At 51.9% G+C, this 141,563-nt stretch overlaps 2 protein-coding genes and 1 long non-coding RNA gene across 10 annotated transcripts in view; 1 reads left to right on the top strand and 2 right to left on the bottom strand.

Moving 5' to 3' along the window:
* GPR157 (G protein-coupled receptor 157) overlaps positions 1 to 7,882 on the bottom strand; it is a 19,860-nt gene extending 11,978 nt beyond the window's left edge. Inside the window, exon 1 of one of the 4 annotated variants that reach the window (XR_016389186.1) lies at positions 7,320 to 7,882. Coding sequence is in view for 3 of the 4 variants with exons in the window: in XM_089901845.1 (XP_089757971.1) it covers positions 7,320 to 7,702 (383 nt within the window). In the remaining variant the exon portion in view is untranslated. The remainder of the gene's footprint in view (positions 1 to 7,319) is intronic. The other 3 variants (XM_089901845.1, XM_089901844.1, XM_022598642.3) reach the window with 3 other exon arrangements.
* A 13,474-nt stretch (positions 7,883 to 21,356) lies between these two features.
* Positions 21,357 to 60,997, bottom strand: LOC149750837 (uncharacterized). Of its 2 annotated transcripts, XR_016389146.1 has the most exons (4): positions 60,100 to 60,997; positions 53,959 to 58,108; positions 23,680 to 51,394; positions 21,357 to 22,738 (listed from the first exon to the last, which is right to left on the bottom strand). It is a non-coding gene; the product is annotated as an uncharacterized LOC149750837 (long non-coding RNA). The 2 variants fall into 2 exon arrangements; XR_016389140.1 differs by having other exon boundaries at positions 53,959 to 60,995.
* Positions 60,998 to 87,509: 26,512 nt separating this feature from the next.
* H6PD (hexose-6-phosphate dehydrogenase/glucose 1-dehydrogenase) lies at positions 87,510 to 126,025 on the top strand. 4 transcript variants are annotated; one of them, XM_089901843.1, is made up of 5 exons: positions 87,510 to 87,785; positions 103,937 to 104,573; positions 105,726 to 105,843; positions 117,678 to 117,947; positions 119,757 to 126,025. In XM_089901843.1, the coding sequence occupies exons 1-5, from the start codon at positions 87,781 to 87,783 to the stop codon at positions 121,118 to 121,120; spliced, it is 2,394 nt and encodes a 797-aa protein (XP_089757969.1). In that variant the 5' UTR covers positions 87,510 to 87,780; the 3' UTR covers positions 121,121 to 126,025. The 4 variants fall into 4 exon arrangements, 2 of the variants coding, with proteins under 2 accessions (XP_089757969.1, XP_089757968.1); XR_016389119.1 differs by lacking the exon at positions 87,510 to 87,785 and having other exon boundaries at positions 97,301 to 104,573; positions 119,757 to 122,433; positions 125,322 to 126,025; XR_016389113.1 differs by lacking the exon at positions 87,510 to 87,785 and having other exon boundaries at positions 97,301 to 104,573; positions 119,757 to 122,433; positions 125,257 to 126,025.
* The last annotated feature ends 15,538 nt before the right edge of the window (positions 126,026 to 141,563 follow it).

Below are 141,563 nucleotides of genomic sequence, written 5' to 3'. Positions count from 1 at the left end.
TAAACCTGAGACTGTGAAGCTGGCACCAGAGCGGGCACGTGAGGACGTGCTGGGCCTGGAGCTGGGCCTCGAGTACTGGAAGACTCTTGGGGACGTCCGGCTAGCAGAGCAGACTCAGGCGGCTGAAGGAAAGGACAGGCATCCTGCTCAGTCCCAAAGCCAAGGGCTAAACCGGCAGCGTCCCCCATCAAGGGAAGGAAGCCATGTGACCACGTGCAGGGGATGCTATGAAAGGCACTGAGGAGGGACATGGTTAAAGCAGGTGACCAATGAGGCTCCTTCTCTCCAAACCTGTGATGCAGGCGGAGAAGAAGCGTGGCTGGGGTCACCTAGATGGAGGGGGCCTGCAGACCACTCTCTGAGCAGAACCCCCCACTTGGAGGGGCACCAAGAGCTGCTCCCAGAGGTGCCCAGGCCCCAGCTCTCACGTGTGTTTGCGTGGAAACGGAGGCCAGACTCCAAGTTGGCTTCCTCCCCCTTTGGAGGCAGTTATAGGCTGAGTATGTCCCCTCCTGCCCCCAAATTCCTGTGTTGAAGTCCTAACCCCCAGTACGTCGGGACGTGACGTATCTGGAGACAGGGTCTTTAAAGAGGTGATTAGGTTAAAATGAGGCCACTGGGTGGGTCCTAATCCAATAGGACAGGTGTCCTTGTAAGAAGAGGAGATTAGGATGCAGACACTCACTGAGGGACGACCGTGTGAGGACACAGGGTGCAGACGGCCGTCTGCAAGCCAAGGAGAGAGGCCTCAGCGGAAACCAACCCTGCCTACACTTGGATCTCCGACTTCCAGCCTCCAGGACTGGGAGAGAAGGGATGTCTGTTGTTTAAGCACCCCACCCAGTCTGCAGGCTTTGTTAGGGCTGCCACAGCAGATGAGGGCAGATGCTCTCTACCAACTCTGGGGGAGAGACATGCCAGGGCAGGGGATGGCAGCCCAGCCCTGGGACACCCCCTGACACCCAGACCAGCAGAGCTGGGGGCCCTCAGCAGGCTTAGGGGAGGGGTAAACTGACAAATGCCCTGCAGACTGGTCATGAGCTTGGCTTTTGGAACTTGACATTCACTTTGTTCTTCAGTCGCTCCATGAGAAGTTGAAGCACCGCGGGATCAGGCGGTCGGTGAGCAGGCCGCGTCCCACACCTGGATTCCGTGGCATTTGTCAAGACGACCACGAGAGGCGGCCGGTGCCCCCGAGAGCAAGGCTCTGGCTTTCCTTCAGAGTTCCCAGTCTGCCCAGCTGGGGATCTTCTGAAACAACCTGTCCCACCAGTCAGGGAGGGGGACACCTGTGGTGACAGAGCCACTTTCACAGTCAGGGCTGGGAACACCCTTCCCCCTCCGCACCAAGGGCTCAAGGTCTGCTCAATCCACCGCTGGATTCCTGCACTCCCCCTTCCCCCAAACCTCACCCTTCCTACAGATCTCTGGTGCGGGGCGGAACCTGATGGGAAGGCCACAAGAGGGTCTTCTCCCCCAAACAGCAGAGCCTGGTCCACGTGCCTGGGGCCTATGGAAGGCCTTGAATGTGACCATGACCCCAAGATGCTCTGAGAACGAAACTATCCAGCAACCATGTGCCAGTTTTGAAAGCTCTTGGGAGCAGGACAGAGCCGGGCCCAGGCCGGAGGGATGCAGCTGCAGGGGGCACAGCCTGGTGCAAGGAATCCAGGCCCGAGGAGGCCGCCTGGAGGTTTCTGCCCCAGCAATGGGCTCTTATTGTTATGGGTGGGGCAGGGGGCAGGACGTGGGAGTTCAGGGTGTCAGCCACCGGCCAGGCCACCGCGAGGTCGGTCACTCGGTAGCCCTGGCCGCAGAGGTGGGGAAAGGCGTCCAAGGGAACTTCTAAACACTCAGCCCCTGGCACGGGCCTCTGCAACCCTGGCTCTGTGGGTGCAAAGGAGCACTGTGCAGCGCTCAGGAACGCTTTCCTGCCCACCTGGGCCCGGGGTAGACTCTGACTCTGCCCCAGCAGGGTCAAGGGGCAGCCTCTGGTGCCGCAGCAGGTGTCCCACGGACACGCAAATGCAGCGCAGAGACCTCACTGCAGCAGGGCCCTCAGCAAACAAAGCCGGTTTAGCTCTTGTCATTTTGGGGAGCACTGTCTGACGTGGGGTGCTGTTCACACAACCACTGGGTTCACCCCCCATTCAGACACTGCCCACTTGGGGCCTTGTCACTGGGCCCCGCTGTGAGTGAGCCGGTGTCTGATTAGAGAGCTTGCAGGCTCTCCCCTTCGGGGCCCACGGGTCCCCTTTTCTCTGTGCTGGAACTTCCCAATCCCCACAGCAGGGGTTTTCATGGTGAACTTGGGATGCCATAGACTTCTCTCTTCCTCCAGAGCCTCCAGCAAATGCCAGAGGGTGGGTGGGCACGTGGGCCGGGGGTCATGCCCACACCTATCCCCACTTCAGTGGAGCCAGAAGAAACCCAAAGGCTGCTTGAGGCTGCCAGCTCGGCCTGGGCTCCACTTCTGACGTGGCGAGACGAGGCGCCCCAGCCTGACCTCCCCCCACAATCACAGGACACACCTGGCCCAGCGGTGAGGGGACAGTGCATGACCCTACTGTACTGGTTCAGAAGGAGCCCACCACCTTGCAGGGGAAGAGGGGCTGAAGACGGCTTTTGATAGGCAGGTCACCTTCTGCAGGGAGACAGAGACTGTTTCCTGCTTATCTTATCTGAAAGGAAGAGACCTCGCCCATAGCCGCAGCAGGCTAAGCTGCACAGCCCTTTCTTAGGTGAGAACTGCAAACACACGGTCAGCGGGGTGGACAAATTAGGAGTCTGGGATTAACATAAACACACACACTATATAAAAGAGAGAAACAACAAGGACCTACTGTATAGCACAGGAAACTATACTCAATATGTTGTAATAATCTATAAGGGAAAAGAATCTGAAAAACAATATAAATATATAACGGAATCCCTGTGCTGTTCACCTGGAACTAACACGACATTGTAAATCAACTATACTGCAGTCCATCACTAAAATACGTGGTGTCGGGACCGTGCCGCCTCCACAGCTAAGACACAGTAGAAAGGGACTTATCGCAAGGCCTTCCCTGAACACAGAATATTCTCACACTTTGAAAATGCGGCAACATCCAGAAGAGTCACCGCAGAATGCTGTCGGAATCAGGGGATGGGAAAGCCTTGGGTGAGACTTCGAGGAGTTCCAGGAGGTGAACGGGCAGATAACACCTTGACCAAGCAATCAAAGTGAACAGCACCGGGAACGGAACAAATCCAAGTCGCCAGCCACCACCAGGTAGGAAGCGAGAACAGGTTTCTGTGAGATTCCAGCCCAAGGTGCAGATCCTGAATCCACTCCCGAGGAAGCATCAGGCAACCCAGGTGAGGGAGGACATCCTACACAGTAACGGGCCTGTACTCTTCAAAAACACCAGTTGTGAAACACCAAGGAAGACGGAAACACTGCTCCCGACTGAAGGAGGATAAAGAGACATGAAAACAAAGTCCCTTTGCTATCGGCGACCTTATTAGACAACTGGCAAAACCTCAACAGATCCACAATCAGATTTTGTTTCTTACCAGACACACACACACGTCTTTTTTTTAGTTGCTTTGCCTTTTTCCTTCTTCACATGACACAATCAGATGTTGGCACTGCTCCACGTTACTCTCTGCTTTGGGGAGGTGTACGTGGTCACGCAAGAGACTGTCCTTGTCTTTTGGAAATAAATGCACACTGAAGGATTTAGGAGTTGGGGGCATCAGGTCTGTAACTTACTTTTTTTTTTTTAATTCTATTTTTGGCTGTGTTGGGTCTTGGTTGCTGCACACGGGCTTTCTCTAGTTGTGGCGAGCAGGGGCTACTCTTTGTTGCGGTGCGCGGGCTTCTCATTGCGGTGGCTTCTCTTGTTGCGGAGCACAGGCTCTAGGCGTGCGGGCTTCAGGAGTTGCAGCACATGGGCTCAGCAGTTGTGGCTCACGGACTCTATAGAGTGCAGGCTCAGTAGTTGTGGCGCACGGGCTTAGTTGCTTCCCGGACCAGGGATCAAACCGTGTCTCCTGCATTGGCACGTGGTTTCTTAACCACTGCACCACCAGGGAAGTCCCTGTAACTTATTCTTACATGGTTCCAGGAAAAAAATAATTGGAGAGGATAAGTAAAGCTAACATGGTAAAGTGTTAATGATGGGGGGAATCTGGAAAGTTAAAAATAAACGATTGTTGAATTATCTCTCAGTTTAAAAAATTATTATCAAGGCCAAGAGACAAGATGGAATCCTAGAAGGGGCACTGACCTTGAAGTTCTAACGCTGAGCCTCCTGCTAACAGCTCTGTGGCCTTGGGAAAGTCTCATCAGCTGTGGCTGGAGGGTGATCATCTCTGGGTGAGTCCCCTGGGTTATGCAGGATCAAAGCCTGATCCTTGCAAGACCTCTGGAGCCTGATGTGGTTTGTGATGCCAGGCAATTTCTCTGAGGATAAAGTCTAAGCTGCCCTCCTTCCCCAACGAGATAAAAGTCTTTCCGTAAAGGAAACTATGTCAGGCATTATGATGGGGTCCCAGGGGCCATGCAGGCGCTTTGTGGGAACTTGCCTGCGACTCTCTCCAGCCTCCTGCGGTGCATGGCTGCATTTCGTTTTATAGATGGCTTTTCCCACTTAACGTTGTATCATACCGTTTAAAAAATATATGACTTATAGAGTTCATGGCCAGTATTTACTGGCAGCATGACAGTTCTGGGTGGGGTGTAGTCTATAACTTACTGAGCCCCGACTTTTTGAACATTTAGGTTGCTTTCAAATTCTCATCACTGTGCTGGCTAACACTGCCACGCAAACTCCTTTGTACATCCAACTTTGCATGTAATTTGGTTTATCGCCTTAGACTAGATGCCTACAAATAGGATTGCTGGGATCGAGGGGTATGAACCAAATATTTTCTACGTGGATTATTCCCACTTACATGGCCAATAATAATGTTTATCACATTAGTATCCTGCCTTACTATTTTTTTCCCTCTAATTTAATGAGAAAATGGTACCTCGCTGTTGTATTGTTTTGAGTATTCATGCTTTTACTATTTCGTCAGAATGTCCTTTGTCCGTTTCTCAAGATATTTGTCAGTTTTTTTAAAAAAATCAACTCATAAGAACAGAGAGAGCAACCCTTTGTGTTGTCATATTTTAAAATATTTTCCGGGGGACTTCCCTGGTGGTCCAGTGGTTAAGAATCCGCCTTCCAGTGCAGGGGATGCGGGTTTGATCCCTGGTCAGGGAACTAAGATCCCACACGCCGCGGGGCAACTAAGCCCGTGTGCCGCAACTACTGAGCCTGCGAGCCACAACTACTGAGCCCGCGCGCCACTAGAAAGCCTGCGTACCACAGCTAAGACCCGACACAGCCAAAAATAAATATTTAAAAATAAATAAATAAAAATAAAATATTTCCCAAGACTGGAAGGTTTGAATAAGAGGACTGATTTGCAGTCATCTGAAATGGTTAGTGAGTGGGTGCCTGGGCTGCCAGAGGCTGAAGATGAGATTTCCCATGCCAAGAGGTCCTTCAGCAGCAACAAACTCATCCTCCAAAGAAAGACACTGAAGAGTCCTTAGCAACACAGTCTGGGAGGACCTAGGTCAATACATGAGCCTGTTGGACAGGTCTCACACCAGCAACACGAGTGCTGACTTCTGACAGGGAGTAAACTATCAAAGTCCCTTTCTAGCTTGGATACAAGTAATTTTCTTTCTTTCTTCTTTTTCTTTCTTTTAAGAAGCAGGTGGATCACATTCAACGACAAGATGAACAATTCGCTTCCCTTTTATGGCCAGAGAAGGACACATGGGCTTTCTTAGGAGGCCTTCCCTAAGCATCACAAAAAACATCCCTAGAAGTGAAAAGAAAGGTTTCTTAGGAAATGTCTTTTCTATAGGAGCTGCACCAGGTTCTCTTTATCACTTGAAAAATACGTTGTATTCAGTATTTTTCAAAAGAGGGGGAAAAAGACAAGAGAATCTTGCAAAGAAAGTCTTGGGCTCCTATTCAAGTACACGTGAGTTCCACGCTGCCCACAGCCAACCAGCCTGCCAAGGATGGGGTCTCCGAAATGGTTGGTGGGATCAGGTTGGATGCGGGAGGGTGGGAGGCAGCCCCGCTCTCTGTGGGTCTCTGCAGCACCTGAGGCACATCTGAATGGCTTGCTACAAACATTTTGACTTGAACAGCCGAGAAGCAGGCCGTTTAGTTTCCCAGGGACCAGCTGGCCTCCATCCAACAGCTCTGAGACCTGGAGGTCAAGTGACTATTGCAGGCTTGTGACCTCACTGTTGTGACACCCAGGTGACCTGTCTCTACCAAAGTGCTGACTATCTTCAGTCCCTTGGAAAGAACTCAAGTATTTAACAGAGAGGACCTATAATTAGGGCAGCATTTGGTACTCTTATCTGGAGGAAGGAGAAGAGGAAAGAAGTTCTATAAAATTCCTGCCTTGGGTTCACCAGAGGACACCACCAGATGTTTGAATCTTGAAATTACACCAGGAAGGGGCCAACCTTCTTCCATAGATGAGGGTTACTTGGATGAGACCCTTCAATGCCAGGGCAGGACAAGGCCTCGGTTTTCTCTACTCTCAGAGACTCCAGGCCGCTGGCTGCCCTCTTCCAGACCAGCCTCTGCCTCTGACCTCAATTTCAGAGTTGCTGAACTCTGGAAAGAAAGTAAGATCATCTAGAACAGAGATAACAAGAGATTGGGGCCTGAGGTTTAGAGATGAGCAAAGATAAACAAGACTGTCCTTCCTAAATTTTACAGCTGAAGCACTGCATCTGGCAGAGGGCTGGGTGGACGGCAGCCTGAGAGTGGCTGAATGCACCACACCTAACTCATCTCCCAGCCTGACCAGCTGCTTCCCCCGATCCCCATGGTCAGCAGAGATGGCAGGAACGCACTGAAGCAGGAGGCCAAGGGCCCAGAGTGGCCTCGCCAGCTCTCCAGGTGCTTCCAAGTTACCAGGGCCACGCTCTGAGGGCGAGCTCTGGCCCCTCCCACCCTCCAGGGGCTGCGCTGAGGCGCCCACCTCACTGGGAGGCTATGGCTGGGGCCACCTCAAAGGGGCGCCCCCTGCGGCAATGTTCAGGACAAGCTCATCTCCCAGGCAAGCCTAGCATCATTCTGCTGGCCCAGGGCTGTCCCGGGACAGGAGCAGACACTGCCCGCTGGGCGCCTGGCCAGGGGTCCAATCAAGACGCAGGGCCCAGAGGGTGGCGAGGGCCACAGGGGCAGCAGACAGGATCCAGGCAGGGGTCACTGGACCCGAGGGAAAGCAGCGTCGCCGCCACCCACCTGACGACGTGGAAAGCCCAAAGCAGGCGGCCGTCTCCAGGGCCGCGCGAGATGCGGACGATGCTAAGATACAGGTAGAGGGCGATGGCCACCGTCCAGAAGAAGGAGCTGGTGTTGGCGAAGGTGGAGAGCGCGCCCTGCAGCACGCAGTCCCACGAGGGGCCCTCGAAGTCCTGCAGCACCCCGTAGAAGTAGGAGGCGGCCGACAGCAGGTCGGCCAGCGACAAGAAGAGCAGCAGGCGCCGCGCCCGGCTGCGCAGGTCGGGCCACAGGGCATGCGTGGCCACCAGCAGGCCCGAGCCTAGCGCGGAGAGCGCGCACGATAGCAGCACCACGGCGCGCTCCGACGGCACCAGCTCTGTGGGAGGTGCGGGAGGTGGCATGGTCAGGTGGCATGCGGAGCGGGCCGGGGCCGGGTCGCCGCGTGCGGCAGCCGCCGCCGCCGCCGCCGCCGCCGTCTGGGCACAAACCAACGAGCCGCTCACATCCCGGTGCCTGCCCCGCCCGCGTCTCGGCCCCTCCCGGGCCCTCCAGGTCCGCCGCCCAGCGGCCCAGCGGCCACGCCCCGCCCCTGTTCCTAGGCCCCGCCCACTCCTCCCGCCACGCCCCCGCGCCCTCCACGCTCCACCCCGCGGCGCCCACGTCCGGACCCCGGCCGCGCCCGCCCCCGCGCCCCACCCTCGCCCTCACACCACGCCCCTGCGTCCTCCACGCACCACCCCGTGGCCCTCACGTCCCGACTTCGGACCCGCGGCTGGCCCCGGAGCCTTTCCCGCGAGCCCCACCCACGCCCCGTTGCCGCGCCCCTGTGCCCGCGTCCCTAGGCGCTCCCCGCAACCTCCGGCCCCATCCCCAAGTCCCCGCCCCTGACCTCCCACCACACCCCTGGCGCCCACGCTCCACCCTGCAGTCCCCACGTCTAGTCTGCAGCGCCGCATTCCTCCCCCCCACCCCCCACCCCCCACCCCCCACCCCCCGCGCATCCTCCAGAGGCCCCTGCTCTTGCCAGCCGACTAGGACGTTCAGTCCTGGGAAGGGATGCACTGACAGTTTGGGCTAATATTACCTTCTTTCTTTACGGCCAGCATGTGTGCGGGGGCTGGGGGGGGTATCTTGTGGGGGTGGAGGCAGTCTTTCCACTGGTAGCAACAGCAGCTGTCAAAGTGATCCTCGTTCCTTAAGCAGCCATACCGGAGGTGTTCGCTGGTTAGGGTGGCGCTGGTTACTTCCTGAACGGGGTGTTTCCAACTTTTCTTACAATGAGCACGCTATTTTTTAAAATAAAGCTTATTGTGTGAAATTGTTTTAAAGAAATTGAAACATTAATTCCCAATTTTACTGGGTTTTCTTTTTTGAAAATTTCATTTTAAAAAATTTGGATTACCATTCACGTGCCGTAAAATTGGCCCTTTTAAATGTACAATCAGTTATTTATAGCATATACACAAGTTTGTGCAACCATCCTCATTATCTAATTCCATAACATTTTTATTGCCTCAAAAAGGAACACAGTCGTGTCAAAAGAGAGGTAACAGGTCCCAAGTGGTGTTGCTTGTGCTACGCGTCACCAAACCAAGACTTTAACCTAACTGCTGTTTCAAGCTCTCCTACGAATGTAATCTTAACCAGTCAGCCTGGAATTTCCTGGCCAGCACTAGTGAAGTAATCCTTCTGGTAGATCCCTGTCATCCCCCAAAGGAAGGCGACCTTGCCTGAAATACTCAGCTCTTTGCTAGACTCATTTCCTTGTCCCATCTCTTTCTGCCTGTAAAAGTCTTCCCTTTTGTACGGCGCTTCAGAGCTCCTTTCTATTTGCTAGATGGGACGCTGGGTGATTCATGATCGGTGAATAAAGCCAATAAGATCTTTACAATTTACTCAGTTGATTTTGTTTTTTAACAGTAGTCACTCCCCCCCCCCCCCCACCCCCCGAAACTACTAATCCACCTTCTGTGTCTATGGATTTGCCTCTTCCGGGCATTTCACAGAGATGGAATCCAATAGGTGGTCTTCTGTGACTGGCTTCTTTCACTTAGCTTGTTTTCAAGGTTCATCCATGTTGTGGCATACATAAGTGCTTCATTCCTGTCTACGGCTGAATAATCCATACATTCCATTGTATGGATATCCCACATTTGTTTTTCCATTTATCAATTGATAGCCATATTTTGGCTATTATAAATAATGCTGCTATGAGCATTCATATACAAGTTTTTGTGTGGACATATATTTTCAGTTCTCTTGGGTATATACCTAGGAGTGGAATTGCTGGGTCATATGGTTACTCCATTTTTAACTTTTTGAGAAAGTGCCAGACTTTTTTCCAAAGTGGCTGCACCATTTTGTATTCCTACAGCAATGTATGAAGGCCCTAATTTCTCCACATTCTCCTAACACTATTTACCATCTGCTTTTTGATTCTAGCCATCCTAGTGGTGTGGTGTTTCATTGCGGTTTTGATTTACATTTCTCTAATTAATAGTGATGTGGAGCATCTTTTCCTATGCTTATTGTCCACCTGCATATCCTCTCTGGAGAAATGCCTGTTCAAATCCCTTGCCTATTTTTAAAATGAGTTGTATTTTTGTTATTGAGCGATAAGAGTTCTTTGTATATTATGGATACTAGACTTATCAGATATGTGATTTACAAAAATTGTCTCCCCTTCTGTGGGTTGTCTTTTCTTTTCTTTTTTTTTTCTTTTTTTTTTTTTTGCGGTACACGGGCCTCTCACTGTTGTGGCCTCTCCCGCTGCGGAGCACAGGCTCCGGATGCGCAGGCTCAGCGGTCATGGCTTACGGGCCCAGCTGCTCTGCGGCATGTGGGATCCTCCCGGACCTGGGCACGAACCCGCGTCCCCTGTATCGGCAGGCGGACTCCCAACCACTGCGCCACCAGGGAAGCCCTGTCTTTTCATTTTGATAGTATGCTAGGAAGCACAAAAATTTTATTTTGACGATGTCCAATTTACCTATTTTCCCCTCTGGTTGTTGTGCTTTTGGTGTATTATCTTTGGTGTCATATCTAAGGAGCCAGTGCCTAATCCAAGCTCATGAACATTTACACCTATGTTTTCTTTCTTCCCAGGATGGCACAGCTTTGGTCACTGTAGCTTTTTGTAGTAAGTTTCGAAATGGGGAAGTGTGAGTCATCCCACGTTCTTTTTCTTTTTCAATATTACTTCAGCTGTTTTGTGCTCCTTGCAATTCAGTATCAATTTGAGAATCAGCTTTTCCACTTCTGAAAAAAAAAAATCCAGCTGGGATTTTGGTAGGGATTACATTGAATCTGGATATAAACTTGGGGGAATAATGCTATCTTAATAATATTAAATGTTCTTATCTATGTCCGGGGGATGTCTTTCCATTTATTTAGATCATCTTTAATTTCATTCAATGATGTTTTGTAGTTTTCAGTTTGCATTAGATTTGATTTTGCATGTGATTCATAAAAGGCAAAGTTTATCCTCTGCATAGATTATCTTTTTGCACCTAACTTTTAAAAACATTGTGTTATGAACTAGGCATACTGACAAGTACCTAAAACACAAATGTGCAATCTGATAAATAATTATAAAGCAAATACCCACCCAGAGCAAGAAATACATTACCAGCCCACCAGAAACCTCCCCGCAAGCCTCTTTCTTCCCCCTTAGTCATTTTTTTGCTTTTCAAAAACCATTCATATATGCATCCCTAAACAAAATAGTATAGCTTGACTGTCATTGAACTTCTTTTTTTTTTTGGCCATGCCATGTGGCTTGTGGGATCTTAGTTCCCCATCCAGGGATTGAACATGGGCCCTCAGCAGCAAAAGCGTGGACCGCCAGGGAACTCCCTGAGCTTTATGTAAGTGGAATAACACCCTATGTTCCCTTTTGTGTCTTCTATTTTTTTTACATGTATTTTTAAACATTTTAATTGAAATAGTGTTGAGTTACAACGTTGTGTCAGTTTCAGGTGTACAGCAAAGTGATATATATATATATATATATATTCTTTTTCTTACATTCCCTTCCATTATAGGTTATTACAAGATATTGAGTATAGTTCCTGTGCTATAGAGTAGGTCCTTGTTGGTTATCTATTTTATATGTAGTATTGCGTATATTGTAATTCCAAACTCCTAATTTATCCCTCCCCCCACTTTCCCTTTGGTAACCATAAGTTTGTTTTCTATGTCTGTGAGGCTATTTCTGTTCTGTAAATAAGTTCATTTGTGTCATTGTGTCTCTTCTTTTTTTGCTCAGCTTATTTTTGTGAGATTCATCCATGTTGTCACACGAAGCTGCAATTCTTTCATTTTCATTGCCATATAGTATTCCATCATATAAATAAAATATTTATTCATTCTACTGTTTTTGGACATGTTGGGTTGTTGGACAAGCAATGCTGGAATGAGCATATATTCTCTTTTAATCAGGAAAAAAGTTAGTAGGGACAATTCTCAGCAGCTGGAGCAAGCATATTCATGGACGTTGCTCGGCAGAGGTCGAAGAGCAGCTGCTTTCCTTCCAAGTCACTTAGGAAGCCCCTGACCTCCTCCTGAGAGGACCCCAGACCGTGAACAGACCCGGGCTGTCAACGAAGCCTCTCAGCTTTTTACTGGCCTGAATAGTTCTAAGCTTGGATTGTGCAACCAGCCTCAGCTTTGGCACATGGCCATGCAAGAGACTGGAATGGACTCTTCCTGGATCAGAGTCATTTAATCCTTAGGGTATTGCGGGGACAACAGGGCACAGGAGAGGTCTTTTCTCAAGCATCTCTGTCACAGATCAAGCCAGACTATATCTTTCCTGCTTTACTGAGATGAAACCCCTTTGCCCACCTCCCCAGGTGAGCCCTTGGTTATTTTACAAACTAGTTTGGTCAAGAGAATGCTTGGTTTTCTCTGCACTGGAAAACAATATTCAAATAATGGTCACACTTCCCACTATAGGGAAAGAATGGGAAAGACATTCAATGATACAGCTTCAGATCGCTTAGATTTAAGCTTGATGCTAATTTTCCATAGTCCGATTGCACCGATATTGCCCGGATGGGTGCAGGGACTAAGCAGGAGGTGAGAATCACGACTCCCAAGTTGCTGGGTGCCCTTAAGCCACATAGTGTGGTGTCCACCAAAGGGAGCCAGGGGCTCCGGATGCCCTGGCTCTCAACAGAGTTCCCGGGCTCTGCTTTTCCCATCCCAGGGCTGTTGGTCCTCCAGGGAGGCATGACCCAAACAGCAGACCCAGAAAAACCCCAGGCTCCAAGCTTCCACTGATGGTTCCCGCCCATATGGAACGCGATGTCCTATGAGCCATATTTTAAATTTCTAGTATCTCAGTCCTCCCTCTCCCTCTCTTTCCTTGGAGGAATTGGTAAGAAACCCAGACGGATCCTTCTTGTGACCCTGAGTCATCTCCCTAGTGTCTGCGCCAAGCCAGCCGGTCCTTGCCTGCTGCTGCATGTCCAATGTCCCAGAGGCCATGTCTAAAGGTCCTGGCACATCATGACAGGCCCCCTTGCCCTGCAGTAGCCCTGGCTACAGAACTAAGGGGCCCAGCCCCAGAGAGGCCCCATGGCCATGGCCAGCGGTTCGGGAGCAGATTGGCTTCTCCCCTGTCTTCCCACCCCAGTAACTGGCACAAGATTCTTCTCCTCTGACAACCGCAAAAGGGGTGGCAATTTGGAGTCTCTAAATTGGAGGGGCTGTAAATGATTTTCTGAGCTCAACTCCAACCTAAGTAACAAGCCATGTATGTGATTTTTAACACTAGAACAGAAGAGGGACTTTTCCTCATGTCACTGGTAGAAATGTGGGCTGGTCACCTTTCTCATTTCCCTCTTTGAAGGTAAATATGGCTCATCTTGCCGTTTTCTACGTAGGTACCACAGAAAGCAATGGCCGTGGAAAAGGAACCTGGTTCACGTGGGCCCCCTCCATACTCCCCGCTCCAGCATCCCCAAAGGAGGTAGTGCAACCCCTGGCACGCTCATGTGACCATTGGGCCACACAGATGGAAGACCAGGACAACCTGATCAGCCACGTTTGTGCAGTTGTTACCCATCAGGGTTCTTGGCCTCCTTGATCAATAGGAATTGATCAGAGGCCAGACAAGAAATTCAGGCAAAGCTTTACTGGGGCTCCTGCAGCAGGGAGGTTGCAAGAATAAGCAACAGGTTCCCTTGCTTGCTTGCTTCCTGGGGGCAGGGGGCGAGCTGGTTCCTTATATGGGGTGAGAGGAGGGGCGCGTCCAGGGGTCTGGCCAGAGGGTGGCTTAGGTGGTCTGCCCACGCCTTTGGTGATGGTGTGTGCAGGGGGCATGCGCAGTACCCTCTTTTTGCTCCCGGCTCTTCAGAAGTGGCAGTTGGATTTTTGGTCTTTTGTATCTTATTGTCCATAACAGCATGCACACAGCTATTTTTAGTCCCTTATAGTTTCTCTGTATTTTGTAGCTCGAGAAGACATTTGTCCAGGTGCAAACACTGTAGCAAAGGGTCCCAGGACCCAGCCTGTTGCACAGTCAGGGGCCTCTTCTTCAAGGGGCACAGCTGGTGGGTGTATTTTCCTACAGATGAGACACTTAGGTCTCAGTGAGATGTGTTTAAACCCTCCCCCCTCCCTCCGCCTTTCCTCTCCCTATCCCAAAGTCCCCAGCTTGCTGTGTACCCCGCCCTCCTGCCTCCAGAAACCCTGAAGACCCTGCTTCTGCCAGGCTCTTACATTGCACCAGCTCTCGGAGTAGCCACCACTGCAGTTCCAGCTGCCTGGGCCAAATTAAAGAATAGCCGAGCCACTGAAGGGAAAGTCTACTTTCCTCTGTACCTCTCTACCTGGGGACTCACTTTGCAGGTGGGACTGGCTGCAAGTACATTACTGGTACCAAGAGAGTGTGGAAGACCCAGGTTCTAGCCCTGCACCTCTGTCCTGGCCTCGTTGATGGGCAGAATTCTAAAGATCTCCCCACTCAAGATTCCTGTGCCCTGGTCATTTCATCAAACACTAACCTAGGTACTGCTGTGAGGGGATATTGAAGATGGAATTAAAGGCTTGTTATGGTCTGAATACTCTCACTCCCTGCCACCTCCACCCCTCACCAAATTCATATATTGAAACCCTAAACCTCCATGTGATGGTATTAGCAGGTGGAGTCTTTGGGAGGTAGTTAGGCATAGATGTGGTGTGAGGATGGAGCCCCCATGATGGGACTGGTGTCTCTGTAAGAAGAGGAAGAAACACCAGAGCTTCCTATCTCTGTCATGTCAGGATACAGCAAGAAGGCAGCCATCTACAAGCCAGGAAGTAGGCTCTCTCCAGGAACTGAATCTGCCAGCAGCCTGATCTTGGACCTCCAGCCTCCAGAACCATGAGAAATAACTGTCTTCTGTTTAAGCCACTCAGTCTGCGGTATTTTGTTACAGCAGCCTGAGCTAAGTCAGGTCCCATGTCAGTGGCCCCTTAAGATACAAAGATGATCCAGGCTAGCCTGAACCCTCTAACAGGCGGAAAGTTTTCTTTGGCCAGTAGCAGAAGAGGAAGTCAAAGAGGGTTGAAGCGTGAGGGAGATTCCATACGAGGGAGATTCCACGTGAGGACCCAGCTGCCAGCCGTGATGTTGTGAGAGGGCCTGTGAAATGCTGCTGGGGATGACAGAGACCCAAACACCGCCAGCCACATGAACGAGCTAACACAGCCGCCAACGCTGGAGTGTGGGACCCTGAGCAGAAGACCCGTTGAGCCATGACGGACTTCTGACCTGCAGGGTCGGTGCTGTTCTATAAGCAGCCAAGTTGGCGTAATTTGTTACAAAGAAATAGAAAACTAATACACCACAGGACCCGAAGGGGCTCCTTAACCTTTCTAAGCCCCCATTGCCTCATCCAGAAAACAAGGACAGAAAATCCCCAGGGTTGGGCTTCCCTGGTGGCGCAAGGGTTGAGAGTCCTCCTGCCGATGCAGGGGACACGGGTTCGTGCCCTGGTCTGGGAAGATCCCACATGCCACAGAGCGGCTGGGCCCATGAGCCATGGCCGCTGAGCCTGTGCGTCCGGAGCCTGTGCTCCGCAACGGGAGAGGCCACGACAGTGAGAGGCCCGCGTACCGCAAAAAAAAAAAAAAAAAAGAAAATCCACAGGGTTGCGCTGAATAAGGGACTTTGGGGCTTGTAGACAGAACCCTGGAGATGGGGCTAAAAGGCCCAAAGTTGCTAGTTGTGTCACCTTGAGTGAGTTACTTAACTTCTCCTAGTCTCAGTTTCCGCACCTCTAAAATGGAGCCAACAGCAGCTATTTCCTTAGTAACTGAGGGGTAGCTGGGCTCATGGCCATCCAGCCAGAGACTACATTTCCCAGAACCCCTTGCAAGGAGGTGTGGTCACCTGACCAAGGCCTCACCAATGAAAGGAGAGTGAGGCATGTGGGCTGCTTTGAGGGTGGACCTTAAAACATGGCACATGCCCTCCGGGTCCTGCCACCTCCTATGACTGAAACTGTGAGGTGCCAGCCACACAGCTTCAACAAGCAGACGGGGAACATGACCTCCAGGATGGTGGAGAACGAAGATGGAAAGAACCCAGGTCCCTGAGCGAGGGGGTTGCTGAGTCACCCACTGACCTCGCATGTGAGAGAGAAATAAACATGTGTTTCCTTGTAGCCTTGGGGGCCTCTTTGTTACAGCAGCCTGATCTCTGCCTTAACCAATTCAAGCAACTAATAGCTAGTCCCCCACATACGAACCTTCAAGCTGCAAGCTTTCAAAGATGCGAATGTGCATTCAGGCGTGAGTGACACTGCAGCTCGCCCTCTGTCTCCTATTGCTGACGGCCCTTCAGCTCTACCATCTCCCACCTCCAGTCAGTAACTCTTCTTGCCTGTTCACTCGATGCCAGCCCCTGGATGCCAGCTGTTGTACTGGACTACTGTACTTTTTAAGGTCCTGTATTGTAAGATTGAAAACGTTTTATTTTTTGTGTTTGTTTTTTATGTATTATTTGTGTGAAAACTATTATAAATCTATTAGAGTACAGTACTATATAGCCGACTGTGTTGGGTACCTAGGCTAACTTGCTGGACTTACGAACAAATTGGACTTACAAATGCGCCCTCGGAACAGAACTCGTTCGTATGTAGGGGACTTACTGTACAGGGAAAACAGGTCCAAGGGTGGCAGTGAAAACTTGGGGATGCCATGTAAGCGTTGATTAGCCCAGAGCCCCCTTTTCACCCAGGATTTTGTTTTGTAAAATGGAGCTATTATACAAATCCCAAGTGATTTGTCAGTGCTTCTAAATAAGTATTATTTAAAGAATATTCTAGCAGTTCAGTGAATCAAGGGATTCTAGTAATTTATTTATTCCACAAATATCTGTTGAGCCCCTACTAACTGCCTGAAGATATAACATTGAACAAAACAAAACACCCGCCTTCAAGGAGTTTTCCTGCTGGTCAGGAGAGAGATGATAAACAACCAACAAATATATAATGTGTCAATTAGCAATAAGTGTGGGAGAGAAGAGTAAATAATGGGGCGCTGGCATGCTGGTGGGGGTGATGAGAGTGCTCTGTACAGGTGTGCAGAGAAGATCTCCCTGATGGCGTGGCATTTGAACAAGATCCTGAACTGAGGGACTGAGTCCTGGGAGACCCAGGGGAAGAACATTCTAGGCAGAGGAAACAGCATGTGCAAAGGCCCTAGGGAGGACCATAGTCTATGCTGAGGGAACAGCAAGGAGCCTGTGGAGGGGGAGCAGAGGGCAGAGAGGCAGGGCGATCATGAGGGCCCCGTAGTCAACGTGAGGACTTCAGCATTTCACACTGAGCGACACGGGAGCTGAGCAGAGGCGTGCTGTGAGCTCCTTGTAAGGAATAAAGCCTGGCTGAGGGGCTACTGCATCATCGAGGTGAGGGATGATGGAGGCAGAGGTCATGGATATGTTCTAGACGCAGAGGTGATAGGGTTTACAGAGGGGTCAGATGTGAGTGTGAGCAAATGAGGAGTCAAGGAAGATTCTAGACTTCCAAGTGGAAAGTCGGAGTTGCTCTTCCCTGGAGGGAGCAGACGTATGGGGAGCAACGGCAGGAGCTCGGTTCTGGATGTGTTCCATTCCCTGGATGAGCCAAGTGGTGGGGGGAGGTCGGAATTCGGGGAAGGCCCTACCTGGAGATAGAAATCTGGAAGCAGTCGGTGTAAAGATCGTGTTTAAGCCACGAGACCTGAGAGCTCCCAGGGACCAAGTGCAGAAGAGACATCTGTGGAGGGAACCCCGGGCACTGCAAACTAGGGTGAGGGGGTGAGCCAGTGTGACCAGAAAGATGTTGTTAAGCAGGGACTCTTTTTATTGTGGCAAAATATATGTCATAAAGATTGCCATTTTAACAATGTTGAAGTAGACAATCCAGTGGCACTGATAAGCTTCACAAGACTGTGAAACCATCACCAGTATTTCCAAACTTTTTCATCACCCCAAACAGAAACTTTGTACCCCTTAAGCAGTAACTCCCCATTGCCTCTTCTCCCCAGCCCTGGCAACATCTACTTTCTGTCTCTATGGACTTCCCTTTCCTGGACATTTCACATCAGTGGACTCAGACAATAGGTGTTCTTTTCTACATGGCTTCTTTCACTTACTATAACGTCTTCAAGGTTTATCCACGTTGTAGCATGTAATGGCACTTCATTTCCTTTTATGGTCAAATAACATCCCATTGGATGGATATTTTGCTTATCCATTCATCTGTTGATGAACACTTGGGTTGTTTCCACCTTTTGGCTATTGCTGCTATGAATAAGCAGTGACTTTTTTTTTTGCGGTATGCAGGCCTCTCACTGTTGTGGCCTCTCCCGTTGCGGAACACAGGCTCCGGACGTGCAGGCTCAGCGGCCATGGCTCACAGGCCCAGCCGCTCCGCGGCATGCGGGATCCTCCCGGACCAGGGCACGAACCCGTGTCCCCTGCATCGGCAGGCGGACTCTCAACCACTGCGCCACCAGGGAAGCCCCAGAGGATTTCTTTTGCTCTATAAAAAAGGAGTATGGGCTAACCTAGGTTGAGAACTTGGCTTTAAAGTGAACAGAATTAAAAGAAAACTTTCAGTAATAAACATTATATCTCAGTTAGGCAGGAAATGTTGTTCTATATTACATATATATTCAACAGGAACATGTGACTTAAATGTTGAGCACGTACAAGCTGTGCTATGCCTTGTTCATCACCTGTCTCTCTGTAGAAAGTGCACTTGATGAAGGCAGAGACCTGTTCTGCATAGAGCATGGTGTCTGTCACACATCAGGTCCTTGGTCAGTGTTTGTGGGACAATTGATGGGTGTATGGAACAGTCAGATGACAGTAGCTGGAGTCCTAGTGAGGGAAGCACAGTGGCCCTGACTGCCTTTCTAAGGCAGGGTTCTTACCTGCGGGCAGTAACCTAGAGGGTGACCAGGTGTGTCTGTTTTCACCAACTTCCCACAGGAATTAAGCAGTTCCTTTACTTACCAACCTGGAAAACAAGTCCCAGGAGTTTGTGTTTTTCTTGTTTTTTTGTTTTCTGTTTTAGCAGTGCCTGTGATTCTGTGAACAATAGAAATCACAAATATTTTCATATCACGTTGCAGGTTTCTCAAAATACCACTCATGCTCATCACTACTTTTAAATTACAATCGTTATTAGACCAGCTGCTGCTGGATCTTATTTAATGTGCTACTAGGGGCACAGGTACCACTGTAACAAATTTGGTTTTATCAACTATTTTGATAATTATATTACACTATATTTATTCTGCTTTGTAATCCATGTATTTTTTTCGCCTTTATCCTTTGGGTCTATAGGCATTGGTAGATGGGCAGAGGGGTCACGGTATAACCAAGGTCAAAAGCCTGCTCCGAGGGCTTGCCCCGCTTCCCCCTGTACGGTCATCCCTGGTCATCACGTTCCTGGTTTCAGATTCACACCCAGACTCCAGGTCCTGACCCGGCTGTTACTGCCGCCTCTCGCCACCAGGAGGCGCTGCTTCCCCCGTGTCAGATGAAGCCCAGGGGCAGATACAGGGTTTCCTCCTTCCATCTTTGTCCTTACTGGGGCTGGTAACAGAGCCTCCTGCAAGTTTTTTTCCTATTCTCATTCTCTCCTCCCCCAGGTCCCTCTCTTTCCCTCCCCCATCCACTCTCTCTTTAAAAACAAACAAACAAACAAACAAAGAACAACAAAAAACTTTGTTATGGAAAATTTCAAAATGTTCAAAAGTATACGAACCTCCAGGGAGCTATGAGCCAACTTCAACAGGCTTGTTTCACTTACATCCTACCTGGGGAACTTTCTAAGTGTGCAGATGTTCAGGCCTCCCCCAGTCTCAGGGCTTACAAAGCTCCCAGGCCGTTTGGGAACCACTGTTACAAACCTGGCCCCGCCTCTGGGATGCTCTCCTACCTCCAGCCCAGTGTGGGTCTCACAACCTCCTCAGCCTCCGACCTCTCCCCCCCCAAGCCCTAGGTCTTTTCCCATCTCTGACCCAAATCATCTAGCTCACATCATTCCTCTTCTTCAAGCCCTGCAGGACTCGGGCACAGCTGGCCCCTGTCCTCTGTGTCTATCTGGAAGCGAGGATTCAGTAACCAAGCCTCACGCCCTTAAGCAATCTCCCAGAGCCCCATTCTTCTGGCTCCCAGGTCTTTCGATGCCTCTTCCTGTGGATAGAGAACAGACCGCAGGGTCGATCATTTCTCGGCTGGAAAGACATTAAGCTATTAAAACGATTTTGAAGTGTCCAGAAAAATCCCAGTGACAGGCTGAACAGTGTCGCCCCCTCCTCCCCCCACAAATCCATACTTGAAGTCCTAACCCCCAGGACCTCAGAATGTGACTGAATTTGGAGATAGGGTCTTTAAAGAGGTAATTAGGTTAAAATGAGGTCATTAGGGTGGGTTCTAATCCAATATGACTGGTGTCCTTATAAAAAGGGGAAACGTGGACACAGACAGGCATAGAAGGCAGAGCATGTGAGGACACAGGGAAAGGACGGCCATCCACGAGCCAAGGAGAGAGGCCTCAGGAGGAATCAGGTCTGCTGACATCCTGATCTCAGACTTCCAGCCTCCAGAGCTGTGAGAAAATAAATTTTCTGCAGTACTTTGTTAGAGCAGCCCTAGCAGACTTATACAATCCCCAAATGGATACAATTCACAAAACCAGCAAAACCCCTCCCTGACTTCTGATGAACCAGTTTCTGGCCAGCCCCAAGCACTGGATGCGGGTTCTCTATTTGTAGGTGTCCCCTGGGGGGCCCTGGGTTCAGCGGGAGGGAGGATTCTGGTCCCACCCAGCCCCACTCGCCCAGACCCTCTGGGTGGGTCGGTCCCCACCTTTTGCTGCAGCACCTGCTCTGTGCCAGGCCCTCTGGGGAAATGGGCACCAAGTCCTGATTCTGCACTGGGTTAGGAGTTCGAAGTGGGATGACCAGATCCTCGTGACCTGCAGCCTGAAGGCCTGTGGAAGCTGTTAGGCAGAAGCGGCTCCACAATTCATAGGCCTGGCGCAAAATGAAAATGCGGGCCCTTGTTCAAAAGTCGTTACTAATTTCAATTTGGCGACAGCCCAGAGGCAGGCTCTGCTAAGCGCAGGGTCCTGTGTGGCTGTACAGGCTGCGCTCCCACGAAGCCGGCTCTGCTGTTAGGGAACAGCAAAGGGAAGAGCGAGGCCAGTGCCCAGGGCACAGTGATGTCACCAGGAGCCACTGACTTATCACAAGGGCTGCAAACCAGCTCCCTGCCCCTTGGATCTGAGGCTTGCAGAAGCTTCCAGACAATAACCTGAGGGAGATGGCTTCTACACTGCTTCTACATTAATAGTTACTAGTTTCATCTCTTCTCTCCTATCTGGGTTCCATCTTTTAGGAGTGACTTCAAATAGAAAGAGACAGTCTTCAAAGTTTGTCATTTAGAGACAGGATAATCTGTGATTGCCATGGTCTGATGCTTTGTTGTAGAATGATGCCTCAAGGATCCTGGGGATGGGGAGAGGTGGGACCAGCCTGAACAATCACTACAGAAATACTTCAGGGGCACAGAGCACCTCTTGGCTAGAGAACAAGGGCCTTCGTGTTTGGTAGTTTACTTTAACGTTTCCAGTCCCACTGAAGAAGGATGGAGGCATTTGTCCAAAGTGGTCTCAGGTCATGTCCAGTGAGAGGCACACAGGATGAAGAGTGAGGGTCCCCCGTTTCCTGCCTCCGTGTAGGCATATCGGTTAGAGTTTGTGAGTTTCAAACAATAATTGGGACTCTGGTGCACTCATATCTATTGGAAAATAAGGCAGCTCCTAGGATGGCAGGAATACAAAGGCCCAGGATGGGGCCAGGGAGCTTGGGGGACCCAGGGGGCCAGAGTGATGCCCCTTTGAAGGTGTGCCGTGGGACCAGTGAACTGCAAGCATGCCTCATCTGCACCCCAAGCTCACAAAGACTCACACTGGCCAGGGGAGCCCCCGGACTGCATCTAGTGGGACGAGCAGTTTTCCCAAGGACCGGGCAGGTGCTGCTAGAAGAGGATGCTGGGCAGCAAAAACCCCCAATGCCCACTAGTCCTTGGGCATCCCTGGTAGTACCCTGCCAAGTGGAGGGCATGGACTAGGCGCTGAATTAATACTTTCATTTTGACTGGATTCCCCACCATACCCACCAATTTTAACCGTGGATCCGTAGGAGAGCCCCAGAAAAGAGTGGCAAAGGTCATTTCATTTTGTTTCCCCCTTAAATGTATAACAGCTACAGTTTATAGATTATTTTGTGCGTGTGCGAGCACAAGCTTGGAAAGCAGAAAAGAATGTGGTTTTAAATATTCCAGGAAATCTCAATCTAAATTACATCAGTTCTCGTCAGTGCCTCAGTTTCTGATCCAGAAAATGGGACTGTATTACAATGGACTCTCCCTAATGTGACTCAGACACGGGAGAATTCAGGGTTCCTACTGGGTTTTAAGAGCTCTGTAGGGTCCCTCTGGCCATACAGACAAATTAGGGAACAAAATGATCCTGCAGTTCGTTTGTTGAAAGGGCCCTTAATTATCAACTCATCTCAGAGGCACCATCTGATGCGTCGTCTAAAGAAAGTGTATTTTTAAAGGCACTGGTTGCGTAGATGTGTTTAAATATAAATGTAATACATATGTGTATATACATATATGTACACATTTTTGTTTTTAATAAACTTTTTATTTTGGAATAATTTTAGATTTACAGAAAAGTTACAAAGGATAGCACAGAGAATTCCCTCATATCCGTTACCCAGTTTCTTTTAAATGTTAACGTTTTACACAACCATGGTACAGCTGTTAAAACTAAGAAATTAACATTGGCAAATCTTCAAGATCTTTCTTGGGTTTTCTAGTTTTTCTACGCATGTCCTTCTTCTGTTCTAGGATCCAATCCAGGGTACCACACAGCATTCTGTCAAATATATATGTTGTAACTTTTTATTTTGAAATAATCATGGATTTACAGAAAATTGAAAAAAAAACATGGTACAGAGAGATCCTGTGTACCTTTCAGCCAGTTTCTCCCAGAAGTAACACCTTGTGTAACTATAGGACTATACTGAAACCAGGAAATTGATATTAGTATGATCCACAGAGCTTATTAAATATATATGCATATATATTTTTAAATCAAATATATATTTTTAACCCTCACTTTGCCTCACAGTCAAGAAGATCAAATACCTTCCCCAAAAACATAAAATTTGCATCTAACTCCTGCCTCCAAACGCCAAGTCCAACCATGAAATTCTTGATCCCTCTCTCCGACCCACCAACTACAAACTAGAATCTGCCCATTCATTCTCAAAAGCAGAAGTGCACTCTGCCCCGGGTCTGGACATCCTCAACTTACTGGACTTTGAACTCCCCAAATTCGGGGCCAGGGTGCATGTGTGCACACGAATGTGTGTGTGTGTGTGTATGTGTGTGTGTGTGTGAGAGAGAGAGACAGAGACAGAGACAGAGAGAGACAGAGAGACAGAGAGACAGAGAGAGAGAGAAGTAGCTCTCTTTGTCCCAGTATATTCTAAACTCACAACATCATCCCTCCTGTCTCTGCAGGAGTGGAGATAAAGAGCTAGATGTATATCCTACTATCCTTCTATTACTATCAAATAGAAAGACGACAGAAATATTCTATCCATCTGCTCTAAAGACTGCATAAGTGAATTCAATTGCCACAAAGACATCAGTTTTATCCAAGACCCGCAGGGAAGCAGAGACTGTCTGCTGTTTCTGTTTCCTGACTGATTATCCAGGAATGTCTACAGGTGACCTCTGCCTGTCAGAGAAGGATGATTTTTCTTGTTTCTAGCTAGGTAGGAAAAGAGGTTACTTTGCAAATAATTTTACCTGAACTCAAATTCATAGGCTAGTTAGATCATAATCCAAGGGTGTGGTCCCTTTGTCTTAGAAGTTCAAGGGTTGGTGGTTGGAAAAGGCAGGCATTCTTTACTTCAGCCTAAAACTGGGGAAAAATGTAAAGATTTCAGCTCATAAGCGATCCCAAATGCTGCCTCGGTCAAAACTCCCGTGAGGGATCGGGCCCGCTCTGTCACTGCAGCCGGCATCCCAGGCATTCGGTGGCCCCGCTGCAGCCCACGCACTGCTGGGTGGGGGTGGGGCGTGGCGCAGCAGAGGGGGAGCTGTGGCCACATGGGCGTGGGCGTGGCCGGTGCAATGTGCATGACAAAGGGACCATCTCTGAAGCCAGCCCCTGGAGCAGAGGAGGAACAGAACAGTCCCCACAGGAATCCGCTTTGGCTGCTTGCTTTGCTCTCCAGCAGTAAGAGAAAGAGGACTGGCTTAGGCTGGAGGAGGGGCCTATCCGCCAGAGTGTGTCAAGACCAAGGGTCAATTCCAAATCCCAGAAAACCTCTCTAAGAGCCCTCTGGCTCTTATAAAGTGGTCAGAATGGAAATAGGCTCCTCTCTCCTCCAGCGTTTGGAAGCACGGAGAAAGGCAAGACAGTGCCAAGGGATGGGGTCCAGGTGGGTGGGCACGAGCAGGGGAGGTGCCCTGGGCAGTGGCTGGGAGGGTAGCAGCAGGGGACATGCAGAGGCTGGGGGGGGTCACAGCAAGCGCTGTCCTTGGTCTGCATGAAAGTTACCCATCGCTTCCTGGACCTTGGAGGCTTTGTCTTAGTCATTGGGGTCAGAGGCGTCAGCCACTGGCACGTGGTTTCGCCTCGGGAACATGGGTGAATTCCTATAAGCACCAGATTGGAGAACAATGGAGAAAATCAGTGGGACAGAGAACCGGGGAACTCACAGCTCAATGTCAACGAGCACGGACACCAAGGGCAGAAAGGCGAGGACCCAAGGCTGGTTTAGCAGACTCTGGGGAAGTGCTGGGCCCCTTGATGGGTTATCCCGGGCTCGTGGTCCAAGACCTGGAAGTGTCACCACTGTGTCTTGGTTCTCCATCTTCTGGTGGCTTGGGTCGAGTTCCTGTGGCCATGGTAATCCAGCTGGCCTCACAGCCCACTGGACCCAACGCTGGCATCGGTAGGTGGAGCTGGTGGGACCCAGAGAGCTGAACTGTTGCCTCAGCTGAGCTCCCTTAGAGGAGCCTTTCTCATCGGCCACCAGAGCAGAAAACGCCACCAGCTTCTCATCCTTATCAACTTCCTGGGCCCGGTTTCAGCTGAAAAGAAAAACTCTCCCCAAGGCAGACACATCTCCTAATACCCACACAGGAACGTTCTCCAAAGCGTATGACTGCATTTGAAATTTGCCTCATGCAGAGAGAGAGTGGAGGGTATTCACGTTCAAATCATTCGGCAAAGCGGGTCCAAAGGACAGTGACACCACCCTAGGCCCATCTCTAAGGACACGAGCCCGCGGTTAAGAGTAGAGTCTGGGGACTTCCCCGACAGTCCAGTGGTTAAGATTCTGCCTTCCAGTGTAGGGGGTGCAGGTTCGATCCCTGGTCAGGGAACTAAGGTCCCACATGCCGCAGGGTGCAGCCAAAAATTAAAAAAAAAAAAAAAAAAAAAAAAAGAGTACAGAGTCTGGAGCCAGACTGCTTGGGCCCTCTTTCTATCAACTGCATCCTTTGTTACTTTTTTAAAAAAAAAACTCTATTATTATTATTATTATTTGGCCACGCTGTGCGCCTTGTGGGATCTTAGTTCCCCAACCAGGGATCGAACCTGTGCTCCCTGTAGTGGAAGCGCAGAGTCCTAACCACTGGACCACCAGGGAATTCCCATCCTTTGTTACTTCTGCTCTTTGTACTTCTGTTTCTTCTCTGCAAGACAGGGATAACAACAGACTCTTACTCCTGAGATAATACATTTAGGATGCCTAGGACAGGGCTTCACACACAGAAAGTGCTCATAAACACTGGTGATTATCATTCCTATGTGCAAGCTTCTCCCAGCCAGAAACCACCCATGGCCCAGGCTGTGTGCCTTTTTCCTTCAACACCCGTGAGCAGGCAGGCTCCAGGGACCGGAGAGCTTGCTTCCCCGGCAGCCCTTACCAGCCGACACGGCGGGGCAGAGCCTCCGACGTCCGGTCCCGGCGTCTCACGTGGCTCGAGTGTCTTGCCTGTTTCTTCCCTCTCGGGCGCAACAACGTGCAGCACTTCTAGGGCAGTATACTTGCTGATTGCTTCCTTCATTAGTACTCACAACAACCAGCTAAGACACTGCCAAAGAAACACTCACAGCTGGCCCCGCTGATGACGGCGTGCAGGCCTGTCCTGCCTCTCCCTAAGACCTGCGGATAAAGCAATGTGGGGAGGAAAGAGAGACTGGAGGAGAAAGCTGAGACCGGCAACACATCCCAGCAGGGCAGGCCCTTGGCCCACTGTGCAGGAGAAAAAAAACAAGTCAGCACTTCACTGGAAGAGAAGAAGTTTGAAAATGACGGTAGTTTAAAATCCGCATGTCTGGGCTTCCCTGGTGGCGCAGTGGTTGAGAACCCGCCCGCCAATGCAGGGGACATGGGTTTGTGCCCCGGTCCGGGAAGATCCCACATGCCGCGGAGCAACCAAGCTCATGCACCACAACTACTGAGCCTGCGCTCTAGAGCCCGCGAGCCACAAGTACTGAAACCCGCGCATCTAGAGCCCGTGCTCCGCAGCAAGAGGAGCCACCACAATAAGAAGCCCGCGCACCGCAACAAAGAGTAGCCCCCGCTCGCTGCAACTAGAGAAAGCCCGCGCGCAGCAACAGAGACCCAATGCAGCCAAAATAAATAAATTAATTAATTAAAAATAAAATAAAATAAAATCCGCATGCCTACATGAAAAGGAACAGAATAAAGCGGCACTGGCTGCTCCCCGATCCCGGGCACTGGGTAGAGTGGATCCGTCAGAGTTCTGGAAGAAGAGGCATGGATTAAGAGATTTATGTCAGGAAATGGGCTCATGTGATGGCAGGGGCTGGTAGGCCAGGCTGAAATCCACAGGCTGGAGACTCCTGGGCCGGAGCCGGCGCTGCTGTCCACACACGGAATTTCTTCTTTCTCGGGAGCCCCAGCTGTGCTCTTAAGGCTTTCAACTGATTGGATGAGGCCCACCCAGTTCTCTGGGATGACCTTCACTCAGAGTCAACTGATGGTGGATGACAACCTTCACAGCAGCACCTAGATTAGTGTTTGGTTGGGTTCCCGGGTCCTACAGCCTGGCCACCTGGATGCCTCGAACTGACCATCACAGAGAGGCGGCCTAAAGATCTCATGACTCACAGCTTTGGATGCAGACCACCCATGGGACAGTTCCTCTCGTGTGTAGGTGGGGGGACATGTAGGGGGTGTTCTCAGTGTGACCCCTACCCCAGCACAGGAGGTCCCAGAAACCTGCGTTCCAGGCAAGGGCGTGCAGGTGAAGGCAGCTCCCGAGCCAGCGCCATCTCTCTGCCTGAGAGGAGAAAGCCCCTGGGAGGGCATCCCACACACGCTGCAGGGGCAGGGTGCAGGCTTGTCCTTTCTTGGCTATGAAATGTCCAGTGGGGGCTGATGGGAGCACCCTCTTACCTCAGTCCTCTGCCCCCAGACAGGTGAATGCATAATGCTATGTCCAAAAAGCAACCCAGGGAGGACCTTCCTGGCAGTCCAGTGGTTAAGACTCTGCGCTTCCATTGCAGGGGGGTTGTGGGTTCAAGCCCTGGCTGGGGAACTAAGATCCCACATGGCGCGCAGGGCAGCTTTTTAAAAATAAATTTATTTATTTATTTATTTTTGGCTGTGTTGGGTCTTCACTGCTATACATGGGCTTTCTCTAGTTGCAGCGAGCGGGAGCTACTCTTCCTTGCAGTGCGTGGGCTTCTCATTGCGGTGGCTTCTCTTGTTGCAGAGCATGGGCTCTAGGCGCACGGGCTTTAGTAGTTGTGGCTCACGGGCTTAGTTGCTCCGCAGCATTTTGGGGCAGGGAAGCCCCCCATTTTTTTTTAATTAAAAAATAAATAAAAAGCCAGGCGAGACCTTAATTGTTATCTTTCAGTGTGGAAAAAGTGTCTCAATATTGTCCAATTTTACCCCAAAGGTAAGTTCAGGCAGAGGACATTTATCGGGTTAAAGCACCGGTTCTCAGCTTTCCTATGCATGAGAGTCGCCTGGGGGCTTCCCTGCTGGCGCGGTGGTGAAGAATCTGCCTGCCAATGCAGGGGACACGGGTTCGAGCCCTGGTCCGGGAAGATCCCACATGCCGCGGAGCAACCAAGCTCATGCACCACAACTACTGAGCCTGCGCTCTAGAGCCCGCGAGCCACAAGTACTGAAACCCGCGCATCTAGAGCCCGTGCTCCGCAGCAAGAGGAGCCACCACAATAAGAAGCCCGCGCACCGCAACAAAGAGTAGCCCCCGCTCGCTGCAACTAGAGAAAGCCCGCGCGCAGCAACAGAGACCCAATGCAGCCAAAATAAATAAATTAATTAATTAAAAATAAAATAAAATAAAATCCGCATGCCTACATGAAAAGGAACAGAATAAAGCGGCACTGGCTGCTCCCCGATCCCGGGCACTGGGTAGAGTGGATCCGTCAGAGTTCTGGAAGAAGAGGCATGGATTAAGAGATTTATGTCAGGAAATGGGCTCATGTGATGGCAGGGGCTGGTAGGCCAGGCTGAAATCCACAGGCTGGAGACTCCTGGGCCGGAGCCGGCGCTGCTGTCCACACACGGAATTTCTTCTTTCTCGGGAGCCCCAGCTGTGCTCTTAAGGCTTTCAACTGATTGGATGAGGCCCACCCAGTTCTCTGGGATGACCTTCACTCAGAGTCAACTGATGGTGGATGACAACCTTCACAGCAGCACCTAGATTAGTGTTTGGTTGGGTTCCCGGGTCCTACAGCCTGGCCACCTGGATGCCTCGAACTGACCATCACAGAGAGGCGGCCTAAAGATCTCATGACTCACAGCTTTGGATGCAGACCACCCATGGGACAGTTCCTCTCGTGTGTAGGTGGGGGGACATGTAGGGGGTGTTCTCAGTGTGACCCCTACCCCAGCACAGGAGGTCCCAGAAACCTGCGTTCCAGGCAAGGGCGTGCAGGTGAAGGCAGCTCCCGAGCCAGCGCCATCTCTCTGCCTGAGAGGAGAAAGCCCCTGGGAGGGCATCCCACACACGCTGCAGGGGCAGGGTGCAGGCTTGTCCTTTCTTGGCTATGAAATGTCCAGTGGGGGCTGATGGGAGCACCCTCTTACCTCAGTCCTCTGCCCCCAGACAGGTGAATGCATAATGCTATGTCCAAAAAGCAACCCAGGGAGGACCTTCCTGGCAGTCCAGTGGTTAAGACTCTGCGCTTCCATTGCAGGGGGGTTGTGGGTTCAAGCCCTGGCTGGGGAACTAAGATCCCACATGGCGCGCAGGGCAGCTTTTTAAAAATAAATTTATTTATTTATTTATTTTTGGCTGTGTTGGGTCTTCACTGCTATACATGGGCTTTCTCTAGTTGCAGCGAGCGGGAGCTACTCTTCCTTGCAGTGCGTGGGCTTCTCATTGCGGTGGCTTCTCTTGTTGCAGAGCATGGGCTCTAGGCGCACGGGCTTTAGTAGTTGTGGCTCACGGGCTTAGTTGCTCCGCAGCATTTTGGGGCAGGGAAGCCCCCCATTTTTTTTTAATTAAAAAATAAATAAAAAGCCAGGCGAGACCTTAATTGTTATCTTTCAGTGTGGAAAAAGTGTCTCAATATTGTCCAATTTTACCCCAAAGGTAAGTTCAGGCAGAGGACATTTATCGGGTTAAAGCACCGGTTCTCAGCTTTCCTATGCATGAGAGTCGCCTGGGGGCTTCCCTGCTGGCGCGGTGGTGAAGAATCTGCCTGCCAATGCAGGGGACACGGGTTCGAGCCCTGGTCCGGGAAGATCCCACATGCCGCGGAGCAACTAAGCCCGTGCGCCACAACTACTGAGCCTGCGCTCTAGAGCCCGCGAGCCACAAGTAATGAAGCCCGCGCGCCTGGAGCCCGTGCTCCGCAGCAAGAGAAGCCACCGCAATGAGAAGCCCGCGCACCGCAACGAAGAGTAGCCCCACGCTCGCCACAACTAAAGAGAAGCCCGCGCGTAGCAACGAAGACCCAACGCAGCCATAAATAAATAAATGAATAAATTAAAAAAAAAAAAAAAAAGAGTCGCCTGGGAGCTTGGGAAAGGGGCAGATTCCCAGCCCCACAGCGGAGCTTCCGATCCAGCAGGTCTGGGAAGGGGCCAAAGGCACTTTCTGCAGTGACCGTGTCCTTCGGTAAATACAGGGACAAGAGGAGTCCAAGTAAAGGCTCCCCCCACCCTGGACTCCCAGCCTAGGCCGGCCCAGGTGGAGGACCCTGGAAACTGGAAACAGAGGCAGGCTTCCCAAGGTAAAGACAGCTACGTGGAAGCAAAGGGGCTGTGGCATGCCTGGCTGGTGTGAGCTCTCCGGCTGCAGACCTGCACGTGGCACTGCTGCTCAGGTGGAAGGGCCAGTGAGTTTCCCTGGGGCGGGGCACGTCCTGAGCCCAGCAGCGAGCGGTCTGGAGCCAGCGTCACAGAGTGTGGCAAGATGGAGACGAGGGACCTGCCACGTCCTGGTCCAGCCCACCCTCAGGCTCAGAAACAGTCTTGAAAGGAAAGACGGCTCAGGGACTTCCCTGGCGGTCCAGCGGTTAGGACTCGGTGCTTTCACTGCCCGGACCCGGGTTCAATCCCTGGTCGGGGAACAAAGATCCTGCAGGCTTTGTGGAGTGGACAAAAAGCAAACAAAAAACCAAAACAGAACAAAATAACAACAACAAAAAAACACCATGGCTCAGAAAAGCATGATGGGGAGCTGGAGGCATTCAAGCCAAACCAGATGGACCTTCTACGGCTAAGCAGACCCTGCCCCTGATTTCCATGCAGAGCCCCATTTTCTGAATCTAGGCAGTTACCTGGATGAAGGGGTCTGCCTAGGGAGGCTGCCTCCCCCCACCCCCCAGCCCAGGCACCAAGGGCTGATCAGCCAGGGCCCTCAGATGGAAAGGACAATCTTCCAGCCAGAGAGGGGAGGCCGGGACCTCAGGAACAATCTTTTCAGTCAGAGAGAGGAGGCTAGCGTGAATACTCAGTCAATGTCCCCAATTTCCTGTGTTCCGTGAAATACAAAACACACCAAGTCAGCAGTCTTTCACCAAATCAGACTTTCCTGGAAAGTCACGACCCAAGTGAACATACTTTTTCAATGTACTTTCCTTTCTACTGAAAGGCCTTTGGTCCAGTTACCAGGCGAGCTTCTGCTGCATTAACACAAGATGTTTAAAAGTCCCGGAGTTCAGTTCAGAGCTGTGATGTTAAACAGACTTCACTTCTCTTCTTACAGGGGCCCTTTTGAGCCCCAAGCCTAACACATCTTGCTGCAAAGCCACTGCTGCTGGGCCAGGGAACCAGGAGGCAGACAAGAAAACCAGAAGTCATCTTTACCGGGGGCGTTTTAAGTTCCTAGCACTTAAGTTCTAAGCATTAAAGAAAAAGTGGATTCTGGTAACAAGGCTCTTGGATGTTACGATTCCTGGGAAAGCAGGACCCCCTGTCCGTCCACGGAGATGTGGAAATTCACTCAGGAAGCCTTCCTAATTCCACAGCGCGTCTTTCGGAAAGCACGAATGTCCCCTTCATGCACCCACCCATCACATACGGGCTTGTGAGCCTGTGATGTACCAGGTGCTGAGGACTCCATGAGGAGGATGTCCTGGGCCTTGGGGGATCCATGGAGAGAGAGAGACAGGCAGGAAATCACGACACGCAAGATCACAACCGTGAGCAGTTCTGAACCACAAGAACAAGTGCTTTGGGAGTGCCTGTCCCGGTGGAAGAAGCACGGTACTCAGAAGGACTCACAGTTTTGCATCACACACACCTCTGCAAAGGCTTTGAAAGGAATCCGTGATGTTTAATACCAGCCCTAATGTCCTCTTGCGTTTCACAGTGATGTCAAAAGCTGGAAGAAATTTTCCTGTCCTTGCATTGATTTCATCCAGAAAACCTGACCCCGTGGCAGGAAGGTGATGGCAGGTCTGAAAACCTTCCAGATCTTCAGGTGATTTCTGTCCAGGTCAAAGTGGGGGCAGAGACAAACCTGCCTTAAGAGTGGGGTCTCAGGGTTGGGGAAAAAAAAAAAAAAAAAAAAAAGACCTCAAAAATTACTGTCAGGTCCGTGTCCATCGGAACCAGCTTTCCCAGCGTTGCAGCCACCACCTCCATTTTCCCTGAGGTTTGGGAGCTACCTGTGCCTGCCCTGGAGAAAAGAGAAAACTCCAGCAAGTTCCTGGGAGGTGATGCTGGTGCAGGCCCATCCCTGGCAGACCCCACAGTGTTGTGGGAAAATGGCAGATGGCTCTGGGGAGCTGCCAGCCAGAACCCTGTTGCTGCTGCCCTTTGCAGAGCTGGAGACGTGTTCACCTAACACACCTCTGAATAGTTAGAACTCCTACTGTTTCCTATTCCGGTTCTTAGGGACGGAGCCTCGAGCAGCAGGTTCATCGAGAAGGAGAACTCAAACTCTTAAAAACCACCAGCCCAGATGCTTAAGGAAGAGGGCCTCCTGGGAGGTGAAAGGCTAAGAGTGGACCCCACAATGATCTGAAACTGCCCTTGCATTAAGGATCGAATATAAAAAAAATACACGTATTTTAGGAGCAAGAGTTGTTGTACTGCCCCCAAGTCAGTTACAAATCTGAATAAATGTAAATTTCCAGATAGCAGATAGTGCCCCAAATCCACACCCTCTCTTCTGCTCACAGACCCTGATTTGGTTCAGGTAACCCACCCTCCTCTCCCTGATGGGCCTCACAAATTCCATCACAATAACCCCCTCCCTTGCCACTAATTGGCTGGGGCTGGACACGAGGCATAATTCTGGCCAATGAGATGTGTGGGCAAGTCAGCGGGGGAGGGCCTTGGGAAGTGCTTCCTCACTTATAATGAGAGACCCCAGGAAGAGCCAGGTGGGAGGGGAGCTGGTGGGAGACAAGTCGGTATGTGGAGGACGGCAGAGCAGAAACAGGGACAGAACCTAACTCCCTGACCTTGCTAAGCCCTGGATATAACCCATCACAAAGCTGCCCGACCTCTGCACTTATGATTTATAAAAATTTTAATGTTCTGATTATCTGTCATTTTGAGTAGAGTTTTCTCCTACTTGCAGAGGAAAGAATCCTAATCAATATATTGCATAATCTAAGCAATTCAGGCACCACAAATTACCTTGGAATAAAAATTTTTAAAAAGCAAACCACTTAACAAAAAAGTCTCTGTCACAAAAGTTTCAACAGCAGAAACAGCTTTCCTGTCCTCTCCCTGTAAAGTGCAAAGGGCAATTTGAGACCATCACAGCATCTACTCTGAGCACCCGGGTGATGTTCCGGGATGCTGGCAGACAGGGGAGGGGAAGAGAGGAAGAGAGGAAGCCGTACCTACGATTTAATGATGCCAAACAGGACAAAACCGGTCCCTGTTTGCGGTGGGTAGTCCTGGGTTTGTTCTTCAGACCTGTGCTCTTTCCCTTCCTGCCCTCAGGCCAGAAATCCCCCCAAAGACCAAGGGAACAGCTCCCTGGCTAAATAAAATCTGGGTGAGAGTGCTGGAGACCGGCTTTCACAACTCTAGTCTTCTGAACAGGAGAGGTGATTTGAAACTTCAAACAATTTCAAAATAAAACCCAGCCCAAGGGCTGTAATATAAATTTTGAGTTTTGGGAGAAGCCCAGCACTCCCCGTGCTTCTCTGAGTAGGGATTGAGGGCAAGGCAGCCCCCAGCCCGAATCCTCCTTATGGAACAGGAAAACAGCCCACCTAACCACAACAAAGTCTTCCGCGGGCTCTCCATTTGCAGTTACAAAAAAATCTCATCGTTTCTGGACCTTGCCTTCCTGATTTGCCATTCAGCATCCAGGCTCCATATGAAATTTGCTTTTCAGAACCAAGGACCGGACAATTAGACCTGTTTTTCTAACGTCAAGGTCAAGTTTCCCACACAGACAGAGCAAATCCTCTCCAAACACGCTCACGATTTCCCCTGAAAATCCCAAAGGCCTTTTTCTCAAGTCGTAAGTGTTGCCTGAAGTTGACAGCAAACTGAACCAGCAGAAAAGATAAGACGGTGGGTTACCTGGTTTGTGGGCTGGGGGAGGACCCGGGATGAGACCCTCAGCTGTGGCCCTACAGCCGCAGGGCTGGCTCCACCTGTCCGACCTGCCAGGCTCTCCGCCACACCTCCAGGCCTGGGCTCACTGCCAGTGCCCGGGCCCGCCATAGGTGTGCGTTCACCTTCAGAGAAGTGCCGGCACACGGGTCTCCCCCACCCTGCTCCCACCCTGTGACCTGCCCCCCCAGCCAATCAGGCACTGGAACATCTCTCCTGAGTCATCTGGATTCTAAATCTAAAGCTGGTAGAGAAAAGAACAAAAGGGAAGAGGAAGGAGGGAGGGGAAGAGGGAAAAACCCAGGCCCACGTCCACCCAGTGTCTCAGTGATGGTCAAAGGTGAAAGCAGGTGGGACCAATGAGCCTGGGCAGGGCCTTCACGGTGACGGTCAAGGTCAAATTCCAGGGCTGCTCTTTCCCTCTGGGTGGCTATTTTGGGAAAGCAGCTTTGCGCCAGCAGTCGACAGACTGGCTACTGCGGACGCTGGAATCCGGAAGACTCAGAGCTCTGCCAGCACCGGCACAGGTGAAGGCAGGGAGAACAGCCCCACAGAACAAAAGGCAAGTTCCGGGCGCCCCGGAAACTCCACTCTGAGCACCCACAGGCCCACCCATGCCTCATGGCTCCAACCCTTCAGTAAAGATCTCTGGGCACCTGGAGTAGGAACTGTCTGGTTTGTGAGAGGAGGTCCTGACTTGCTGTGTTAACCTGGGGCTGATGGGCATGGCCGGTGGGGCTGGTGGCATCTGGTCCAGCAGCATCGCTGGTTATCACCGTCCTGCCAATCCAGGATGAAGTGCACTTGGCGGCCAGATCTAGCTTCTGTTTGTTCCCTGCTGTTCCCTTGCACTGTTCTCTGGCCCGTCCAGCGTAAGTTGACGGCGAGCATGGAACTCTCGGCACTGGCCGAGTGTGAGGGCACAGGCGGTGCCGCGAGGGAGGGGGGCCGGGGGGTGGGGTGTGGGCAGTGGGGATCGCGTGCTTCTGAGGCAGCCAATTAAGTCGAGCCTCTGGGCACACTGAGATCTTCCGATAACTAGAGTTTTCGAGTGCAAGGCAGGTTCTAAGATCTAAAGCCCCCACTAGGAAACCGGAACCCATTTCCCTAAGGAGTCGGTGAGGGACAGAGCTTAACTCCTTGACCTTGCTGAGCCCTGGATATAACCCACCACAAAGCTGTCCGACCTCTGCACTTTCGCTTTATAAAAATTTATAAAAATTGAGGCAGGAAAAGGAGCCCAAGAGAGGACCAGTGGCGGAATTCAGACAGAACCCAGCCTCCTTCTTCTGGGTTACAGCCTCAATTACCAAACGTGGGTAGGAGAAGGCGTGGCCTCCGACCCCAGGGTTACAGTCTACGCTGTGCTTTGTGAAGCCCCGTCTCAAAGCCAGCAGCTTTCTCTGGGGCCCCAAGAGAGGCCACAAACAGGCCAGGCGTCGCTCAAGGGTCCTGACGCACAGCAGTGAGGCGTGACTCTGGGTGGGTCCCCCGGGGACCTGACTGCCTCCCCATCCTCCCTCTCCAACAGCCAGTCCTCTGCCTTCTTCTCCCGCCAGTCCTGGGTCAGAGGCCTCAAGAAAATCCCCCAAGCACTGGCCAGCTTCAGACCGCCCTGACCCTCACATCATCGCTAGCCACTGGGCTAAGACCTAAACTAATGGGAGAGAAATGCTTGGCGATTTCAGAAAACTGAACTGCAAGGGTGCTCACAATAAAGTTGTCAGCAGGAGCCCTGCTTGCCCTTGAACGCTCTGCCTCCAATCTGGTAGACAGGAATCTTTTACATTTACGTACAAAGTCCCATGATAAGTCACTTGGGATCCCCCAAAGTAGGAAGGCTGCTTGTGGTTAGAGCTGGATGAGTCAACGAAACAAACAAATGAGCTCGATGAGGTCAGCTTCTTGGAAAAGGAACAAAGAAAACTGCGCCCAGGCGAGAAGCAGCTTACAATGCCAAGGCAGTGGCCACTGAAAGCCCGTTCTGAATCTTCGAGGCCGGTGCCTCTCAGTGGGGGCGATTTTGCCCCCCGGGGGGAGATCTGGCAATGTCTGGAGACCTTATCGGTGGTCACGAGTGGAGGCGGGGATGCTCCTGGCAACTAGTGGGTACAGGCGTGCTGATAACATCTCACCGTGCACAGCACCGACCCACAGCAGAGAATGACCCGCCCCAAATGGCAACAGTACTGCGATTGGGAAACGCCTCTAATACCACGAAAGAGATTTTCCTCTCTTCTTTAAAAGTCCTGGACAAATGGTCACCTTTAATCACTGGCCATATCCCTCAGCCCAGAGGGCCACCTGCTACCTGCCGAGCCAGGCAATCACAGGTCAGTATCTTTGCAGGGGCCTCTAGGAACAGACCCCAGCTTGGGCGAGCTGCCAGCTGCCCCCAGCCAAGGATCCCAATCCTCAGAACTGACACCCCCCGCCCCCCGCCACTGTTCAGCTGCGGAGACCTCCCAGTAAAGCCATGGAGAGTCCTCACCATCACAGCAGACGACCTCACCTGTGGCAGGTGCTTCCCGGACGTCAACGACCTTTCACTTACTTTGTCTCGCCCCAATAAATAAGAGCCTTGCCCATTAAAGCCGTCTTTCTGCGTTCCTGACCTGCCAGGCCAGTGGGACACGCCGGAGCCACACGTCCAAGTGCACAGGGGGATGGGGTAGGGAGAGCATGTGCCCACCTTCACATCACATGAAGGCAGGGCACTGAGGGAAGCTGGGAGCTGACTGAGACCCCCGAGCTGAGTCCAGCCAGACTCCATCCCCTGCCTCCCCTGAGTGTGGGGGGCATCCGAGGAACAGGATTCGCAGAGTCACTCCTGCCGGGTGAGCCACCAGGGACCGGAGCTGGGCCGATGGCACAGCATCTGGGGGTCACCCTGGCTCTTAACTGCAGACTCTGCAATAGAGGGTCTGGATGTGAGTCCCGCAGGGACGGGGGCTCTGGAAGGATACAGAGCCCATCACACTCCCAGAGGTTTTTCTGCCATTAGGCTCAGCCAACAGTCAACAGAAACCACCCCAAGAGCTGGGCGGATGGGAAGGACCCACGCCCAGGCTGACAGTGGCCGCCTTTTCGGAGTTGGGACTAAGGGGAGAGGCAGGTCGGAAGGGGCCCCACCCATTAACTTCATCTACCTCTGAACTGTGTGACTTTTTATGAGCACTGCTACTAATTTTATAATTTGAAAAGAACATTCACAAAGCTGAAGAATGAGGGCAGAATATCTCGCGTCCACGCCTCCTTTCCTGGGAGCACACTTTACCTGCTCGGGAGTCTCTGCACTGCTACCTTGATCGGGCTGGTGATCCCGGGTACCAGACCCCAGAAAGCTGCCCCAAGGACACTCTGCAAAGGCCAAAGAGAAAGGGATGAGACAACCTAGCCTAACGTTCCCGCTAACCTCAGGAAACAAGAAGAGTCCAGGCCGGGCCAGCAGCCCGGGCGGGAGGGAGGCTGCCGGCCCGACACCGCTACATCTCCTGCCAACACTCCCTGAGCAGCTGGCTGTCACCATGATGGTGGAGGAAAGTCATGTACGGCTAAAACGTGTCTCCCCCTCACCCCTCCACCACACCTTTAGGCTCAGCACCTTCTCACCACCCAGTCTGCTCACGATTGGAACAAGGCCCAGCCTCCTTGAACTGCCAAGCTGACCTTCGTGTACCTCACTTCGGACCCGCGGAACCCGAGATCTGGTTTTCCACGTACAATCAGCTTCTGGCCTGGGACCCAGCATTGTCACCATGGCTCAACCACTCACTTCTCTCCACCCCTGGAGTTCTGGGCTCCCCTCTGCTGACTCTGTTACCCACAGCCTGGTTGAATAACTCACACACAGGTGTCCCCAAGACCATTTGCCTTCCCAGGTTCCCCTGTCCTGCATGGGGGGACCCAGACACCCAGAGACAGGGCTGGAGCTGGGGGGACAGGGGTGACCCAGTAGGACAACTCACATGCTCACATTCTTCTGGGCGTCTACTTCACCACTAACATCAAAGGAAGATTAGAAATGCAATGTTTGGCCATAACAACACCACATTTTAACAGTAGAGTACACATTGCAAAATGTTGTAAAGAAAAATGGATACGTTGATAAAAGAATATTCAAAAAAATGGTCTAAAGCTTGTGTGTGTGTGTGTGTGTGTGTGTGTGTGTGTGTGTCTTTAGCTTAAGGATATACAGGTACAGAGAAGAAAACACAGGCAGAACAGTCTCTGACCATAAATCAAAGCAATATTTTTTTGGATCTGTCTCCTAAGACAAAGGAAACAAAAGCAGAAATAAACAAATGGGACCTAATTAAACTTGAAAACTTTTGCACAGCAAACCATTGACAAAATGAAAAGACAACCGACTGAATGGGAGAAAATATTTGCAACTGATATGACCAATAAAGGATTAATATCCAAACTATATAAACAGCTCATACAACTCAATGTCAAAACAACAACAACAACCCCCCCGAAAACCAAAAAGCCCGATTAAAAAATGGGCAGAAGACATGAATAGACATTTTTCCAAAGAAGACATACAGATGGCCAACAGGTACACGAAAAGATGCTCAACATCGCTAATCATCAGGGAAATGCAGATCGGAACCACAATGAGATCTCCCCTCACACCTGTCGGAATGGCTATGATCAAAAAGACCACAAATAAATGTTGGCAAGGATGTGGAGAAAAAGGAACTCTTGCACACTACACTGTTGGTGGGAATGTAAACTGGTGCAGCCACTATGGAACACAGTATGGAGTTTCCTTGAAAAAATAAAATAAAAATAGAACTACCATAGATCAAGCAATTCCACTCCTGGGTATATATCCTCCCTCCCCCGCAAAAAACCCCCAAAACTCTAATTCAAAAAGATACATGCACCTCAGTGCTCACAGCAGCATTGTTTACGATTGCCAAGATATGGAAGCAGCCTAAGTGTCCATCAACAGGTGAATGGATAAAGAAAACATGGTGTATATCTATACACAATGGAATACTACTCAGCCATAAAAAAGAATGAAATTTTTGCCATTTGCGACAACATGGATGGACCTGGAAGGTATTATGCTAAGTGAAATAAGTCAGACTGAGAAAGACAAATACCATAAGTTATCACTTATATGTGGAATCTAAAAAATAAAACAAATGAATATAACAAAAAAGAAGCAGACTCACAGATTTAGAGAACAAACTAGTGGTTACCAGTGGGGAGAGAGAAGGGGGAAGGGGCAAGATAGGGGGAGGGGAATAAAGGTACAAGGTACTATGTAAAAAAAAAAAGCTACAAAGATATATTGTACAGCACAGGGAATATAGCCAATATTTTAAAGTAACTTTAGATGGAGTATAATGTGTAAAAATTTTGAATCACCACATTGTCCACCAGAAACTAATATAATAAATCAGCTATACCTCAATAAAACAATAATTTAAAAAAACTAAAAAAAAAGAATATGCAGGTACAAAGGCAAACAAAACCAGTATTCCCAGTGGGCTAAATGGAAAAGCTGCCCCTTGGATGCTACGGAGATGCTGCCCCTCTGGTTCCCGCAAGAAGGGAGCAGCTCCCTAAAGCCCCAGTCTGGGAACTGGACTCTGGAAGTTAACTGGGGGTCTGGAATGCAGGGGTGGGAGAATGGAAGAGATATAGAAGCCAAGCAGACACGAACTCACTGCATTGAGCAGTAAATTAATGGGGGAACCTACCCACTGCCCCACATAGGGAGGCTCGAGCATCCAGTCTAGTTTATGAGGCAGGGCAGGGCAGGAGGACCCAATGTCCCCATGTGATCAGACAGCTCAAGGCTGGCCTGACAGGAATTATAAAGGAGGGATGTTTGTGGACCCCAAGTGTCATCCGCTCTGCTCCTGTCCCTACATACTGATGGCTCACTTTCCACCTACGCCCACAAGTATTCAGCGTCCTCAAACCCTGCCTGACCGCTGATCCACTGAGCAAAACCTGTCCTCAGAAGAACCGGACACCACAACCTGCAAACTGGCTGGCTGAGCAACAGCCTCGCCGGTTCAAGGGATTTTGCACCTGACTGTAGAGTGAATTTGACTTCTGGCTTAAGCCAGAAGAATGAAGCTCTAATTTGTAAATTTGAGCCACAAACCAGCTCACTGAAGGAGACTGGGCGGGGGTGGCAGCGGAACGGAGATTTCCCCGAGATCACAGCCTAGGACCTTCGGCTCACTCGGATGCCGGCTCTCCTGCCTCTGCACCTTGCGGGGCCGGCCTCTCTGTCTTGAGCACCCACTTTCCAGCTTCAACAAACAACCCTTACTCGTCCCTCAAGTCTCGGTCAGCCCTCCTCTCCTGGGGGAGGCACGGTACATGCCCTGGCCATGGGCTCCCATGCCCACCCCAAGCATCACCCATCAACGCCCCGGGCTGCCGTCAGAGTCAGGAAGCCCTGGTTCACATCCTCTGCTCGCTAATGATGAGGCTGAGCTGCAGGTGTATCGTCTGTACAAGAGGATGCACAACACTGGTTGAGACAGCAGATGGGAAAGTATTTCAGAAACTGTAAATGTAAGGAATTATGTCTACATGTTAGACTCTCTTGAGCACACCTAATTTCTAAGGTAACAGTGATTTGGACTCTTCAGAAGTTTGTTCGTTGGGTACCTGGAACCAGGAATGCTGCAGCCCAAAGGGACAACGGTGTCAGTGTGCAGGTGCGATGACCCAGCTGGGGGGAGTCCACTTAGCTGAGCGCCTGTGCTCGGAGCCGACCTCAGGCATCTGGAAACGCCTCTGCGACACTGAGAGAGTACATTTCTGTTGTTTTAAGCCACCCAGTTTGTGGTCATTTGTTACAGCCTCCACAACACCCTCAAATACCCCTGAGGTCATCAGGGAACTCACTGCAACAGGAAGAGGGAGGGGACAGGGGCTTGTGGGGGAGGAGTGAGAAGAGACCTCTGAGCAGCCTGAAACTCCTGCCCTTCCTCAGAATGTACTGTTACCCCCAATACTGTGCTCTGTTAATATTCTCACTTTCTGTTAATCAGTACTCTCCTTGGATAAACCTAGTCACCCCAACTTTACAGTTAGATGAAAGTCAAAATCAAGTAAACGATGTGACTAACATTAAATGCAACGAATCAAAGCTTTGTTTTCAAATGACACCCACTCCCTTATTCTGATATTGGGGTGGGGCACAATTGCCCTTGAGATCCACTTAGTAACTCGTACCTTACACACAGTGCTAACCTGCTGTAGGGATGGGGGTTTCTAGCCCCGCAGTAATTTAGAAGCAGCCACTCAGAAGGGAGGAACAGGTTTGCTGCAATCGGATTCACTGACGAAACCGAGGAGAGACAGGTGAGGGTTGCAGAGCCAGAGAAGAAATGCGAATGCTATAGAACACACTTACTAATGTGTACAACAGCCCGGTGCCCTGAGGCCGTCGTTCCACACTACACAGCACAGCCATGCATCTTCAGTGATGGTCTGGCTCAGCAGGAGAAGGTAAAACTGTGTTTATTCTGCTTTAAGAAGCATACTGTTCCCTTTGTCCGCCTGTCCCCCAGCCCACAGTCCTAGGCAGAGGGTGTCCCACCCTCTCCTCTTGTGAACTCTGCCCTGGATGCAGTGAGGGGACTGGCGCAGAGCTGGGACCACAGCCCAGAAGGGGCTCACCAAGCGTGCCAGCCGCGGGAACACATAAATGAATGGATAAAGGAACAATAAGAGATGGGTGAATTTAAAGTTTTGATTAAATGTCTGAATTCCTCACTGGGCTTGGCCTCTCTCTCTGCTGACTCTGCCTCAAGCTCCCGTGGCTCTGTTTCTCTTTCATAAAATTCCTGGGACCATTTAACCATGGAAACAGCCATGACGATATTAACGAGGGCAGTCCTCAAAATCCAGGGGGATCAGGAAAAATTGTAAGAAATGCCGCCAGTGTCTCAACTTTTTTAAAAATTGTAAATTGCTGGCAGGACAAGAAACTACGAGGAACAAAAGGTCCACAATAGAGTTAGAAATGGTGGTGGACAGACCCTTCAGGCCCCGTGACTGTGGCCACCTAGTGCTCAGGCCCTTGTGCCATCCCCTCCCCTTGGGTGTGGATGGGACCCGGGACTTACTTCTGAACAAGAGAAGAGGGCTAAGGTGGCAGGATCGCGGATCTCAAAGTGCCTTCACACCATCCGGGTTCTAGGTGGCCCTGCAGTCTCCCGCACATCGTGCGTGAAGCAGCAGAATGACCACGACTGCAGACTCTGAGCCATGTTACCTGCATTCAAGCCCGGCCTCAGCCATAACCACACTTGTGCCCAGCAATGTAAACCCCCTAAGCCTCAGTTTCCCCATATGTAAAATGGGTACAATAGTAGCTTCCTCACAGCCTTGTTACGAGGATTAAATAAGGGAATATTTGAAAAGTGCTTAGCACAGCGTGCGGCACACAGTAAGCACTCAATAAATGTTTGCTATTTATGCATTACTTATTCACCTTCTGTTGTCCTGACTGGACGGTAAAGTCCGTCTGGGCAGCGATGGTCTGTCCTGCCCACTGTTGCACAGAGCCTTGAACACGGGGTGGATCACAGAATACTTGTGAATGATGCGATCCTCTGTGAGGCAGGCAGGACGGGAATTTTTTATTCCAAGAAGATGGATTGAGAGATGTTAAATTCTTACCCAATAGCACAGAGGAAATGAGGGGTAAAACAAGGACCATCGCACTACCAAACAATGTTCTTCCTATTTCTCCACTGCCTTTAACACGACTTCTAACAAAGTTAATCTGACACGTATTTAAGGATAACTGTTAGCCTCCAGTACGGTAATTAGACTTAAATGGAAACAATTCACATAACTGAACATAATTAGCACTATGTGTACACACTCAAGCTTGCATTTCTGGAAGCGTTCTAGAGAAGGTGTGATTCTCTGGTGAAGAGGAGGGAATGAGAGGCTGGGAAGGGTTTGCTTTTAAAAAAAAAAATTCAGGGCTTCCCTGGTGGCACAGTGGTTAAGAATCGCCTGCTAATGCAGGGGACACGGGTTTGGGCCCTGGTCCGGGGAGATCCCACATGCCGCGGAGCAACTAAGCTCGTGCACCACAACTACTGAGCCTGCGCTCTGGAGCCCGTGAGCCACAACTGCTGAGCTCACGTGCCACAACTACTGAAGCCTGCGCGCCTAGAGCCCGTGCTCCGCAACAAGAGACCACGCACCGCAACGAAGAGTAGTCCCCGCTCACCGCAACTAGAGAAAGCCCGCGTGCAGCAACGAAGACCCGACGCAGCCAAAAATAAATAAGAAAATAAAATAAATAAATTTATTTTAAAAAATTCGGTGTAGAATGATGTGGCTTAGGAGTGGCTCGCAGGGAAGGGAAGTTTTGAAGTACGTTGGGGTTAAACGGCTTTTGAGGGGATGGGACAGTCCTCAGTGGGTGCCGAGGTGGAAAGCTATCGGGCCCCACGGTGCAGGCTTGGTCTGAAATATTACTCTGGGCCCGTCCTCCCTTCTCTCCTGCTAAAAGGCCACCGCAGCTGCCTGCTCACCCCCGCAGGGTCTCTCTACATCCCAGCCAACATCCCTCCCCTGGCTCTGCCCCGTCAGGGAGGTGGGCTTTCAGGGCAGGGAGATGGCTGGGTGGTACCCAGGGTAAGTAAATTCAACACAGGCCCCCAAGCAGCTGTTTCTCAGCAGATTATCCAGAACTGTTTCTCTGTAGCTCCAGGTTGGAGGCGAGGGATTTGAATTTGCTTTGGGTTTTGGGTAGATAATTCTGAGAACCACCAGCTACCTTGTGGCGATCCTGGAGGAGGAGCTGTATCCATCAGTGGCCGAGGACATGGTCCAGGAATTTAAACTTGCTTCACCCCATCACTGGTGGTGAGTTTCATAGTCAAAGGGGGTTATAACGGCAGTAGTCACCCACTTTCAAGTCTAGCTTAATTAATTTTGTTGTGAGATGATGTGACAGCTTCAGAATAAGTTTAACGCCAAGTTTAGTAATCAATTCAGCTCAAGTCACCTAACACCCCTCCCCCAGTATGGACACGCCTCCCCCACTACTGTCAGGCCGGCTCTTTCTCCTCTGGATGGAACCTCCCTTTCCTCCACCCACTTTCCTCATAGGGAGCCGTGATGGCTGATCTGCCAGGAGGAGGATGGGCCCGTTCAGAGGAGGCGATGAGAATCAGGCAGGAGCTGCCCAGCCCGATGCTAAGTGAGGTGGGGAGGCTGGGAGCAGTGAGTCAGCACCCTTCTCAGGAAGGGACAAGACAAGCGTCAGATGACTGACAGTGCAGTAAGAGGTCACTGTCAGATGACAGTGCAGTAAGAGGTCACTTGGTACCATGGAGGTCAGGGTGGGGCCTCAGGACTAGACTGGTCAACCACGGGCGCCATGCATGAGAGCTGCCCGGGGTCGGTTACCACCTGCCCACAGCCAGGGATATGGGAGCAGAGTGTATTCTTTTTGCATCCACCCAAGGCATTTTGCTCCACTTCAACCTCTGCAACACTAGTTAACAACAAAAATGAAAGCATCAATCTTTTTTTTTTTGCGGTTCGCGGGCCTCTCACTGCTGCGGCCTCTCCCGTTGTGGAGCACAGGCTCCGGACGCGCAGGCTCAGCGGCCACGGCTCACGGGCCCAGCCGCTCCGCGGCATGTGGGATCCTCCCGGACCGGGGCACGAACCCGTATCCCCTGCATCGGCAGGCGGACTCTCAACCACTGCGCCACCAGGGAAGCCCGAAAGCATCAATCTTTAGGAAGGGGAAGAAAGGGATATTTGCAATGCAAAAATCCAACACACACAAAAAATTCCCAAACCTCACAACATTATCAGTGTAAAGGAAGGTTCTTCTGATTTAGTGAAAGTATTAAATACCTGTGAAAGCAAAGCTCGTTACCACTGATGATACCTAATAGCCACCACAACGCCCTGCTGCATGGCTGGTGTACGTTATCTAACTTATTTTACACTGTGACTCTACGGAGTAGGTCCTAACATAAGCCCAATTTTACAGATGAGATACTAAAATCCAGGAAGGTTAAGTCATATTTCCAGATTCAAGCAGCCAGTGACAGAGATGGGCCTGGAAGGCAAGTCCTTGACTCGAAGCCATGCGCTTCATGGACGTTGGGGAACTGAGATGCCTTTGAATGGAGAGAAAAGACCCATACCTGTTAATGGACCCCAGCATCCGGCAGCGTCTGCATGGCATCTACAGCCAGACCCAGAATGGGAGGGGACGCCCAAGGTTGGCCACCAAATGCTTTCATTCCTAAGGACTCTTTCATTGAAATTGGGATTTAAAGTAGCCCCTGCCAGCCCCCCCACCTGACTAACACACACACAACAGCCCTTGTTGTCAGACAGATTAAAACAAAATGATGCCGATTCTCTGGGTGCTGGAGCCAGGACTCTCTTTCTCAAGGTGGGGTACAAACACGAGACACAGGCAATCCCTTCAGCAATGGCCACCGGGGCAAACTCAGCAGGAACTGCTGGATGGAGAGTTTTGGGGGGAGCCTGCACCCACATCACTCCCTAGGGAGGTGAGTTCCAAGGTCTTCCTCACTTTTCAACAATCAAAAATCAAGATCAAAACAGATAACCAACAAGGACCTACTGCATAACACAGGGAACTATACTTAATATTCTATAATAGGGCTTCCCTGGTGGCGCAGTGGTTGAGAGTCCGCCTGCCGATGCAGGGGACGCGGGTTCGTGCCCCGGTCCGGGAGGATCCCACATGCCGCGGAGCGGCTGGGCCCGTGAGCCATGCCCGCTGAGCCTGCGCGTCCGGAGCCTGTGCTCCGCGATGGGAGAGGCTACAACAGTGAGAGGCCCGCGTACCGCAAAAAAATAAAAAAATAAATTCTATAATAAACTATAAGGGAAAAGAATCTGAAAAAATACATATATATGTATGTATAACTGAATCACTTTGCTGTACACCTGCAACTAACACAACATTGTAAATCACCTGTACTTCAGTGAAAACAAAACCAAAAAAAATATTGCTAAGACCGATATCAAAACAAAACAAAACAAAACAAAATGAAGATCATATCCCCCACACTCTCCCTAGCAAACAGAGACCAGAAGATGTCAGGCGCTCTGCCTAGGCTGGGCAGCAGAAGCGGGCCTGTTCACCCAATATTTGACAGGGTGTAGGCCTGGGAATGAAGACGGGGCCCGGGGATGGGCTGTCTGTCCTCCAGCCACCCCTGTGGGGGAGGGAACCTCAGCCATTCCACTCTACCAACTCCCGCTTTGTAAGAACCCTCCACCCAGTCTAACTCCACTACCTGTATCAAACTCTTAAATATGCCTCACGCATCCCTAATTTTGCTAATGCCATTCCCTTCAATTTACCTTTCCCTTTTCTCCAACTGTCTCAGAATCCTGGCTGCTCTCCCAGGCTCAGATCAAATCCTTTCTTCTTCCACAAACTACCATGACCTCTCCCCAGCCCTGTTGAGTCCCTGAAATCCCAGCCCATTTACTAACCCATTACATTCCCCACTGGGCCTATAGATACTCAGCACTGCACAGCAGTCCTATGACATTTCACATGTCCACCCATCCACCCAACAAATATTTATTAAGCGCGTGCCGTATGCACTGTTCTGTCACTTCCCTTGTCCATTCTCTCCTCATTTCCCAAGGTGGCTCCTTCCCACCTTCTGTTCTGCCGCAAACCTCCCCCCCCCGCCCCCGCCCTCCCTCAGCAATCTCACCCAGTCTCACGGCATCGGTACCATCTTAGTCACTGAGACCCCCTGCCCTGACCTCTCTCCAACACTCCGATGGCTAACAGGTGACCTACTGTAGCCAGATCAGAACTCCAGATCCCCCATAAACCCTGCAGCCTGTGCCTCCCAGTTTTCCCCACCTCGATAAATGATTCACCCATCTGTGCGAGCCACAGACTTCAGAGTCATCGTCGTCTCCTCTTTCTTTTTCTGCCCATCCCCCCATGTCCATCCAGCAGCAGACTCCTTTGGCTCTGCCTTCAAAACCTACTGCCTCTATCCCCTCCAGGACACAGCCCTAGCCCAGCCACTGTGGTTTCTAGCCAGGCCAAGGAACAGCCTCCAGCAGGTCTCCCGGCTGCCACTCTTGTGTATTTTCTTTACACAGCAGCCAGAGTGATTGTTTTAAAACATAAGATCATGATGTTTGCAGCTCAAAACCCTCCAAAGGCTGCTGAACGTCACCCTTTGGATTTCATTCTAAGTCCTCAAGGCATACAAAGCCCCTGCCTGACTTAACCTGTTACCAGGCACCTCCAGCCTCACTGGCTTCCTTGCAAATTTCTCAAATGCACCTTTGCACCTGCTGACCCTGAAAAGCCCTCCCCTCACCTCAGTGACTTAACACCTCCCCCAGCACTCTTCATCCTCCAATCCCTTCACAGCATTTATCACGACCTAACATTATTTGAAATATTTATTTTGTTCATGTATCACCCCTTTTCTCCATCAGAAGATCAGCTGCTCCACAAAAGCAAGGATTTGCCTGCCTAGTTCACCGCTGTATTCTCAATGCTAAGTGATGCAGGCACACAGCAAGGATTCAATAAGTATTTGCTGAGTGAATGCATGAATGGGTGCTGCCTAGCCATTTTCTTGTTGCGTACGTCTGACCTCCTCTAACCCGAGGCTGAGCAGCCTCTAACCAGAGGCAGCCTCTTGTACATCTTTTCATCTTCCTATACCTCCTAGCCCAGCGGCCAGTTACAAGGGCAAGCTCAGGGCTGGGAAGACAATCAGGTTGCACTATCAGTGGGAGGTGCTGCCTGACGTGCTGTGACAAAAAGGACCCGGAGGCCGGTCTAGGTTTAGCATCATTGATTTGTGTGCCAGGGGCCCGGGGTGGGTGTAAAAGTGTAGTCCTTGGGACTGCCCAGCCTGTTAACCGGGGGATTCTTGAGGCGGGGTAGAAAGCTGGATTGGCAGGCAGAGCAGGACGGTCCTGGCCAGTCCTAGGGTTTGGGAAGCTCAGGAAACAGGCCACTAACCCACAGGGCAGCTGACGCCAGTGGGCCCCAGGGTACCAGCTGATGCTGCCCCATCAGCCCTCTGCTCCTGGAAAGACCCTCAAGGGAAATGTCAGGGAGTACAGGAGCCCCGCCCCCCCACCCCGCCTCCTGCTCAGCCCACCCACCCCAGCCATGGCTACACAGAGGCTCAGGGGAGCGGCCATTTGTCCCAAAGCTCTCTTGGGCCTGGGGGCAGAGGCAGAACTGGGCCACATAACTTACAGGGCACAACTTTGCCTTCCCGACAAGATTCCTGGCTACAGAGCTCCACAGGCACTTATCCAGGACGCCCAGCCACTTCCTGCTGCAGGAGACCAGCACGGATGTAACAGGAGGGCACGGGCCCTGGGTCTTTCTGCCCAGCCATGCTGTCCCTTTGCTCCCTGTGCCCCACCAGGCACGGAAACAGTGAAGGCACTGGAGCAGGTGCCCATCGGCGCTACCAGCCTCATTCACTTAAGCTGGGAGAGGGGGCGTCCATGCGTTGCCGCCTGCTGCTCCCTGCCGGGAGGGTGGATTACCAGAAGCGCCCTCCCTCGAAGTCTTCGTCCTGACCTGCCGCTCCCAGGCTGGACGCTGTTCCCACCACTGGAGGGTGGGTAGAAGGCCGGGGTGGGCAGGAGAGGGAATGGGGGGAGGGTGGAAGACGGTCGGCGGGACTGCAAGTCTGAAACCCCTTTCTCCTGTTCCTCTCTTTGAAACGCGAGTTGGCGGACTCGACTTCTTATATAACACTACTTTCGCGACCAAAGCACTCTTCACATCTGAGACTTTTCACGACCACCTTGGGGGCAGTTTCAATGCCCCCACTTGCAGGAGGTCAAGGTATTTGCTCCGATAGCACGTGGCTGAGCAGCGGCAGGAAGACCAGAGTTCCCATTTCCACCCCCAGACCAGGGAGCCCTCCTGCACCCACGATGGAGAGTGAGGAAGAAAGAAATAACCAGCCATGCAAAACCCGAAAAAGGAATCCTTTCTCTCCAAAGATTATGAAATCGAAGAGCATTTTGTTGTTTCTTGGACATTCTTCTTTCGACTCGGAGGCCACACAATTCAACAGCCTTCCCATTATTATTATTGTTAAAGCACTTAGTTTAGCTCCTGCCTCCTTTACCAACTTTCTCACTGACAGAGAACTCAAGCGTTTACCTGGGCTCAGCCTTGGACGGGGCGAGCAGGTCGCGCGGGCTTCCAGCCTCCTCCTCCCCGGGGCTTGGCTCCAAGGCTCCCGCAAAATCTCGAAATCGCCCCGGATCTGCGCGGCCACTGAGGGAAGCAGCCCGGCTCTGAACAAGCCCAGGCAAGCCCAGGCAGAGCCCGCTTCTTGGTCCTCCCTCCTGCGCGCACCGCACGGCCCAGGGGCGAGAGACGCGTCTCTCCTGCCCCAGGTCCGTGGAGTCGACTCGCTCCAGACAGGCCGGGCGCCTGCAGCTACTCCAACTGAAAAGGAAAAGGGCCCAGGTAGGGCAAGGAGGGGCGGTTGGGGGCGGCGCCAGCCCAGCGGGGCAGGGCGGGAGCGCCGCAGGCGCCCGGGTCACGTCGGGGCAGGGGGGGTGGTGTAAGCTTTGACAGAGGCCCGGGGCGCGGCGGCGGGGAGCGCTGCTGGGGGCCGGGCGCGCTCGGCCGTGGAGCGGGTCCCCCCGGGCACCGGGTCCCGGGCCCTCCACCGCAGCCGCCTGGCTGGGCTGGTGCTGCCCTGGTGACAGCGCGGACAGCGCAGCGCCCCTCGCCTCCGCCCGCCGCGGGATTCAGGGGCGGGATCCCGGGGCGCGCTCCCGGAGCCGACGACCGGACTCCACGGCCATCGCGACCCATCCGGGAGCTCCTCGCCCCTCCGCGGCGGGACCGAAGCCCGGGCGGGCCGAAGTGGGCCTGTAAGAAAGCAAACAGAAACCACGCGGCCGCCCGCCGCGATGCCCAGCCCGCGGGCCTCTCCCCGGGAAGAGGGAAAGAGAAACCCGCGTCCCGGGCGCGGGCGAGGGAGGTGCCCTGGGTCTGGATCTGCCGTGTCCGCGACATTGCCAGCCTGGAGAGCTCGGAAGCCCTACGCAGCCCCGATTCCAGGAGACGGGAAAGGACTTATAGGGCCAGAAAGTGGCACCCCGCTGGGGCCACCGCCCGCCGGCCCGGCGCCCCACCCCCACTCACCTCGCCTCCAAGTTCCGGCGCTGCGGGCCGCTGGGTGTCTGGGCTCGCGCGTCCCGGGGCGCAGAGGCGGGCGGCGGGCATCGTCCAGGCGCGGCGCTCGAGAGTCGGGTGCTACGGGCGGGGACCGCGTGAGGCAGGGCTCGGCTGAGCCGAGGGGCCGGGCGCAGCCCCCAGCAACGGCCTTAAAGCTTCCCGGAGGCACCAACGCAGACTCTGGGAGGCGCCGCACAGCCCACGAAGTGCGCACCTCCCTTTTCTCCCGTTTCCACGCTGCCCTGCGCGTGGCGCGGGACGCCCCCGGGGTAGATGGGGACGCACGTGCAGCAGTGGCCCTGAAGACCCCTCTCTGCTGTGCGGAGGGGGCTCCCCAGCCATTCTCCCTTCCCCAACCATCGTAGATCCCACCCAGTCCGACCAGGTTTGGACCTGGGAGACGAACTGCCCCGCGGCCCGCGCGCCCAGGTATGAAGGAAAGAGGAGTTCCCGGGGCCTCCCCATGCGAGCGTTTCTGCCCTCAGGGTTGTTGCAGGACTGAAATCGCTTCCTCCGAAGCAAACCCTCCTCGCAGCCTCAGCGCTTGCGACCCGGCAGGCACCTGTCTCCTCCACAGACGCAAAGCTTATGGCGAAGGTCTTCTCGGCCCCGTGAAACTCATGAGGCTCGCACTGGGAGAAAATGGTCCTTGGGGGGGAAGCAGCCGCTGCCCAGACGGGTAATCCCATTTGGGCACACGGGGGGGGGGGGTGGGCAGGAGGAGGCCAGGTGTGAGCTGTCCCCATTGGACAGACGACCGTCCCGAGGCTCACAGGGATGAGTCTGTGTGGAGTCCATGTTCCCAGACTTTCCGGGGTTTCTAGAATAGTCCTAGAGAAGGAACGAGCCAGTCAGCAGGTGAGAACGCCCAGGTGCATTGGATAGCTGCAGGTCAGGTCTACCTTTCCCCACACCAGCAGTCCAGGGGAGAGGACAATTCCCCGCCCACCCTCGCCCCAGGGTGGCCATCGCCACGGAGTAGATGGGGTGAGGAAGGCTTTGAGGATCCTGAGATTCAGGAGGATTCAATGAGGCCGATGGCTCTAGAGGCAGCACAAGCTGATGGAAGGGAAAAGGGGGTTCTAATCCTGATTCAGTGTGTGACCTCTGGCAATAATAATAATAGGGACTTCCCTGTTGGTCCAGTGGGTAAGTCTCCATGCTCCCAATGCAGGGGGGCCCAGGTTCGATCCCTGGTCAGGGAACTAGATCCCATGTGCATGCCACAATTAAGACCTGGCGCAGCCTAAAGAAATAAACAAATAAATATTAAAAAAAAAACAGTAAAGCTAAGTCACATTGAGTGTTCAGTGTGCCAGGCATCACCCTAAACCCACCCCAGATAATCTCTTTCAATCCTCAAAACAGTCCTATGAGATAGGTACTAGTACTGCCCCATTTTCAGGTGAGAAAATCGAGGACCAGAAAGGTAAAACTTGGCCACCATCGCAAGGAGGAGAGTGCGGGGGTGGAACCAGGACCCAAATCCATGCCTTTCTGACCCCCAAGCCTCACTTCTTAAGCACCTGTCATCCGGCCTCAATTTGGCGAATTGCTTAGCCTCTCCAAGCCTTGGTGTCCTCATGTGTATGGACAGCGTGAGGCCCATGGTATGGATTCAATATATATTGGTGGAATGAATGAATGGCCCCCCACCCCCACCCCTCAGAGTAGCTGTAAGGACTGCAGTAGTGGAGTTCCTGCACGTAGCAGGCACTTCCATGCATTCATCAGCTCATCAAAGGAACCTCTATGGAGCCACAGGCCCGAGGAAGCAATAGTTTCCTGCTCCAGGTGTATAGACACTTGGGAGCATTTCCGGCTGAGACCTCCGCCCTCACTGATTCTTTCTTCTCATTTTCTTTTCAAAGCCACCAAAATGCCTTGACCTGGGCCAGTAACAGATGAATAAGTACACTTGGGAGACACCAGACTCTGGTAACTAGGGGACTGAAATAACCAGATTTGTATTCACTTTTCCATCCAGAGAGGCCAAAGCATATCTAGGCCTCATTTTTATTGTCTTGAATCATTTTTGTGGAAGTGAGGACCGGCTTACAAAGGCCTCTCCATATGCCAAAGTCTGTCTCACCACTTCCTACCCCAGGATGTTGAGTCCCTTAGTATTTCCCCTAGAATCCATCCAGCACCCGGATGTACACACACCCCTGACTAACAAGCAGAGGGGCTACGGAGAAAGGGGGCTACAGAAGTAACAAGGACAAGCTTCAATTTATGCCCCCCGCCCCAGACACAGCTTCGAAACAGTGCACCCGGGAGGCATTCATGTCTTAAATCTAACCACCGAGGCCCAAGGTGTACTGTTCCCCAGTCAGCCTAATGAGATTGATCTTGTCCAAAAATGTGAATTAAAAAATAGGATAACGATGTCCTGGGATTAGATCATACTGATGGTTGCACGATTTTGTGAATCTAGTCATCCCTCCGTATCCAAGGGGGACTGGTTCCAGGACCCGCCTCAGATCCCAAAATTTGAGAATGCTCAACTTCCTTATATAAAATGAGGTAGTATTTGGATATAACCTAGGCACATCTTCCCGTATACATTATATCATCTCTAGATTACTTATAATACCTAGTACAATATAAACACAATGTAAACAATTGTAAATTTAATGTAAATGATATATAAATAGTTGCTGGCACCAGCAAATTAAAGTTTTACTTTTTTGGAACATCCTGGAAATTTTTCTTTTAATTTTTTTCAATCCACCGTTGGTTGAATTCACAGATACAGAACCCACGGATACAGAGGGCTGACTGTATACTAAAACGCACCAAATTGTATACTTTTAAATGGTGAAATTTATGGTATGCAAGTTATATCTCAGTAGAAAAAAAAAAAAAAAGGAGTCACTATTCTTCCTTACCGCCTGGAAATACATGGCATGAACCCAGCAGGTCGTCTGAAAGCCCCGGCGCTCTTGATAAACACTAACTCCCCTGACACAGAAGATCTAATCCCAGTGTGGGTAACACGAGGGGGTCAGTCATCCTATGGCTGCAGCCATTCTGCTGGGGCCCTGGTTGTGGCCATCTCAGGAACAAGTGGCCACAGGTCCAAGGCAGTCTGTCTCTTATGCCCTCGAATACAGAACTACGGGGACACAGGGTCCTCCTAGACTGGATCCTGCAGAAGAAAGGGGGTTTGGGGGAGGACTTTCTTCATTGCAACCCTGCATCTGTGAATGAAAAATGTTGCCTGCCATACAAGTAAACAAAGGGTGTTGCAGCCATCAAGCCACCATATTACAGTCGCCCTGATGGTGAGCCCTGAGGGAACTCGGGATGGAAGCAGGGTCCCCCCCCACCGCTTCTAGCAGTCAACTACTGCAGTCACCCTGCAACCGTGCACCCTGAAGAGCCTCAGGATGAGAAAACACAGGACACTGGCCCCAGATAGCTGAGGTGCATATCAAAGGAATGATTTCAGTGAGCCCAGACTCTTGCATCTTCCCATACATAGAAAAGTGCTAAATTCCTGAACTTAAGATGTCTGGTTTTCTTTAACAGTAGTCTTTTGATGTTCTGACTACCTGGTCTTTGTTGCAAAAACTCCTAGATCTCTTGGCTTCCCCCTTGCCTCTTTGGAGCAGCCCCTCAGAGCTGAGAGGCTGTGTCCTGGGCTTAAGTCCTCAGAATGTCTGCCGAATAAACTATAACTCTCATCTTTTAGGTTGTGCATGTTTTTTTCAGTCAGCACATCAGAGAGTCATTTGGTGGGGTGATGGTGGACAGGCCAGGGTGGGTACCTGTGTGTATCATGCGGGGGTGTTCCAGGGAGCCTACCTAGCACTTGCGAAGCCCTTGTGTCAGCAAGCACTCTTCAAAGCCCCACCTCTGAATAAGGAAGCGCAACTTGACTTGTTGGGTTGGTGAAGAAATCGCCACTGGATTAAAAAGAGCAAATAAATGTAAGAAGTCAAAATGCTGTACAAAGGGGAGAATTATTTTTAAGCGTTTACTCATTGCTATGCTGACTGGGCATTTTAACTAAATATAGCTTTAAGTTTCTTTTATTTTCCAGCTCCTAAAGTTGCCCTGTGGCTTATACATCAAATTCACCTTTTTCCTAATTGAGGACAGAGAGAGGTCAGCTTACTCTTAGGAGATGTCCATCTTTGGAGCAATTGATTGATCGACAGATATTTGATACATACACATACATACATTATTTAGCTACCATTTATCAAGTCCTTATTATGTACGTTACGCACTGTTATGTGTTTTACAGACTTGATCTCATTTGATCCCCCAGCAGGTCTATGAAATCCCTACTATTATGCCCATTTAGCAGGTGATAAACTGAGCCTCAGAGAAGCCTCAGTCCCACAGCCTTATCTAAGATCATACAGCCTCTAAGCAACAGACCTGGGGTTTGGACCTCTGCTGAATCCCAAAGGCAGTTAACCTCCAAACACAAGGGCACGATTTGACAAAGGCGGCAGGCACGAGGGCACCCCAGCCATTTTTGTTGCGATGAGTGAAAACTCCCCTACCTTGAGTCCAGAGAAGGGAGACTTTGCCCAGGTCTGTTTGCTGCCTGCAGCTTTCATAAATACACATACCTGCTACCTCCCATTTCTCCAGTTCAAAGAGGAAAATAGGGCCAGTTTCCTTTCAATGTCTAAACTGACAAGGGCCCCAAGATCCCCTCCAGAGACCTGTGAGAAGCACAAGGATCCATCCCCCCAAAGAACCCTGGAGCCGCAGCTCACGCCAAGGCTGCCAGTCTCGATGGTTCTTCACTTTTTTTTGGGTCACATAATCCTGTGAGAATCTGATGAAAGCTATTAACCTTTTCCAAGAAAAAACCCAACAACTCCCATCACACAAAATTTTACTTACAATTTCAGAAGACTCCTTGCCTGCATCCTCCCTATCTCCTCCTCGCATCAAATTTAAAAGGTTAAAAACGGCGTGATGCTGTCCGATAGAACTGTCTGTGATGGTGGAAAAGTTCTACATCTTTGCCGTCCTATTCGGTAGCCACTAGCCACATGCGACTGTTGTAATTAAGTAAAATGTAACATTCAGTTCCTCAGTGCATTATAACATGTGGCTAGTGGCTACCGTATGGAACAATGCAGCTCTAAGTGTATCCTGAGTTAAGCCAGAGCATCAGAGAATTGCCAACCTGGGCCACATCACACGCTGGCTTGTGTTTTAGGGTCTTATGAGAAAGAGACCTAAGACAGGGTTCCCTACCCACTGTGCTTTACTCTAAGACACTGTTCATTACATGAAGCATAATAGGTATTGATAGGGGTCTCCATGACCATCCACTTTTGGGGGCTGGGATCCCCAGAGGCACCCTGGTAAGGAGACTTTTCTTTGATCACCAAATTGTCCTCTAACTTAGTTCAAGGCAGAAGGCTTTTCAATATCAAGCCAACCGACGTGCTCTGACGAAAATGCAGCCATCTGGATATGAGCACGAGGGTGCTTGACAGGTAGTAGTATGACCGAGTTTGGGCACAATATTTGGAAAGGTCTGATGGGTCACTTGTGCCGGCAGCTCCCAATCGGACCAGAACTAGATCTGGATGGCTCCGTAGACTGATGGCCCGGAGGCTGTCTCTCTGCAGTCACTGGAGACAAGAGGAAAGGCCCCTTGGCCTTGCGGCTGCACCTGCTGAGACCTATGGCAGAAGGGAGGGGCCTTGTCCGAGCCAATGAGGCTTTCAGGACCTGAAGGCTGCCGGGTCAGTGCCCACCCACTTTGCTGCCATGGGCCCGGGTCTGGCAGGTGCTCTTTCTTGCCCACTGGGTCTAGGAAGGCAGCACTGAAGCTGGCTTTTGTTCTGCTCATCCCTCATCAAGGTCACCGATGACCTCCACGTTGCTAAACCCAATGATCAATTCGAAGCCCCCATTTTGCTTGACGTATCAGCATCGTTTAACAGAGCTGGTCCCTCCCTGATCGTTGAAACTCTTTTTTCCTTTCTATTTGGATTTTGGGATGCCACCGTCTCTTGGTTCTCACCTACTTTACCCACCACTCCTTCCTTCTCAGTCTCCTCTGCTGGTTCCTCCCCTACTGCCACCCTTTTTGTGTTCGAGGACCCCAGGGCTTGGGTCACCTACCCTCCCTCCCTGGGTGATCCCGTCCAGCCTCAAAGCTTCTCAATCACATCTATACACTGACAACTCCCCAATTAACATCCGTAGCCACGACCTCCAGCCTCCAATAGCCAAATGCTAATCCAAAACCTTGCGGGTGTGTAATAAGAATCTGAAAACACGGTACATTCCAAACTACAGTTCTGATTCCACCCTGACTCCCCAGACTGCCCCTCTGAAGCCTCCCCCATCTCCACACATGGCAACTCCTTCCTCCCAGAACTCTGCAGCTCATCCCTGACCTCTGTCTCTCTTCTCCTGCATCCAGTCCCTCAGCAGAGCCTGTTGACTCCACCTTCAAAATACAGCAGAAATCCAGGCCATTCTCTGCTTTTTCTCGTGACTTTCATTGTTTCCACTCTAAACCACCATCACTTTCTTGCCTGGACGACTGTCATAGCTTCCTAACTGGTTTCACTTGGCCCTTGCTCCCCAAGTCTGTCCTCAACCCAGCATCCAGGACGGATCTGTTTAGAATGAAATCCGATCGCGTCACTCTGCTGCTCCAAACCCTCCAATGGCACCTCACCCCGCTCAGAGTCAAAGCCAAAAAAGTTCAACTGAATCAGCCCCCAACGGACTCTTGACCTCACTTCTTTTTACTGTCTCTCTTGCTGACTCTGTTCCACACTAGCCTCCTTGCTGGTCCTGGAACACAACAAGAAGTCCTCTTCCCCTCCCTGAAGCCAAAGGAACAAGACAGGGACACTGGGGGCCCAAATCCACCATCCTTGGTCACCACCGTCTTCGTTATCAATGGGCAGTGAGGACGGGAGGCTGAAACCGTTAAGCCAGTTTCCATCCTGGCCCCCGGGAGGACGTCAGAGGAAATAGCACCAGGGAGGCCCTTAGGACCATGGTTACAATAGTCATTTCTTACAGTCAAAGGGCCATGGAGGGAAAAAGTGATAGTTCTCTTCTAATTCAGAAAATATTAACATAAACACTTTCTTTTTTTTTACTTTTTTTATTTTTTACTTTTTTTCCCCTTCGGCTGCACCACGCAGCTTGAGGGATCTTAGTTCCCCAACCAGGGATCGAACCTGGGCCCCCTGCAGTGGGGGCACGGAGTCCTAACCACTGGACTGCCAGGGAATTCCCCAAAGCACTTTATTTCTGACATAGATAACTACGTTATTCTATAACTAGAAATGAAAAAAGAAAAAGAAAGGAAAAGTCAACCCATGCCGGTAGGAAATGTGGATTGTTTTATAGAAGAGAGGGTTATCCTTGGGGGTTGAGTTGAACAGAATTCGACACTTGGGCTTTGAGGTTATTGAGTGGCGAATACTGTAGAAATGCCGAGGACAGGTGGGGGCCACTGTGAAATGGGACAGATGCTAAAAAGATGCAGTAATTGGTGGAAGGGGCTGCTCACCTAAAGTAAGTCTACTCTAAAGGATAGCTGAGATCAACGAGAAAGCCAGAAAGGCTCCCAGACCCTAGAATATGTAAACATCTCGAACACGAGGACCACAGGAATGATTCTCACGCGTGATGCACCGGACCATTGTCCTTAGTGGAACCGCTTCTCTGAGCGGCCGCAGCAACACCCATCCTCAATCCCTTGGATGGATACTGCCAAGTTATGTATTTGCAGCCGTCGCTCCTTTCGCTGCAGTTTGCTGCAGGTTAGCACCAGCCCTGACTTTCTATAAGCAGGAAGAATGCCTAGCACCGCCCTCAGAAAACCATGTGTTGCAAGTATCTGGAAGAGGCAAGCGGCACTCACGGGGCTTCTTTGCTGGAGCTGTGTCTCTCCCGTTTGCCTGGCAGTAACGCCTTGGGAGAGCAGTCACTTTCGACCTCCGGGGACCTAGAGAAGCCAAGAAGCAAAGCAGTTGTGAAAAACAACCCAATTCCAGCACCAGGTACGCAAGGAGGCGGCCTGCAGGTGCTGGCAGGTCTGTTCAAGTCTCCCTCACCAACCTTCTCTCCAGAGGGGGATTTTGCCAGGAGGAACCTCTGAAAATTTCTAGGGTGGAAGAGAGAGACGGGCCAGACGCAACAGAAACGTGGCGCTCAGGCAGCCAGGCTGAGCAGAGGCGCTAAGTGGAGGCTCCTTGGTGACCCGGGGTCCCTTTGAGCCTCCGGGGTAGCCTGGGAGGCCAGTGGGGTGAAGGCAGTAGGGGAACATCAAAGACAAGCTGGGCCCATTTCACATTTTTATCATGAGCCAGCCCTATCTCACTCCTTCTGTTTTGAAGAAAAACCTAATTTGTACTTTTCTTTAAAAACCATTTATGTCTGGTCTAGCCCTTGTTGTCAAATAAGCACGTTTATTACACAGACGGAAGCCTGGTATCTCTGAGACCTTGAATGGACTATTTACAATATTGGGGCTGCAGGGCAAGGTGACCTTCAGACCACAAAGGGGCAGTGCCTTGCACGTGGCAGGGCCTTTCAGAGGACGTGAGACATCCAGGCCATTGCCGTGTCTTAGGGGACCTGGGAGGTTACAGACTGAAGAAATGTCAAAACAGGATTAGAAAAATGCATTTTAAACATTTAAAATTTAATGCTTTTAGAAGTAAGACAGAGAAAGGCAAACATCATATGATAGCACTCATATGTGGAATCTAATAAAAAAATGATATAAATGAACTTATTTACAAAACACAGACTCACAGATTTCAAAAACAAACTTGTGGTTACCTAAGGAGAAACATGGGTGGGAGGGATAAATTGGGAGCTTGGGATTGACATATACACACTACTATATATAAAATAGATAACCAACAAGGACACACTGTATAGCACAGGGAACTCCACTCAATATTCTATAATAAGCTAGGTGGGAAACGAATCTGAAAAAGAATGAATATATGTACATGTATAGCTGAATCACTATGCTGTATACCTGAAACTAACACAACATTGTAAATCAACTATACTCCAATAAAAATTTTTAAAAATAAAATAAAATGGAATGCTTTAAACACACGACTCAAATATGAGAGAATTGAGCTGTTTGCTAGAAATGATATAAAAAATCTAAAAACCTTTTTGAACATGAAGCCCAGGCCAGAGCCTCACTCCCAGCAGATAGATCCTGAAGCAAGTTGCCCCCAGAAATCAAGTGACAGGTATTGACCTGGTCACTGCAATAGGAATGTGAGCCCCAGCACGGGACAGGTCAACTTCTAGCTGCGTTCCTAAGTTCAAGAATGGCCAGCTCTCCCTGGGAATTCTGTGAAATTTCCTTGGACAACAGAGGCGCAAACGACCCATCAAGCCCACTCTGAGAACAGCGAACAAGGAAAGCAACAGCGCACCCCTCTGTGTTGTGTTCCACAACCTTTCTACGAGGCCAGAATGAAGTGTGGACAGACCTAGGAGATGACACAGATCCTGAATGGCAGGGAAATTTCTAGGTGAACTTTCTGTTTTATGCGTCAAAACAAAATCCAGAAAAACTTCTGCCTGAATGCATGGGACCGAGTAAAACTCACATCCCCAATTCCGCAAACGCCCAGCCCCGCAGTGAGAGGCTCGTTTCCTTCCTGCGTCCTCGGGCGCCCTCTGCTGGAGGGATCCTGAGTTACAGCACTAATAACCAGACTGGCAACCGCCAGACTCCAGGGGCCCCGATTTCCCGGAATTGCAAAGAGGAACAACTATAAAAGAAGCCCCATGTTTTCTCCCCTGGACACTTTGCCCAGTGAGAGTCGCAAGCCAGAGGTGCTGCAAACCTGCTCAAAGGTAGGGTTCAGTTCCCGGAGCAGCACTTCCTGATGTCCAGTAAGTTTTGCCCATGGTCTTTAGGACCTCAGGTCTGTGTCACCTCCAGGTCCCCCATCTCCTTACCTTGTCCTGTTTCACTGGAGTCGGGGCACTCGAGGGGTCCAGCGCTGACGACTTCATCCTCGTCTCACATGCTGGCTGAGACACAGCCCAGGGACTCGCAGGCCTGCCCTGAGCTTTCTGTCTCCTTGGGCAAGTCGGTTCATCTCTAGGCCTCCCGGTCCTTGCCTCTGAGCTCGGGGCTGGTGTCAGATGACTTCAAAGTATCTTTCGTTTGTGGGGCTAAAGTTTGCGCTCGTAAGAGGAAGGACAGGCTCTGAACCTTAATCAGGCCTGCAGAGAACGGGCATAGCAGAGAAACCGCTGCCTCTGCGCTGGGTGAAAAGCAAAAACGGTCAGTGGGGAAGTGCCATGGGTCAGGACCTGGCCCTGGGGCCCTAGGGTCCCAGCAGCACCTTGGAGCCTTTTCCCACCACCCCAGCCTGCCTCCTGGCCCTCCCTGCCTTCGGGATTTGGGGTGCTACTCCTTAACCAGGTGGGGGCACCACCAGTGTCCCATTTCCTGCTGAAATCCAGGCCCGCCATTTGCTCTCACGGCCCTTACCTTTGCCTTATACCTTAGTCCTTGCAGGAGCCCCAGGGGCTCGGCTGGCCAGTTGGCTCTGCCTGGAGGGCGCAGGCAGTCCCCCGAGAGCTGCCCGTCCCCACGTCCTTGGCAGGAAGACTGGCAGCCTCAGCACTGCGCCTGTCCCAGGCTGAGCAGGGAGGCTCCTCGTGTCAGATCTGTGCAGGCCCCCAAACTGATGACATCAGTGGGGAGCAGGGTCTGCAGGCCCCACGACCCCTGACCCCTGCCATCTCCCCCTCCTCCTCCCCTTCTGCCATCTCCCTCCCCCTCCCAGCGCAATGCAGGCTCCAAGGGCAGCCTCCAAGGTGGAGACTCTCAAGCCAGCGATGGGAGGAAGCAGCCACCAGCACCCAGGCTCTCCCCGCAGAAGTCCAGGGTCCCGGACAGTGAGAGGCACCGGTCTCCGAACTGTCTCACAGCTGCGAACAGCCCCGGAAGAGCAGGCTCGTGTGTGCAGTGTGACATCACTTCCCATCTTGCCAGGAGACAGGGCTTTTGCCAGGAACAGGCCCCAGGGGACGAGTCGGGCAGCATTTTCATGCCACTGGCATAAACGAAGACCCGCACCAGAGGCTGCTGTTCTGGGCAGAAGGTGCTGTCTGGGCTCCCTGGGGCTGCCTTCTCTGTCCCCAGCCCCTGCCTCCTGCCACCTCAGCCCCTCACATCACCCAGGAGGGTCAGCAGCTACCAGACCCCACCCACATCTGCTGGCCCTGCTTCCCTCTGTAGGGGAAGCTGGACTTCTTCCACATCCAACTTTAACCTTCTGCAACTAACTCGACACTGGGAAAAACCCTTTCTGCCAGCGCCTTTGTGCCTCAATCTGTCTCCGGAGGCTTTCCCAGACATCCTGAGTGATGCATTCAAGAATACGTTCTGAGAAGGTCCCTCTGCCCTCACCCAAGAGGATGCCTGGGTTGGGAATCCCTTCTTACCTCCCCCCCACCCCAATTGGAAAGACAGTCTCACTTTCCAGACCGGTGTTCACGATTCAGAGCTGGAGGTCCAAAGCCAGGGCCCAGTCACAGCATCGCTGGGCTCATCCCAAAGGCTTCATTAACCTCCCATCCCTTCCGAGGTGCCACACATCTTGTTCTTCTATGGAGGTTTCGGCAAATCACGCCTCACTCTTGCTGGGTGCTCCATACAGAAGCGCCTGTGAAAATGGCCCATCCAAGGATGCGCGAAGCCGGTCTGTCCAAGAGCCTCCGTTTGTCATCCTTCCCAACCGGGGAGGCTGCCTCCGGCCCCAGCCCTCAACTCCGATGAAGTAGAGTCGTGCAGAAAATGTTGTATAAATAAAGCCCGAGACTCACTCACTGCACCAATCAGGGACCGAGTCCTGTCTCGGCGCTGGCTGCGCGCAGCCGCCGGGAGGTGGCCGTCGGGACGCGAGCGTGGCAGTGGCGCGCCGCCCGCCAGCCCGGAGCAGTGGTGCAGGGCCTCTGCACCGCCCGCTGCTGCAGCCCCGCGGCAGCCAGCACTGCTGACTTGGCCCGGGCGGCGGGGAGGGCGGGGGAGGGCCTGCAGCAGCTTGGGTTCCAATCGCCCCTGCGCAAGGAGACCCGGAGAACCAGCAGCACGGGCTCCGCGGGCCAAGGCCGGGGCAGGTGACGGGCTGGGAGAGGAGAGCGCGCGGGAAGCACTGAGTCAGCACTGGTGCATTGCGAGCTGCCGCCGGGGAGCCTGGGACCAAGACGCACACCCGCTCCTGCCCCTCCAGGCACACCTCCCACCGAACTTAGGGACCAGCTCTAGCCTCACTGTTTCCCTGCCACAATCGCAGGGCTAGGATGCGCCTGCTCTAAGTGATCTGGGGGATGGAAAGAGAGAATTCTTTTTAAAGATCAACCCAGGCCCATGGCAGCCCCTAGATCTGACCCGTGGGCCGGGTGGGGGAGAGTTTCTTCCTGCTCCCACCCTCCGGCAGCCCCTGGACTAGTGGGTCGGGCCTGGCGGAAATGGGGGCAGGGTAGTGGTCGTCATCAATTGCACTGCATTTTCTGCCTGAGGAAAACCTTGGGAAATGCTGGTCCCTTGCTGTCCAGCATGGGGCCAGCTCTCGCCATACCATCTCCTCAGCAGCTGGCTTCCCCATTCTACTCCCTGAGAGATGAGGGCGTCCAGGGGCCAGCAGGGGCTAGGACCCACCTGTCCATCCCTGAGGCTCTTGCGCCACTTTGCGCCACTTCTTCCCCGACTGCCTTGATGGGGTCACTTTGGCCCCGACAGCACCGGCTGAGGGAAGGAGAGCTCTCACAATGAGAAGCTTGCAGAAACCCCTCTTTTCATCTCATATTGGCAGTGCATGTCATTCATCTCACAAGCCCCAGTGACGTCTGAGGGCTGGGCTCTGGGGTCACCTGCTCCCCCTGGGGCTCATTTGTGAAGTTCCCGTCTCACCTGACCTCCCCTTAGGGGACCAGAGACTCGTGGATGTGGGTGGGCTGCTGGGGCCAACAGTGGCATTTGCTTTGCAGCCACGGACAAGAGTCCTTTCTCTTGGCTAATTCCAGATATAAAGGAAATAATTCCAGATGTAAAGGAGGCTCGTTTGTCATCCAGGCAGGGAAGGGAGGCACTGAATGGGAGAGGAGTTTGCCTGGGCATGCCAGCTCTAGCCTCTTGCTCCCCGGGGCAGAGAGCCCGCTGACACCTCCATCCCACTGATGAGGGAAAATTCGTCAAGGTTTGTCCAAACAGCACATCCTAGCAGCTTTCTGGGGGGAGGGGCAAGTTCTGCCTGTTGCACCAATGATGCTCCATCACGAGCACCACACGATACTGACCACCAAAGACCCTAGTGTGCGGGGCCCCAGTGATTCATCTGGGTACACCAGGCTCAAAGTGTTCCACACCCAAGGATGTCAGTCTGGAAAAATTAAGTTGCTCTGTGTCTCAGGAGGCTCTGCAAGCCCATGCCACAGATCTATGAGCCGAGGTCAAAGATGGTGTTAAATACACAGGGAATATATAAAAAGCGGGTGGAGTGAGTCAGAGAGACAGGGATTTTGAAAGCAGAGAAGTATCAAGGTACTCCTAATTTGGGGGAGGTTTGTTTTCACCTGCAGAGGGCTTTTCCAATCTAGGCAATTATGTGGTCTAAGACCCTATAAAATATCTGTCTATGAGCCCAAATGTTTCCAAATGCCTGCAGAGGTTTCAATGGGACCACCTCTCATGCCCCAAGGAGCTTCAGCTGTTGCAGCCCCTGCCAGAGTGCAGGCAGGGTTTTCTAAAGATGAGCCTCCAAGTCTGGCTCCAGTCTACAGCAAGACCCAGAACACAATGCAGAACCCACAGAGGTCATGGCACGCTGCCAGCCTTGGCCCAGTTGCTGTTTCAGGGACTTGCCTGGATAATTTATATCTGAGAGGTTTGCTGTGCATCCTTAGAGCAGATTCAGTGAGAGACCTAAAGTTTTGTTTTGTTTTTTGTAAAAAGATACCGTTTCGCTTTGGGGAGAACTGCACAGGAGCTCAGCCCATCCAGTGCCCGGGACCACCTGGGCACATGCCACCGTTGGCCCTGCGTGGCATCACCCCCAATGCAGACCTGGATCCAGGCACTGCACGTCCCGGAATGCCACGCCAGTGGTGCCAACCTTGGCGCTCCTCCAGCCGGCACCTACTGAGGCATTGGCCAGATGGGGAGGAGTCTGGTCCCGGAGACCAGAGTTCAGACGCCTTGGGCTCCTTGTGCATTTCCCCCGGAAAGAGCCACTGCCCCAAGTGTGCTTTCTGCTGCTTCTGTGCGAACCCCATCCCCATCTAGATGGGCTTCTTCTGGAGCACCCCCCCCACACAATGGCCTGGCACCCCGTGCATCATAATTCAACACCCACTACTAACACATCAGTGAATTCATCCGTTCTTAAATGCTACAGCCTCTGCCCCTGCGGTCGCAAATCATTGTTTCAAGTTTCCCTCCAAAGCACATCTCAATAAACCCACAAGAAGAAAACCTCCACCCCCCGTGAATAAGGCAGTGAAGGCTGCCTCTGTGTTCCCAGGGTTCAAGCCAGGCTAGAAAGATCACAACAGAGATCAGACCAGAAATCTCCAGCCCGATTCCACACGGCTTAAAGAGCCAGTTAACCAGACACAAACGAACGCACGCACGCACGCGCCGAGGCAAGGACTACGCTTAAACTCATCAGTTGAGTCTGTGGGGTCTCCCCGTGCCCAAGCATGTGAACCAACCCGAAGTCAGGTCCTGAACGCACTTTGGATTTCGCCCAGGGCTCGGCGCTCCCCAGTCTGAGTTACCCAACGGGCTGACCCGAGAGTGGGTATCCCTTTCTCTCTCCTCCTCCCCCCGCTACTGAGGTTCTGCAGTCACTTGAAGGAGAAAGATTTCGCAGTACGGCATTCTTAAAGCTGCAGTGTCCAAATTCTCCTTCAAACCCCAAGTGTCACAGACATCAGCGCACTTACCGGGGTCCTTTGCAGAGGGTGGGTGGGCAAGGAGGTCGGGCATGGGAGGCTTGCTTGGAGAAGCCAGGCGGGTGGGAATCAGAGACTCAGACTCTAGCGAGGGTAAAGAGGAGAGGCAGACTGCACCGTGATAGCCTCTGCAGTTAAACCAGGTTGCTGGGACTGCAGCACGACTGCAATGGAGTAGTTTTTTTTTAAATCACAAAACCACCACCAAAATTGCCTCCACAAATTTATATTCATCGTAGCTGAATTAAAACACAAGGTGCAAACATAAAACCAACATGAGAAAGAAACCGAATTAAAAAAAATAATTCGAACAGCATTTAAAAATTATTTGGAAAATTTTACTCCTGTGAGCAACTGACTCAGCTTTCCTTGCACAGAAAGCCATGCGGGGAGGGACCTGGATGAACTTCATGGAGCCCGGAGTTGCTGTAAAGTGCAGGGAGAGGGCTTCAGCTTCTTAGAAAAGAAAGCTTTTTTAAAAACCCAAAGAAAAGGGAATCGTTCTGCCGGCTACCTAAGGAGCGGGTAAAATGAGCTGATGATCTAGCATCAAGAAACCCACACACACCTCCCGGAAAGTTACCTCTCTCCTCTGCTCAGCGGCTGCCGGCTGCCGTCCTGCCCCGATGCCGGCAAGTTGCAGACTTCTGCTGGGAAGGCAGGACCCAAAATAAGAAGTGTCAGCTGGGTCCTTGCACTGAAATGATGCCAGAAGTCAACGCTGCAGGCGCGGGGATGGTCTCTCCCCTTCTCCCTCCCCCATCCTGGTTTAATTTAAACCCCTGACACTGCAAGATGCCCGCTCCTACAGAGGCGCAGCTCCAAAAACCCTCCTTACCACCAGGTCCAAGGCTTTGCTCCACCTCCCACGTTTGTTCACCTGAAGGTGCTTTTCCGGCAAAAGAAAAAAAACAACGAAAAGAAGACAGGGGCTGCAGAATCCTTAATTCCTTCCTTCCTGGGACCACATTTTAGAGAAGGTGTGACTTGTTCAGAAGTTTGAGAACTGCAGCCTGATGCCCAGGAAGGAGCAGAAGCAACGAGTGACAAGTCTGCTTTGCTTCAGACAAAAGTCTACACCATCACTTTACCAAAAAAAGGACAGAGGTAGACACAGGGTAAGAAGAATAGGAAAATTCCTCTCTGTCTGCTGGCAAATTTTCAACAGTTTGGGAAAATCTCTATTTTTGCTTTCCCTTCAAGAAAATCCCGTTTTAAAAATTGGCAGGCACATGAAATGTACAAGATGGCCACAAAGTGTAAATTTTTGCCCTGCCGTGTCTGTGATTCTTAAAGTTTCTGCTCCTACCTCTGTGAAAGTTAATATCTTTTAAGATTGAGATAGGGATTTAATTGGGAAAATTCCAGGAAAGAGCAGCACTTTAAATGCAGATACGGTTAAAATAGCACATCTTAATATAATCTACGAGAGATAAAGCAGAGTAGATAAATTGAGATGGAGAGCAGGGTGAGGGGAGAAGAAGGGATTCCCAGATTTTGAATTTAATGCAGACTGAGAGTCTGAGAAAAGTCAATTAAGGAGAAAGGCGGGGAGAGAAACTAAGACTCCTAAACCAATTGCTCAGAAGGACCAACTGCATCAAGTTCATGTACATTTCATTACTGAAGTAAAACCTGGCGTGTGACTGGTTTCTAAACAGACCCAGGAGGAAGGCTGTGCCCTCGGCATCCTGCCTGGGGCACACAGGGCCACCCTGCTGCAGTGCGCCAGCACCGAAGTGGGCACCGCATCCGCCGGCCACTCACTCACTTTCCTGGCTCTCAGGCTTTGGCAGACAGGTAAGGCTGTGCGGCACGGGCTATGCTGGCGGGCAGACCCAAGGACCAGCCACGGTCAGGCTGTTGGCACCCTCCACGCTGCACCCCTTGTTGTGGCAGGGGTGGCCGCAGACTCACGGAGGGTCCCGGTGGAAGGGACCCCAGAGAGCACGCAGCCCCATCCCCCCATTTCAGAGACAGGTAGTCCTGACACCCAAGAAACGGCAGGGCCTCACGCAAGGTCACCTGGCCAGTGAGAGGCAGAACCTGGATTAGAATTTGGATCTCCAGATCCTTGGTCCTGTGAACTTTGCACTGTGTTTGCCATCCCCCTGCCCCTTAGGTAAGCCGACTCCCTCTGCCCCTTCTTCATATGACCTTGAGGATCACCTCTCTGTTCTGTGAGTCAATTTCCCCTCCCTAGATGGTATGCTGACTTAGGCCAAGGAGTTTCAGCTCTTTGAAAGTGGGAAAAATACCAAGTCATTTTCTTGCCTTCAGAGGCAAGCCCATACTTAAGGCTTAGGAACCAAAGCAAGTGTTTTTCAGTCTCCTCCGATTTTGAGATCTACAGGGTCATCTGCATTGGGGCTACTGGAGCGAATTGTCTCAAACTTGGTGGCTTAAAACAACAGAAGTTTATTGTCTCACTGTCTGGAGGCCGAAAGTCTGATATTAGGATGTCAGCAGGCTGGTTCCTTCTGGAGAATTCAGTCCATGCCTTTCTCCCGGCTTCTGCCGATTGCTGGGAATTCTGGGCATTCCTTGCCTTGTAGATGCATCGCTCCATTCTCTGCCTCTCACTGGCCAGGTGACCTTGCGTGAGGCATGGTCTTCATGTGCGTGGCCTTCTCCTCTGTGTGACGTCTTCCCTTCTCATTTGTCTCTTCTCGTATAAGGACGCATGTCATTGGATCTAGGGCCCATCCTAATCCAGCATGATCTTGTCTTGAGTCCCTTAATTATATCTTCAGAGACCCTTTTTCCACATAAGGTCATCACAGGTTCCACATCTGTTCTCCGTGGTGGGGGGCGTCCTTCAACCCACTGCGTTGTGCACTGAAAGGTTTCACATGAGCGGCACCAGCAATGGAATATCACGGTCTGATCCCATCCCAATCTCTGGAGGTGCCATAACACAGAGCCCTTTAATGCCATTTGCAGCAACATAGTTGGACCTAGAGATTATCATACTAAGTGAAGTCAGTCAGACAGAGAAAGACAGATATCATGTGATATCCCTTATATGCGGAATCTTAAAAAAATGATACAAGTGAACTTATTTACAAAACAGAAGCAGACTCACAGACTTTGAAAACAAACTTATGGTTACCGAAAGGGAAAGGTGCAGGGAGGGGGGGAATAAATTAGGAGTTTGGGATTAACATATACATACTACTATATATAAAATAGATAACCAACAGGGACCTACTGTATAGCACAGGGAACTCTACTCAATATTCTGTAATTACCTATATGGGAAAAGAATCTGAAAAAGAATGGATATATGTATATGTATAACTGAATCACTTTGCTGTACACCTGAAACTAACAAAATATTGTAAATCAACTATACTCCAATATAAAATAAAAATGAAATTAAAAAAAGAGAAGTTTGGAACTCCCTGGAAGTCCAGTGGTTAGGACTCTGCATTTTCACTGCCAAGGGCCCAGATTCGAGCCCTGGTTGGGGAACTAAGATCCCACAAGCCTTGCGGTGAGGCCAAAAAAAAAAGGAGTTAAGAGCTCCGTGTACGGAATGCTTGGCCTCTAAGTGCTCTACTTGTGTCGACTTAGTTAATTCTGTCAACAACCCTCCGTGTCAACAACCCCATTTTACAGTCAAGGAAACTGAGGCACAAAGAGGTTTGGGTCACACAGCTACTGCGTAGCAGGATGGAGGCCGTCTGGCTCCAGAACCCGTGCTCTTAACCACACTTCTGCTCAATCGCGCTGGGGCTGTAGATACTTCTCTCTCTCTCAACTGGACACCATTGATTTTCTATCCAACCCACATCTCTGATTTGTTTCTTTTACAGATGTTTATTGGGCGTGTTTGAATGTGTGCTCTGTGCTGATCTAAATTCTGGGCCTTGTCCTTTGCCATCCCTACCAGGGATGCCTCTGCAGCCTTTAGACACACGGGAGGGACTCAGGAAAGTAAACCATGCAGATAAGCCCACGAGGTTACCCTAAGAACGGAGGGGACATGTCACTGCACATCTTTATCCCTCATGATCAACAAGACACCCGTCAGGTCAGTAATTAACACGAAACAAAAACAAGCATCCAGGCTTCCCTGGTGGCGCAGTGGTTGAGAGTCCGCCTGCCGATGCAGGGGACACGGGTTCGTGCCCCGGTCCGGGAGGATCCCACATGCTGCGGAGCGGCTAGGCCAGTGAGCCATGGCTGCGGGGCCTGTGCTCCGCAACGGGATAGGCAACAGCAGTGACAGGCCCGTGTACCGAAAAAAACAAAAACAAAAACAAGCATCCATTTTCAAAGCAACAAGAAAGAAGAAACTTGGGAACAACGGTGGTCTTTGGGAGATGCCAACATTGTGGTTCTTGCATTGGATCCTCTTTCCCAGGCTGTTTTAGCAAATCTGGTGAGTCTTTCACTTTCTTCAAGAACAAGTTCTAGGGGACTTCCCTGGTGACTCAGTGGTTAAGAATCCACCTGCCAATGTAGGGGACACGTGTTTGAGCCCTGGTCCAGGAAAATCCCACATGCTGCAGAGCAACTAAGCCCATGCGCCACAACTACTGAGCCCCCATGCCACAACTACTGAGCACGTGTGCCACAACTACTGAGCCCGCATGCCGCAACTACTGAAGCCCATGCGCCTAGAGCCCGTGCTCCGCAACAAGAGAAGCCACGGCAATGAGAAGCCCGCACCACAACCAAGCGTAGCCCCCACCCTCTGCAACTAGAGAAAGCCGCACGCAGCAACGAAGACCCAATGCAGCCAAATAAATAAAATAAATAAATTTTGAAAAAGAAAGAACAAGTTCTAATCCATGTTAGATTTCTTCTTAGGCCTGGAGAAATAACTTGAGCACTTTGCACACAAACTGCTGGGTGGAAGGCAGATACAGCCCCAGTTTTTTTCATTGGCTGCCTTATGCGGAGTTAATATACAACAATACCACTGTCTCTTATATTATATGTTCAGTAGCAGTAGTAGAAAACTAGGTTCAACCTAGGGAAAGTGTCCTATCTGGAAGTTGTTCTAAAATATTACTCTAGATCAGGGTCTTTCCCTTTTAAGGACAAGGCAGAACCCTTGAAGGCCCAGGAGAAGTGCTGCCTGGAGATAAGCTCGAGATGGCCATCTGACTCAGGAGATTCCCTGCCTCTTACATCATAGAAAGTCCCTTGACCTTTACATAGCAAAGCATCTGGGTTGGGCCTGGAGAACATCGTTGAATGCATCACAGTGGCTTTTCTTTAGGGATGAGTAAAGCTTTCTGTGATGATTTCCATGTGCTTGGCCTTTTCTCTATCAACACAAAATCACCATCACTAGGGAGGGGCCCAATAGGGTGGCTTTCATCGTCTTCAACAGAAGATAAAGGCTTTGCCCACCTTGAATCTCCTACATTGTTTGACAGCTGCGCTGAGCAGAGTTCTTTCTGCTCCCAGCAATGCCATGTGAGGGCACAAGGATGGCAGAGTCAAATGCATTTTATAATTAGTGAGAACTCTTCCACCCCAAACAATCACACTGCTTCTTCCTCCTACTTCTTCATGGTCAGCTGGGGGACAGCAATCTCCTACCCTCCTGATCTGCCTCGTAGTCTGTTTAAACACAAAAACCATAAATGCTCAAATATTAGATCTGCCAGCTTACATACGCACTTTGTGAGTTTTCTCAGTTGTTCATTTAAAAAGTGTTAATTGAGGGACTGCCCTGGAGGTCCAGTGGTTAAGACTCCGAGCTTCCACTGCAGGGGGCACGAGTTCGATCCCTGTTCGGGGAACTAGGATCCCGCATGCTGTGTGGCACGGCCAAAAAAAAAAAAAAAAAGTGTTGATTGAGCGCCTTCTACGTGCAGAGCAGCGGAGAGTCACACATTCCGTCCACACTGGGCTAAAGGTGAGCTTGCGCTCCATAGATTGTTAATGTATCTTTGCTGAGACATTGGAGGTTCACAGCTTAAGCTGAGATTCTTCCCCAGGATGTCTGTGTTAACTGCCAAGGGATGATGGGGGCATCTTCAGGCCCTGGCTGCCTGATGAAAAATATTTTCAGTGCAAGGAAGCCTTCTTGGGTTCCTCGGCCATAAGCATCTTTCACTGTGCCCATGGAACCTGCATCTCTGGGCCTGTGCGCAAATGTCCCCTTATCAGAGTCACTCTCTTCTTCAAAACAGCACACCAGGACCACCTCCTCACTCTATTCCTTGCCTTCTGAGCAGGTATATCAGCAACTGACATTGTACACCTATTTGTTTATCCGTTAGCATTTGTGCCCCCACGCCGGGGTGCCACCTGCCCCAAAGCAGAGAGGTTGGCCGTTCCACTCCCTGCTGTGTTTGCAGCACTAGGACAGTGCCTAGTAGGCAGTAGAAGCTCCATACGTTTTTGTAAATGAATGACTGAATGAACGAATGAACAAACATATTCCATTTCTTTTCGATCTGTGCCAGTGGAATTCTTCATTTCCAGGCAAACCTACAATCTCCGCCACTTGGGGACTTCTAATTTTCCCCCATAAGTGAAAGCTGGCTTCCCACAAGCCCACATTACGACTCTGCAGATCACGTCCCACGGAAAGTCACTGCTGTCCTTCCCCGACACGCAGGCCGGGGGGAAGGGCGGGCCGAGCAGGCCGTCCTTCTGCCATAGGGCACCCCTTTGGAGTTGCCCTTCATCTCAGAATAAAATGCAAACACCGTACCGAGGCCCAGGAGGCTGTGAGGTCCAGCCTTGACCCCTGCCTCCAGCCTCCCACCTCCTCTTGGCCGACCTCTCCCTCCTGCTCAGATTCAGCAGTTCCAGCAGCCCCTGGCCTCCTCCTGCTCTCCCTGAACAGCCCCTGACGGCTCCTTCTCACCTTCAGCTGTCAGCCCAGCTCCCTTCCTGGAAGAGCCTCTTTTGATGGGCTCCCTGGAGTGGCTCTTGGCTCCCTGCTCCTTCCCAATCTGTCCCCGCAGCCCGGCGTCTGTCACTGTCTGTGATTCTCTGGTTCATCTGTTCTCTCAGGAGAAGGACAGTGTTCATCCCTGGATACCCTGTGCAGGAGGAATACCTGGTATCAATGCCAGCCCCACCCCCCTCCAACATCAACGAGAATGTCTGTTGGATCAAGGGCCGCATGACTGCTCCTGGATGCTCAGCCTATGTCCGTGTTGCCACAGCCCTCTCTTTCGACACCTGTATTAACCTGTTGGGGCCACCGTAACAAAGCAGCACAGACTGGGCAGCTTACACGACAGAAATGTGTTCTCTCAGTTCTGGAGGCTGGAAGTCCAAGATCCGAGGTTTCGGCAGGGTTGGCTCCTCCAGAGGCCTCTCTCCTCGGTTTGCAGACGGCCGTCTTCTCACCGTGTCCTCACATGTTCTTCCCTCTGTGTGTGTCTGCGCCCTAATCTCTTCTTCGTATAAGGATGCCAGTCAGACTGGATCAGGGCCCCCTAAGGACCTCATGTTAAGGTAATCACCTCTTTAAAGACCTCATCTCCAAATACAGTCACACTCTGAGGTACCGGGGGTGGGGTTTCAGCATACGAATCTGGCGGGGGGCACCTAGTAACACACCTGCTATCCACTCACCCCCGCCGTCACTGGCTGCCTTGCGTGAGCTCTCCCACTTTCCTCTGACTTTGGCCTTCGGCCCCCATTCTCCTTCCCACTCCTACTTATCTGAGTGTCCCCATTGCTCGCGTTCTGCTTATAGAAGCTTTCTGCTCAGATCCTTGTTTCTCGGGCTTGGCCATCCGGTTGCTCAGCCCACCACACGGCAATTACCCCGTCTGCTGAGCGCTCACTAAGGGCCGGTGCTGCCCCCGCACTTCCCACATTTATGCCTCACATAACCCAGGAGGGGGCTCTGACTGCCCCCATATTATGTAGGCAGGAACCAAGCTTGGACAGGTCGAATGAGCTGCCCCAGGTCATAGAGTTGAAAGTGGGGGGACCTGGAGTGGAACCCAGACTTTCAGCTTCAGGGAATGTGCTCCAAACACCACGTTTGCCCACAGATTCCCAGGGCACGTCAACGGTGGGGTGAGGGGCTAGGACAGGCAGGCTCACTTAGAGAGCAACAGACAGGGCAGTCGATAGACTGGCAACCAAAGAAGAGATGGTAACATTAGAAAGAGTGGAATAGGAATAAAAAGCATGGCAATCTGGTCCATTTCCATAAGGGCTAAGAGCCCTCCAAGCCTCTAAAGGTCCCCAAGGCATCACCATACACCTGATCATAGAGAACAGCAGGAAAAGAGCCTGTGCAGGGAGGACTGGCAGAGTCAGCAAAGAAAAATACAGGACTCTCAGTTAGATTTGAATTTCAGATGAACAACAAGTTATTTTTTAGTCTAAGTGTGGCCCGTGTAATATTTGGGACATGCTTTTACTCCAAAACTATTTGTTGCTTATCTGAAATTCAAGTTGACTGGACATCCTGTATTTTATCTAGCAACCCTAGGTTCACTACATGTTTGATTTTAAAAAGGAAGAGAATGTGCAATGTATTCTAGAGAGAGTTCCTACCAAAATGGGTAAAATAAAATGATGGGTGCTTAAGTGATCATTTGTAACAGATGTAACAGATAAGAACTGTGTAAATGGGGGCTTCCCTGGTAGTCCAGTGGTCAAGAATCTGCCTGCCAATGCAGGGGACACAGGTTCAATCCCTGGTCTGGGAAGATCCTACATGCCTTACGGAGCAAGTAAGTCCGTGCGCCACAACTGTTGAGCCTGCGCTCTAGAGCCCACGAGTCTCAACTACTGAGCCCATGCACTGCAACTACTAAAGCTCGTGTGCTGCAACTACTGAAGCCCATGCACCTAGAGCCTGTGCCCCGCAACAGGAGAAGCCACCTCAATGAGAAGCCCACGCCCCGCAACGAAGAGTAGCCCCTGCTCGCCGCAACTAGAGAAAGCCTGCATGCAGCTACAAAGATCCAGCACGGCCAAAAAAAGAGAAGAACTGTGTAAATGACAGAAGCCATAAGTAGAGACTTAAACAAAATAGAGGTTTATTTCTCTATCATATAAAAAAATTCCAGAGGTCAAAGGTCCACAGTGTCATCAGGGACCTGGGCTCCTCCTACCTTTTTCTTCTCTCATTCTTAGCCTGTGACTTCCAGACTCACTGTCACCTCATGAGCCAAGAGAGTTGCTGGAGCCCCAGCAATCACATCAGCATTCCAGGCAAGAAGCAAGGAGCAGGTGGAGGAAGAATATGAAAAAAGCACATGCCAGCTGTCTATCCCCCTTTTCATAAATTCTGTAATACTTGATAACTTCTGCTTACAACTCGTTGGCCAGAACTTAATCACGTGGCCCTATTTAGCGGCAAGAGAAGCTTGGAAATGTAGTGTTATAACTGTGTACATTGCCACACTGTAAAAAATCCAGGATTTGTTAGTAGAAGAAGGGGAGAATGGATATTAGGTAGGCAAGTAGACAATAAAACACTATGTCTTCTTTCCTTGCATATTAGGACAACTGGCCTTTCCGCAGGACGACTTTAAGGGCCCACTTTTGAAAAATATAGGCAATTTTAACACACCTGCTATTTTGTTTTATAGACTTCACTTGTTACGATCCTAAGCCACCAACGGTTACAGTTTAATATGACAGAAGAGTAATAAAAAAGCAGCAGACTGATCTTTTTATATCTAAAATCTAATTTAAAAGAATTTTTTAAGGAGAAGAGTAAACTCCTTGAAGAATAAATTTCAGGTCTCTGTGGCTCTCCCCTTAGATTGTAATTCAATTCAGGCTTTGCCCAGATCCTGCTATGTGCCGGACATGGTGTAGAAGCAGGGGATAAAAGGAGGGCTGCGTGGCGCCCACCCACGGGGTGCTTGCTCTCTGGTAGGTGATACATGGGTGTGAAATGGCCTGAGATAGTGCCTGGGTTCCTTCCTGATTAGATTAGGTGAGGAAAGAGACTGGTTAGGTTGGGTGGGGAAATCACTCATATTCCTGACAGATCCAGTGGAGGAGAATTCCGGTCCTATGATGCTCCACGCGGGCTGTACAGACCTTCATTAGCAGCTGCAGCTCTTCTCAGTGACTCAGGTTTGGGGGCAATTTTCTGGGTCTCCTGAAATCACTCAGTGATTTGCATGGGGCTCTTGAATTCTGAGAATATTTCACCTTTTAGATTTCGTACGAAGCAAAACTCTTAAAAGATGGAAAAAAAAAAAAAGAAATCCTTGTTTTGCCCTCAATCTTTGGATCATTAAAAGCGTGTGTAATGAGATGTTCTAAAGGGACTCACCGGCTCCGTTTCAGTCATGGGTCCAGTCTTGGGAGGCCACCATTCCCAGCTCCACGGGGACAAACATGCGAAGGAGGGGTCAAGTGACTGCTTTGCATCCATCAGCTCAATAACTACTCTGAGAGAGAAAAAGGTGCATCACATTTGAGACGAGGGAAGAATGCTTTTCAGGGGTCATTGTCCCATGAGTATCGCCCCCACGTGGAGGAGCGGGGACTTGCTTCCCCTTACCGCCAGCTGGCTGAAGGGATCTTTACGTAAAGAGCTCAAGAGGGCAACACAGGTGCCCCAGGGCCCCGTGCAACTCCCGCCTGAGAAATCGAAAGGTGGAGAAGGGACGCCTGGCTAAAGCACCCCCTGGCAGTGACATTCTTTCCGTGAGAGCAGGTTCAAGGTGGGAGCTTCTAGGGACCAGGTGTGCGTCTGGGAGAGTCTTTGATCTTCCCAATAGATCGCCTGGAGGGGAAAAGAGACCTCAGAGGAAGAGGTCTGATCTCCAGGGACTGGGGATGGAATTACAAATAACAAAAAGCCAGCCAGAGAAGGCATTTTCACAGGAGTCAAAAGAACAGCAGGTGTCAGCTCTTCCCTGTTGAAATTTCCAAAGACCCTTCAAAGTGCCTGGTGTGATAAGCTTTGAATATCTGCTGAGCCCAGGTAAACCTCACCTGTCACTTTCTCGTGTCTTCTTCCTGCAGTTCGAGAGCAGGCAGAGGCCACAGCTAGCAACCGGAGGGCCGCCAGGTAGAAAAACGGTACCCTAGCCCCTCCCCTCCAGGAGCTGGGGGCAGGGAAAAGCTGTAACTCTGGGGTTCTGACTATGATATGGGACTAGACATTTTAAATCCTGGCTGGAGAGAGAGGCTGAGAAAGTCAGATCTCATCCAAGATTTCGGTTTCAGATTTCATCCAGAGGTGGAGTAAGCGTCCCAGCAGGTTTGAACCGGCAGTGGGGCGAGATGAAGTTGTGTCTTTTGCACCGAATGAGTCCCACTTGTTCAAGGTAGCAGCTACATGTGAAAGCTTTAAAAACATCTCAGGGTTAATCTCCCAGTTGCAGCAAAGCACAATAAGGCATTAATTAGGGCTCCATTTACACTTCCTGCTTCACCTCTAAGCACCTGTTTATGGGGAGCTGGTTCTTCTAATGGCTGCACTCATTCCTGTTCTATTTGTAACTCGGATTTCTTTAAGTATCTGGGAGCCATGCTCTAATATTAGCCAACTTTCTGGAACTTAATACAGATAAACTCATTTGGGGGTCTCATCCATGTGGCACTTCATTTAGAAGAATTAGGAGAACGTCATTAGCCTGTTACCCGATTGCATGGGTTCTAAGAATGAAGTATTTCAGAGACACTGGCACGTGTTGGAGTTTCATATGCCTTTTACTTTGTAATGGGGACTCACATACTCAACATTCTCCTACACTGGACTGGTGTTGATATCAAGGCAAAGTGTCTGATTTTAGCTAACACATAATTACCTTTTACAATAAAATTGCAGCTGGACAGTTGAGGAGGCGTTGAGAGGGATACAGAAGTAGAAGCGAGAACTGGGCCCTTGAAGAGGTTTTTGCTATGTGGACATTGGCTGCTGTCCCAGGTCTGAAAAGTGTCAGTCTTGGGGATAAACTTCTGTGTGTCTAGCACTTCCCATACAAAGGTCAAAGGATGACTGACTTGTTCTAATCCCAGGGCACAGGGGAGACAGGCGGGCAGGGTATCCTGGGCTAAATGATACTGCACAAGCCAGACGCCTCTCAGATCCTCATCCACGGGATGCTGCCCCGATGTGACTTTCTTTTTTCTTTTCAGTATTTTCTTTTATTGTGATAAAGCACACACAACATAAAGTTCACCACTTTAATCATTTTAAGTGCACCGTTCAGTGGCATTAAGTATTCACAGTGCCGAGTAACCGTCACCACCATCCATTGCCACAACTTTTTTCATCTTCCCAAAGAGAAACTCTGTACCCAGTAAACACCGACTCCCATTTCTCCCCTCCCCCAGCCCCTGGCAACCAGCATTCTACTTTCTGTCTCTATGAATGCGCCAGTTTTAGGCATCACAAATAAATGGAACCGTACAACATTTGTCCTTTGGTGTCTGGCTTCTTTCACTTAGCATAATGTTTTCAAGGTTCATCCATGTTGTCGCATGTATCAGAATTTCGTTCCTTTTCGTGGCTGAATAATATCTCATGGTGTGGACGTACCACATTTCGTTTATCTGTTCATCTGTTCACTGATACTTGGGTTGTTTCCACCTTCTGACTATTGTGAATAATGCTTCTACGAATGTTGGTGAACAAGTATCTGGGTCCCAGCTTTCAGTGCTTTTCGGTATGTAACTAGGAATGGAATTGCTGGATCATATAGTAATTCTGTGTCTAACTTTCTGAGGAACCTCTAACCCGTTTTCCCACACTCCCACAAGCAGTGCATGAGCGTTCCGATTTCTTCACGTCCTCCCCAACACTTGTTATTTTCCCTTTTTTGTTTGGTTGTTTAAGTACAGCCATCCCAGTGGGTGCGAAGTGGTGTCTCATCGTGGTTTGACTCGCGTTTCTCTAATGACTAATGACGTTGAGCATCTTCTTATGTGCTTTTTGGTCATTTCCATATCTTCTTTAGAAAAATGTCGGTTCAAATCCGTTGCCCATTTTTGAATTGGGTTGTTTGGTTTCTTTTGTTGCTGAATTGTGGCGGTTCTTTATGTATTCTAAACACTACAAATTTACGAATATTTTCTCCTATTCTGTGGGTTATCTTTTCACTCTCTAGGGTCCTTCGATGCACAATCAAATGGGGCTTTTTGCATACGTTGAAAAAAAAGTTGATTTGACAAAGATCTGACAGCTGACAGCTATGTCATGTCAATTAATTCAGCCATTTAACCCACAAGTGTGTATTAAGGAGACCCTCGTTCTGGGGTTTATGTTCACAAGATATAGTCGCCGCTAGACAGCTCCCCTTCGAAGCATTTATAGTCTAGTTAACAAGTCACTTCCCGTAACACAGAGAGGCTGAAAAACACCCACAGTGGACGTTGGCAACTGACATGCGATCATTTCAAATGTGTGAATTCCAAACGGATGTGACAGGAAGTGCCCCCGCACCAAGGGAGGTTGGTCGGGTAAAGCCACACAACTCCGCATCACCTGCCCCAAACCGCACGATCACATTTACCACCAGCAATCGATATTGCCATCCTCACAGTACGGCACCTGGACCGTATGCCATACGCTGTATGGCATCTAAGCTAGCAAGAACTTGAGAACATTAACTTTAGGTGTTACGGCATTCCCAGATCAGTTGGTCCCTAACCAGGTCAAGATTATTATATTCTGGGGAAAGAGCTCCTTTGTAGCTTTGAAACATATAAATACATCAGCAGTCCCACCTTTCATGGAGGCTACATCATCAAAATTACAGGAACAGGGTTTCCCTGGTGGCGCAGTGGTTGAGAGTCCGCCTGCCGATGCAGGGGACACAGGTTCGTGCCCCAGTCCGGGAAGATCCCACATGCCGTGGAGCGGCTGGGCCCGTGAGCCATGGTCACTGGGCCTGCGCGTCCGGAGCCTGTGCTCTGCAGCGGGAGAGGCCACAACAGTGAGAGGCCCGCGTACCGCAAAATAAATAAATAAATAAATAAATAAAAATTACAGGAACATTTTTTATTGAGTGCCTAATTTATGTCATGGGTGCTCTGTTTTCTTAATCTTGATTTTAAAATAATAATAATAATAAAAGTTATTTACTGTTATATATCATTGAGTTTAACAGAAGTAGATCTTACAAAACCAAAAAGTTAAAAGGCAGTCATTTATATAATCAAAGGAGTCTGTAGCTTTGAAAGCCCTCATCTTAAATTCTTATGAAGAGGTTTTCTGGCACAGATAAGATGGGTTTATAGAAGCATTAAATCTCTGGACAGGGCTTCCCTGGTGGCTCAGTGGTTGAAAATCTGCCTGCCAACGCAGGGGACACGGGTTCGAGCACCAGTCTGGGAAGATCCCACATGCCACGGAGCAACTAAGCCCGTGCGCCACAGCTACTGAGCCTGTGCGTCTGGAGCCTGTGCTCTGCAACAAGAGAGGCCGCGATAGTGAGAGGCCCGTGCACTGCGATGAAGAGTGGCCCCCGCTCGCGCAACTAGAGAAAGCCCTCCCACAGAAACGAAGACCCAACACAGCCAAAATTAAAAATAAATTAATTAAAAAAAACATCTCTGGACAATATCAGCAGAGACCCTCATCACGAGTCCTGGGCCTTGGACAAGTGAAAGCCAATCAGAAATCATGGTTGCTGAAATGGTGATACAAGTACATGAGGGAAATATTGTATCTGAATTACATGTTGTTTTCCAGCAACATTTTTGTTACTTAAGGCAAGGTACACTCATATTTCAGGGAGCCTAATGGCACTGACTTAACTTGCCAACTGTCCCTACTTGAAACCTCGCTCCCCTATGAGAGTTTAAGCTCCTTGAGGGTAGCTGTGTCTCCTGGACCCTCAAAAACTTGCTTGAGAGGGACTTCCCTGGCGGTCCAGTAAGACTCCACACTTCCACTGCAGGGGGCATGGGTTCGATTCCTGGTCAGGGAACTGAGATCCCTCATGCCGTGCAGTGCGGCCAAAATAAATAAATAATAAAGTATTAAAAAAAAAAAAAGACTTGCTTGAGAGTGGGGGGACCAATTGCTTAAGCCAAAAGGCCAAGCAGCATCCTTGATTATTCCTCCTCCCTTGTCACCTACGTCTAACGCATCAGCAAATCCCATCAATTTCCTCTCCGGAAGCCTCTCTTCACGGAATACAGATGTCCCTTGTATGTCAACCATGTGTTTCTGATCCTTTGACATCCGGGGCTTGCTGACTCTGGAGGGACTGCCCCTCCCAGGGCTAGCCAATTCCTAGAAATAGTCTGTGATTCACTCTGGCGCAAAAAGTGCCTTTCATATGCAAACAAACCCATCCGGATCCCTAAGCTCCAACCTCCTTCTTTATCAGGCTCTCAGACTCAGGGCCACTATCTACCTGTCCTAATCACCCTGGACCAGATACAGCCAACTAGGGGACAGCCCCTTTGCCCCGGAGCCTGCTGAAACTCTTCAAACTGGCCAATCCTAAGCCTGCTGACCCTGCCTTGCCCTTGGAAACCACTATAAAGGCCCTTGTACACATTTTCCCTCACTCCCTCTGCCTCCTGGCTGACCCTGGTGCATCCCCACATGGCCCTGCGTGGGCGGCAGGGCGTGCCCACTCTTCTTGGGAACTGGAACAAACTACCTTCTCAATGGCAGTCATCTCCTGATCTGTTGGCCTTGCCGTACCTGGATAGTAATAACATCTACATTTTAATACATCCTGGAGTTGTGCCCCTAGCCTGTCTGGACCCTACAATAACCCCCACCCACTCAATGTGCTTCTCCTCCAGGCCTGCAGCCCAGAAGCCCAGGGACTTTCCAAAATGAAAACGGATTGTGTCCTCTTCTTTAAAATTCCCTAGGGGCTTCCACTACAAATTAGAATGAAATCCACATTCCTTTCCGTAGCCTGGAAGGCACCACGTGTCCCAGCGTCTACAACCTGTTCTTAGGTCTCCCCTTGCTCAGTGCTCCAGCCACACTGGCCTCCTTTCAGCTCTGCAGAGATGCCAAACTATTTCCTGCCTTGGGGCCTTTGTACGTGCTGTTCTCTCTGCCTGGAACACTCTTTCCCTAGCTTTTGTGTGATTGGCCCTTTTCCCTCTAGTCTCAGTCAAATATCACCCCTGGAGAGGCCTTCCTTAACTGTACAGTCAGACATCCTGTTCCATTATTCTGTTTTATTTTCTTCATCACACTTGTCACTCTGTAATTATTCTTTTGCTGCTTTATGGTCCATCTCTCTACCACACACCCCGACATGGAGTAGAACATAAGCTCCTTGAGAACGGGAGCCTTGTTCATGGCTGTGTTCCCTGAGCCTAGACAGCCTGGCATGTCGTACTGGATGAATGAATGAGGGGTACCTTACCTGTGTTTCCAGGACTGGAGAGGGGAGTGGCAGGGGCTGAGGAGTAAGGAGTTGTCCCCTGCTGTGACCCTGCAGCCACTTGGAAGCTGCTGGCTCACCAGAGGCTCCCCAGTTCCTGGCCTCTTATCAGGCTACTGCACTGTCAGGGCTGAGAGAGACAGACAGTGCCTGCTTCCTGGAGAAGCCAACGGGAAGCCAGCCTGTGTCTCGTGAGGTTCTGCTGACCAGCACATTTCCCCTGCAAGGGTGCCTTCTCCTTCCGCAGACCCCAGGTTCATCTGTCCCCTGCTCCAGAAGCTTGGCTGTCCCCAGGCTGCGTCTCCACTTGGCCCAAAGGATATGATGCAGCTTTTGCCGGTGCAGAGATGTCTGGGGTGGCTGCCAGCACTTTTATCTTTTCATTTCATCTGCCAGCCAAGAGCTTTCCCCTGCTTTTGCCTCTTGAAGCTTAAGGCAAGAAATGTTGACCTTGAATACAGGTGCTTCTTCATTTGTTACTCAAGGTCCCCTGTCCTGTTTCACATCCAAGCCAGCTGCTCCCCAATCTTCTCTCTTCCTTTCCCTTGACCCACCATGTTCCCTGGCAGCCTCAAAAAAAAATTTGGGATTTTTTTCCCTGAGATCTGGTTCAGGCAGTAGGAGCACTGCTAGTTTGCCCCCTTTGCTCAAGGGTACCAAGGCACCTCTTTAGACTGTGGCCAAGTGGCCGCTTGGAGGAAACATTTCCAGAGTCATGCACAGAGTGAAGGGGACTCCAACCCCTGAACTTGGGGGCATTCATCTGACAAACATTTTTTGGCCATACTGAGTGGGACCTGAGAGGAGAGTCAAGGAGCCAGGTCCCTGCCCGGCTGCCTCCATAGCTGGAAGTGGGTGGTTGCTGCTTGCCAGGCATTGGTCTGCTGGGGCCTGTCTTACTGGACCAGGGAGGGACTTTGGTCATGTCAGTGTTGCATAGAAATCCAAGCATATGTGTTTGGGGCACATTATGCGACAGTTCAACAAAGCATTCTGGGACAACTGGATAGTCACATGCAAAAGAATAAAGTTGGGGGACTTCCCTGGTGGCGCAGTGGTTGGGAATTTGCCTGCCAGTGCAGGGGACACGGGTCCGAGCCCTAGTCCGGGAAGATCTCACATGCCATGGAGCAACTAGGCCTGTGCGCCACAACTGCTGGGCCTGCGCTCTAGAGCCCGCGAGCCACAACCACTGAAGCCCGTGCGCCTAGAGCCCGTGCTCTGCAACAAAGACAAGCCACCCCAGTGAGGAGCCTGTGCACCACAACGAAGAGTAGTCCCTCCTCGCCCCAACTGGAGAAAGCCTATGTGCAGCAACGAGGACCCAATGCAGCCAAAAATAAATTAATAAATTAAAAAAAAAAAGAATAAAGTTGGACCTCCTACCTCTCACATCATACACAAAAATTAACCAAAAATGAATCAAAAGCCTAAACATACGAGGTAAAACAAACTCTTAGAAGAAAATGCAAGCATAAATTTTCATGATATTGGATTAGGCAAAGCCTTCTTAGATATGATTCCAAAAGCACAAGCAACAAAAGAAAAAATAGATAAACTGGACATCAGAATAAAAAATTCTTACGCTACAAAAGACACCATCAAGAAAGTGAAAAGACAACCCACAGAATGGGAGAAAATTTTTGCAAATCTGGTAAGGGGCCTGTATCTAGAATATATAAAGAATTCTAACAACTCAATAGTAAAAAGATAACTCACTTGAAAAATGGGCAAATAATCTGACTAGATATTTCTCCAGAGAAGATATACAGTCAGCCAATAAGCACCTGAAAAGATGCTCAATGCCATGAGCCATCAGGAAAATGCAAATCAAAAAAACACAATCAGATCCACTTCACACCCACAAGGATGGCTAGAATCAAAAAGTCAGATAATAACAAGTGTTGGCGAGGATGTGAGAAATAGGATCATCCATTGTTGGTGGGAATGCAGACTGGTGCAGCCACTGTGGAAAATAATCTGGCAGTTGCTCAAAAAGTTAAACACAGAGTTACCATATGACCCAGCAATTCCACTCCTAGGTATATACCCAAGAGAACGAAAACATTATGTCCGCATAAAAACAGGTATATGTTCATAGCAGCATTATTCATTATAGCTCAAAAGTGAAAATAACCCAAATGTCCATGAACCGATGAATGGATAAACAAAATGTGGTATATCTGTACAATCAAATGTTATTTAGCAATAAAAAGGAATGAAGCACTGATACATACTACAACATGGATGAACCTTGAAAACATTATGTAGATACACATTATATATATGTGTCTATCTAACATACTATATATACACAAAAGGCCACATATTATAGGATTCCATTTATATGAAACGTACAGCATAGGCAAATCCATAGAGACAGAAAGTAGATTAGTGGTTCCCTAGGACTGGGAGTGTTCAGGGAAAATAGGGAGCAAGTGCTAATAGGTACATGGTTTCTTGTTGGGGCGATTAAAATGTTTTTTTCTTTTGAGGTACATGGGACTCTCACTGCTGTGGCCTCTCCCGTTGCGGAGCACAGGCTCCAGACGCGCAGGCCCAGCGGTCGTGGCTCACGGGCCCAGCCGCTCCGCGGCATGTGGGATCTTCCCAGACTGGGGCACGAACCCGTGTCCCCTGCATCGGCAGGCGGGCTCTCAACTACTGCACCACCAGCAAAGCCCAATTAAAATGTTTTTAATTGATTGTGGTGATCGTTGCACAACTCTGTGGCTATATTAAAAAACAATGAATAGTACACTTTAAATAGATGAATTGTGTATAATGTGAATTATATCTCAGTAAAGCTATTACCAAAAAAATCATGTGATAAAGATCCTGGACAATCAAGAGAGTCTGAGAGTCTGGAAATTTATAATCTGTGGTAGGCAGAATAATGACTCCCTGAAGATGTCCAGGCCCTAATGTCTGGAACCTGTGAGTATGTCAGCTTATATGGCAAAAGGGACTTTGTAGCTGTGATTAAACACATGGAGTCTGAGATGGGGAGATGATCCTGGTTTGCATAAGTGTGCCCAGTCTAATCATGAGTCCTTAAAAGCAGAGGTCCTTTCCCAGATGCATTAGAGAGGTGAACCTAAAAATAATGATGAGAGATACAAATCACTTGACCTGCCATTGCTGGCTATGAAGATTGAGGAAGGAGGCCACAAGCCAGGGAATGTGCTAGCTTCTAGAAGCTGGGAATGGCCCTCAGCTGATAGCCAGCAAGGGAACAGGGATCTCAGTCCTAAAACCACAAGGATCTGAATTCTGCCAACACCCAGATGAGCAAGAAAAGGGCTCCCCTTGAGAGGAACACAGCAGCCCTGCCACCCCTTGGTTTTAGTTCGGTGAGACCCACATCAGACTTCTGACCTAAAGGGCTGTAAGATAATATATTTGCTTTGTTTGAGCCACTAAATGGTAGTCAACTGTTATGGCCACCATAGAAACCAATATGTAGCTACTTTATGTAGACTTTATGAAGCTAATCTTAAAAAAAAGAGAGAGAGAGAGAAAGAGAGAGAGAGTGCTGGGCTTTCTCATGCCTGGGGATGAAAAGATGTGCTGGTGGTTGAAAATCCATGACACCTGTTCTTTCCTCCCCACCCTGTACAAAGAGCAGAGTGAAGAAGTAGAACTGACTTAGTGACTGCTGCCCCAAAATAGAAACTGCAACATGATTTTATTTCTAACTCCACTGCCCTCTCTTGTGAGTCATTCGTCTCTCCAGGTCTCACTTTCCACATCTGGGAAGCAGGCTGAATTAACCCTGACTTCTGCCTACCCCACAGTTTAGGAAGACAAAAAAAGTCAGCTTCAAACAGAGCTCCAGGGCACTCCTTGCAGACACAGTTCAGGTCACGGGACACCCTCCATCACCACCACAGGGCATCACTCCTTTCTTCCGGCTTCCTTCGGAGGGTTTTGGGCATACCTGGTCCGATGGGATATGGAGTACCTTGTGATGTGGCATAACCTGTGACGTGGCATATCTTGTGATGTGGCCTTGTAGCTGCTGTTAGCAAAGAAATGAGAAAAGCTTTAGGTATGCAAAGGTGCTAAAGCTCATCATAAAGCCCCGTGGACAAGCTTTGAGATTTTTGGTTTTAGGGGGCAATGCTCTCACACCTGGATGAAACCAAATTGTTTTCATGATGGAAAGAAAGCAAAGTAATGGTCCAGATCAGACTAGAAGGTACAGAGTCAGGAAGAGACTGAGATAAGGACTAAGAGTGAGGGAGGAGGGTAGAGAAATGAAAACATCTCAACTATGTGTGGGCATGGAAGTACTGGCAGGGAGAACAGCTGTGGCACCCTAGGCTCATTTCATGTCACTCCCCAGTCCCCACCCCACTGACACCTAAGTGGACACATGCATGTTCTTAATAAGCTGGTTACTGCTGACTTGGCTTTGGAATGTTTTGAGAGGTGCCCTCGAGGTAACGGATGTTGGCTGTACAGGGATCTGGGAAACGTCCCCACCGCTCATATCAGTCTCTGAGCACTACCTTCTCCCATCTGTGCCTCCTTTGGCCCCAGTTTACATGCTACGCGAGTGCACAGTGCACCCAGGGTTACGAACATGGGAAGGGCTCTTGGCCAAGTCCTGGCATCGTCCAGCATGGTTTGGCTGGCCGCTGCCCTAGACCCTCCCACCCACTTCCAGCTATGCAGGCAGCCGGGCAGGGACCTGGCTCCTTGACTCTCCTCTCAGGTCCCACCCAGTATGGCCAAATCCTTGCTGAGGCCCAGCAGCTCCGTGCAGGCCCCCAGATGGCCCCCGGCTTTGATTACAGTGGAGCCCAGCCCCCCTTGGCTCCCCAGGCTTCCTGGAACCCTCTTGCTTAATATCCTGTGTGGTAATCACGCCTGTTGGCCCTACTTAGTTCTGCTGGCCACTGCCAAGTTCCTTCTGCTAGTTCCTGACATTCCTACCTCTAATGGAACCTTCATGGAATCAAAAGCTGCTAAAAGTCTTCTTTCTCTGGTCAGAATGCCCTCTGTTGGGTGGTCAAGCGCTCTGCAGCACAGGTGACCAGGTATTCTCCTGTCTCTGGGATGGGAGGAAGGTGGGTCTGAAGAAGGGACAGAGCTAAGATGCTCAGGAGTAGGGATGAGACCGTCCAGGAGGTGGTCCTGGGTGGCCTGGCTGGTCAAGGTAGCAGCAGCCCTGCCTTATTTAACTCAAGGTCACCCAGGGTCTGCTGAGAAGCAGGAAGGAGCAGCAGCTTCTCTGATGGCTGCGGCCCCACAGGGGGCACTGACCACGCTGTAGGGCTGGGAGGAAAGTGGGCATGAACGTGAGAGTGAGGGTCAGGTACTGCATGATAATGGAGAAGAGTGGGGCAGAGGACAGGCATACCACCCACTGAGTGCTCAGAGAGGTAGCTCACCCTGTCATCTCTTTATAACCTCACCATCACCCCGCAGAGAAGGCCTTTTGCCCATCCACGATCTTGCTAATAAAGCCACACAGGTGCAAGCTACCACTTCCTGGGCACTTATCACAGGTTAGTGTCTTCAAGGTCACACGAGTGTAGTCAGAGAGCTGAAGCTGTCTGGTGGAGACACGGCCCATAGCCTGCTCTCCCACCCGTAAATCACTACTTCTGGATATTAAAAATGGGACGCACCAAGCCGCTCGTTCCATAGATGGAGAAAAGCGAGGTCAAGTGACCTGTTCCAGGTCCCACAGCTTGTGCCAGATCGTGGGCAACCCGGCTCCTCGACACAACCACTTCCGTCGGCCCTCCTGTGGCCGAGAAGGCGGCCTCTACGATGCACAAGAGAACCCAAGGCGACAGAGAAGGGTCCGCTCACTTCGTTCTTAAGTCCAGCCCATCCACGGGAACCAAGGAATCATGTGGGAGGGCCCAGACCCCGACCCCGACCCCGACCCCGTACCCCTACCCCTACCCCCAGCGACCGGAGCTAGGGGGCGTGGTCTCGCCTGCGCCTCCGCCGCCCGCCCCTGGTTCGGCCCCACTGCGCGCGCCCCTCGCCTGGTCCCACTGCGCGTGCGCGTCCCTGACTCGGGGGGGCCCTTCTGCGCGCGCGCGCGCGCGCCGAGGCCGCAGGGGTCTGAGGCCAAGGTCCCGCGGCTGCAGCGCCCTCGCGGACAGTGACGAGTCTCGGGTTGGGCCGGGAAGGGTCGGTCGGGCCGGACCTGGCCTCGCGCCCTCCCCGTTCGCCGCCCCCGGCGTCGCTGGCGAAACCCGAGCGCGCGTCAGGCGCGGGGCCGCGTGACGCGCCCCTGCTAGGGTGGGCCCGGCGGGCGGAAGCGGATGCGTGGGGCCCCTGCCTGGCCTGAGCTCGGCCCACAGCACTGGGCGCCCTGCGCAGCCCCCGACGTTTCCCGGAGAAGCGGCCGGCTCTGACGGGCGAGATGAAGTAAGCTGCATCCCCCGCTTTCTCTCCGGCTCCTTTGGCCGCAGGAATTATTTACAGCCGGAGGGTGACCGCGTGCTCGCGCCCAGCCGAACCCGCAGGCCCGGGAGGCCGGCCCCTCGTGGCTGTGAAATCCTTGGGCGTTCAGTCGGGAAGAGTCACCCCAGACACCACCCACCCGCCCGAATTCCCTTCTCCGCCTTCCTTCCGCGAAATAAATTATTGTTCGCTTCTGCCTCCGTAGATCCCCTGACGCGGCAGTTGTGTTTGGTGGCGGGTGGGGAGGAGGCAGCCAGGCGCGGTCGAGGCTGGTCCGGAGGGGCCGGCGGCATCCCCTTTCCTAGGCCTTCTGCAGTTCAGTTCAGTGAGAGGAGGAACTTGCGGCTTCCCCACTCCCCCACCCCGGAATCTGCTTAATCTTTGGCATTAGCGCTCAGGTTTCGATCAGCGTTTCAAACACATCCATCCAGTGAATGGTTTTGCAGAAGTAAACCTATCTGGGTCTCTGAAAATCTGCTCACTCAAACTTGAATGTGTAGCTGGAAGTGAGAAATTCTGGAAAAATCATAAGCCGAAATTGCTTGTCCCCCAACCCTCTGTCCCCACCCCCCACCAGGCCCGTAGCTCGTGAAAGGTAGCCAATGAGGGAAACCTGGGTAGACCAGGTGTATTTTTTTTCCATGTATATATTTTTTATTTTTATAGATCTTTATTGGAGTATAATTGCTTCACAATACTGTGTTAGTTTCTGCAGTTTCTGCTGTACAACAAAGTGAATCAGCCATATGTATACATATATCCCCATATCCCCTCCCTCTTGAGCCTCCCTCCCACCCTCCCTATCCCAGCCCTCTAGGTCCTCGCAGAGCACAGAGCTGATCTCCCTGTCTATGCTGCTGCTTCCCACTAGCCATCTATTTTACATTTGTGTCAATGCCACTCTCACTTCACCCCAGCTTCCCCCCCCGCACCCCGTGTCCTCAAGTCCACTCTCTATGTCTGCGTCTTTATTCCTGCCCTGCCACTAGGTTCATCAGTACCATTTTTTTTTTTAGATTCCATATATATGTGTTAGCATACGGTATTTGTTTTTCCCTTTCTGACTTACTTCACTCTGTATGACAGACTCTAGGTCCATCCACCTCACTACAAATAACTCAATTTCGTTCCTTTTTATGGCTGAGTGATATTCCATTGTATGTATGTGCCACATCTTTATCCATTCATCTGTCAATGGACATTTAGGTTGCTTCCATGTCCTGGCTATTGTAAACAGAGCTGCAGTGAACATTGGGGTACATGTGTCTTTTTGAATTATGGTTTTCTCAGGGTATATGTCCAGTAGTGGGATTGCTGGGTCATATGGTAGTTCTATTTTTAGTTTTTTAAGGAACCGCCATACTGTTCTACATAGTGGCTGTATCAATTTACATTCCCACCAACAGTCCAAGAGGGTTCCCTTTTCTCCACACCCTCTCCAGCACTTATTGTTTCTAGATTTTTTGATAATGGCCATTCTGACCAGCATGAGGTGATACCTCACTGTAGTTTTGATTTGCATTTCTCTAATAATTAGTGATGTTGAGCATCTTTTCATGTGCCTCTTGACCATCTGTATGTCTTCTTTGGTGAAATGTCTATTTAGGTCTTCCGCCCATTTTTTAATTGGACTGTTTGTTTTTTTGATATTGAGCTCCATGAGCTGTTTGTTTATTTTGGAGATTAATCCTTTGTCTGTTGTTTCATTCGCAAATATTTTCTCCCGTTCTGAGGGTTGTCTTTTCGTCTTGTTTATGGTTTCCTTTGCTGTGCAAAATCTTTTAAGTTTAATTAGGTCCCATTTGTTTATTTTTGTTTTTATTTTCATTACTCTAGGAGGTGGGCCAAAAAAGATCTTGCTGTGGTTTATGTCAAAGAGTGTTTTTCCTGTGTTTTCCTATAAGAGTTTTTTTTTTTTAAATATATATATTTATTTATTTATTTTTGGCTCCATTGGGTCTTCGTTGCTGTGCACGGGCTTTCTCTAGTTGCGGCGAGCGGGGGCTACTCTTCGTTGCAGTGCGTGGGCTTGTCATTAGGGTGGCTTCTCTTGTTGCGGAGCACAGGCTCTAGGTGCGACATCTTCAGTAGTTGTGGCACGCGGGCTCAGTAGTTGTGGCTCATGGGCTCTAGCACGCAGGCTTAGTAGTTGTGGCACAAGGGCTTAGTGGCTCCTCGGCATGTGGGATCTTCCCTGACCAGGGCTCGAACCCGTGTCTTCTGCATTGGCAGGCAGATTCTTAACCACTGTGCCACCAGGGAAGTCTTCTTCTAAGAGTTTTGTAGTGTCTGGTCTTACATTTAGGTCTTTAATCCATTTGGAGTTTATTTTTGTGTATGGTGTTAGGTAGTGTTCTAATTTCATTCTTTTACATGTAGCTGTCCAGTTTTCCCAGCACCACTTACTGAAGAGGCTGTCTTTTCTCCGTTGTATGTTCTTGCCTCTTTTGTTGTAAATTAGGTGACCATATGTGCGTGGGTCTATCTCTGGGCTTTCTATCTTGTACCATTGATCTATATTTCTGCTTTTATGCCAGTACCATACTGTCTTGATTACTGTAGCTTTGTAGTATAGTTTGAAGTCGGCGAGCCTGATTCCTCCCTCTCTGTTTTTCTTTCTCAAGATTGCTTTGGCTATTTGGGGACTTTTGTGTTTCCATATGAATTGTAAACTTTTTTGTTCTAATTCTGTGAAGAATGCCATTGGTAGTTTGATAGGGATTGCATTGAATCTGTAGATTTCTTGGGTAGTATAGTCATTTTCACAATATTGATTCTTCCAATCCAAGAATATGGTATATTTCTCCATCTGTTTATGTCATCTTTGATTTCTTTCATCAGTGTTTTATAGTTTTCTGAGTGCACATCTTTTGCCTTCTTAGATAGGTTTATTCCTAGGTATATTATTCTTTCTGTTGTGATCATAAATGGGATTGTTTCCTTAATTTCTCTTTCTGATTTTTCATTGTTAGTGTATAGGAATGTCAGAGATTTCTGTGCATTAATTTTGTATCCTGCAACCTTACCAAATTCATTGATTAGTTCTAGTAGTTTTCTGGTGGCATCTTTAGGATTCTGTGTGTATAGTATCATGTCATCTGCAAACAGTGACAGTTTTACTTCTTTTCCAGTTTCTATTCCTTTTATTTCTTTTTCCTCTCTGATTGCCATGGCTAGGACTTCCAAAACTATGTTGAATAAGAGTGGCAAGAGTGGAATCCTTGTCTTGTTCCTGATCATGTGGAAATGCTTTCAGTTTTTCACCACTGAGTATGATGTTTGCTGTGGGTTTGTCATATATGGCCTTTATTGTGTGGAGGTAGGTTCCCTTTATGCCTATTTTCAGGAGAGTTTTTATCATAAATGGGTGTTGAATTTTGCCAAAAGCTTTTTCTGCATCTATTGAGATGATCATTGATTTGTTAATGTGCTGTATCACATTGATTGATTTGTGTATATTGAAGAATCCTTGCATCCCTGGGATAAATGCCACTTGATCATGGTGTATGAGCCTTTTAATATGTTATTGGATTCTGTTTGCTAGTATTTTTGGATTCTGTTTGCTAGGATTTTTACATCTTTGTTGTAAACAAAAAAATGTTGAACATTTTTACATCTATGTTCATCAGTAATATTGGTGTATAATTTTCTTTTTTTGTGGTATCTTCTTTTGGCTTTTGGTATCAGGGAGATGGTGGCTTCATAGAATGAATTAGGGAGTGTTCCTCCCTCTGCAATTTTTTGGAAGAGTTTGAGAAGGATCAGTGTTAGCTCTCCTCTAAATGTTTGGTAGAGTTCGCCTGTGAAGCCATCTGGTCCTGGACTTCTGTTTCTTGGAAGATTTTTAGTTACAGTTTCAATTTCATTACTTCTGATAGGTCTGTTTATATTTTCTAATTCTTCCTGGTTCAGTCTTGGAAAATTGTCCCTTTCCAAGAATTTGTCCATTTCTTTGTGGTTGTGCATTTTATTGGCATATACTTGATTGTAGTAGTCCCTTATAATCCTTTGTATTTCTGCAGTGTCAGTTGTGATTTCTCCTTTTTCATTTCTAATTTTATTGATTTGCGTCCTCTCCCTCTTTTTCTTGTTGAGGCTGGCTAAGGGTTTATCAATTTTTGTTTATCTTCTCAGAGAACCAGCTTTTAGTTTTATGATCTTTGCTATTGTTTTCTTCGTTTCTATTTCATTTATTTCTGCTCTGATCTTTATGACTTCTTTCCTTCTATTGACTTTGGGTTTTCTTTGTTCTTCTTTCTCTAGTTGCTTTAGGTGTAGGGTTGGATTGTTTATTTGAGATTTTTCTTGTTTCTTGAGGTGAGATTGAATTGCTATAAACTTCTCTCTTAGAATTGTTTTTGCTGTGTCCCATAAGTTTTGGGTTGTCGTGTTTTCGTTGTCATTTGTTTCTGTGTATTTTTTAATTTCTTCTTCGATTTCTTCAGTGATCTCTTGGTTATTTAGTAGTGCACTGTTTAGCCTCCATGTATTTGTGTTTTTTTCAGTTTTTTTCCTGTAATTGATTTCCAATCTCATAGCGTTGTGGTGAAAAAAGTTGCTTGATACGATTTCAATTTTCTTAAATTTTCTGAGGCTTGATTTGTGACCCAAGATGTGATCTATCCTGAAGAATGTTCCATGTGCACTTGAGAAGAAAGTGTATTTTGCCACTTTTGGGTGGAATGTTCTATAAATATCAATTAAATCTGTCTGGTCTATTGTGTCATTTAAAGCTTGTGTTTCCTTATTTATTTTCTGTTTGGATGATCTGTCCATTTGTGTAAGTGGGGTGTTAAAGTCCCCCACTGTTACTGTGTTATTGTCGATTTCCCCTTTCATGGTTGTTAGCATTTGCCTTATGTATTGAGGTGCTCCTATGTTGGGTGCCTAAACATTTGTAATTGTTAATATCTTCTTTTTGGATTGATCCCTTGATCATTATGTAGTGTCCTTCCTTATCTATTGTGACAGTATTTTAAAGTCTATTTAATCTGATACGAGTATTGCTACTCCAGCTTTCTTTTGATTTCCATTTGCATGGAATATCTTTTTCCACCCCCCCTTCACTTTCAGTCTGTATGTTTCCCTAGGTCTGAAGTGGGTCTCTTGTAGACAGCATATAGATGGGTCTTGTTTTTGGATCTATTCAGCCAGTCTGTATCTTTTGGTTGGGGCATTTAATCCATTTACATTCAAGGTTATTATTGATATGTATGTTCCTATTACCATTTTCTTCATTGTTTTTGTGGGTCTTTTTCTTCTCTTATGTTTCCTGCCTAGAGAAGTTCCTTTAGCATTTGTTGTAAAGCTGGTTTGGTGGTGCTGAATTCTCTGAGCTTTTGCTTATATGAAAAGCTTTTGATTCCTCTGTTGAATCTGAATGAGATCCTTGCTGGGTAGAGTAATCTTGGTTGTAGGTTTTTCTCTTTCATCACTTTAAGTATATCCTGCTACTCCCTTCTGGCCTGCAGAGTTTCCACTGAAAAATCAGCCGATAACCTTATGGGATTCCTTTGTATGTTATTTTGTGGTTTTCCCTTGCTGCTTTTAATATTTTTTCTTTGAAGTTAATTTTTGTTAGTTTGATTAATATGTCTTGGTGTGTTTTTCCTAGGGATTATCCTGTATGGGACTCTCTGTGCTTCCTGGACTTGGGTGACTATTTCCTTTCCCATGTTAGGGAACTTTTCCATTATAATCCCTTCAAATATTTTCTCAGACCCTTTCTTTTTCTCTTCTTCTTCTGGGACCCCTGTAATTCGAATGTTGGTGTGTTTAGTGTTGTCCCAGAGGTCTCTGAGATTGTCTTCAATTCTTTTCATTCTTTTTTCTTTATTCTGCTCCTCAGCAGTTATTTCTGCCTTTTTGTCTTACAGCTCACTTATTCGTTCTTCTCCCTCTGTTATTCTGTTATGGATTCCTTCTAGGGTATTTTTCATTTCAGTTATTGTGTTGTTCATCTCTGTTTGTTTGTTCTTTAGTTCTTCTAGATCTTTGTTAAACATTTCTTGTATTTTCTCAATCCATGCCTCCATTCTATTTCTGAGATTCTGGATCATCTTTACTATCATTACTCTGAATTCTTTTTCAGGTAGATTGCCTATTTCCTTTTCATTTATTTGATCTTGTAGGATTTTACCTTGCTCCTTCATCTATGACATATTTTTTTGCCATCTCATTTTTTTTTTTTTATGAGTTGGATTGTGTTGTGTTCCTGTCGTACTGGTTGTTTGGCCTGAGGCTTCCAACACTGGAGCTTGTAGGCTGGTGTGTAGAGCTGGTCTTGGTGCTGAGATGAGGAGCTCCGGGAGACCTCACTCTGATGAATATTCCCTAGGGTCTGAGGTTCTCTGTTTGTCCAGTGGTTCATATTTGGAGCTCCCATCTCAGGAGCTTTGGCCCAACACCTGGCTCGTGAACCAAGGTCCAGCACTCCGTGTTGGGTGGCAAAAAAAAAAAAAAAGAGAGAACAATAACAAAGTAAAAAAATTAGACTAGGAAATGAACAGATATGTTAGAAAGAATATAAAAATAAAAATATAGATGAAACAACAACCGGAAGGTAAAACAGAACTGTAGTAGTAAAAAAGAGGAGGAAAAAAAAAAAGGTGGAAAAGACCTTGGCTGTGGAGGGCAGGGCCTAAGCAGGGGCGGGGTTTGGGTGGTGGGCGGGGCCTATGCTTAGGACCACAAGGCTGGAAAAGGCCCCGGGAGGTGTGGGGGTGGGGCTTAGGCTCAGTGGAACAGAAGGGACCCAGGCGTGCCTCCCGCCTCTAGTCTCAGGGGGCGGGGGAACCCCACCTGGGAGCCCAGAATGCTTCCCAGGGTCGAGTGGGTGGGGCCAACACCCTCTGCTCCTCTCCCACTCCCGCTCCTCCGGTCATGGAGGGCCCCTCCCGCCTGCCTTTCCTGTTCTCCTCCGGCCTCCCTCCGACGCCCCCAGGACAAATGGGGCCCTGAGGGGGCCTCTGAGGGCGGGCGTAGGACCCAGCCCAATAACTGGGCAGGCTTCCCCAGCCGACTGGGCAGAGGAAATGCTGGGCGTACTCCCCCCTGATCTGAGCCCCCAAGGGTCCCTCCAGGCGTGGGGACCCCTCTCAGCCACCCCCCCCCGCCAGGGGTGCCCTCCGGCCTCCAATTCTCCTCCCTGCACAGTACCCCCAAGTCCTACCGGTTCGTTTGGGGGTTCCTCCTGTCTCCTTGGGCGTCGAGGTCCCCCACCAGCATCCAGCAGGCTGAGTGTGTTTTAAATTATGTTGTACATTTTCTACAGTGATCAGCTTATGAGGCTAATCTTTTGGCAAGTTTTAGGAGCACCTGAGATAAAAAGGCTCAATGTTTGGCATGCACAGAGCTCATTTTTAGGCAGTATTTTGTGTACATGTTTCTTTGAGGTACATAACTGCTCAGCAAATAACCACTCCAGGCAAACATTCAAAGTTATTTTTATCCCAAGACTAGAATTTACTAAGTGACTCTTATTGTCAGATGGTTTTAGGCTGTTTAAAAGGGAAACAGTCAAATCTGTGGGCACAGGGAAACCAGGAGGCACCTTTGGTCCTCTGTGGCCCACCCACTTCTCACTTTATTGATGGAACGAGGCAGAATGTCACTGCTTGTTGCCAGATTCCACCATGGACTCTGCCAGGCCCTAACCCACGGACAGAGCAGGATGTCTGGTTTTGCTTTTTGTTGCCCTGAGCGGGGAGCTGGGTGGCTCTCTGTCTAGGAGACCTCTTACCACCATTACCTCTCAAAGTATTTTCACCGTCATGATACGGGGGTTTTTCCCCCAGACATTAAAATGAGGTGGACGATCCCCATTTTCCACCTGGAGAAAAGGCCCTGAGTAGTTAAGTGAAAGGCCCAGGGCTGCAGAGTTAGAGGTTTACTCTACTCCTGTATTCTTTGGGCCAGATTATAAACCCCTCATGGGCTGGGGTGGGGACTTTTTTTTAACCATCTCAGCATTATATCCCTTTGATTTTTTTCTGTTGTGGGAAGTTAACTGGTTCTGCGGCAGTTCCAGGAGACGAGCGGGAGAAGTCGCCTTACTCATGATGTCCTTGGTTTGATAGTGACAGAGGCTAACATTTCTCGGGCGCTTACGGCGTGCCGAGCACCGCGCCAAGTGCTTTATATGGACTGTCTCCTTTCGTGCTTCTCATCGACTTGTTTTCCCACTCTGTGGTCGAGGTTGGGAGAGGTTAAATAACTTGTGTAAGCTCACACAGCTACTAAGTGGCTAAGGAGTGCAGAAACGAGCCCTTCCCCGGCAAAGGGCCTTCCAGGTTTAAAGAAAGCAGCTCGGGCTTAAATACAGTGTTTTCGTGGCGTTAGAGCGAAGGTGAGCGGATCACTGTTGGAGTGGACAGGGGAGGCCACGGCCATTCACAGCAGGGAAGCAGAGCTGCCGACCAGCTTGGGTCGCTTACGCGAATGTTTAGACCACTGTCATTCCAGCCCTGGAGGGCAGCAGAATCAGCGTCCACACTAAAACAGTGGGGGTTTTTTTTGTGTGATTTATTTATTTATTTTTGGCTGCATTGGGTCTTTGATGCTGCTGTGCGCGGGCTTTCTCCAGTTGCGGCGAGCGGGGGCTACTCTTCGTTGCGGTGCGCGGGCTTCTCATTGCGGTGGCTTCTCTTGTTGCAGAGCACAGGCTCTAGGCGCACGGGCTTCAGTAGTTGTGGCGTGTGGGATTCAGTAGTTGTGGCTCAAGGGCTCTAGAGCTCAGGCTCTGTAGTTGTGGCGCACGGGCCTAGTTGCTCCGTGGCATGTGGGCTCTTCCCGGACCAGGGCTCGAACCCGTGTCCCCTGCATTGGCAGGCGGATTTTCAACCACTGCCCCACCAGGAACGCCCCTAAAACGGTGTTTTAAATTTGCTATTTGGGGTTGTAGTCACACGTCTTACAGGTAGGTGGGAAGTAAGTGCTGGAACCAGGCTGCCTGTATTCAAATCCTCTCACCTCTGAGCTGCCTGACCTTCAGTAAGTTATTTTATCTCTCTGCACCTTAGTTTTCTCTCTACTCATTCTAAAAATGGGGACAATAATAGTACCTGTCTCATAAGCTGTGGCAAGAATTAAATGGCATGGTGCCTGTGAAGCTCTTAGCCCAGTATTTGGCATTTAGTTAAATGCTCTATATTCTCTTTTATTGTTCATAGTATCATTTCAGGTAGTGAGCTGCTGCCATTGTGTGCTGTGTCACAGTGCTTGAAGTCACCATTAGAGATTTATTCCTTCGTGCCATCATTCACACGCAGGTGCTCATACACAGGTGATGGTGGTCTTGGGCAATGGGAATTCTTTTGTTCATTCAGCAAATATTTATAGTGTACCTTCTGTGTGCCAGGCCCTGTTTTGCCAGGCCCTGGAGGTGGGCAGTGAACAAAACACAAAAACCCTTGTGCTCATTGGCACTTACGTTTTTGAGCGGGGGGGGGGGGGGTGACAGACAATAAACAAAATAAATATACTTATCACATACAGATATGTACTACGGGGAGAAATAAAGCAGGGGATGAGATGAGGGTTGGAGGTTTACGATTTTACTCAGAGTCGGCTGAGAAAGCCTCACTGAGAAGGTGACATTTCAGCAAAGAATTGCAGTTAGTGAGGGAGTGGGCCACGTGGACACCTGCAGGGAAAAGTAGGTCAGGCAGCAGGAACAGCAAGTACAAAGGCCCTGAGGCAGGAGGATGGGTGGCTGGAGCCCAGAGAGGGGCAGAGAATAGGAGAAAAGATCAAAGAGGTAATAGATGGGAGGCCAGAATGTGTAGACCCCGCAGGCCACCGAACAGAAGAATGACATGATCTGACTGATGCTATAAACAGATCACTCTGCTGGGTTCGGGCGAAGATAGAAACGGGAGGCCAGTGAGCTGGTTCCTACAGTGGTCCAGACAGAGGTGATGGTGGCTGGGACCAGAGTGCAGAGGTGGAAGGAGGTGAGAATGGTGGGAAGTAGTTGTATGCTAGATAAGTGTTGGTCACAGAAACTATAGGACTTGCTGACAGATCGGATGACCCCAAGGTTTCTGGCCTGACACCTGGAAGGTTTGAGGTGCCATTTGCCATGGATGGGGAAGATCTGCATTTGGAGCATTTGGGGGATAAGGCAGTTCAGCTTTGAACGTGGTTAAGTCTTGCGGGCACCCAGCTGTTGGTGTCAGAGTAGTAGTTGATTGTACGAGAAGGGAGTTTAGGGGGAGAAAGTCCAGACTGGAAATAACCACTTGGTGTATGGGCATTTGTGTGCTGGTGAATGTTTAACAACCTCTGAAAGGGTGGCGGTTGGTGGTGGGGAGGCAGGTTGATGGCATTTGCCGACAGACACCTGCTGTGTAAATGTTCCCACTCTGGCCAGCCTCCAGCACACGTTACAGAGTATCTATCTTCACCTTATGGACACAATAGGTTAAATAATGTCAAGAGGATAGATAATAGTAAAATGAAGTAAATCAGTTAGGGAGTGTTTAATACCTTTGTTTGTTTTGTTTTTGTTTTAAGAGTTTTATTTATTTATTTTTTTCTTTGGCTGTGCCACACTGGCTTGTGGGATCTTAGTTCCCTGACCAGGGATTGAACCCGGGCCCTTGGCAGTGAAAGCTTGGAGTCCTAACCACTGGACCACCAGAGAATTCCCCTAATCCCTTTGTTTTTAACTTCTTTGGTTATAAATTTGTGTAATTTGGTTTTTAATAATGGCTGTGTTTAACAACTGACTTGACAAATGCCTGAAGATTTAACCGTGGCATCTTGTGTGCAGGTATGCGGTGGCTCCAGCACGCCATTTGGGTCACAGGCACCCAGGATTGATACCTAACGAGGTGATGGGAATAAGGATTCTCTGAGATTAGGGAGGAAAAAGCCTCAGAGCTGATCTTATGGATTCTGTCCCCTGTCCAGCCTTGAGGGGGACGCATGCAGGTCACAGTTCATCGTGAAGGGTCCGGCTGGCATCTGCTTGGGGATGTACGGAGGACCCAGAACGCAAAGGAGAGAGTGCAGGAAGCACATTGGAGTTGGCGAGTGTAGAAGGGACGGGGCACTTCCCCTTGTACTTTAGCTAAAAGTCACCTTCACTTTGAACTCTTGTTTTACTCCCGTGCATTCTTCTAAACATTCCGAGCTCCTGAGCTGAGATTTGAAGGAAATCCCCCTTCCTCCTGCTGGGCAAACAGAAGGTAGAGGTCAAAGGTGTCCACGTGGCATTGGGAAAGGGATCAGAGCGGCAGCAGCCACTGGCGTTCACCTCCCAGCTCCTTTCTCCTGCCGCTTGTCTGCTGGGACCAGAGGATCAGAGGTGCTTCGTCCTGTGGCTTCCCAGAAACGGCTCTGCCGCTGGAGCGCCCGCTCAGGCTGGGGCTGTGCCGGGACTGGTCCTGGGTGCACCCCACATCTGCCTCTTTCACTTTGGGCAGAACAGACGGGAACCCCGCTTCTGGTCCATACCCTCTGGCTGGCCACGTCAGTGCTCACAGCTTTGGGGATGTTAGCAGAGCCGCACTTTACAAGGTGAGTCTCCCAGGTTGCCCGGTAGGAACCCCTCACCCTGGAGCTGGGGGCAGCGAGAGGTGCCCTGGACTCTGGACGTGGGCCCGGTCAGTCCCGACTCTGGGATGAGCCTTGTCACCCCCAGAGGATGCCTCCGCGGCACCGCGCTTGGTACCGTAGTGTGTTTCTGGCAAGTATCTTGAATAATAATTGTCGTAAATGAAATCGCATCCTCCACACACTGAAGTTACAGCTTCGAAGAGTTTGGCCTTAACTTCTGGGTGACACTCAGTTATCAGCTCCATGCTTCCTATTTCAGTCCTGTATTTCCCGGCCTAAGGCTGCAAGCGCTAAAGTGCCCTTACAGAAAGGCTGTGGCCGTCTCCCTGATAATAGAGATGTTATCTCCTTTCCTTGGAAAACAGAGTTTAGGGGCAGGAAAGTGCTGTAGAGGTCCTTTAGCTCCATCTCTTCACAGATGGGGAAACTGAGGCCCACCAGGGTACATGCATGTTCAAGGTTACGTGGTGTTTAGATTCTTCTGGGGAAGGATCATCATGTGTTCCAATCCACAGTCTAATACACTGTCCTCCTGTCCTGGAGCAGCTCAAACTTTGCACTAATAGTTTTCTTATTTATTAATTAAAAATAGAAGCGATGCATAGCAGGATCAGCCGTTGGAATGCCACTTCCGTGTCTTTTGGCTAAGTTCAAGTATGTAATCTTAGTAGGGGTTGTATTTCACAGCCCGTTCCTCTCAGAGTAGGCAAGGAGGCAGGAGGAAGTGCTTCAGAAAATCCTTCAAAAGCAGAGCCTCGCAGCCCAAGAGCAGTTTAGGCCACAGGTGGATGTAGAGCCGTCTGGTTCCCTGTTACCTCCCCTCTGCTCCAGGGTGGGGACCCTGACCTCGACTTTGACGTAATTGGGCTTCTCTGAGCCTGTTTATTCTCTGTCGGGGCAGCAGGGAGGACACCTGTGCACCCGTCTTCCTCCTCTCAGGGTGTAAGGACCAGCAGATGCTGGGGTGTGTCCTGTGGTGTCTGCAGGGCTGGGCTCTGCAGACCCTGAGAGGGGGAAATGGCAAGGCTTTTACCATCTCAGCTCATCTTTGCAAGCCTCCATTAGTTTGGGGGTATTAGCCCACTTGTAAGGTGAGGACTGCCTGGGTGACTTAATTGGGTTACACAGCTCAGAGGTGGCCTTGAGCCCATCCTCTTACCCAGAGGCCCCCTTCCTCCACTCGACCAAGGGAGCTGTTTAACACAGCGACTGGGGCCTCAGGCTCTGGGACTCGACAGTTGACTTCACCTACCGTTTCCTCATCCGTAAAATGGGCATCCTTGTAGATCTCCTTCCCAACAGTGTTTTTTTTATTTTATTTTTTTTGCGGTACGCGGACCTCTCACTGCTGTGGCCTCTCCCGTTGCGGAGCACAGGCTCCAGACGCACAGGCTCAGCGGCCATGGCTCACGGGCCCAGCCGCTCCGTGGCATGTGGGCTCTTCCCGGACCAGGGCACGAACCTGTGTCCCCTGCATTGGCAGGTGGACTCTCAACCACTGCGCCACCAGGGAAGCCCCCCAACAGTGTTTTGAGGGAAGGTTGAGATAGTGCATTTACGTCGTCTGGCACACGCTGACTGCTTGGTAAATGTCAGGTATTAGGCTCAAGGTCGTTAGCAACCAGGTTTTGCAGGGGGATGGGCAAGTCTCAGCCGTTGGAGGCTGCTTTGAAATACCCGTGCTTGCACCTGCCCTGGGCCTGCTGGATCAGAGGTTCATTGCCTTGGTGAAGGGAGTAGGAGGCAGGTTGAAAACCTTCCAGCTCGTCTGATGCTCCGCTGACAACAGCCCTGGCTCTGGGCTTCACCGCTCAGTGTCCCAGAGTCCTTCTCCTCGCAGTGGGCTCTTTGGACCAGCTTTCAGCACCTTAGGCCCCATCCCCGTATCCTCTGCATCAGAATCTGCATTTTAAAAAGCTCTGCAAGAGATTCATAAGCACATATAAGTTTGAGAAACACTGTTAAGGTTAAAAAACATGGTGATAAGAAAACCAAACACACAGAGCCACACCCCCTGACTTGTTTAGGAAAGGGTGGTTCCCTGGTTGTTTAGCAACCACAGAGTAAGCAACCATGTTGCAGTAACTGATATTTCTGATCTGTGTTTGTTTAAAGGAGGCCGGGGGGACGTAAGCAGGAGATAAGGGCGTCTAACCTGGGAACTGGGAGCCTGGACAGGGCTGGGCAGGGAAGACCGCAGCCGACTTCAGAGTCAGAACAGGGTTAAATAGAGGCCCGGGGGTCGGCTCAGGCCAAGTGGCCAAGCGTCACGGCTTTCTGCAGTTTTCTGGGCTGGGGTAGACGTGCTGGCCCTCGGGGCTCCCTCGCCTGCCCATCCAGGCGCATCCAGACCTCTGGCTACCAGTATCCGGGCAGGAGCTCTGAGACGTGGCTGCCAGCTGGCCGCTCCTCCTTCTCCAGGCTGTTCTCTGGGCTTCAGATTTCTCGCTGCCTCTTTCCTGCACTGACCTTGCAGCTTTCCCTTCCCTCCAGACAGGGGCGGCTGCCAGGTGAGAAAGAAATGCTTGCAGGGCCAAGGACAGGACAGCAGGAGGAGAAAGCGGAATGGTTCTCCGGGCCGTCTGTGGATTTGGGCATGAGCGCACATAAAGGGACAGCGGAAGAGGAAGCTGGGGGGCTGCTCATGTGGTCCCTTGGTCCTTCAGTTAAAGCTCCAATGATGGGAATGTCTGGTGTCCTATAGAACTGGTGCAGACACTGTTGCTGGAACCTCATCTTGGTTTGGCCACTAACCAGGGCCATCTTGGAGACGGATCTCAAGAGAGATGGGGAAGGGGCAAAGGGCAAAGTGAGAGGAGGGGGTCGATGTCAGAGTCAGGGGCAGGTCTGGCCCCTTGATATAGGGGATGGTAAAGGGATGTGGGAAGGTCTGCAGGACCTTTGCAGAAGTCCTGCTATTTCTTTAAACCTCAGTGTCCCTATCTGTATAACTAGACCGTAGCCTCATTGTTGAGGATTTTGTTAATCCTTTATCGGTAGAATACTTGCCATATAATAAGTGCCATATAATAATTATTATTGTTCCTTCTTCAGTCTTCCCACACCCCAGACTGGGCCCCGGTCCCCCCACCTATGCCTGAGAACCCGTGTTGCTTTCCTCCCGCTTCCTCTGCCTTTCCTTCAAAGCATTGGCCTTGGCAGGAAACTGGAGAATGGGAGAGCCATGGAGTAGGAATCAAGCGTATCAAGCCCTACAGCCTTGGTCAGAGCAGAAGGCCAGAGAAATTAAACCCTCTGGTGCATTTGTGACAGGTCCAAGGCCTCTCGCCTTTCCTGCATGTCAGCTGCTTCAAATTTGAGGCTGAAAACTAGCCAAGAAGTTAGGCTAACCTTGGCGAGGCTGCGGTGCGTAATTGCTGCCCGTCAGCCCTGGAGCCAAGGAGCCTGGTGCCTGCCCGGCTCCCCGCTTTCCCACCACGGGACCTTCACCTTCTGAGCCTCAGCTTGTCTATGTGCAAAATGAGGGGGGGTGCTATGATAGTACCCCCTCCACTGGTTCTTTTCAGGGCTCTTGTCTGGATTCAGTGAGCGCCAATGCACAGAAGTGCTTAGCTCCGTGTTGGGCACATGCTAGCATTCAGTGTTTGCTGCTATTAGCAATATTCCATAATGATAGCTGCACTTATACAGTGCATTATAGGAGATAGGCATTTTCCTAAACATGTTTTCAATGTTAACTCATTTTATCCTTTTAACAGCCCTATGGTGTAGGTGCCACTAATACCCCTACTTCCGATGAGGAAACTGAGGTACAGAGAGGTTAAATAATTTTTTTGAAAATGTTTGTTTGTTTATTTATTTATTTTATTTTGGCTGCACTGGGTCTTAGTTGCGGCACACGGGATCTTTCAGTTGTGGCATGCGTGCGGGATCTAGTTCCCTGACCGGGGATCAAACCCAGGCCCCCTGCATTGGGAGCATGGAGTCTTACCCACTGGACCTCCAGGGAAGTCCCAGAGAGGTTAAATAATTGTTCAGAGTAAGGGTTGAGCTGGGATTCAAACTCAGCCAGTTGGTTCCAGAGTCCGTGTTTTTGATCACTGTGCTGTAGCAGTGATTAGTGATCATTTTGTGCTTGGAGCCCAGTTGACAAGGGAAGAGCAGAGGAAGAAGTGAGGGGGCAGTGATGTCTCCTCCCAAAGTTCCAGCCATCATCCAAGACCAAGGCCTGCTGCTCCGATGGTCCCGGCCACCCGTGCTTTGTGGACGAGACTGGCACGGCTGCACTGGGACCTCCCTGGGGGCTGGTGCCACCTTGCCCTGCTCCTGCAGCAGAATGGCCCACCTCTAGCAAGTGGCGTCGTCCTTGCGTACGGGGCAGGCTCCTGACCCACTGAGGCAGAGGAGCCAAGCTGCTGAGGAGGGAGAGGGAAGCTGCGGGACTGTAACATTTTCCTGAGAACAAGGTGGCTGCTTCTTGCCGGGCAGGAAGCGTTTGATAACCTAGAAGTGTGTTTCCCTCCTGCATCGCAGCTGCCTGAGCCGTGTCTGATCCTTCCTTGTTCCTTGTCTGTCTTCCCCATGTGCCCCAGGCACGCAGGCGCTTGGAATATGCTCACGGTGGCCGTGTGCATGGCCCTGCTGGGCTGCCTGCAGGCCCAGGAGCTCCAGGGACACGTCTCCGTAATCCTGCTGGGAGCCACCGGGGACCTGGCCAGAAAATACCTATGGCAGGGGCTGTTCCAGCTGTACCTGGAGGAGGCGGGGAAGGGCCACAGTTTTCGCTTCCACGGGACTGCTCTGACGAGCACCAAGCAGGGCCAGGAGGTCATAGCCAAGGTCCTGGAGTCCCTCTCCTGCCCCAGGGACACAGCTCCCAGTCGCTGTGCTGAACTCAAGGCTCAGTTCCAACAGCTGAGCGAGTACCACCGCCTGAAGACACCTGAGGACTATCTGGCCCTTAGCAAGGACATTGAGGCCCGGGTCCAGCACGAAGGCCTCCGGGAGGCCGGCAGGATTTTCTACTTCTCGGTGCCACCCTTCGCCTATGCAGAGATTGCCCGCAGCATCAACAGCAGCTGCCGTCCAGGCCCAGGTGCCTGGCTGCGCGTTGTCCTCGAGAAACCCTTTGGCCGTGACCACCGCTCAGCCCAGCAGCTGGCCACAGAACTTGGGAGCTTTTTCCAAGAGGAGGAGATGTACCGGGTGGACCATTACCTGGGCAAGCAGGTGAGCCTGCAGCTAGGAGCCTGCTGGGGTGGAGGGAGCTGGTGCAGGTAGACCCCGTCCACAGGGCCACACCGATGGCGGAAATGGTCCTGAAGGCGTCGTGAAATCGGGGCTCCCATGGTCATCTTGACTATGGGCAGGAGGTAAGAGGCCGGAGGAAAGGCGGTGAGTGGCAAGGGCAGGACTGCTTGGCCCATGTCCACGTGTCCAGCCACCTGTTCTTTAGTGTATCCTGTCCTCTTTGTTTCCCAGCCAGGGTTCGGGCTCTGACGTCTCCGCGTTGCCCTGCATTCTCTGCAGAGGGGGCCCTGAGACTCTGGGGTGTGGACCTGGCTTCCAGCTGGGCGTGCTGCGGGAATTAGATGTGCCACCTTACTCCGCACCCATCGGCTCTTTCTCAGTACCTTTTTCTTCCTGAGTTCTGTTTTGAACCAGAAGGCTGGTAACGAGATCTTAAAATGTAATAGGGACCCTAAGTCCATGCTTCTCATCCAGGCCCTGTGGTGGAGCGAGGGGCTGGCCTCCTGGGTGATGCTAGTCAGCTGGCCAGTTCTCTCTGAACATACCTTCAGGGCCCCTTCGGGACGCCTCTTCCCGGAAACCACAGCAGAGAATACACGAGCACCTATGTTCTCTGGTGCCGACCAGGACGTGGGCCCAGGGCCACGGGAGGGGGGGCACCCCGTAGTCATCTGGGGCAGAGGCATCGCCTTCCGTCCAGCCCTATTTGGAGTTGCAGTAGTCCAAAGACAGGTCCTCAGGCCACTTGCCCATCCTGGTAGGTTTTTTCACTTGTTTATGGGAAAAATTAGAAAAACAAACCCAAAAACTGGATGGTATTCAATTTGAAACTTTTCTTGCTCCATTTTTAGTGTTAAAATATCTCTTTTATTAAAAATTGATGATAATAGAAGGTAGAGAATCCTTAAATATTTTCTTTCTTTGCAAACTAAAAAGCTGGTAACCCTGTATAGGTGACGGAGAGGCTTCTGGAGTCCTTACTGGGCTGTGAAGCCCTGGCGTCCAGGGACCGCTGCTCCCGAGAGCGTCTCTTCTGAGCAGGGGGCAGAGAGGCTGGGGGCCCTTCCTTGGGTCAGGATTCCCTCTTCGTCCTGAGAGGAGCCACAGCACCACAGTCTCCTTCCCTGGTAGGTGGTGGCCCAGATCCTGCCTTTCCGAGACCAGAACCGCAAGGCCCTGGACGGCCTCTGGAACCGGCACCACGTGGAGCGGGTGGAGATCATCATGAAGGAGACCGTGGACGCAGAAGGTGCGTGAGTGGTCGCCGCCCCACGTCTGCTGTGAGGCGTTGGCCCGCAGGACTGGAGGGTCTGCCAGGCCCCCGCGCCTTGGCCAGTGCTCAGAGGGGAGCTTTTGCCGGTGTGTGGTCTCCCTCCAGGGCCTGCCGTGTGCCCAGCTCTGGGTCACGCTATACCCCGGGGTGCCTGCAGGCAAAGCCCACGTGGTCATCGCTGCCCTTAGGGAGCGTGCAGTCCCGTTAAGCAGCCTTGGCCCAGGTGCTGAAACACTGGCCGGCCGTGAACCCTGGGAGGTAAGCTGGCTTTCCTGTGAGCGCGGTGGAGACCGGCAGCTCGCACGAGGGCTCCCGGGCTCGTATGCAGTGCTTGTACCAGTGGCCCCCCCTGCCTTCTCCTCCCCCTGCTCGCCTCCTGTCCCTCCTGTGCATTCGCTCTCAGCTCACTGGTCACTCGGTTGGGGAGCCCTCTGCTGACCGTCCCGACAAGGTCCGCTTCTGCCGCACACTCAGAGCGCACGTGCCTCCCTTCCCTGCCCCTCTGTGCTCTTGGCCTCGTCTCATCCCCGCCCCATCTGTCTTTCCCAGCTCCTCGCTGGCACCTGGCACACACCTGGGAAGTGCTGACCAAACACCGCAGGAATGAGCGGTGTTGACCTGGGAGTAGGGACGCCTGAGTGTCAGGCCTGTCTCTGCATCCGAGTGACCTCAGCACGCCCATTCCTGTCCCTCATCTGTGAGGCCAGCGGGTTGTGTCAACAACAGCAGCTGAGGCCCCTTTGAGCTCCAGCGTTCCGTGATTCCATCACGTCTTGTGAGCATTGACTGTGTGTGTTCAAAGCATCGGTTCTAACCCCAAATCATTAAAGCTAATTCTTACTGTCTGCTCTTGCCCCCAGTAGCCGTATGAGATGGGCACTGTTATTAGCTTCCACCTACAGACGAGGTTTGGTGACGAGCCCAAGGTCACGGCCGGAAGTGGTGGAGCCGGGTCCTGGTCCAGGCAGTCTGGCCCCGGCACCAGGCTCTGCACCACTGCAGTCAGCTCGTCCCCACCACTGTGTTCCACAGCCTGGGCGGCAGTGCCGGAGGCCACCGTCCCCACCCCACAGTGTGTGCCTGGGCGGAGGGGAGGGCCCCTCGGGCCTGGATGGGGGACCAGGAGGTCTGTCTCTTTCTCTTTCCCTTGGTGACTCTCTTCAGCTTTCTCCCTTTTGTCTTTGAACGTGTGTTTAGTGCTATAGAAGCTCTCCGGGGGCTGCAGTGATAGAGAGGTGTGAAACCCAGCCGCAGTCCCCTGATACCTCAGGGGTTCACTGGGGGAGGTAATACATCAGGACAAGCTCCACAGTGAATGATGCACATGGTGCTTTGGGGCCGGGGTGGTGGGCTGGGGTGTCAGGCAGGAGGCAGCCCTCGAAGGGCTTTGCTGTCCTTTAGGGGAGCTGGGTTTCTCCATCTGGAACCCATATGAGAAAAGAGGTGCTCTCCCCACTGCAGTGAGCCTTCGTGGGTCTCGGGGATCCTTCCCAAGCCTCCCACGTTTCCCCTCCTGTCCTCAGCAAGGGCTCAGGCCATGGGTTTCCTCCTTGTGCCTGTGTGTGTTGGGTGTCCTGGCAGGACTGAGGGCTGTGCTGTGCCCTGGCTTCATCTGCAGAGAGATGAGCTATAGATCTGGCACTGAGAGTGTGGGGCGGGATGGGAGGAGGCCTCTGTCACCCCAGCTGTGGGCCAGGGGCAGGGGCCAGCACCTCTCTGCCTGGGCTTGACACGGGGTCTTCTCTCCTAGCCCATTTCTGGCAACTCCTTCCCGGGCCCACCCGGGGTTGGGGAAGAGCCGTGATGTCTGGAGTTACCAGTTGGCGTTGTTGCCTCTTATTTCTTCCAACCCTGCCACCCCATCCTTCTTGCTATCTGATGTCATTTGCAGGATCCCTGTGGAGCCAGGGGCTAGGCAAACTGCAGGCCTGCTTATCCTTGCAAAGGTACCTTTGGATGTTGGAGAAAGGAAAACAGAAGGCAAAACAGAAAGGCAGGGAGAGGCCTGGGCAGGTCTGTTTGCCACGGCAGGCCTACGGCAGGGAGAGTCTCGGGTTTGAACGGCAATGTAACAGCTGAGGTCCAGGAAGGAGGGTGGCGCCGCGCCTCTGCCTTCAGGGCTGCTGTGTGTGACCAAAGCTCAGGCCCTGTCGCCTTCGGGGTGTGGGCTCCGACAGTGGATCTCACGGCTGCTAACCCCAGAGCACGTGCTGCTCCACTTGGCCCAGAGGCAGAGAGAGACAGAGCAGGGCAGGCGGCCGGGACCCACCAGCCCTGAGGGGCTTGCAGCCAGAGGGGGATAGTTCAGCCCACTGTCCTTGTCAGAGGTGGCCAGCAGGACTGCAGCTGTCCTGGGTGCTGGGTCTCCCTGGTTGGCCCATTTATCTGCTGGTTGGATACACAGGCATTGGTAGTGTATGGTGGGATGACTTCCTGCCTCTGTGCTCATCCCCGCAGGGTGGGGCTGTGGACCTGGGTCCTCGGTAACAGTGAGAACAGAGGGTCTCTTCTCCTCTGTGCCTGTGTCTGTCTCTTTCCCTCCCTGCCCCCCACCTTCTGTCTGCCTGTCTCTCTTTCTCCTGGGGCTCGGGGACCCGGAATGACAGGCTTCTCTGCATCCCAAGGAGGCGGCCTGGTACAGCCCTGTGGCCCCAGCACAGATCCTTGCTCTCCCCTCTGCGTCCTGTTTTGGGGCCCATCCCCCAGGGAGGTCCTGCAGGAGCTGGGGACCCTGTAGCCGCCCCACCATGGCCAGTAGGCCCCGTCCCAGCACATCAGGGCCTCGGCTGTGCCTCCTCGTGGGGTTGGGGGTGGGAGGCTGCAGGAGGAAAGACTGCCCTCCCCGCCAGAGGTCACAGTGTCTTGATGTCGTTTGATGAGCTCAGCAGGCGAGCTGCCGCAGCAGGACTGAGCATGGCCAGCAAGCGTCCAGGCAGGATTCCGAGCCGCGTGGTCTGGCCGTTAAGCAGGAGGACAGAGTGTGGCGGCACTCCCCCTCCCCCGCCCCCCTCGCTGACTCCTGTGCCAGGAGGCCTGGGATGGCCCAGCTCCTGGTGGCAGCCTAGACTGCGGCCTGAGTGCTGGAAACGGAGGGGCTGCGGACGCTGGCACGGGGGCTTCTGAGCTGCACGGTGGTTTGGATGTCTCCCCGGCCCCTAGCCCCACCATCCAGGCCCCCGGCTCCTCCACTCCGCGGCCGTAGCCTCTGGCCCAGAGGAGTTTGCTGCAGTCAAGGCTGCTGCATAGGCAGGAGGGGGAGAAAGCAAAGGGGAGGCGGGAGGAGAAGTGGTCCTTCTGCAGCCCCAGCGCCCAGCTTGCTCTCAGCCTCATCTGGGGTACCCCTCTGGGGAGTCCCCATCCAGTGAGCCCCTGAGCGTCACAGAAACCCTGGGTACCTGCCGGGGTCTCCTGAAGCAGCACTCCGGGCCGTCCAAAGTGTGACCTTGTCTGGGCCACTAGCCTGTGTGTGGAGGTGACCCCTGCCGGCCCTCATCGCGGCCACTGGGAAGGGCTCTGCTGAAAGGGGGGCTGGTCGCTCATGGACTGAGGTGCAGCTGTGCAGGCCAGGCTGCCCTTTCTTCCGGGGGTGCTGGGATGTGGTCCCAGGTCGGTGGCCCCTCAGAACCCAAGCTCCTAACCACTGCGCCTGCAGCCCCTCTGTCCAGGCCGTCGGCAGTTGGCCTTCCTGCCAGGGTGTGCTCGGGCTGTCTCTCTGCTGCCCTAGATTCCCCTCTGGCTGGAAGGCTCTTTTTTTTTGCAGGGGAACGGAGGGAGACTTCTTGAGGACAGTGTAGCTGTCACTGCTTTGGGAGGGTCCCTGTTCTGACATTGGCATGATGCACGTTGACCTCTGAGGGTTGGAATGATCATTCCGTACCCCTCACTGAGGGACCAAGGCAGCCAGCATCCTCCCAGGTACGCACCAGCTGTCTTGCCTCCCAGCCTGGTGTGTGAGGAGGGGCTGAGAGGTCACTCAGCTCCCCTACCAGCCGTCTGTAGGGCTGTCTGCAAGGTGAGCCCAGGGCAGCTGGCAGGCCTCCAGCCCGTGGACCCTCACTCTCCTTGGCCCTCCACCTTTTTATTTTTAGCCGTCCCAGAAGCTACTGGTAGAGATGGCAGCTGGCTTTTAGTTGTTTTTTGTTTTGCTGGGAAAATCCGGATCTCCCACAGTGTGGAGGCAATGAGGAGGGGGTTTCTGGTCCCAGATCTGAAGGCTGCATCTTGAGCACAGTCTCTGCATAATGATGGTAACCCCTGTTACCTCTCTCGGGATTGTTTTAAGGATTAAAGCAGATAATGTGCATGGAAATACTCTACAAAAGGACATGCTCTTCTCCTCCCAGGTTGGCAGGGAGGGGAAGCAGCAGTGTTCTCCGTCTCTCTGGGCTCCACGTGGCTTGTAGGTGACTTGTGTTGGGTTATATAAAGACCCGTAATGGATCTGCAATTCTCTCTTATGCCCATTTTTTTTTTTTTTTTGCGGTACCTCTCACTGTTGTGGCCTCTCCCGTTGCGGAGCACAGGCTCCGGACGCGCAGGCTCAGCGGCCATGGCTCATGGGCCCAGCCGCTCCGCGGCATGTGGGATCTTCCCGGACTGGGGCACGAACTCGTGTCCCCTGCATCGGCAGGCGGACTCTCAACCACTGCGCCACCAGGGAAGCCCTCTTATGTCCATTTTTCACATAATATTATCTCTCTCTCTCACTTACATATGTATTTAAATTTCCATGTATTGACAATTTGTGCAATATATACCTTTCAGTAGCTCTGTGTTTCTGTTCAATTCTGTTTATATCACAGAATATGAATTATTCTATTACTAGGCATCTCAGTTTCCACTTTTTGCTATTTTAAATAGTACTTTGCACGCTTAAAAAAAATTAAGATACGATTGACACACCGTAAAATTTACCCTTTTTTAAAGCGTACAATTCAGTAGTTTTTAATATATTCACACAGTCACGCAGCCATTATCTAATTCTAGAACATTTATGAGTGTTCTAAGAAGTATTTCTTCTTAAAGTATATACTTCTGAAGTGGAACGACTAGGCCAGAAGGGTGAAAACGACTTCATGGCGGTTATTACATCTTATCGGACTGTTTTCCAGAAAATTCTCAACAGCAGCGTCCATCACTAGTGGTATTCCTACAGCTTTGCCCGCATCAGGCGCCCCTGTCTCCCCTGTTCCTGCCGGTTTGGTAGGTTTGCAGCAGCTCTTCTCAGGCGTGTGGGACACAGCTGCTTCTGCCTCACGTGGGGTGCCACCCCGTGAGGTTTCGGAGGACAGCACGACCAAGGGGCAAAGTGACGGGTCTCCTGTGCTTGTGATCCTGTAACTTGGACGAGCTCTGGGTTTCAACAGTTTGGGAGCCAAGTTCATAGGGGTCTTTGTTCCTGTCGTCCCACCTGGTCATGCTTTATTCTGTCCTTGTTCACGTATTGATGGGTTTTTACCCCTCAGCTTTCAACCTAGGAAGGACGCTAGGAGTCATTGTGGATCATTTTCAGGAAAAATCAGTCCACAGTAACTGGTGGTAACCAGAAGAAATCACATTGTTGGGTGCCGTCAGGAGGACCAGCCCCTACTTTCCTCTCCCTGCCTGTCCCCTCCGCCATGAAGTGCCAGCCCTGGGCCTCATCACTCCATGTGAACTGGAAGTACAGCTAAGCAGGAAAGGATCAAAGTCCACAAATGTATGGGCCGTGCTAAACACAGGCGCACCTCCACCCCATCCCAAAGCTTGAGATTAAGGAATGAAGGAAGCTCTCTTTTACACAGCGGGTAATAAACCTATGAATGCGTTCTCCCCAGGAGTGAGAGAGGATAAAAATAGGAAGGGGGCCATTTAGGGATTTGCTGAACTAATGACTAGTAAGCAGATAACAGGGCTTTTTAAGACTGCTGTATTCTCTCCATAAAGAATTCATCTGTTCTCAAAGCTTTAATTATCCTCTTTACACTCTTTAATCTCCTGTATTTCATTGATTCTAAGACACACACTTTTACATATTTGAACCTCTCTAAAGCTGGGTTTACCATTGATGGGGTGATATCGTTGAATTGGCAGCCTATTTCTTAGTGGTGACAAAATAGTGATGCTTTCACCATCATTGGCATCTTTGATGTGATGAAATTTAGTCTATCTCCAGCATTCATTGCCTTCCCAAGCCCTAGTATCATACCTCCAGCTGCCCTTTAGATATTTTCACTGGGTGTGTATCACCACGTCAGACCCAGCAGATTTAGAACTTAAACCATCATTGCATTTTTCTCATGAGATACCGTCTGCTTTTTCTAACTTCTTTATTTTCAAATGGTGACCGTTCTCTGAGTTGCCCAGCTGGTAGCCTTTCTCTCACAGCCCCTGTAGTAATAACGTTGGCCAATGTTCATTAGTGTTCCCTGCGTGCCAGGCACTGTTCCAAGCCCCATTAATCCTCACAGCAGCCCTACAAGGCAGGTACCGTGACCAGTCCTCTTTTATATGTGACGTAGAGCCACTCGCCCGGGGTCACAGGGCTGAAAGGTGGCAGAGTGGGTCCTTGAACCCGAGCAGCCTGGTTCCAGAGACTCCGGATCACAGCTCTTGCACTGCCTTTCATGGATCCAGCCCGCGACCGTGCGGTCTTCACTCACGCACTGAATAACGTCTCTGTGTTTCACTGTTTGCTCTGGCCCCTGTTACTTCCTTTGATTGCAGCAAAAGCTGCCCCGTTGACTTCGTTTCCACCAGTCCCCTCTCTGTTCATCTTGCCAATCAGAGATGGCTTAATCTTCCCACAGCGCCTCCTTCAGGGGTCCACTTCCCTACTCTTCACACCGTTTTTAAGAAAGTTTTATTGATATACAACCCACATATCATACAGTTCACTTATTTAAAGTTTACAATTCAGTGGGTTTCGGTGTATTCACAGAGCTGTGCACCCGTCACCACGATCAATTTTAGAACATTTTCATCACCCTGCAAAAGAAGCTCCGTACCTCTGATTTCCCCCTGCCCCCAGCCCCTGGCAACTGTTAACTTACTCTCTGTCTCTGTGGATTTGCCTATTCTGGACATTTCATGTAAATAGAATATACAATACGTGACTTTCTGTGTCTGGCTTCTCTCACTAAGCGTAATGTTTTCAAGGTTCTCTGTGTCAGTGCTTCATTTCTTTTCCTTGCTGAATAACATTGTCGTGTGGATGGATGTACCACATTTTATCCGTTTATCAGTTGGTGGACATTTGGGTTGTTTCTACTTTTTGGCTATTGTGAAGGGAACTTTATTTTTATTTATTTATTTATTTATGGCTGCGTTGGGTCTTCGTTGCTGCGCGCGGGCTTTCTCTAGTTGCGGCGAGCGGGGGCTACTTTTTCGTTGCGGTGAGCGGGCTTCTCATTGCAGTGGCTTCTCTTGTTGCAGAGCACGGGCTCTAGGCATGCGGGCTTCAGTAGTTGTGGCTCATGGGCTCTAGAGCGCAGGCTCAGTAGTTGTGGCGCGTGGGCTTAGTTGCTCTGTGGCATGTGGGATCTTCCCGGACCGGGGCTCCAACCCGTGTCCCCTGCATTGGCAGGCGGATTGTTAACCACTGCGCCACCAGGGAAGCCCTTGGCTATTGTGAATAACGCTGCTCTGAACATTCATGTACAAGTTTTTACGTGGACATATGTTTTCATTTCTCTTGGGTATGCACCGAGGAGTGGAATTGCTGGATCATACAGTAACTCTGTTTAACTGGTGAGGTCAAGAACTTTTAATAGCTCCTCAAACCCCTCCGTCTAGTTTCCAAAGCCCTTTCCATCTGTTCTCGGTATCTGCTATTCCGAATCACAACCTGGCCGCTTCTGCCAGACCAGGCTCACCCTCACTGTCTGACCTGCGTGTCGGGGCCTCTGATCTGCGGCTCATGCTTCTCACCCCAACTAGGACATGGTCCAGGGGCAGAGTCAGCCCACACATATATTTCTTTGAGACACACAGCGGCTTAAAAAATCTGAATTATTTGTGCAAGTGAGATTATACTTAATGATCCAGATTTTCATGTTCTCTAAAAATTGCAAGATTTGGTCACCGTGGGCCCACATACCTGTGAGGTACCCCCCGCCTGACTGCAGCTGAGGGACACAGCCCTACCTTGTCCTTCTCACACCTTTCCTGGCCTGCTAGGTGCTGGGGTCCCTGACCTCTTACCTAGACCCATCCCTCCAAGGCCCAGCTCGGCTTGCTGCTTTGACCATCGCGCTCCACTTCCGAAAGCTGCTGGAGCTCGCGCTGCTCGGCTCCACACAGGAGGCTGTTCAGATGGGAGTGCTGGGTGGCTACAGGGGGGCTGTGACAGCACGAAGAACTGCAGGCTCTGGGGCCAGCTGCCTGGGTGCAAATCTCATGTTTACCCCCTTCTACCAGCTGTGTGACCTTGGGCCAGTTACCTGACTTCTCTGAACCTCAGTTTCCTTACATTTTAAAATGGGGGTAGCAGTAGGACCCCTTTATCTGTTGTTACTGTGCAGGGTAAATGGACTGATATACATCTGTTATTATCAATATTATCATTACTGTCTTTTTCCTGATGTCTTCTCAGTGATAGTGTGCGAACTTTGGAGACCAGACCACGCCGGGGCTGGGAGCTCAGCCATGGCTTCTCAGCGGCGGGCACGCTGGGCTGGTTGTCCTGTGCGTCTGGGGTTCTGCCTCCTCGGCCAGAGCTGCAGCTTCACACTCCACCCCTGAGGACGAGGGCACCTTCCCACAAGCCAGCTGTGGGCCTCACTTCCTGCCCCGCAGCGCGGGCACCGCCACCAGGCCCAGCCTGTGGGGCTGAACTCAGGGCAGGTGGTCCCTGCTCCCCGTCCAGCTGGCTCGAGAGAGATGGCGAGCCGGGTCAGGGCAGGTGGGCCGGGCAGGTCTGAACCGGGAGCCACTTCTTTTTGTTTGTTTGAATTAAATATTGACCGGATAAAAAAGAATGCTTACACAATCTAGGGAAGATACGCAGAACTATGTGTGACGAATGCCAGGGTACCTGCCAACCTTGTGTCCCTCCCCCAGTCCCTGTCCTTTGCGTTCCAAGTTTCAGGTGGACTTTCCCCTTGCTTCTCTTTATTGTTTCTATGTGTGTACGATTCCCTAAACAACGTGCCGTTTCATTTCGAAGAGCCGTCACACTGTGTGTGTGTGAGAGTTGAGTCTTTCTGTCCCTTTAACCTGCATTCACCATAATCTCTCCAGATCTGTCTTCTAATAACTGACTTTATTTCCAGCTGTTCCTAATCCATAAAACCCATCTATGGAATTTCTGATTTCCCCTTGTATTTTCCATTGATTGAAATTCTGTTTATTCTGTTCATTTTATGTCATATTTTCATAGTTAATTTTTAGCAAAGCAATCAGGTTTCTTTCTCTCAGCATTGTGCCTTTGAGGTGGATTCCTGACGATGTGTGTGTGTTCACTTTCTCGGCCATACAGTGTTCCGCGATGTGACTGCAGCAGTGCATCTGGTGCTCGGGATGCAGCAGGGAGCAGACAGATGCAGTCCTACTCTGATGGAGCTTCAAGGGTTCCAGGGAAGACAGATAAACGGGCACCGAGTTAGTCAGGTGAACTGGCCAAAGACAGGACCCCCAGGAGGGGAGGCCCGGAGGTCGGTAAAAATCTCCTAGAAGCTGAGACCCGAAGGGAGAGTAGGAGTTGCTGGGTGGGAGAGCGGGTCCCATCTTACAGGTGACGCCCGTGAACGTTGGGTAAATGACTGCTCTTCCTACTGTGATGGCACCTTTCTCTGTACGTAAGGCTGTGATTGGCCCAAATCTTGGCAAGTCAGCTGAATGTGAGCATGTCATCTGAGCTGCTGTGCATTTGAACCCTAGGCCTTTAGACCACCGCATTGTATGTATTCGAGACGCTGATAATCAGAGTTCATGCCAAGGTCTGGAGGAGGGAGAGTAACGTGTGTGGTTAACCAGCTCCTGACTCTGCTTGTCCTAGCCCTGGGCCTCTGATTCTTTCCTCTCACGTAGAGCCAGGACAGTCGTGGTACCCTCCGCGCAGGATCTCGTGGGTGTGACGGGGACAGTCGTGGTACCCTCCGCGCAGGATCTCGTGGGTGTGACGGGGACAGTCGTGGTACCCTCCGTGTAGGATCTCGTGGGTGTGACGGGGACAGTCATGGTACCCTCTGTGCAGGATCTCATGGGTGTGACGGGGACAGTCGTACCCTCCGTGTAGGATCTCGTGGGTGTGACGGGGACAGTCGTGGTACCCTCCGCGCAGGATCTCATGGGTGTGACGGGGACAGTCGTGGTACCCTCTGTGCAGGATCTCATGGGTGTGACGGGGACAGTCGTACCCTCTGTGCAGGATCTCATGGGTGTGACGGGGACAGTCATGGTACCCTCTGTGCAGGATCTCATGGGTGTGACGGGGACAGTCATGGTACCCTCTGTGCAGGATCTCTTGGGTGTGACGGGGACAGTCGTACCCTCCGTGCAGGATCTCATGGGTGTGACGGGGACAGTCATGGTACCCGCCGTGTGGGATCTCGTGGGTGTGACCGGGGGGCGGGTGCCTAGCATCTCCGCACTGTCCCAGGCACAGCAGGCGTCGGTATTGTCACTGCCGGGCTCTGTGATCAGTGTTCTGTGTGTCACCCTCTTTTAGCCTCTCAGTAGCTGTCCACCGGGCAACTTGCCGTCTCCACCTGTATGTCTAAAGCTTAAAACGAGCTCCTGGTTTCCCCTCTACCAGACCATCCCTCTCCTAGTCTCCTCATCTCAGTAGATGCCACCGCTGTCCGTCTGTGCTGAGGCCCGAGTCCTAGGAGTTGTCTCTGGTCCCTCCCTTGCTCGTGCTTCCCCGCATCGGTCAGCAGGCCAAGTCAGTTCTGACCCCAGAAAGGATCGTCCGCTCCGTCCAGTTGCCCTTTTGATGCCACTTTAGCCCAGGCCCCACCGTCTCCCGCTGGGCAACCGCACAGCCTCCTCCTCAGTCTCCTCTTTCTGTAGCCACTCTCCCCGCAGCAGGCCGGGCGTCCATGAATGTACGGAAGAGCTTGTTGTGTGCTGCTTCCGACCCTCCAGTGGCTTCCCCTGAGCTTAGAAGCAAGTCCAGCCTGGTCCCCAGGTGCTCCGAGCCCTGCCCTCCTGCCTGCTCTCTCCCGCTCACCTCCTTCTGGGCGCCTGGCGGCCGAGCTTGTTCCTGCCTCAAGGCTTTTCCTCTCGAAGCTCCCCTCCATCCGGAATGTTCTCTCCAGCTTCTTGCAGGGCTGCCTCTTCAGGTCTCAGAGGGGCCCGCCCGTTCCCCTCTGTCACGAGCTCTGTCTGTAATGTCTTTGTTGGCTTTTCTCCCTCCCATCTTCCCTCCCTCCCACCCACCCATTGTAAGCTGCCTGCAAGGACCTGTCTGTTGCCCGGCGACTCGTGCGCTTGGTAGCGGGTGGCAGTGAGCCCCATTTGATGGCAGGATGCAGAGCAGACTCAGAAGTCAGGTAACTCGTCAGGGTCGTGCGCTAGCAGGCCGCCCAGGCCCTCGCTGTAACGCGCAGGGCCAGACCTGCTGGCCAGGGCCCAGGATCCGCGCGTGCAGCCTGGCCTCTGCGGGGACCAGAGCCTTCCCCAGGCAGGTGCCCGGAGACGCCCAAGGGGCCTGACACCTCCTGGAGGAACGGTTCTCGTTGAAGGGAGGTGGCTCAAAGACGCCCGCGCTCCTTCCTCCCGCTGTGCTGCCCTGTGGCCCACTCTCCACACCGGGGACCCGAAGCACAGGCGGAGCTCCTGGCGCTTGTCGGGGAGCTGCTTACGACCTTCGCCCTCCTCCCGCTCAGGTCGCACCAGCTTCTACGAGGAGTACGGCGTCATCGGCGATGTCTTGCAGAACCACCTGACCGAGATCCTCATGCTGGTGGCCATGGAGCTGCCCCTCAACCTCAGCAGCTCGAAGGCGGTGCTGGGGCACAAGCTCCAGGCCTTCCAGGCCCTGCGGGGCCTGCAGAGGGGCAGTGCTGTCGTGGGCCAGTACCAGGCTTACCGCGGGCAGGTGCGCAGAGAGCTGCAGAAGCCAGACAGCTTCCACAGCCTGACGCCGACCTTTGCAGGTGGGCTCCGGGGCTGGGCACGGGCTGCGGGCTGCCCCCACCCATATCCCCCAGACGGAAGCACTGCTCCCAACCCGGATGCCCTTCAGGTTGGGTTGGAAGGAACTTGAAGTGGGGTTTTCACAAGGGTGCTCAGTGGCGAGTAAGAAGTACCCCTGCCTCTCTGACCTCCCGCCAGCTCAGAGACGCGGGTCACCTGCTGGCTCCCTCTGGGCGGAGGACACCTCAGTGGCGGTCTCCATTCAGTCCACGTCCACGGATCCTGCCGGGGCTTGCCAGTCTGGGCTCAGACCTGGCTTTGCCCTTGTGGAGCTTACATCAGCCCCCAGAGAGGCTGCAGGCCTGCCTGCTGCAGCCGGGGGCACCCCCAGCAGGCAGGCACCACGCTGGTCAGGCAGGTCCAGTGGGGCCGTCCTCTGGACACTTCCACAGGCTCAGAGCTTTCTGGGGTAACAGCCGCCACAGCCAGAGCAGCAGGTGCTTGTCGGCACTGACCATGTGCTGGACTTTATATACATTATCTCATTTAATCCTCACGTGTACAGACGCATCAGGCAGGCGTGATTATCATGCCCCGCTAGAGGTGAGGAACCGTGAGGCTCAGTCAAGTTGCCAAAACTTGCCCAAGGTCACGCAGAGATAGTACGTGGGAACTTGAGTCTGGAGGGCACTCGGCGTCTGGCTCTTACCGCCGTGGTCCCCGCTGCAGGTCTCCTCACCTGCACGGCAGTTCCCCACTGGCCTGTGGCTGAGAGCCCTGTCCACCCTCCCCTTCTCCCTGTATGTGACGGCCTCAGCGCGTCCTGAGTGCTCTGCAAACAGGAAGGAAGTCCGTTTCCCTAGGAACCCACACCCCCTCAGTCAGGATCGCTGCTGCCTTGCCCACCCTCCTTGAGACTCTTCTCAGAGCCTCTGGGTTGGAGCCTCTCAGTCCAGTTCCCCTTTGCTTGGGAACGATGACTCTGAGAGGTGCCTCAGGGAGCTGGGTGTCCGAGGTGGCCCCAGAGGCTGCTTTTCAAGCACCGACTGGGCAGAGATGGTAACAGAAGAGGTGAAAGATGGGGGTGAGGCTAGCGAGGCCAGGGGTGCCCAGAGGAGGGCTCGGAGAGGGGAAGGCTTGCTGGCAGGAAGGAAAGGAGAGGAAAGCGGGTGGGCCGAGAGGACCCGGTTCTTATGCTGGAGCGTCACCACCACTGCCCCCCGTCACCCCAGGCATCCTCGTGCACATCACCTCCACTGCCCCCCATCACCCCAGGCATCCTCGTGCACATCACCTCCACTGCCCCCCGTCACCCCAGGCGTCCTCGTGCACATCACCTCCACTGCCCCCCGTCACCCCAGGCGTCCTCGTGCACATCACCTCCACTGCCCCCCGTCACCCCAGGCGTCCTCGTGCACGTCGCCTCCACTGCCCCCCGTCACCCCAGGCGTCCTCGTGCACATCACCTCCACTGCCCCCCGTCACCCCAGGCGTCCTCATGCACATCACCTCCACTGCCCCCCGTCACCCCAGGCGTCCTCATGCACATCACCTCCACTGTCCCTGTCACCCCAGGTGTCCTCGTGCACATCACCTCCACTGTCCCTGTCACCCCAGGCCTCCTCGTGCACATCACCTCCACTGTCCCTGTCACCCCAGGCCTCCTCGTGCACATCACCTCCACTGTCCCTGTCACCCCAGGCCTCCTCGTGCACATCACCTCCACTGTCCCCTGTCACCCCAGGTGTCCTCGTGCACATCACCTCCACTGTCCCTGTCACCCCAGGCCTCCTCGTGCACATCACCTCCACTGTCCCCTGTCACCCCAGGCGTCCTTGTGCACATAGACAACCTTCGCTGGGAGGGTGTCCCTTTCATCCTGATGTCCGGCAAAGCCTTGGATGAGAGAGTGGGCTACGTTCGGATCTTGTTCAAGGACCAGGCGTACTGTGCCCAGAGCGAGAAGCGCTGGGTCCCGGCCCAGAGCCACTGCCTTCCTCAGCAGATCATCTTCTACATTGGCCATGGTGAGCTGGGCGGCCCAGCCGTGCTGGTCAGTAGGAACCTGTTCAGGCCCTCCCTGCCCTCCGCCAGCTGGAAGGAAGTGGAGGGCCAGCCTGGGCTTCGCCTCTTTGGCCGCCCTCTGTCTGATTACTACGCCTACAGCCCTGTGAGGGAGCAGGACGCCTACTCCATCCTCATCTCTCGTATCTTCCACCGCCGGAAGGACTCCTTCATCACCATGGAGAACTTGCTGGCTTCCTGGGTCTTCTGGACGCCCTTGCTGGACAGCCTGGCCCACGAGGTCCCACGCCTCTACCCAGGAGGAGCAGAGAATGGACACCTGTTGGACTTTGAGTTCAGTGGCAGCCACTTGTCCTTCTCCCAGCCACCACTGGAGCAGCTGGTGCTGGGGCCGGATTCCGCTCCGATGCCCAGCGACTTCCAGGTTCTCAGGGCCAAGTACCGAGACAGCCCGCTGATATCGGCCTGGCCGGAGGAGCTGATCGCCAGGCTGGCCGGCGACATCGAGGCTGCAGCTGTGCAGGCTGTGAGGCGCTTTGGCAAGTTCCACCTGGCACTCTCGGGCGGCTCGAGCCCCGTGGCCCTGTTCCAGCAGCTGGCCATGGGGCACTACGGCTTCCCCTGGGCCCACACACACCTGTGGCTGGTGGACGAGCGCTGTGTCCCGCTCTGGGACCCCGAGTCCAACTTCCAGGGCCTGCAGGCTCACCTGCTGCAGCACGTGCGTGTCCCCTACTACAACGTCCACCCCATGCCCGTGCACCAGCGCCAGCGGCTCTGCGCCGAGGAGGACCAGGGCGCCCAGGCCTATGCCGAGGAGATCTCCACCCTGGTGACCAACAGCAGCTTCGACCTGGTGCTGCTGGGCATGGGCACCGACGGGCACACGGCCTCCCTCTTCCCTCAGTCGCCCGTCGGCCTGGACGGCAAGCAGCTGGTGGTGCTGACCACGAGCCCCTCCAGCCCACACCGGCGCATGAGCCTCAGCCTGCCCGTCATCAACCGCGCCCACAAGGTGGCGGTCCTGGTCATGGGCCGGATGAAGCGCGAGATCGCCATGCTGGTGAGCCGCGTGGGCCGCGAGCCCAGGAAGTGGCCCATCTCGGGCGTTCTGCCTGACTCTGGGCAGCTGGTGTGGTACATGGACTATGACGCGTTTCTGGGGTGACGGTTGCCTCTGCCCTTCGCTCACCCCCGCGCCTTCCTTCATCTGCCCTCTCTCCGCCCTCTCAGTCCTGCCCCAGCCCGCGTGCCCTGCTCTCTGGAATCTGATGCCTCGTGGTCAGGTTCCCGGAGACGAAGGACAAAGGCCTTCCCCAGCCCCCGTGACCGTCCCTGCCTAGTGGTGGTGGGTACACACCGGAACAAGGAAGAAATGGAATCTCTGCCCTTGAGAAGCTTCAAATCCAAGTCAGGAGAGAAATGTCCACCTTAAGGAAAGACCTGCAGCACTTACATGTGAACACCAACCAGCGCAAAATAGGACGGTCTGAAAGCTCCCTGCGTGAGCAGGAATGTGGTGGGCCGAGGTTAATGGGGGGTTTCCTGCGGGCCGGGACCCTTCGACCAGCTCTGGTGGAAAAGCAGAACGTGGACGGTAGAGAGCAGGAGCCCAGGCACCAGTGCCCCTGTGCCCCCCACACAGCAGGCTGCCGGGAGCCCTCACCTCTGCTCCATCCCCTTCCTCCTGAGCCTCTGACTCAGCCTGCTGTCCTGTCTCCTCCGGGGCCACCTCCACCTGCTCTGCATCTCGGGTCTCTTTCTTTTCAGTCCCGACCGTGGAGCTCTTCCCACCCCGTCTCTGTTTCTTTGCTGTCCCTCAGACGCCCCATTTATGGACAGATTTGACAGTAACACGGTGACAGACAAGGTGTTAAAATGGATCCAGAAATTGTGGGACTGGTTTGCAGCTCCTTTTCTCAGTAGATGGATTTCTCTGACGGCAGGAGGCTCTGGTTCCCCAGCTCTGTCAGGGAAGACCACTGCCCCCACGCTTGCACTCCTGTCCCCAGCCAACTCTGCGTGAAACACACTGGAGATAGATGATCAGGCCATTCCAGGGATGCCACGTTTAGGAGGGTCCTTTGTGTCTCGGGACTTCCCAGGGAGTGTTTCTACTCTCGGTGTCCCCTCTTGTTTTACTGGGAAGATCCAGTTAAATCTTTCTCTGACGGTGACATCTCATTTGGGGGGAGAGATGTGACATCAGGTGATCGCGACCATCCAGGTGCTCTGATCTGACCAGGCTGAGCCAGGCCTCCCTGGTGGGGCCCTCCAGCTCATGTCAGCACTGGCTGCCCACGACCGTCTCAGGGACTTGACTGATGGTCAGCGCCGAGGGCGGCTGCCGCCTGCCCTTCTCATACTACCTCGTGGCGGCATCGGCCTCCTGTCTGCCGGTCCCTCCTGCCAGCGCTCACCTCACCACTAACGCGTTGCTGAAGATCTGGGGGACACCAACAAGCTTCTCGTTAAGAGCAGGTGGGTAGTCCGCTCCTGAGAAGCCATGGGTCGGTAATACCTGTTTTTCTGAAACCCCCAAGGCAGGGGTGTCTCCAAAATTCTTTTTTAAAAATCAAGCTTCTCAGGACACTTCTTTTTTTTTTTTTGGCTGCGTTGGGTCTTCATTGCTGCTCGGGCTTTCTCTAGTTGGGGCGAATGGGGACTACTGGTGCACTGGCTTCTCTTGTTGCGGAGCAGGGGCTCTAGGCGCATGGGCTTCAGTAGTTGCAGCACGTGGGCTCAGTAGTGGTGGCTCACAGGCTCTAGAGCGCAGGCTCAGTAGTTGTGGCACACGGGCTTCATTGCTCCGCGGCATGTGGGATCTTCCTGGACCAGGGCTCGAACCCGTGTCCCCTGCATTGGCAGGTGGATTCTTAACCACTGCAGCACCAGGGAAGCCCTCTCAGGACACATTTAATTTTTATTTCAATTTCCCACATAGCCATGTCCCCAAGATATGTCAATAAAGGATAAGACAGGTGTTTCGGTGTAACTGTTTCCCCATCTTATAGTCACATTTTGTATCAGGCAGATACATCTGATCAGGCAGATACAAAGTGTCAAGGTCACAACAAGGGCTTTCCTGGGTGAGGAGGAGCATCATGAAATCTGTTTCTCTACATTTGATTGTTTACACTTTCTTCAAGGCAATTTACACTTCTTCAAGAATTTAAGAGTTCTTCCTGTGATTTGAGATGTGTGCCTGTGAGGTGGGCGCTGGCAGGGGGCCCTGCACCTGTTGATATTTGGCTTCCCCTGGTCTCCAACGACCCGGTCCAGACAGGACATCTCTCTTTAGGCCAAGAGAGCTCACCTTGGCCAAAAAGAGCACAGTGCCGGGGTCAGGAAGTCTCCTCCCTTTCTGAAGAGTCAACTTTTTTTTTTTTTTTTGCGGTACCCGGGCCTCTCACTGTTGTGGCCTCTCCCGTTGTGGAGCACAGGGTCCGGACGCGCAGGCTCAGCGGCCATGGCTCACGGGCCCAGCCGCTCCGCGGCATGTGGGATCTTCCCGGACTTTAGCTTTGATGCACCTGGTGGGCCGGCCTGCAGGAGCGGACACGTGGTTGTCGCCCGAGTGCCGCCTCTGGCCACGTGGGGGCGCCCTCGCACCATCCCTGCTGTCTGGAGCGCGGGGGCGTTTCCCCTCCGCGCAGGTTCCTGCGCTTCCCGGGCGGCTTAGCTCTGAGCAACGACCCCACCCCCACGCCCCCCGCCCCCGCCGTCGTTCTTTAGGAACTTCCTCTGCGAGAAAGAAGGGGACCTCCACATACCTGAGTGTTACTGCAAGACCATTTCTGAATAATAGTGAGTCACTGCGAGCCTGAGCCTGGCACGTCCTATTTTCAGAGGAGCGCCTTGCCTCAAAATGTACTTTCAACTGTGGAGAGCGCCTCTAGGGGCAGGGGCAGGTTTCCTTTCCGGAATCAAGTGCTGTCTTAAAGTCACACCAGGAAGATCCACTGGGAGACACTGTCGTATTCCTGCTTCCACCTGCTCCCTTTCCCCTTTCCCTCCCTTGCCCCGCGATGGTGGTTTTCAAACTGTTTGGATCATGACGCACAGCAGAAAACACACTTTACGGCATGAGCGAGTGATCACGTTCATGCATGAATCTACGTCGCAGGCAAAAGTTTCATAAAGGAATTGTCACTCTGAGAATTCAGGATACCTCCTCTAATTTTTACTTTTAAAAATGCTGCTTGTAATTTGCTAAATTGAGTTGATCTATAGTTTGAAAAGTGCTGCTCTAATCTGACTTTACCCTGGGGTATGAGCCGAGGCCCCAGGGTTTGGAAGGGAGCACATGAGCCCACCTCACACAGGGAATGCTCATGACCGCACTGGGACTGGTACCCAGGCTTTCTGTTCCTGCAGCTTCACGCCTCGGACCAGTCCCAGGTGATGCTGCGCCAGCCTCTGTGGTGGGATGCTTGCTTCCTCCGTCACGAGGGAGGGGAGGAGTAGGTGTTGAAGACAAGGTGACCAGAACCCTGGGGCTTGGGGGAGCGATGATGATGTGCCCTTTACAGAAGGGTGATACGTTCCAGGCTCAGTAGTAAACGCTTTGCACTGTGTGGCCTCGTTTAATCTTTACAACAATCCTGTGAGGAGGTGGAGGAATCCTGATTTACCAATGATTTTGAAACTGAAACTGGAGTTGTCTAATGACAACAGGCCAGTTGTTCTAAGCCAGACGTGGACCCCAAACCTTCAGGGGTCTAGACATGCGCTGCCACCACCTCCCCAGGGAGCTCGGTGCAGCCGCGGTTCCCAGAACCCAGGCTCTCGGAGCAGACCCCCCGTCAGAGGCCGTGTGGGCCTGTGAAAGGCAGCAGGGCCCCTCCTCCCGGAAGCCGGGTCAAATCCCCATCTCTAGAGCAGGCGTTACCACCATTAGCTGTAGGGAAAGAATTTGGGACTTTCCGGGTTGCTGTAAGCTAGATTCTGATTTTGCTCCGGGAGCAAAGTTTTCTGTTAACCACAAGTTTGAACAGTCCTGTTGACCTGCCCGGCTTCTCATTCCTCTGCAGACAGTGCTTTCTTCCCAGTCCTGGGCCTCCCGCGGAGCAGCACAACCCAAGCTGTCTGCCAGCGGGCGCTGTTTCACAATACTCCCTGGAGGGCCGCTGTTCCGGAACACAGGGCTTGGTCTCCCCGGTCTGGGGGCTTTCTTCTCCGCATTTGTACAGAGAGCTGGGGACGGTGTGACTGAGAAAGGGAGGGAGACGCTTCTGCAGAACCTCAAGGGGCAGTTTCCTACAAGTTAGTTTTCATAAACGAGGTTTCTTTTTCCCTCCGCAGAAATACATGCAACCTCGCAGGAGCCGCTTCTGCACCAGCTTTACCAGCTCTGTTTTTACCCTTAGGAGACGGGCCCTGCGGACCTCAGTCCGTTGGTAGAGAAGTTGCCGGGCAGCGTGTCCGTGTCAGAGAATGAGCAGGTCACAGGAAAGGCCAGTGGTGACCCGAGGGGGAGCTGGCCGTGGTGGCAGGCCCACGTGATCAGCGCCTGCCTGCCCCGCAGACATAGACTCCGGGGAGCGGGGAGGCCCTGGGAGGCTGCCCGTGTGGCCCACGTGGCCCGCCAGGGGCCGTGCCTGCTGAGCGGAAGAGCAGCCCCATGCCCTCAGCCCTCCCACGGCGCTGCTCTGGGCACCGCAGACCTCGGGGCTGCAGCTGAGCACGTGGCACTCGAGGTGCTCACTTTGTTCAGGGCGATTTCCATGAGGAGGAGGGTGGTTCCTCCAACCTCATCCACATTTGGCAGCTGCTCAGAGCCTGGGACGAAGAGCTCTCGGAGGCCCCGAGCATTTTGGTCGCAGTCACGGATTCGATCCTCTAATAACCCACCCCTCTGCCCCCGTGGACTGGTCAGTGTCGGCCCAGGTGTCAGTCTGCCGTCCGAGGTCCATCTTCCGTTGGTCACTTGAAGTTTCGGGTTGGGCGCCAGTGTGTGCTTTGTGGTCCTTTGCTAGGTAGTGTCCACATGAGATGAAAATCCCGCTTCCCACCCTTCCTGCTCTAGAGCAGGCTGCTGCCTCCTGTGTAGATCAGTCTTCGCCGGAGGAAGCCAGCCACACGGGCCAGCCTGTGTTCCCGGAGGACATGTGTCTTCCAGGACATCCCGGGACCCTCTTCTAGGGGCGCACACTCCCGGCCTCGCACCGTCAGCAGCTCGAGGTGGGGCCGGAGTGAGAAACTCCCAGGATTCTGAGGCTCATTGTGAAGCAAGGCGCAGACTTAACTGAAGCTGTTGTCAGCACCAGAGAGGAGTAGCCAGAGATTTGAGGAGGTGCTTCTGATAGCACAGCCAGCCAGGGAAAATGATCCCTTTGATGAAACTTCCTCTCCAGCCGACTTTCGGGAGAGCCCATCTGTTTGCAAAGCGGGCCCCCAGCGCTGTGTATGTGTGTGTGACCCACAGAAGGGGAAGGGTGGGGATCTAGATGAAGTACGCTGCTTTTATTCTTGATTCCCAGGATGGTCTTTGTTTAAAACTCTTACCTTTCTCTCAGGTGTTTTAAAGGAAGTCTCTGCATCTTTTCTGTCCCTCCAGCGTGGGAAGGGATAAACACGTTTTCATTCACTGAAAGCTGCATGGAGTATGTTTGAACGGCGAGTAGCTTTGAAAGCGGAAGTGTAAACAGAACTACGTATATTTGTCAGTTTGGGTCTTTAGCTGTACCCCCACAGAAGTCTAGACTTGAGTATAAGAGGAAAGGACGCTGGAGGAGCTGGTAGTCAAGGGCCCAGTTGCATCCACTTCTCCAAGATGTGGCCTGTACACTCTGCCCCTCCTGGCCCTTCATGTGGGGGAACGGGCTGAGAACAGACACCATGGGCCCTCTGCTGGGTCCAAGAGCCATTGCTGCCCATGGCTGAGTGAAGGGCCTCGTCTCCAGCACGTTGGCGCCGTGCTTAGCAGCGAGTGCCAGAATGAGACCTAGATTAGGGCGGGGGGTGGGCGTGTGGGCACTGAAATCAGGGCATGTTGCAATCTGGGTCGTGTCCGTGCGTGCTGTCCCGAGCTGGGAAAGCCAGCACAGCACGAACTTTTGCCGGGAGAGAAGAGAGACAGGAAGACTCTTTTCTCAGAGGGCCTGTCTGTTCCCTCATGTGCTGGGAGACCGTGGACGTGAACACCTCCACCCCTGCCCGCCGCCAGTGGCAAGAACATGCCATGCCTTTCTGCAGAGACAGAAACCGCCCCTGGTTTTTATGGAAATACTGCACACTTTTAACGATGCCTCTGACAATGAGACATATTCAGAACAGAGTTTTTAAAATGCCTTTTTGTATGTCAAATGTACCATGTATTCTTTTAAACAATGAAATAGTTTTGCCAAAATTCATGCTTTCATTTTCTCTGGGAGATGGAGTGTGACGGCTGTGTGTGTGCTTGGAGCAGGGGTGGGGAGGGAGACCCAGTTACCCCCGTGCCCATCACAGGTGGGACGTCTGAGCAACCAGCTGGTCTCCACTTGCTTGAGGGCCCCTGGGCTCCTGGGGAGACAGTGGGAGGGCACTGGGTCTCATAGGTTCCCAAGCAGTCTGAGGAAAGCTGTCCCCCTACCCCCCGTCAACCTAGCTGGCAGCCCACCGACGGACAGAGCCTCACCCGGAGGGTGCTTACTGCGCTGTCTGACGGGGAGGTCGGGACGGAGCCTTCGGAAGCAGCAGTGCCTGACGCCATCATTTGTCTTCTCTTACGTTCTCTGCCATCACTCCAGCCTGTGTCATGATCCCAGGAACACAGGGTTCCGGGGGAGTCGAATGAAGCTGCAGGACCACTGGGGGTGCACGAGCCAGGGATTTGTTGTTTGTTGTCCATGGTGTGCAGGACCCAAGCTGGGACCTGGAGGCCTCACAAGGCGGGGACGGGAGCAGCGTGCACATCCAGAGGGGGTGGGATCCCGAGGGACTGAGAGGCACAGGTGACAGGCACACCCAGAGGCCCCCCCACCCCGGGAAGAAGGGAAGGCCCGTGGGCAGTAGTGAAGGCTGGAAACCGAAGGCTGCAGTCACATCCTTGATGGAGCCTTGGCCTGGGAGCACACGGAGCACGCACGCCCTCGGGGAGGGCGCCCTGAGCTGGGGAGCGTGCCCGGGTCTCTGCTGGTGGCCTCTGGCTGTGCCAGACGGTGTCGGCCCGCCTGCCCCAGCTCCCGACACAAGGGGACAGCGCGGCTCCGGCTCCCCCCAACTCCACACCGTCCACCCCTCACCTGTCCGGCTGAGGACCAAGCCTGCAGACTCCAGTGTCTCTTGCATTTCGGGTACTTAGCGCCCTGCGGTGAACGTGTGAGGGAATGAAGGGCAGTCACGAAAGCAGGAGAGGAAGCGTCAGCTGCAGCTGGCAGAGCTCTCGGAAGCCCAGGTGTCGTGGTCCAGGCCGCCTGGACACTTGCTGTGGCCCCTTCTCCTGAAGGAGATGCTGAGCAGGACCGTCTGCCTGGAAACGCACAGAGGTGGCCCCAGCGGCCAGGGCTTGGGACCGGGGCTGAGTCACCAAGAGAGGCTCAGGAGGGTCCATCAGCAGGACCCAAGATGGGTGTGCAGGCCCCAGGCCCGCTGTCTGTGGCTAAGGAGAGGAGAATGGGAGCCGGCACCTTGGACAGGAGCTTCTCAGAGCCGGGGCGGCCAGCGGAGAGGCGGGACAGGACGGGCGGAGGATGAGGCAGGGGTGGCAGCCAGAGGGGGAACCCGGCCTTGGGTGGTCATCTCTAGAGGAGACTGGACCTCTTGCCTTCACAGGGGGCTGAGGCAGAGGGGGCAATGAAAGGTGGTCCATCCATGTCGGGGACCAGCGCTTGTCGGCACTAGAGGGATGGGGTGGGAGGCATGACAAAAGCAAGGCAAGCTCTGAGCCCCACGCGTGGCGATTTTCCCACTTGCTGCAGGTGGAGAGCAGGGCTTGGAGGTCGGGGCCAGCTGCCAGGCACTGGAGGTGAGGGCCTCGAAGCCCCGGCTCTGCTCGTCCGTCCGCCGCCCTGCCTCACCCTCTGCTCTGCCGTCCTCTTTCCTGTCCCAACCCCCTGGCTTGTGGGAACCCATCATCACATTATTTGCTTGAAGAAGCATTCTTGGAAATAAAAACCGTAAAACTAAGCTCAGTGCCCCCTGCCCACACACACCTGTTCCATAAACCTTTACTTTTCAATTACAGAAAAAAAAAAGGAAAAATATGGAAAAAAGCGCAAAGGCACAACTACGAATCCATGCAGATTACTTCCACTCAGCATTAAACACTGTAAGATCTTTGCCTGCTGTCTTTTTTTTAAGGAAAAACATCACAAATATTTTGGTAAAATAAGGCTTACTTATTATAAGTGAATTCATAGAGTGCCAAAAAGTACACAAATGAATGTTCAAAAAAAAAAAAAACCACTGCAGCCCAGTCCCCTCCACTGCAGAAATTAGCAGTATTAGCAAAAGGTGAACCAAAGCTCGTGTCCTCCTGGAGCCTCTCCTCCTCGTTCTCTTGATCCCTCCATCTGCCCTTTATTTTGGGTGGTCCGTCCGTCCGTCCATCCCTCTTCGAGTTCCTCTTTCTCCTCCGCGCCCTCTTCACCAGCAGATGGCTCAGTGGCCTCCACAGCGGCGGCCGACGCAGTCCAGGCGAGAGACCTCGTTTCGCTGATGGTCATCAAGAGGTGACCGTCGTCAAGACCTGCCGGCTGACACTGAATCTGGGGGACCAGGTCAGTGTCCGCCGACCCTGAGAGTGAAGCCCTGGCCGGGGTCGGGGGACTGCTGCTTTCACTGCTGTCTTGTCCTCTTCCTTGATTCTCTTTGTGAATTTCATTACGTGGCCCCCAAAGCTGAGGTCTGTCCCCCTTCTCATTTCCAATCAAGAGGGGAGGCAGTTTGGAGAAGGTGAATTGTCTCCCGTTTGGATTTCTATTTACGTATAAAAAAGACACCACTAAAAACATGAAATAGAGGAGAGTTGTCCACAGCGCCTGCCACCCTGCCTAGTAATCGCTGTCGTGTCCGGCCACCTCCCGCGCCCACGAGACTCTCATCTCGGCGGTCTCTGTCGTCACACTTTCGTGTCCTGCTTTATTTCATGTTTTATCCCATCGTGAGCATTCTCCACGCGTGCTCATGGCCTTCATACTTTGTTTCCACGCAAGCATGAGCACCATCAGCCGATAGCATCCTGTTAACAGGTCCTGCCCTCTGTGGCTGAACGCGTAGGTTATGTCTAGCTTTCACCTGTTGCAAGACAGTGCTCCAGCAAAGCACACTTAGAAGGCAAAACCCCTTTTTATTCTTTTAAAATGACGGAAATGTGAGGTTTAACAGGACCCGGTACACGTGAACGACTTTGTAGTCGAGAAACAAACCCTGATACGACAGCAATTACAACCACAAGAATAATCAGTGGCCTAGGAAGGAAAGGAGGGGAGAATCTGAAGACACAGGAGGAGGCTGGAAACCTCTCGGTCAGAAGAGAGAGGAGGGAACCGTGGGGCTGGCAGGGTCACAGGCTGTGTCGGGAGCACGACCCCTGAAAAGAGAAGTGAGAAGAGGCTGCAGGCCAGGGCGCCAGGCCCAGAAATCCTCCTTCAAGAGTTCTTGAGCCCCTGGTGCTACACTTCGGGTTTCCAAGCCCCTGGATTCCCAGGCCACTTGCTACTTTATTGCTGAATGGTGGCCATCACTTGCTACTTTAACCCAGACTCCTTTGGTCGCAAATGACAGAAACCCATCTCAAACTAGATCTGGAAGAAGAAGGAAGTGGCCGGCTCCTCTTCTTGGAAAGCCCAGGGTGGGAGCAGCTTCAGCCGGGCTGGACTCAGGGAAGTCAGCCAGTGTCACCAGGAAGCTGTTAGGCTCTCCTTTCATTAGGGCTGCCAGATTTAGCAAATAAATCTACAGGACGCCCAGTTAAGGTTGAGTTTCAGGTAAAGAACAAATACGATTTTAGTAGCGGTATGTCCAAGGCAACATACGGGACAGACTTAGACTGAAACATTATTTGTTGTTCATTCGAAATGCAAATTTACCGGGGTGGCCTGAGTTTAATCTGGCGATCCTACTGTGCACGCTGGCTTCGTTCCTGCCTCACGTACCTGGCCTTCCCTGGGAGGGATGGTGGTTGCCGGCAGCTCACAGCATCTCGATGGCCTCGGGACGCCCAAGGGAGAGAGGGCCTCGGGCTCACGGCTCTGCCTGGGACACCCTGGGGAGGACTTGGTTGGGTCCAGCAAGGGTCACTGTGGTGGCGGCACCGGGAGGTGCCTGGAGAGCCCTCTCGCTTCCCTCCCCACCCCATCAGAGCACCCCGAAAATTCTTGGATATGAACAGTTGAGGTTTTCTCAATGTTTGTCAAGTTCTGGGCAATCAGTGCAGCCCGAAGGCAAGTACTGGGCTCCCCTTTTTAATCAGATTCCTGCCCCAAAGCCCCTCCTCATGGGAATTCAGGTGGCACCCATCTCTGAATTGATCACTGGATGGGGATGGGAGGCAGTTGCCCATCCCTGGGGTGTTGCGATCAACGGGTGGGTCGCTGCCAAAGGAGAAGCAGATGCGCCCAGACCCACGTGGACCCACCATGCAGGCTGAATGCACGCTGGAGAGCTTTAAACTTTTCACTCGGTGCCTTCCGGTCCTTAGAAATCAGGGCCGTCTAGTGAATAGAAGTAACCATTTTAGCAGCTGTTATTCCGTGTTCCGGAGAACGGAACATCCACCCACAAGTTTTTCTAGTCATAAAGCTGTTTCCGAAGCAAGTCATCCTCCAAGAAGCCCGAGCTGAGGAGAGTGTTTACAGCCAGTTTTCAGGTCATCTGCTCGGACGCCCACCCGTGTTCGGGAGCAAAGTGAGAAGGTGAGGCGGGAGGGAGTGTCCACGGGGGTCGCCGTGCTCTTCAAGGTCAGCACAACCATGGTACTTTCCGTGCCTTCTCCTCAGCAAACGCTAAAATTAGTCCCAGTGCCTCAAAATGTCCAGGGCAACAACGACCTCTCCCATTGCAGCCGTGGTTTGATTCTTTGCAAATATTATGACTTCTTGTGCTTCTGTGGAGGGTTGTCACAAAATCCTAAAAGGCGGGGTAGACGGCCAGGGACGGCAGAGGCGCAGTTGCCCGTGTCTTGAATTTGAGCGACGTTCCAAGCTGGTTGAACCCAACAGACGGGCTGCGAGGGGCTGCAGGTGCTGTGCGCCGGCCACCTGAGGCGGGAAGGTCCCTGGGCTGGACCTCAGGTGACCCGGAAGCAGTTTGGGGCCGGGGTCCCGCTGCAGCCTCCCCTGTGAGGGTTGTGTCTATGTGTCCCCATTCTGGGACGGCCACCCTGGTGACTCCATCACAAACAGGCTTGGTTTTTCCTAGAAAGGGACTCTCGTAGCCCGTGCCTCTCTCCTTCTCGCTCTCCAGGCCTCCCTCTCCCCACACCCCAGCGCCCCAGAATCCACCCAGCAGCTCCGCTCAGGGATGCCTGCTGTACCCGCTCAGCCTGGCCCAGCAGGGAGGCCGCCCCTCTGGGCCTCTTCCCAGGCCTGATCTTGAGGACACCCGACCTGCCCGCACGCCCTGGAGAAGCCATTTGCGTGGTGTGAGCGTGGCAGGGAAGGAGCCCAAAGCCCGTCTTCCCGCTGTCCCTGCAGCGTGAACCCCAGGCTGGAACCTAGGGCCTCGCTCACTGCCCAGGAGGCAGCTGAACACATCTGTGCCCAGCAGCCCCTGAGCACCAGGCTTGGGGACAGCCTCTTTCATCCGTTTCAACATTTATTGATTGGCGTTGAGCCCCGGAGAGAGGAGGAGGTCCATCACAGGCCCTGACCCCCGGGGCCCGGTGTGCTGCGTGGGTGTCAAGACTGTGGGGTTCACCTTCCCACACGCTTCCCTCCCTCTGCCCGCCCCCCGCCCCCCCGAGGAGGGCAGATGCCCAAGGCTGGACCGGCCAGGCTCCCTCCCCGGCCGCAGAGAGGTCCACGGAGAGAGGGTGATGCACAGATGTCTTCCGTGTGCCCCACTCTGCCCCCTGCCACCACTCACCCCCGTCTGGGTCCCAGCAGGTTGGTCTGCATGGGCTACATCTCAGGTTCCCTTGGCCCCCGGTTCCAGTCGGATCCATCGATGGGACAAGAGTGAGGAGGATAATTTATTACCCCAGCTGTGAAGGGTCCCCTGGCTGGCCATGTCCTTGAAGGAAGGTCACAGCGCTTGTGCAGCCAGACCCCCCATGTGTCTCTCCCTTAGGGTCCCAGTGCTTGTTCCCTCGCACGGGCCCTTCAGACCTGGGGGTGGGGATAGCCCTCCCACCCCATCCCGAGGGCTGTGCTGTCCCCCCTGGGTTCCCTAATGGGCCCAGACCTCTGTAAAGAGTCCCCTTTGCAGCTCTCCTCAAATTAGCCTAATGTGTGTGAGCCAGCAGGCTGGGGTCCGGACTGATACAGCTTCCCTGGGATTTTCTACCTGGAACTGGTGGAAAAGAGTGTTTTTTCTGTGACTCAGACCTGTTTATGTGTTTGCCTGGGGAGCAGGCAGCCAGGCCTCCTGTCCCAGAGAAAGAAGACACTTAGACAAGAGGCACAGAGGGTTCCAACCATCCCCGTTGCTCCCAGGTTTGTCCCGCCCATGCCTTCCCAGTTTTGTGAATCAATCCATCCCACCTCTTTTTCCAACTTCAAATAATTTGGATTGGATTTTTGTCATCCGCTGGATTGTACAGTGGACAGATGTGGAGCGCTATTCTAACACTACATTGGAAGTGTGATAAACAAGGGGGTGATGGAGGACACGGCAGAGCACTGAGCCCCACCTGGGGGCCAGGAGGGCTTCCTGGAGGAGAAGGTGCTGAGTCAAGTCCTGAAGGGTGAGTAGACATCAGCCAGAAGAGGAGGGTGGGGGCCTGAAGCAGCCTGTGTTGGTTGGGGGGGCACACACACGTGCTGTGCTGCTGGGGGGACAGTCCAAGTGGCCGTTGTGGGCAGCAGAGGCGACAAGAGGCCAGACCTCAGGGCCTTGAAGGCCAGTCAAGGAGTGTGGACATTAACCCGGGTCGGTCCCAGCTTCTCAAACTCCTCAAAAACTTCACTACACAGAGTTGGGGGGACTTGAAGTCATAGGACAAACAAAGCACCATATCCTAGGACAAAATCTGTGCTCCAAGAGTTGAAGGCAAACATTTTTATGCTAAAACAAAGCTGGAGCAGAAAGTAAAATTCAATCCCTTTCCAATATAAAACACAAGATACCAAAGATATTCCCACTTGTGTTGGGTTAGGATGGTTGGTAGGGAAAGCTGGAGCATCACTTCCTGGGATGGTGGGGTTGTCAAGGGGGTTGCTAACTGGGGAGGGGTCCAGCCAGGTCTGGCTGTGGTGTGAGGGCTCAGCAAGACAGGGATCAGCGAAACTGTCCATCCTGGAGTCGTCCGTCCGTCCATGCATGCATCCATCCATCCATTCCACAAATAACTCACCACTGTGGCAAGTGCTGGGGACACAGCCGTGAACAAGGCAGGCAGGGTCCCCCCTTCCATAGCAACCTGTGATTTGTCTGGTGACATACCCTCCCCACTAGCCCGGCCGACTGCTCGTCTCTGGGGCCCCGCTGTCTGGTACACACTCGGCACCCAGTTAGTGCTCATTGATGGAGTCAGCGACGGCTTCAGGACCAGCTCGTCGGGTTGTGCGGCCGTGTGCTTTGGATCCGCAGAGAGGCCGCGCCTGCTGCCTCCACGAGGTCCCCGCTCCGGCTCTGTCCACACAGTGGCCCCCACTCCAGAAGCACTCCTGCCAAGAGCGATTTCCTGTCAGGCCTGAGGCCTGTCCAAAGAGCGAGGGTGCTCGGCTAGCCTGTGGCACAGTTCCCGCCCCTCGGTAGGATGTTGGGAGCAAGGATGCAGGTCCTGCCATCCTGGGCCTCCCCAGGATCCCTGGGAGGAGACAGCGCTCTGTGGGGTGGAGGCCGGCCCTGGAGTCAGTCACGTCTGGCTTCAAATCCTGGCCCTGCTCCTTAGCTGCCGAGTGATGGCCCAGTTTCACCACGATGAACTTTGGTCTCCTCCTCTGCCAACCGGGAAGATGAACCCGGCTTTGTGGGAGGGAGGCACAGAGCCAGGGGTTCAGCATGGCCCTCGTCAGGAGAGGCCCACGGCCCGGAGGCACGGGCCCCAGCGACAGCAGGTCGTGTGTCCTCCGCCATGCCCACTCTTCCGACAGTTGGGGGTCTCTTGGGTGCCAGGGCCTCTGTCTTACACCAGAGCAGGCTCTCAGGTGCTGAACTCGGCCTGGAGCAGCAAGGCTCTGGGAAAGATGGCAGTTCTGGGGTTCTGGGGAGCAGGCCATGGAGTCAGGAAACAGCTCCACAAGTTGGGGTCACAGATTACGTCTTCAGGAAATGCCAACAACTGGTGTCACAGTCACCCACCCACATTTGTTGAGCACCCACTGTGTGCCAGGCACTGTGCGTGGTGTTGGCTAAACGGGGCACAGGGCGAGGCGGACCCTCCCCAGGACTCCCTGTCTCGTGGGGGAGAGAGACAAGGCCCAGGTGACAGCAGCCTGGCTGGGAACTGTGGGAGCACATGGCAGGGGCGGTTACCCACCCCAGGGGGCTCTCACAGGCACTGGGAGTCAGGAGAGGAAAGGCTGCTGTGGGACGCAGGCTCAGCCCCTTGCCGTCTCTGGGCCTCGGTCTCATGATCCACAAGCCAAGGGTGTTGGAGCTGCCAGAACCCCAGAGAGCGGTTCTCTCTCTCGGGTCCTGGCAGCCCTGATGGGATGTAACTCCCAGGCCTCCCCAGGGTCCTGGAGGACCTACTCCTGCTTATGACCTGGAAGCCCTTGGAAAGCACAGGGCCTTCACAGGGTGTGGCTATGGAGGCCGATTTACCAGCAAAGCTGTCCATCCAGCAGCCCAGCCCTGGGGGGGGCCCCCCCAGCCCTCCCTCAGCAGTTGCCTTGCCCATATGCCCAGGCCTTCACCTCCCTGGGGGCACCCAGAGGCCAGAAGCCCCTAAGGGAACACTGATCTTCTCTCTTGGGCCTTGGCTGTAGCCCCTGTGTCCTTCCCAGCCACCCCGGGGGACAGAGGAGACCTCCACATGTGCACAAGCTACAGTCATTGGAGAGCCTTCTTGCAACTGGCCCTGCTGGGCGCAGAGAAACGCAGGTTGACAATCCCGCAGATGGCCCTGGCTTCAGGCGTCCGCAGCAGAGTGTCTCCCAGATGTGGCTTCCAGACAGCTCAGCTCACTCTTGGTACGTGCCAGCCGCCTGGGTGGTCTGGTATCAGAATGAAATCCAGAGGCCAGAAGGAGCCTGGGTTCAAATTGCCACTAATTTCCTGAAAGTTCCTTCTGGAGCTTCAGACAAACCCACTGGCTGAGTGGGGAAAAAATGAGACCCTTCACTTAAAACCAGATGTGAGCATGTGTCCTGAACCAGCCCAGGAAGCCTGACACCACTCTGCCTTCCTCTGCCCGTCCCAGCTCTGCAGGCTGGGTCAGCCACCTCCCCGCCACACGGCAGACGAAGACCCTGTTCAGAGGAAGCAACTTCTTAGCTGGCACCTAAAAATATTGACTTGGGTTTTTTTCTTTAAATAGAAAGGAAACAACTCACTCCACCCCAGTCCTCCTCCTGGGTAGTGAGTGGGCACCCTGGGGACCTCACCCAGACTCAGCTTCCCCAACACTGAGCGGTCGGGGGATGGAACAAGGTGGGGGACACGGAGGGGCCCAGCCGCTCCTGAGGGCAGATTCCTGGGGCAGGGCGGACCCAATGTCCCAGAGTGCCATCCGTCCTGAGAGGCACTGGGCGTCTCTGTGGCACCTAGAAATCAGAGGACAAAGGCAACCAGATGACCCATAAAATGCAAAGGGGGCTTTGATGCACCGGGCCACCTGGCTTACTGACCTCACCTCCCCCAGATCCTCCATGGGCCTGGAGGCAGGGCAGGAGCTCTCCCTCTGTGTCAGACACCGGGGCTCTGAGCTCTGCCTGGACCTGACAGCCCTGCTCTCATTTCTGGGTGGCTGCCTTCATGTGGATCCTCAGGCACATGGGGAAGAGCTCCCCAGGGGCCCCCTTCAGCCGGGACACCTGTCTCGATTCCGAGCCACAGTGGAACACAATGGAGAGATGCTAGTGCCTGGACTGGACCGTCTCCGAGAGAGAAGCAAAGGGAGAGAGCCGTGTGTGGTATACAGCCCCCAGGTTAGAGCACAGACAGGTCTAGATGACACAGAGGAAGCTGGCCAGAGGGTTGCCTTGGGGAGACGAGACTGGGGATCCCTTTTGTACTGTTTGAAGCTCCTTTTTTGGACTTGATTTCTATTTTAATCAAAATAATGCATGCAAATAGTTTTTAAAATATCGGAGTAAAGTAAAACAAGTAAAACAAAAAACCCCAGCAACTTCCTGTCCCGCCCCTCCCCAGGCCCAGTTGCTACACCCAAGAGGTGGCTACTTGCAATTATTCTTAGCTATGTCTTCTAATACTTAGAGCTGTACTTCTCAACAGCTTGCTAATACTATTGTTTCGTTTCTTTTTTCACTTATAACATCATCCAAATGTCTAAAATCTAAGAAACGACATAGAATAATGGTTAAGATGCTGACTTCTGAGCCAGATTACCTGGGTTCAAATCCAGGCTCTGCACTTACTAGTAGAACAACCATGAACAAGTTATTTATCTCATCATGCCTCAGTTTCCTTATCTATAATGTGGGATACTAGTACCTACCCCATGGGGCTCATGTGAGGAAGAAATGGACCAACACATGTACTTTGGGCCTGGCACGTAAGAGTCTCTCAATAAGTGTCGGCTATCAACATTATAATCATTTTTACTGTTATTATTATCCTCCATCTATGAGAGATGAGAATCCGCATTCTTTTCCTTCCAACTTCATAATTTAGTTATATCACCATTTTGATTAAATAAACATTTATTGTACCTAGTGTAATGAGTATCCAAATACCATTTACAGCTGAGCCACATCGTACACTATAATCAAATTTCCGTTCTGGTATGTATTTTGTTACGTTTTTCCTGTAGTTAATTATTGCCTTGTCTTTTAATTTCCTATCACTAATTCTTCCCTTCAAATCCCTGAGAAAACTGTGACTCTCCTCTCAATACGGTCATCCATCAGCTCCACTTCTGGAGCCTTCCAGCCTCCTACTCCAAGCCAGCATGGTTGCTCCCTGAGCAGGGGTCCAGCATGGGCAAGGGCCCGTGAGAATGAACACCCAGATCCTGGGTTCTAAATATCCCTCTCCTGCAAAAGGAATCAGGGCTCCTTGGAGAAATGGCTGGTTGCAGGGTAAGCATAAAATGAGCCTGGAACATCTAGCCGCGTAGGAATGGAAATGTTCAGATAATGGTGGAGATTTGTCAAAAGGACATTACAGAAGACAGCTTGATGGGGGTCCCACTGGCCAAAAAGGCACAATTTGAGCATTAAAATAAATCATGATAGGGCTTCCCTGGTGGCGCAGTGGTTGAGAGTCCGCCTGCCCATGCAGGGGACATGGGTTCGTGCCCCGGTCCTGGAAGATCCCACGTGCCGCGGAGCGGCTGGGCCCGTGAGCCATGGCTGCTGAGCCTGCGCCCCCGGAGCCTGTGCTCCGCAACGGGAGAGGCCACAACAGTAAGAGCCCCGCGTACCACAAAAAAAAAAAAAAAAAAAATCATGATAGTAATGGATTGTAATCCTTTGAAGTAGGAATCCATGAGTTCATACCAATATAAACAGAGAAATAAAATGAAAGTTTGACCAGAAATGTAAGTCTCAAATCACCTACCCACAAAATATGTGTTAATTCCAAAGGGGAAAAGAGTAACTTTACAATAGAAAACTCTGGCAGACACTACCTTAATTACATGGTAAAAGTTAGTGTCACCAATAATGGGACAAATAAAAATCAAGCATCGGGCTTCCCTGGTGGCGCAGTGGTTGAGAGTCCGCCTGCCGATGCAGGGGACACGGGTTCGTGCCCCGGTCCGGGAAGATTCCACATGCCGCAGAGCGGCTGGGCCCATGAGCCATGGCCGCTGAGCCTGCGCGTCCGGAGCCTGTACTCCGCAACGGGAGAGGCCACAACAGTGAGACGCCCGCGTACCGCAAAAAAAAAAAAAAAGAAAAATCAAGCGTCACCTGACAGGAGGCCGTGAGAGGAAGCCAGCATCATTTCTGTGACCTTCCTGGCAAAGAGGCCCAACTTGAATTTAGCCGTGAGGAAACTGACAAACCCAGATGGGGGGACATCCGCAAAATAACTGGCCTGTCATCTTCCAAAGGGACCAGGTCATGAGACTCAAGGAGATATAGAAGGGAGGCAAAGAGGTGCAACCACTAAAGGTGACACGTAATTGTGAACTGGGATTTCTGCTCTGAAGGCCATTATTGGGACAACTGGCAGAATTCGTAGGGTCTGAGGATTAGATGTGCTCACATCCCAAAGTGAGGTTCCTGATTTGGATGGATGTCTTTTTTTTTTTTTTTTTTGCGGTACGCGGGCCTCTCACTGCTGTGGCCTCTCCCGCTGCAGAGCACAGGCTCTGGACGCGCAGGCTCAGTGGCCATGGCTCACGGCCCAGCCGCTCCATGGCATGTGGGATCTTCCCGGACCGGGGCACGAACCCGCATCCCCTGCATTTGCAGGCGGACTCTCAACCACTGCGCCACCAGGGAAGCCCTGGATGGATGTCTTGTGGTTAGGCAGGGGAGAAGCCTTGTTTTGGGAGTGATGAGGCATCATGCTAGAACTCTCAAGTGGTTCAAGAAAAAAAATCCTTTACACTGTTCCTGCAACTTTTCTGTAAGTTTCAGGTCATTGAAAAACAACAACCAAAATTATTGATAAGGGTAGAGAGTCATTATGGAAGTGATTGTGCCTTCTCTTTGCTACAGCAGCCCACAGATGATGGAGGCCCCGCTGGTCTGGGTCCCTCAGTGAGGGCAACATGGAGCAGAGCTTCCCTACAGTGAGATGAACAGGGAGTTTTGATGAGAAATCAGTGCTCTGAGCTGTGGGGAGCTGGGTACCATCATAACCTCACCTCTCCTGACTGACTCAGAGACTCTGCTCAGATGTCTGTCATCCTGGGCTCCCCTTCCTGTTTGAAAGTGAGGCTTAGAAAGCTGATGGAAACTCAGTGTGTGTGGGGGTGGGGGGACAGGATTGTGGAGGTGGTACTCATCGACCGTGGAGTGCCCTTGTTTGTCGAGGACCCTCAAATGTGAGGATCTGCAGGTCTTTGCTCTTGGACTGTTTAGTTTCCCCAAAAAACCTCCTTCTAGTCTCTTGTCTGTGGGGAAAAACCTTGGTCACCAGTGCCCTGGGAGCTGGTGAAGGGGGCAGGGGTCCCACTGTTACCAAACCAAACCTGGCTTCACTCGCCTGCCTGCTCGCAGTAAAGTCCGCCTACTGACACCAGGTTGTGGTGAAGGAAAGCAAAACGTTTATTGCAGGCGTCAAGCAAGGAGTCCAGGCAGCTGGTGCTTAAAAGGCCTGAACTCCCTGAAAGCTTTCAGGGAAAGGTTTTTAAAGACAGGGTGAGGGAGGGGGTTTGTGGGGTGTGTGATCAGCTTGTGGACATTCTTCTGATTGGCTGGTGGTGAGGTAATCAGGAGTCAGAATCATCAACCTTCTGATTCCTACTGGTCTGGGGTCTACGTGCTTGCGGGCAGCATGCACTTAATTTCTTCCACCTGGTGGGGGCGTCACTACCTGCAAAACAGCTCAAAGGACATGGCTCAGAATATTATGTATAGTCCTTGAGGAGCAACTAAAGATCCTTCACTTTGTTTAATGGCTAAACTATTTTTATTTTGTCTTGCTTGACTTTTTTCCTCCCCATCTGATTCCCACTCAGCAGTGGAAGTGATATTTGCAAAATGTGTATCAGAATTCTTAATGTGCCCACAAGGCTCTAGGCAGTCTGCCTTCTGCCTGTCCCTTCAGCCTGCATGGACCACCCCTCCCCCCCCCCACCTCTCCTGGCTCCTTCCTTCTACAGCTCCTCCAAGTGCCATTCTCCCTCCCTCCCTCCTTGGGGCCATGAAGTGTTGCCCCAAGGCCTCTCTGCCTGGATTTCCCTTCCTTGCCTTCTTCTCATAGTCATCCCCTGCTTCTCCTCCAGCTCCCAGCTCCCATCCTATCCAGCCTGATCCTATTTTCCCATTGCACACTATCCCATGTACCCCTTCCTCTGTACAGTTGTCGCAGGAGTTAGTTTCACTCTTACTTATCTCAGAACTTGGTACACCATAGGCTCTTGTATCAGTCAGCTGTTGCTGCATAACAAACCACCCCAAAACACAGTGGCTTCAAGTTACAACCATTTCTTCTCACTCACATGTCTGCAGGGTGGCTGGGGGCCAGCTGGTCCCACCAGGCTTGACTGGGTGACTCTGCTTTGGGCTCTAGGGCTCCCTGATGTGGCTCACAGCTGTGTTCTATGCACTCATCCCAGGGAAGAAGGGGAAGCGGAAACCCCTGGGAAGCTCTTCTCCTGGTTGTCACAGAGGTGCCAAGAAGGAAAGCCCAATCATGCAAGCTCATTTCAGTGTCTGTTTGAGTTGCGCATCTGCTCACTTCCCATTGGCCACACCAAGTCTGAGCTCCACGTCACAGGG

The sequence above is a fragment of the Delphinapterus leucas genome, chromosome 1 (genome assembly GCF_059928025.1).
Source record: "Delphinapterus leucas isolate spDelLeu-1000000601 "Yukka" chromosome 1, BTC_Dleu_Yukka2, whole genome shotgun sequence".
Classification (NCBI taxonomy): domain Eukaryota; kingdom Metazoa; phylum Chordata; class Mammalia; order Artiodactyla; family Monodontidae; genus Delphinapterus; species Delphinapterus leucas.
This window is presented reverse-complemented; position numbering and strand designations above follow the sequence as displayed.

Bases quoted from the DNA above. Each gene is read 5' to 3' on its own strand.
- H6PD (XM_089901842.1), top strand. From the start codon at position 103,926: ATGTGCCCCAGGCACGCAGGCGCTTGGAATATGCTCACGGTGGCCGTG. The intron at 104,574-105,725 runs GTGAGCCTGCAG...CTTCCCTGGTAG, and splicing joins ACCATTACCTGGGCAAGCAG to GTGGTGGCCCAGATCCTGCC. The intron at 105,844-117,677 runs GTGCGTGAGTGG...CCTCCCGCTCAG, and splicing joins GGAGACCGTGGACGCAGAAG to GTCGCACCAGCTTCTACGAG.